General features: G+C 40.0%; 1 protein-coding gene across 24 annotated transcripts; it reads right to left on the bottom strand.

Annotated features, from left to right (window-relative positions):
* Positions 1-21,143: 21,143 nt before the first annotated feature.
* On the bottom strand, positions 21,144-93,320 carry TAF1 (TATA-box binding protein associated factor 1). Of its 24 annotated transcripts, none has more exons than XM_081566204.1 (41): positions 93,157-93,320; positions 92,033-92,147; positions 91,777-91,893; positions 85,256-85,375; positions 83,920-84,161; positions 83,303-83,521; positions 82,683-82,913; positions 82,126-82,333; positions 80,718-80,894; positions 80,235-80,362; positions 80,030-80,137; positions 79,740-79,913; positions 78,836-79,009; positions 78,501-78,605; positions 76,472-76,672; positions 76,160-76,301; positions 75,652-75,782; positions 74,899-74,979; positions 70,871-71,020; positions 70,571-70,690; positions 70,102-70,277; positions 69,165-69,343; positions 67,489-67,702; positions 66,859-67,024; positions 65,326-65,537; positions 62,067-62,175; positions 61,769-61,867; positions 61,298-61,475; positions 54,462-54,529; positions 53,009-53,131; positions 51,835-51,927; positions 51,666-51,750; positions 48,711-48,761; positions 32,286-32,353; positions 31,635-31,751; positions 28,009-28,134; positions 27,137-27,238; positions 26,720-26,876; positions 26,006-26,183; positions 24,960-25,059; positions 21,144-22,783 (listed from the first exon to the last, which is right to left on the bottom strand). In XM_081566204.1, the coding sequence occupies exons 1-40, from the start codon at positions 93,274-93,276 to the stop codon at positions 24,996-24,998; spliced, it is 5,628 nt and encodes a 1,875-aa protein (XP_081422330.1). In that variant the 5' UTR covers positions 93,277-93,320; the 3' UTR covers positions 21,144-22,783; positions 24,960-24,995. The 24 variants fall into 24 exon arrangements, 23 of the variants coding, with proteins under 23 accessions (XP_081422330.1, XP_081422328.1, XP_081422346.1 ...); XM_081566202.1 differs by having other exon boundaries at positions 69,159-69,343; XM_081566220.1 differs by having other exon boundaries at positions 92,504-93,320.
* Between the last annotated feature and the right edge of the window lie 19,796 nt (positions 93,321-113,116).

Below are 113,116 nucleotides of genomic sequence, written 5' to 3' on the forward strand. Positions count from 1 at the left end.
TCGGACACGACTGGGCGACCTCACTTTCACTTTTCACTTTCATACTTTGGAGAAGGAAATGGCAACCCACTCCAGTGTTCTTGCCTGGAGAATCCCAGAGACAGTGGAGCCTGGTGGGCTGCCATCTATGGGGTTGCACAGAGTTGGAGACGACTGAAGCGACTTAGCAGCAGGAGCAGATGGAACCAGCAAGAGCTTAATTTTCAAAATATACAAACAGCTCATACAACTCAATAACAACAACAACAAAATTCAATCCAAAAATGGGCAGAGGACCTAAACTGACATTTATTCAAAGATGACATTTCTCCAACAGGCACACAAAAAGATGCTCAACATCACTAGTTATTAAGAAATGTAAATCAAAACTGCCTCGAGGTATCACCTCACACCTGTCAGAGTGGCCATCATCAAAAAGTCTACAAATAAAATTCTGGAGAGGGTGTGGAGAAAAAGGAACCCTCTTACAATGTTGATGGCAATGTAAGTTGGTGCAGTCACTATGGAAAATAATATGGAGGTTCCTTAAAAAACTAAAAATAGAGTTACCATACAATCCAGCAATCATACTCATGGGCAAATATCTGGAGAAAACTCTAATTTGGAAAGACACCTGCACCCCAATGTTCAGAGCAGCAGTATTTACAATAGCCAAGACATGGAAGCAACCTAGATTTCCATCAACAGATAAATGAATAAAGATGCAGCATATACATATATATGTGTGTGTGTGTGTGTATATACACATATACACACCCAATGGAATATTACTCAGTGATTAAAAAAGAATTAAATGAAATAATGCCATTCACAGCAACATGGATGGGCCTAGAGATTGTTATACTTTATGTACTAAGTCAGACAAATATCATATGATACCACATATATGTGGAATTAAAAAAAAATGTTTCAAATGAACTTATTTACAAACCAGAAACAGATTCACAAACATATGGTTACCAAAGGGGAAAAGGGGAGGGATAAGTTAAGAGTTTGGGATTAACAGATACAAACTACCATATATAAAATAGATAAACAACAAGGTCCTACTGTATAGCACAGGGAACTGTGCTATATATCTTGTAATAAAGTATAATGGAAAAGAATCTAAAAAAGTACATATATATTAATTTATACATATATATTGTTATACATATATATATCCAGTTATATAGATATATTCAGTTATATATAACTGAATCACTTTGCTGTACACCAGAAACTAAGACAACATTGTAAACCAACTATACTTCGATTTTTAAAAAATTATGTCTTTTGATGAACAGAAGTTTGTCTTTTAACAATGTTAAATATATCAAACTTTTCTTTCATGGTTTGTGCTTCCTATGTTTTGTCTGAGAAATACTTACTCATACCAAGGTTACAGAAATATTCTCTTATATTTTCTTGTAAAAAGTTGCAAAATTTTGCCTTGTACACCTAAGTCCTTAATCCACCCAGAATTGTTTTTTGCTTGAAGTTATGAGGTAGTGATCTCATTTCGTTTTCTTTTTCCTATATAGATAAGCAACTGTTCCAACTGTTCATTCAATAGTTCATCCTTTCCCTGATGATCTGCAATGCCACTTCTATCTTCTAGGCTCTCTTTTCTGTTCTGTTGTCACATTTGCTGATTCCTGTGTCAATTTCAAAATCTCTTAATCATTGCTTTATAATGCATTTTGATATATGAAAGTTCGGATTCCCTCATCTTCTTTGTCTTTTTGGCTATTTTCAGTCTATTCTTCTTCCATACAAAGTTTAGAATTATTTTGTCAAGTTCTATGAAAGACCCTTATAGAATTTTGATGGAAATTGGAATCCATAAATCAATTTAGGACATCTTTACACATATACAATATTGGATCTTCCTCTTCATGAATCTGTTGTTTCTCTAAGTCTTTAATATCTTTTAGTAAAATTTCATTATTTTCTTCATAAAGGTCTTAGAAACCTTTTATTAAAATTATTCCTGGGTATCTTATTATTTTTGTTATTTTAAGTGGTATATATATTTTAAAAATTATATTTCTGTCCAATAATTCTTTGAGTCAGTGAAAATCTAGTACTTCCTACTCCTACCACTCCAAATTGGCACTCTAATTGCCAAATTCAATGGATGCTTTTTAGTTCTTACTTGACTTCTTTTACACATTTGCTCACTGTTTTTTGCAATCACCTTGCTGACTCCCCTACCTTTGCTCACCCATTAAATATTGGATCTTTTCCCCAGAGTTCTGCCTTTGGTCCTGATTTCATTTTCATCATTTCATCTGCCATTGGTAGGCTAATGGAATGTGAGGGAATTGGAACTTTCCCTTTCCTATATTAAGATGCATTATAAAGCAATAATTAAGAGATTTTGAAATTGGCACAGGAATAGGCAAATGTGACAAAAGAACAGAAAAGAGAGCTGCAATTCTGGATGGATTAAGGACTTAGATGTGCAAGGCAAAATTTTTCAACTTTTTACAAGAAAATATAAGAGACCATTTCTGTAACCTTAGTATGGGGAAGGATTTCTTAGACAAAACATAGGAAGTACAAACCATAGCAGAAAAGTTTGATATATTTAACATTGTTAAAAGTCAAACTTCTGTTCATCAAAAGACATTTTTTAAAATTCGAAGTATAGTTGGTTTACAATGTTGTTTTAGTTTCTGGTGTACAGCAAAGTGATTCAGTTATACATATAACTGAATATATATAAAAAACAATGTATATATATATATGTACATATATATATATAACTGAATATATATATACTTACTCAGATTCTTTTACATTATAGTTTATTACAAGATTTTAAAAAATTAAAGTATATAGTTGTATTTCTTTCCAGAGTCTCCCTATACTTATTTTCTTAACAAAAAAATGTGGTCATACTTAATTTTGTATACTGCTTGTCTCACCTGACATTGTATCACAAACATTTTCCCACTTCCCCTGTCCATCTTGTGGCTGTATCTTAATTTAATTCCTTATTGTTGAACACTCCTGTTTTCCTTTTTTTTCACCATGCTGTGCAGCTTGTGAAATCTCAGTTCATCTCAGTTCCAACCAGGGATTGAACCAAGGCCACAGCAGTAAAAGCCTAGAATCTTAACAACTAGGCCACCAGTTTTTAATATTAAAAATAGAATGCTGCAATTTTTAATATTAAAAATAGAATGCTTCGATGAGCATATTTTACATAAATCTTTGTGTTCATCTCTGATGATTTCCTTAAGATAATGTTTTTAAACTGGAGTTACTTGATGCAAAGGGATGAAAATTCTTAAGGCTCATGGTGCAGTTGTCAAATAGCTTTCAGCCAAACTGTACTAAGTTATACTCCCACACACAGTGTGTCAGGCTCTGCTTTATCATATCTTCATTATAACATTTTCTTTAAAGCAGTATTGTGTTCAAAAACATGGGTTTCAGGTGGAGCACATGTGCCCCCGCCCCCTCCACCGTTTGGGGGTGGGGAGTGGCGAGGAGAGAGAGCCAAGACCGAACCCGTCTCTGTGCCGAGAGGTTGGGCCCTGGTTCTGCCGCTCTGTGAGGTTTACTTCCATGGTCTATTTTGTCTCCTGATCTTCAATCATTTGGTCCTGTTTCCTGCCATTACTGATTTTTTTTTGAATGCTAGACTTAATAAAATTGTAAGACTCTGGATGATGGTGCTATTCTCCAAAGAAGACTTCACCTTCTGGCAGTGAGGTACACTTCAGGCATATTGCCTTTATCCAGAGTACATCATGCGAAATGCTGGGCTGGATGAAGCACAAGCTGGAATCAAGATTGCTGGGAGAAATATCAATAACCTCAGATATGGAGATGACACCACCCTTATGGCAGAAAATAAAGAAGAACTAAAGAGCCTCGTGATGAAAGTGAAAGAGGAGAGTGAAAAAGTTGGCTTAAAACTCAACATTCAGGAAAACTAAGATCATGGCATCTGGTCCCATCACTTCATGGCAAATAGATGGGGAAACAATGGAAACAGTGAGAGACTATTTTTTCGGGCTCCAAAATCACTGCAGATGGTGACTGCAGCCATGAAATTAAAAGACGCTTGCTCCTTGGAAGAAAAACTATGACCAACCTAGCTAGCATATGAAAAAGCAGGGACACTATTTTGCCAACAAAGGTCCATCTAGTCAAAGATATGGTTTTTCCAGTAGTCATGTATGAATGTGCGAGTTGGACTATAAAGAAAGCTGAGTGCCGAAGAATTGATGCTTTTGAGCTGTGGTGTTGGAGAGGACTCTTGAGAGTCCCTTGAACTGCAAGGAGATCCAGCTAGTCCATCCTAGGGGACATCAGTCCTGGGTGTTCATTGGAAGGACTGATGCTGAAGCTGAAGCTCCAATGGTTTGGCCACCTGATGCGAAGAAATGACTCGTTTGAAGGGACCCTGATGCTGGGAAGGATTGAGGGCAGAGGGAGAGGGGGATGACAGAGGATGAGATGGTTGGATGGCATCACTGACTCAATGGACATGAGTATGAATAGGCTCCAGGAGTTGGTGATGGACAGGGAAGCCTGGCGTGCTGCAGTCCATGGGGTCACAAAGAGTTGGACACGACTGAGTGACTGAACTGACTGAATTTAAATAAATATGAGAAGGCATGGCCTATCCACTCCAGTATTCTTGGGCTTCCCTTGTGGTTCAGCTGGTAACGAATCCACCTGCAATGTGAGAGACCTGGGTTGGGAGGATCCCCTGTAGAGGGGAAAGGCTGCCCACTCCAGTATTCTGTCCTGGAGAACTCTATGACTGTATAGTCCATGGGGTCGCAAAGAGTCGGACACAACTGAGCGATTTTCACAACAACAACAAGAGCCCTCTTGGCACCAGTATGCCATAATTCTATCCAGGGATATATGTTATACATATTTTTAAATTAAAAAGAAAAACACATGGGTTTCAGAAACAGATAGCCCTGTATCCAAATCCTAGCTCTACCATTTATAAATATGTGACTTCAGAAAGTCACCTAATTATTCTTATCTTCAGTTTTCTCATCTGTAAAAATGGGTTTACTATCACCAACCCTGAGGGTTATTGTGAGGATTAAAGAAGATAGCGTATTAGGTTGAAACATATTAAATCACCAACGTTCAATCCTTTTGACTTACAAAAATGTTTTTCACATAGTTCAGCCTAATACATAAAATATGCTATCTGGCATATTATGTGATCAATAAATGATAGTTATTGAAATTATTATTATGGAAGTAGGATAACAATAATGAATGGCATCCTTATTGAGCGCTGCCCATCCCCCACACCCCGGCCTTGGAAGAAATAAGCAGAGATAAACTAAAGCGGAGAAGGCAACGGCACACCACTCCAGTACTCTTGCCTGGAAAATCCCATGGATGAAGGAGCCTGGTAGGCTGCAGTCCATGGGGTCGCTAGGAGCTGGAGACGACTGAGCGACTTCACTTTCACTTTTCACTTTCATGCATTGGAGAAGGAAACTGCAACCCACTCCAGTGTTCTTGCCTGGAGAATCCCAGGTACGGCGGAGCCTGGTGGGCTGCCGTCTATGGGGTCACGCAGAGTCGGACACGACTGAAGCGACTTAGCAGCAGCAGCAAACTCCTAAAGAAAAACTTCTGGCCTTTTTGCAAAAGCAATAGAGGCTCCAAGAACAAAAGGGAAAACGGAAAAAGAGACTAAAACTAGAGGGAAAGAGTGGGGAGACCACCTACCCTTTCCCAACTGGAAATATTTCTCGTCATTTACATTCAAATGTCCTTACTTTGTGAAAGATGGGAAAATACAAATTTCTTAAATTGAAAAAGCAAAATGAGGAAACAAACTGCATAAACAAGGAAGCTATAAACATAAAGAATAATACATTTTGAGTCGATGTTTAGCTATTGCAAAACAGGGAGAAGGTAGAAATGCTGTAAGTCAATGTTTCTCAAACTTGGTCTCATAATGAGAATCACGTGGAACGCTTTAAAGCTCCTTTCCAAGCCCACATCCTAGTTAAACTCAACCATACTGTGGAGGAGGGGCTGGGAAACTTGTTAAACAAGTACCCCAGGGCATTATGATAATCAGACAAGTCTAGGAAACTGCTGTACAAATACCTGTAGCTTTCAAGAAGGCAATAACAAATTCATAATTAACTCCTGGGTGAAGAATAAGGAAGTGGTTGGTGGATAGTGTAGGTAATAGGTAATACTGGTAGTAATAATAAAATTAAAAAGAGTCGAAATGTAAGGAGTCTGGCAGAACTGCCTGTAGTTCTTCTATAGCAGTTATCTCAAATTGCAATTCTCTGCTATTCCTGAATGAATCCATTTTTCTGGTAAAATAACTGGCTGTTTTATTTTTAAGGTCAACACCTTCAGTGGACTTTCATACAAAGCAGCCTTTCCCAACGTCCCTTTTTTTTGAAAAGTAATATCCCTCTCCTTGGTCTCTGGTTTGCTATAGTTTGCATGTCCTTAATTGCTATTCCTCTGCCACTCCTAAATAAACTCATACTGCTGGTAAAAAAGAAAAAAGTAAGAAATCTATCACAGGTTCACAACTTCTTTGTTATTTATTCTCCTAGGAGGTGGAACTTAATTTCCCCTCACCTTGAGTGTGAACTAGACTTAGTAACTTGCTTCTAAGGAGGAGTATGTGGGAAAGAACTAGTAATTTTATAGTGGAGAAAACTGGCAGACAGTTCTTTAACCAAGTGATTGAGCTTTACATCACCAGTGGTAAGTTATCTTGATATTCTGTGCACCACCTGGTATGATGTGACGAGAAATGCAAGTCACTGCTGTGGCTTTCTTCCTCCACATGCATAAAACACCAGGATGATAAGAAAAATATCAGACTAACCCAAATTGAAGGCCATTTTATAAAATACTGGACCAGTACTCTTCCAAAGCATCAAGATCATAAAAGACAAGAAAAGACCAAGAAATTTTTACAGACTGAAGGAAACTAAAAAGACATAATGATTAACTGCAGTGTGGTATCCTGGATTGGATCCTAGGAAAGAAAAAGGGCGTAAGTGAAAAAGCTAGTAAAATTTGAGTGGAATCACTAGTTTGGTTAATAGAACTGTACCTATGCTAATTTCTTAGTTTTAATAAATATACCAGAGTAAGATGTTAACATTAGAGGAAATCAGGTAAAGATATGGGGGGGAACTCTCTGTACTATATTTGAAACTCTACTGTTAACCCAAAGTTATTTCAACTTAAAACTATTGAGAAAAAATATAATTTCTTGTGTGATACATGCTCAGTCGCTCAGTCATGTCCAACTCTTTGCGACCCCATGGACTGTAGCCCTCCAGGCTCCTCTGTCCATGGAATTTTCCAGGCAAAAATACTGGAGTGGGTTGCTATTTCCCTCTCCAGGGGATCATCCCCACCCAGGGATCAAACCTGTGTCTCCTGCATTGCGGGCAGATTCTTTACCACTGAGCCAACAGGGAAGCCCTTCTTATGTGGTTGGTACACCTTTAATGGTTTTACTATTCTTTATATCTAATATATCCACTATATTCTTTTTTTAAGTATAGTTGATTTACAATGTTGTGTTAATTTCTGCTTTACAGCAAAGTTATTCAGCTATAGAGACATATACATTCTTTTTAATATTCTTTTCCATTATGGTTTATCACAGGATACTGAATATAGTTCCCTGTGCTATAAGTAGGACCTGTTTTTCATCCATTCTCTATATAATAGTTTGCATCTGCTAATCCCAAACTCCCAATCCATCTCTCTCCCACTCTCCATTATATTTTTATACACATGAACTATTTCATAATTTAAAAACCAATAAAGGAAAATTGTAAGGTGTCTAAAATAAGCCATCTGTGGAAGGGATATATGAAAAAAATCTTTAATAATTTTATTTGGCTGTGCTGGGTCTTCTGGATCTTTGTTGCTGTGCAGGCTTTTCTGTAGTTGCAGTGGGGGGGGGCTACTCTAATTGCAGCATGCATGCTTCTCACTGCAGTGGCTTCTCTTGTTGCAGAGCACAGGCTTCAGCAGTTGCCTCTCATTGGCTCAGTATCTGTGGCTCCCAGGCTCTGGAGCAACAAGCTCAGTAGTTGTGGTGCACAGGCTTAGATGCTCCACAGCATGTGGGATCTTCCCAGATCAGGGATTTAACCTCTGTCTCCTGCACTGGCAGGTGGATTTTTTTTTTTTTTACCACTGAGCCACCAGGTAAGTCCAGCATATACAAAATTTTTAATACTCCAGATTCAATAAAGTTGATTTGGGATAAGCACAGGATGGACTGTTTCTGTAGGTAAGAACCTTTTATTTTAGCAAATATACTGAGCTCCATCTGATGAAATGAGATACTAACAGAATAAGGATAGTCTGCAAGTCATCAGATAGTACAGTCCAAGGTAGAGGCCAAAGTCATCAATACTCTCCAGCACTGTGTAGGGGGATGTTCTGGTATCAAATCCATTCCTATACAGAAGATGGGTACATGAGGTTATCACAGCTTGATCCCAGTCACTCAGATCAGCCCATGTAACAACCAGATATTATGTGCTTCCTGATGTGATGCAATAGGAAGCACACACCATCACTTATGAAACATCTTGTTCCTCTGTCTCCCTCGAAAATAAAAATATTTTGAACTTGACTAATTAAACCTCCTGGTGTAACTGCCCAGAATATATTTACAGGATATAAGGGAATAGGAGATTGTTGTGGGGGGGCAATCACCACACTGGAAGAAAGTGAAAGTGACTGGTTTTCTAAACAAACAAATGCCATTTAAAAAAAAAAAAGAGGTGGAACTGTTAGAGCTTAGAAACAACTGAAAAGCCACGTGAGGGTTTTCCTAGTGGCTCAGTGGTAAAGAATTCGCCTGCCAATTCAGGAGACACAGGTTCAATCCCTGATCTAGGAAGATTCCACATGCCATGGAACAACTAAGCTTGTGCCCAGGGATGGCAACTACTGAAGCTCATGTGCCCCAGAGCCCAGGCTCCACAATAAGAGAAGCCACTGCAATGAGAAGCCCGAGCACTGCAACAAAGAGTAGCCTCAACTCATGGCAACTAGAGAAAAGCCCATGCAGCACAGAAGACCCACAAATAAATAAATTTATATATTAAAAAAAGGCATGTGAGCCAAATACAATGTTTGAATACTGATTTTAACAAGCCAAATGTATACCTTTTTTTTTTTTTGAGACAAATGGGGACATTTGAACACAGGTGGGGTATCAGATAGTTTGGGGGGATTATTGTTATTTTTGATATATGATAAAGGTAGGGGAGTTCTTAAAGTTTTTATCCATAAGAGATGCATATTGGAGAATTTTCTGGCAAAATACAATGTCTGGGATATGTTTTAAAATACTGCAGCACCTCTCCAGGGCTCCCCTGGTGGCTCAGACAGGAAGAATCTGCCTGCAATACAGGAGACCCAGGTTCAATCCCTTGGTTGGGAAGATCCCCTGGAGAAGGAAATGGCAACATACTCCAGTATTCTTGCCTGGAAGATCCCATGGACAGAGGAGACTGGTGGGCTACAGTCCATGGGGTCGGAAGAGTTGGACACGACTGAATAACTAACATACACACAAAGCACCTCTCCAAGAAAAGGAGGAGGATTAGATGAAAGAAGACTGGTAAAATGTTGATAATTGTTAAAGCTAGAGGAAGGGTTCACGAGGGTTCATTATACTCCTCTTTCTACTTTTAGGTATGTTAGAACATTTCCATAGTAAAAAATTTAAAGGTAAAATCCAACTTACTGCCCTGGTTCTGATTGTCTCCTCACTGAGCAATATTCTTAATACAGTATCTTCTGATGTAGACTCATCAAGTAGTACAGAATGTACTAATTAGCAAATATGAGTACTTGCCTATTTGTTAAATTTCTCATTGCTGGTTGATAAATTAATAGATGTTTACATATTAGGTGGATTTAAGGTTTAGACACAGCTTCTGATTGGTGAGGAAGAGACCATGGGCTTGGATGAATGCTACCAGTGGTCAGCTCATTGGGTAGCCAATTGGTCTTCCTTGAGTGGACATATTACCTCCCAACAGTTCTGCATTCACTGTTTTACCAGTATGTCTTTCTTTCCTACTTGAAGTGCAACACTGGTAGATGGTGATTTAGGAATGGATGAACTGTAGAATTAGAACAAGGGAAGGTCCACCTCTCTTCTCCTACTCATCATTATTATTTGTAATAATGAAATAAGAGTTAACATATACTGAGTGTTTACTATGTGCCAGACATTATTCAAAGCACTTCGCAATGTATTTTTCATTTAATCTTTAGGATTATCCTCCTATCCTGCATTTACAGATGAGGAAACTAAGGCCCAGGTCCATTGCCTGAAGAGCCGCAGGAGTTTGACTTAAAAGCACTAGGACACATTATCTTCATCTGAAAACAATGCAGAAGTCATCTGGTTTACTTTGTAAATCACATCCAGGAATGTCTCTCTATTATTATCTCGAGGCTCTGAAGCAGCATATCACAGAGACTCAGCAAGTAAATATCTCCCTGGCAAAATGCACAAGGGTAGTATATGTTGGAGAACAGAAGAGTTAATGGAAATTCAGTTATTATTTTGTAACTGACTACTGAGGGAAGGGGACAGGGCAGTATAGCCTCAGTCTATCTGTATACTGAGAGACTATCTTCTAAGTCTTGGGCACTATCTGTGGTAGGACATGACACCTAGGGAAAGTGCCAGGCTGTCCTCTTTACACAGCTTCCACTGAATAAAAAGCAGTTTAATTGCTTGAAATTTGAATAATTAGAGGTTTGCATGGAAAAGCTTAGAATTTGTATGTTATAAAATGAAGAGCCCTTGAAACTAGAAATTAATTGACTAAACTGGTATGTAAAATGTGTATAAACTGAGTGGATGCATTACTGTGTAACTTACTTTGAAATGATAATTTAAAAAATCATCATGCTAGGATGGAGTTAAAGGGAACAACTTCTGATTTAGTTGCAAGAAATTTCTCATCTCACCTTTTTTTTATTGTTTGCCTTTTTTATTTATTTTTGCACTTTATTGTTCAGTTATACATTTTAATGTGAAGGCAGTTGGTTTTTAGTTTGGGTAAGTTGATCTGGTAGAGTAACCCTCACCTTTTTTTAAGAATTTATATTTTCTGGCAAATTCTGCCCAGTCTGATTTTACTGCTCACAGTTAGGAGAAGCCATACTTGCTGACCTGAGAGTTAAATATGATAACTTATAGTTTGATTCTAAAGTAAAAAGAAAAATGAAATCATAAGACGAGAAAATGAAATGAGAAGCAAAAGTTTTAAAACCCCAAGTTTTGGGAATTCCTTGGTGGTTCAGTGGTTAGGATTCAGTGTTTTCACTGCTGCTGCCCAAGCTCAATCCCTGGTGGGGGAATTAAGATTCTGCAAGCCTCATGGCCAAAAAAAGAAAAGAAAAACAACTGTAAATTTTTATTCTAAACTTGAATTTCAGATACACATCCAGAAACGTGGAAGAAAAGCTAAAATAGTATTTAAATTACAAAAGATAGTGGTGAATAAATTCTTATGCTTTTTTCACATCTGCAATACTTTGGCTTTATTATAGTACTTGGGGCTGTCTAGAGCAGGGGTCCCCAACCCTGGACCAGTAGTGGTCTGTGACCTGTTAGGAATTGGGCTGCACAGCAGGAGGTGAATGGCAGAGAAGCAAGAAGAGCTTCATCTGTATTTACAGCTGCTCCCTATCACTGACATTACTGCCTGAGCTCCGCCTCCTGTCAGATCAATGACATTAGATTCTCATAGAAGTGTGAACCCTATTGTGAACTGTGCATGTGAGGGATCTAGGTTGCGTACTCCTTTTAAGAATCATCCTGAAACCATCCCCCCACCTTTCCCTATTCCATGGAAAATTTTTCTTCCATGAAACTGGTCCCCAGTGCCAAAAAGGCTGGGGACCCCTAGTCTAGAGCCATCAGGTATTTGTTTTACTTTAAATATATTTATTCATTTATTTGGCTGTGCTGGGTCTTAGTTACAGCACGTGGAATCTCAGTTTCCTGACCAGGGGTTGAATCCATGCCCCCTGCATTGGGAGCATGGAGTCTTAGCCACTGAACCACCAGGGAAGTCCCTTGTGTTTTACTTTTATTTGACTGTGTCATTAAGAGTTGTTTATTTTAAATAAAAGAGAGTCAAGTAAATTGAAGTGTTGTTTTCTGACCTTGCCAGAAAAGGAGATGAAGTCAATACATGGTTCTGAAGCTTTCCCCTCTGTCTGTGTACATTCTCATCTGTCTAACAGTGACTCACCAAGGCACTGATTTTCAGCCAAGGGGATAATAAAACTGTAGGTGTGAGTGAAAGCAACTCTCCATGTGGGGGGAGAAGACTAACAGGGAATGGGAGTTTGAAAAAGCCTCAAGTAATTCTAACAAACCCTCCTCTCCAGAGTATTTCTACTTAGTCTGGAATATGACTAATTGGTGTTTGCAATGTCACATTAAGATCGAGATTTGACTTTAAGTAGCTAGAATAATTTAAATTGGTCTAAATGTGTAAACTACTGTCTATTCAGAAGAGATAATAACCACAACTAACACTTACTGGGTGTGAACCATGTGCCAGGCACTGTGTTGAGCACTTCATAGGCACTATCTCATTTAATTCTCACCACAACCTTAGGAAACTGAATGTTACTTAATTGCTAGTTAGCTGTGGAAGCCACAAATATAATATATAAGACTGTATTTCAAACCACCACACAACACTATTTCTAAGACACTTGGATCTGAAATGTGGGATTTTGTTGAAATACTTTTCCTTGTAGTCCACAAAGAAACTCTACTGGAATCTGGAGTTACATCTGGCAATTAGAAAGTTGCAGGAAGTGAAATGACATGTAAATTTCCCTTAAGAGAATGAAAATGCATTGCCCCAACTTTTCTATTGTAAATTGGCTATCCAGCCTGTAACTAGCTTATAATTTGCAACTTAGACACTTTTGGAGAGTAAATTACATGAAATCTCAGACTACACCTCTTTTTAGTTTCTTAACCAGGAGTCTAAGAAGCACCTGATATCATATACAAAACTTATGCACACACTGCTATATTTAAAATAACTGAGAAGAACCTATTGTACAGCAGAGTGAACTCTTCTCAATACTCTATAATAACCTAAATGGGAAAAGAATTTGAAAAAGGATGCATATATATGTATAACTGGATCACTATGTTGGCACACCCGAAACTAACACAACACTGTTAACATATTACAATATAAAACTTTAAAAATTCTTTAAATAAAAAAAAACTTTATGTGTATTTATATTTTTTTGTGGAGGGAAAATTGTTTTTACCCTATTTTCAAAATTGTCCACACTCCCCAAACTGGGTAAGATCCATTATTTTAACCATTGTTTGATAGAGAACAACAATAAAAGGCTGAAAATTCCTTACTGATAAGAAATCAATTAGTTTTAAGTTTACATATTGAGGCCTAGGAATTTTTGTAATGGATCAGTAATATTGGAAAAGCTTTATCAAATTGTCTAAATCATGGATTAGAGAAGGATGGGGGGGTTGGGAACAAGTCTCCCTATCACTTGTTTCTTTATCACTTAGCCACCAGGGAAGCCTATCTGGGAGGCTTAAAAAAAAAAAGTTCTTCTAGACTGGTGAGCTTCACCACTCCTCCTTCACCTAGGAGTTACCTCACATACCCCTCCCAGAATCTACAACATTTGTCTACTAATAAAAGCTTATCTTAACTCCCAGTGTATTTGAGGAAGAAACAAAGAAACAAAAAGACTGGTTTAAACTCTTGCCTTCAGGGTCATAGGTTTAAACTCTTGCCTTCAGGGTCATATGTGTCCAGCACTAAACTGATGTTATTTTCAAAGACAGGCAGACTGTCATAATTTATTTAGCATAAAGAAATTTAGGAAGTGAGTTGTCTAAAATAAAGTTTCTAATATACTTTCTCCTGATATAGTTGTGAAAACTGAAGCAAAATGCATCTGGCACCCAACCAACCTTCACTTCTCATTGACAAACTCTTTTTCCTTTCTAAGTATTTAACATTTTCTCCAGTTTTGAGCATTTATTTGCTCCCAGCTTTACCGTATAACCATTTCCTCCCTTGAAGGAAACATGCAAAAAGTGAACAGTTTTGTAATCATTAATATGACATACACTCTGCCTACTAAAATGTGGTTTAATTCTGCTTATTCTGTTATATGACCACTTTTAAAGATAATTGAGTCAAAATTTTGTTTGATACAAGGTCTTATTTGTATTATGTAAGTGATGGAGTCACAAGGACAGGATATAATCACACATTTCTTTTCTGTAAATCAGGATGATTAAAAGCTGTAATATAGAGTTGATTGAAAAATACAGCACTTCGAGATCCCCAAATATGGAAAATCCAAACCTATTCAGGCAAAATTTTAAAGAAATGATTTTGAAAAGTCTCACATCTATTTAAACCAACTTGCAGAATTTATAATTTATATGTAATGTAAACTGTCACTTTATGCATGACGTTTATAAATGATAGATTGAATGCATACCATTAAGGGTAATTTATTGTTTTTAAAAAACCTTGACTATTAAGTTATTATGAACCAAAAAACAAATTTGTAATACTATGTACCTGATAATTCAGTTCAGTTCAGTTCAGTTGCTCAGTCGTGTCCGACTCTTTGCGACCCCATGAATCGCAGCACACCAGGCCTTCCTGTCCATCACCAACACCTGGAGTCCATCCAAACCCATGTCCATCACATCAGTGATGCCATCCAACCATCTCATCCTCTGTCATCCCCTTCTCCTCCCACCTTCAATCTTTCCCAGATTGGAAAAGAAAGATTTCCCAATCTTTCTTTTTAAATTAGTCAGATCTTTGCATCAGGTGGCCAAAGTATTGGAGTTTCAGCTTCAATAGCAGTCCTTCCAATGAATATTCAGGACTGATTTCCTTTAGGATGGACTGGTTGGATCTCCTTGCAGTCCAAGGGACTCTCAAGAGTCTTTTCCAATACCACAGTTCAAAAGCATCAATTCTTCAGTGCTCAGCTTTCTTTATAGACCAATTCTAATATCCATACATGACTACTGGAAAAACCATAGCCTTGACTCGACAGACGTTTGTTGGCAAAGTAATGTCTCTGCTTTTCAATATGCTGTTTAGGTTGTGCTTAACTTTTCATCCAGGGAGCAAGTGTCTTTTAATTTCATGGCTGCAGTCACCATCTGCAGTGATTTGAAGGCCCCCAAAATAAAGCCTGTCACTGTTTCCACTGTTTCCCCATCTACTTGCCATGAAGTGATGGGACCGGATGCCATGATCTTAGTTTTCTGAATGTTGAGTTTTAAGCCAGCTTTTTCACTCTCCTCTTTCACTTTCATCAAGAGGCTCTTTAGTTCTTCTTCACTTTCTGCCATAAGGGTGGTGTCACCTGCATCTGAGGTTATTGATATTTCTCCCAGCAATCTTGATTCCAGCTTGTGCTTCCTCCAGCTCAGCATTTCTCATGATGTACTCTGCATATAAGTTAAATAAGCAGGGTGTGATATACTCCTTTTCCCTTTTGGAACCAGTCTGTTGTCCCATGTCCAGTTCTAACTGTTGCTTCTTGACATGCATACAGATTTCTCAAGAGGCAGGTCAGGTGGTCTGATATTCCCATCTCTTTCAGAATTTTCCACAGTTTATTGTGATCCACACAGTCAAAGGCTTTGGCATAGTCAATAAAGCAGAAATAGATGTTTTTTTCTGGAACTCTCATGCTTTTTCGATGATCCAGTGGATGTTGGCAATTTGATCTCTGGTTCCTCTGCCTTTTCTAAATCCAGCTTGAACATATGGAAGTTCATGATTCATGTATTGTTGAAGCCTGGCTTGGAGAATTTTGAGCATTATTTTACTGGTGTGTGAGATGAGTGCAATTGTGCAGTAGCTTGAGCATTCTTTGGCATTGCCTTTCTGTGGGATTGGAATGAAAACTGACCTTTCCAGTCCTGTGACCACTGCTGAGTTTTCCAAATTTGCTGGCATACTGAGTGCAGCACTTTCACAGCATCATCTTTTAAGATTTGAAATAGCTCAACTGGCATTCCATCACCTCCACTAGCTTTGTTCATAGACATGCTTCCTAAGGCCCCCTTGACTTCACATTCCAGGATGTCTGGCTCCAGGTGAGTGATCACACCATCATGATTATCTGGGTCATGAAGATCTTTTTTGTATAGTTCTTCTGTGTATTCTTGCCACCTCTTCTTAATATCTTCTGCTTCTGTTAGGTCCATACCATTTCTGTCCTTTATGGAGCCCATCTTTGCATGAAATGTTCCCTTCGTATCTCGAATTTTCTTGAAGAGATCTCTAGTCTTTCCCATTCTATTGTTTTCTTCTATTTCTTTGCACTGATCACTGAGGAAGGCTTTCTTATCTCTCCAAGAGTTCTCCTTGGAACTCTGCATTCAAATGGGTATATCTTTCCTTTTCTCCTTTGCTTTTCGCTTCTCTTCTTTTCACAGTATTGGTAAGGCCTCCTCAGACAGCCATTTTGCTTTTTTGCATTTCTTTTTCTTGGAGATGGTCTTGATCCCTGTCTCCTCTACAATGTCACGAACCTCCGTCCATAGTTCATCAGGCACTCTTTCTATCAGATCTAGTCCCTTAAATCTATTTGTCACTTCCACTGTGTAATTGTAAGGGATTTGATTTAGGTCATGCCTGAATGGTCTAGTGGTTTTCCCTACTTCTTCAATTTAAGCCTGAATTTGGCAATAAGGAGTTCATGGTCTGAGCCACAGTCTGCTCCCAGTCCTGTTTTTGCTGATTGTATAGAGCTTTTCCACCTTTGGCTGCAACGAATATAATCAATCTGATTTCAGTATTGACCATCTGGTGATGTCCATGTGCAGAGTCTTCTCTTGTGTTGCTGGAAGAGGGTGTTTGCTATGACCAGTGCGTTCTCTTGGCAAAACTCTATTAGCCTTTGCTCTGCTTCATTCTGTACTCCAAGGCCAAATTTGCCTGTTACTCCAGGTTTCTTGACTTCCTACTTTTGCATTCCAGTCCCCTATAATGTAAAGGACATCTTTTTTGGGTATTAGTTCTAAAAGGTCTTGTAGGTCTTCATAGAACCATTCAACTTCAGCTTCTTCAGCATTACTGGTCAGGGCACAGACTTAGATTACTGTGATATTGAATGGTTTGCCTTGGAAACGAACAGAGATCATTCTGTCATTTTTGAGATTGCATCCAAGTACTGCATTTCCGACTCTTTTGTTGACTATGAGGGCTACTCCATTTCTTCAAACGGATTCTTGTCCACAGTAGTAGATATAATGGTCATCTGAGTTAAATTCACCCATTCCAGTCCATTTTAGTTCGCTGATTCCTAAAATGTTGACATTTACTCTTGCCATCTCCTGTTTGACCACTTCCAATTTGCCTTGATTCATGGATCTAACATTCCAGGTTCCTATGCAATATTGCTCTTTACAGCATCAGACCTTGCTTCCATCACCAGTCACATCCACAACTGGGTATTGTTTTTGCTTTGGCTCCACCCCTTCATTCTTTCTGGAGTTATTTCTCCACTGATCTCCAGTAGCATGTTGGGCACCTACTGACCTGGGGAGTTCATCTCTCAGTGTCCTATTTGTTTGCCTTTTCATACTGTTCATGGAGTTCTCAAGGCAAGAACACTGAAGTGGTTTGCCATTCCCTTCTCCAGTGACCTGATAATTAAAAAACTGCAATTCTGTATTTTTTCTAAAGCACTTATGTTTACCAAAAGATCATTATGAATACTGTTACAAGGACTATGTGCATCAGAATTATAGGTATGCATATTAAAAATGCACATTTCAAGCCCAGGAATTTAAATTTACAATAAGCAACCCCTGTTTCCATATTGATGTTATGCTTGTTTTACAAACAGCTGATACAGTGGACAGTATTAATTTGGGAATGTTGCTGCTTATTTAACTTATATGCAGAGTACATCATGCGAAATGCTGTGCTGGATGAATCACTAGCTGGAATGAAGATTGCCAGGAGAAATATCAACAACCTCAGATATGCAGAAGACATCACTCTAACGGCAGAAAGTGAAGAACTAAAGAGCCTCTTGATGAAGGTTAAAAGAGGAAAGTGAAAAAGCTGGCTTAAAACTCAACATTCAAAAAAACTAAGATCATGGCATCTGGTCCTATCAGTTCATGGCAAATAGATGGGGATAAAGTGGAAACAGTGGCAGATTTTTTCTTGGGATCCAAAATCACTGCAGATGGTGACTGGAGCCACAAAATTGAAAGACACTTGCTCCTTGGAAGAAAAGCTATGACAAATCTAGCAACAACGTATTAAAAAGCAGAGACTTCACTTTGCCGACAAATGTCCATCTAGTCAGAGGTATGTTTTTTCCAGCTGTCATGTATGGATGGGAGAGTTGGACCATAAAGAAAGCTGAGCACTGAAGAACTGATGCTTTTGAACTGTGGTGTTGGAGAAGATTCTTGAGAGTTTGTCCCTTGGACTGCAAGGAGTTCAAATGAGTCAGTCCTAAAAGAAATCAGTCCTCAATATTCATTGGAAGGATTAATGCTGAAGCTGAAGCTCTAATACTTTGGCCACCTGATGCAAAGAGCTGACTTATGGAAAAGACCCTGATACTGGGAAAGATTGAGGGCAGGAGAAGGGGGCGACAGAGGGTATGAGATGGTTGGATGGCATCTCCAACTCAGTGGATATGAGTTTGAGCAAACTCTGGGAGATAGTGAAGGATAGGGAACCCTGGCATGCTGCAGTCCATGGGGTCGCAAAAAGTCGTACATGACTTATCGACTCAACGACAGGGAGCTATGATCTCACAAGCCACATGGTGTGGGGGAAAAAAATCACTTGGAAAGAAAAGAATCATTTGGGCTATCTGTAAAATATACAGACCACCAATCTTCCCTAGGCATTGTGACTCAAGAAGGTTGAACTGGGGCCTAGGAATCAGTGTTCCTTAAGCACACTAGTGATTTATCTTCAAAGTCGGGGGGAATATTAGATTATTATATTCAGGCAAATATTTGCAGCATAATTCCTAAGACCCTGGAATTGCCAAAGAAGCTTAACTAAATTACCAATAGGAAAAGATTGGCTATTTTTACACTGATATGGAACTCATGTTTTGTAAACACAATCCTGAGGTTACCTTTTCAAGCTCAATTCTACTCCCACTGAAAAATTTCCCACTACTTTCAGGATATAGACAAAACTTCTTACCAGGGTCTACAAATGCCCAGAGGTACGGTTTCCTTCTTACTGCTTCTCTATCCAATACTCATCTTTCTAGTCTTAAAGGTGACCCTTCTCCAGTCCAGTTTTCCCATTAGTAAAACAGGAACAGTAACACCAATCTCAGATGGTTCAGGATCAAATGAGATCAGGTATGAGCTCTCTGTACAGAAGCTGGCAAAGTGAATGGCAGCTATTATTTAATCAAATCAAGCTCCGTTTCTACTCCTTCACATTCAGTTCTTCAACCCACCTGCCATCTGGTTTCTGCACCCACCATTCCAAGGAAACTATTTTCACAAAGCTCACCAACTGCCAAGTCCAAATGACAAATTTCAGTCTTTATCTGATTGACCTTTCTGCAAATAAGGGGGAGACAGAGGATGAGATGGTTGGATGACATTACTCAGTGGACATGAGTTTGAGCAAACTCTGGGAGATAGCAAAGGACAGGGAAGCCTTGTGTGCTGCAGTCCATTAGGTCACAAAGAGTTGGACACACCTTAGCAACTGAACAACAAAAAAAGTGTATCCCAGTTTCCTCATACTTCTGGCCAGTCTTTCAAAGTAACTTTCTTGGTTCTTTCATTGTTTCCTTTTTCAGGCTTTTAAAACATGTTTTATCACAGCAACACATGCTTATTTATACACCAATGACAGCTACTCAGCAAGGTCTTCCTTGACCATTAAAATAGAACCCTCACCCCAAATCCTCTCACATCACTTTGTCTTTAGAGTACTTCTCTCACTCTCATTCACTTGTCTGTCTTCCTCTCCCACTAGATCCTGAACTCTATGAGGGAAGGGGGTATGTTTTATTCACTGCTATATTCAGAGCACCAAGAATAATGCCTAGTACTCACTAGGCTCAATCAATGTTTCTTCACTAATTAACTGAAATATTCCTCACATTTAATCACTTACTTGTAGATTCTACCTCCCCTCAATTCTCTCAAATCTTTGCCTATTTTTGCATAAGAACAACTGACTCATACTTTGCTTAAATGACTGCCACAACCATATCCAGTCCTATTCTATAGTCCATAGCCCAAACTGCTGCTAAAATTATCCAAATCCTTCAATAGATTCCTACTGCCTTTAGGATTAGGTCCAGATTCTTTTGCATATAGAGCTCTCTGTGACTTTCGTATGTGCTCAATGGCTCAGTCATGCCAGACTCTTTGCAACCCCATGGACTGTAGCCTGCCAGGCTCCTCTGATCATGGGATTCTCCACGCAAGAATACCGGAGTGGATTGCCATGTCCTCCTCCTGGGGATCTTCCTGACCCAGGGATCAAACCTGTGGGTTTCTTATGTCTCCTGCACTGACAGGCAGGTTCTTTATCACTAGCGCCACCTGGGAAGCCTGGTGGCTCAATAAATGCTGAATGAATGAATAAATACCATGTACCCATCCAATCTCCTAAGCCAAAAATCTCGAAGTCACCTTCCATTTTTCCTTCTCCACTCCCAAATGCCAATTGGTCATCAAGTCCTGTTGATCTGTCCCCTAAATATCTCTCAAATTTACCCCCTTCCTCCCTATCCTAATGCCACAGTCCTAGTTCAACTATATTTGCCACCCTCCAAACCATTCTCCACACTACCACTGGAATTATTTTAAAAAATTTTTTATTACAAAAATAATATGTTCTTATAAAAATTCAAATACAGAAATAAAAGCACAGTGCTCCACCCAGTATACAAATAAGCATATAGCCCCTTCCCCTCCAATCTCATTGCCCAGAGGTTATCACTGGGAACTGTTTTGTGTAAATACTTTCAGACTTTTTCCTTTGAATATACAAGTATATATAAACACATATAAATATATACATGTGGTTTTATCATTTACAAAAATGGGATCACACTTGTTACACATGATTCTTCAATTTATTTCTTCATTCAATACACTGAGAATTTCTAAAATACAAATCACATTTTATCACTCCACTAGAACATTTCATTTCTCATTAATATAAAATTCACATTCATTAGCATCAAATTCAAAGCTCTCAATGATATGCTTCCTGTCCATCTTTCAGTCTCACCTAGAGCCATTCCAGCATGGAGGGACTAGAACATAAAACACCTTAAATCCTTTCTGGAACAAGGCAGGTACAAACAAACAAACAAACAAACAAGGAACACACTCTGCTATTTGCCATTTCTGGAGTTTGGCCTTTTCATTTCATGTGACACTCTGCCTGGACTTTTCCATCTGGCAAGCTCCTACTAATTCTTCAACATTCAGCTTAAAAATTATCTCTAACAAGACTTCCCTGACTTTTTCAGACATGATTGCTCCTCTATTTTCTCCTATGTTTTATATCTAGCTCAATTGTACTTATCTTACAGTACTGTAATGATTTATTAACATGTTTTGAATTTCACTCTCCCTCCCCCAACTTAATGGTGAGATCCTTCAATAAAAGGAATGTGTCTTATTTAATTTTGCATCCCAAGGAGCTGATAGAATGCTTATCATGGAGCAGATGCTTAATAACAAATCTGTTGAGGATTTTATGATTCTAGGAACATGTACTGAGTACCTACTCTGCACAGAACCATATTCTAAGCATGAAAAGAAACAGAAGACAGTCTTTGCCCTAAAGAACTTACCATTTCCCTACCATTTCCCCTGGCGGGCGAGGGACAGAACACATTTACATGGCGACATATCATTTCTGACACATATGCTGTTTCAAAGATTTATAATTTATTTGCCTCCAATTCACTTAGGAACAAGGCATTGTATAATCAAATAAATAATAAATAACGGGCAGTTCAGGTTGTCCATAGGTTCATGGTTTTAGTGTGGCACAGAGTCCACCAGAACGCAATTATCTGTCGCAACAGGGGGCTGTCAATGGTTACAGCCTGCAAATCAGAAAACTGAGATGATATCATGCTTGGAAATTTTCTAATACATCAAGAGGACATAAAGTTATTAGTTATTTCATAAGTTCTCTTCCTTCCCCAGGAACAAAATGATACCAAGAGCAATTAATAGAGTTAAAGGAGAGTACTGGAGAAGGAGGAGTGTTCTCTTTTTGTTAGTGGTGGGGGAAGGGGGTTGCCCAGTTTTAAATCAAAGGGTGGCACTGTCCCAGGAAGATCAGAAGAGTTAATTTATTATCATTTACTTATTATTTTTTAAAAAGCTACAGTATTAATTAATTTGGTAGTTTCAGGATCAGACACTGTAACAAATAAATATAGACAAATGGGGGAAAGGTGAGCCACCTAGGCTGGAGAACAGGGAAGGCGGACCAAGGAGGCCCAAAGGAAGCCTCATTCGTCAGAGTCCAAGTCACTGTCCCCAGCAATGGAGTGGAAATCCTCACTGTCCTCCTCGTCCTCTGACAGCTGGACCTGGCTTAGTACGCTCGGCCCAGAGCGTTGCTCTTCCTCCTCATCTTCTTCCTCCTCTGATACCTCATACCCACCGATGCTGCTGAAGCTTGTGTCCTGGGTGTTCGACTTGGGATCAGGCTCCTCATAGCTCCCATAACTGAGAAAAGAAACATGTCATCTCTCAAGCTCGGACACCATCCTCTAGCTGACCAGTCCCGTTCTCAGTGCCACCAAGGGATCAGCCCATTTCACCTCCCCTGGCCACTAAAATGATGGCTCTGGACTGTTCTACGGGTACCTGAGAGAAAAATGATCCTATTCTAACATCAACTTGCCAACTTCATATATGCAAGAATCTGAATGAAACTCCCCTATACCTGAACAACACACTGCCAGCTTACGTGATCATAAATGCTCTGATAAGCCTCGTAGGTTTGTTGACCACTTATAGCCTCACTCATCTACATAGCCAATTAGTCAATAGTCCTAAAGATTCTACCTCTTCAATACATCTCACCTTTATCCCCATCTTTCCAGCCCTATTCTGCCTGCTTTGGCTTCATTCTTTGAGATCTCTGGCCTGCACCACTGCAACCAGTTTTCTTCCAGTCTTGCTCTCCCCAATTAATTTCTTCACATTTCTGCCAGAGTGCTCTTTATTTTTGTTTGTTTGTTTATTCTTAATTTTACTTAAAAAAAATCACACAAGTAATGGACGTTTACTGGTTTAAAAAAAATTAGAATATACACCAGAAAAAAAAAGAAAAAAATCACCAATAACTCTACTACCCAGAGATAATCTTTTGGTATATGACCTTCCAAATTTTTTTCTATGCAGTTTACTTTGATGCTTAAACATTTTTTTTAATTTACAAAATTAGAATGCTCTATATACTCTTCAGGAATCTGCTTTTTCACTAACGTTTATAATGAACATCTTTCCATGTCAATAAACACACATCAATAGCATCATTTTAACAGCTGTGTGGTATTCCACTATGTGGCTGTAACATGATTTATTTCACAGTCTCTCACTAGAACATTTAACCTGTCTTCAATTATTCCACTATCAGAAACAATGCTGTGATAAACATCCTTGTACAAACATCTTGATGAAGGTTATTTTATTATTCCCATGGAATAATTCCCCAGATATGGAATCGGAGGCCAAAGAGGATGTACATTTTTTAAGTTTTTGATTTGTAAGATGAATTGCTATACCTCTCTCACCTACACCATTTTTTCGATTTATATTACCAACCAGTGGTTTCTGAATGTCCTTTCACTCATCTTTTCCAGCACTGGGCATTATTATTCATTTTAATCTTTGCCCATCTGACAGGTAAAAAATTGCATCTGGTTGTTTTATTGCATTTCTTTGATTCTTAGGGAAGCTAAGTTTTCATAATTTATTGGCCATTTGCATTTCTTCTGTGAATTAACTCATGGCTTCTGCCCATCTTTCTTCTGGGGTACAGAGCAATCTTTTTAAAATACAGATCTGATCATACTACTCTCATTCAATGTCTGCCCAAAATTCTCAGGCCCCTCATGATTTGGTCCTTACCTACCTCTTTAAACTGTCTCTATTACACGGATCATGATGAAAAGCAACAACCACACTGAGCTACTTGTATTCTTGACAAGGGTTTGATGCCTCTGTGTGTTCATACATGCTATTCTTGGTCTCTGGAATGCCCTTCCCTTTCTTCTTCATTTAGCTAATTCCTACTCTGACTCAGCTCAGTTTTTCTAACCAGCTCCCCTACTCCACTCCTACCCAAGCCCCAGAAAAATCCTGTGGTTTCCTATCACAGCCCTTTTCATGTTACACTGTGATCATCACCTGTTTGCCTGTTTTAGATTTCCCACTAAACTGAACTCCTTGAAGGAAGGGATAACATCCTAGTTGCTTTTGTACTTGTGACAAATATTTGCTCGATGAATTAAGACTCTTAACCGCTTGCCGGATGTGTGCTTAGTCACTCAGTCATGTCCCGACTCTTTGTGACTCTATGAACTGTAGCCCCCCAGGCTCCTCTGTCCATGGGGATTCTCCAGGCAAGAATACTGGAGTGGGTTGCCATGCTCTCCTCCAGGGGCTCTTCCCAACCCAGGGATTGAACCCTGGGTCTCCCTCACTGCAGATGGATTCTTTACCGTCTGAGCCACCAGGGAAGCTTGCTGGATACCTTTGGCTTAGATGTATCATATGTACCTTAACACATCCAAAGACAAATTCATTTTTTGCCTCCTTTCCCATTCCATCTAATACCTGTTTTCCCTTTCTTATTTCAGTCACATTCCCATTCATTATGTATCTATCTCCTTACCTCTTAAATCCAAATGATCTATCCTCTAAACAGCTCTTAAATATGTCCCTTCCCTTTCCTCCACTCGTAACAGATCTTAGTTGAATTTATCATCATTGCCCTGAAAGTGAAAGTGAAGGTTGCTCAGTCATGTTCGACTCTGTGACCCCATGGAGTCCAAGTCATTCTCTAGGCCAGAATACTGGAGTGGCTAGCCTTTCCCTTCTCCAGGGGATCGTTCCAACCCAGGGATTGAACCCAGGTCTCCCACATTGCAGGAGGATTCTTTACCAGCTGAGCCACAAGGGAAGCCCAAGAATACTGGAATGGGTAGCCTATCCCTTCTCTAGGGGATCTTCTTGACCCAGGAATCGAACCAGGGTCTCCTGCATTGCAGATGAATTCTTTACCAACTGAGCTATCAGGGAAGCCCAATCAATGCCCTAGAGTTAGTTATTTAACACATAAACTTGATGTTACTTTCTTTTCCTTAAAGTGATGATTCTCATTAACCATAATCCACATGTCTTAGCACACCAGTTAAGGTCCTCTAACAACATAATCCCTTGCTGCTTCTAGAGTCACAACTTCCAACTTCCCTTTGGTCTGGAATTTCTTTGCTATATTTCTGTGCCTTTGAACATACTGTTCCACCTCTAAGGATCTCCTCACCTGCTGCCACTTATATAGTTAGTAGACTTATATTCATCCTGTAAGGCCCAGTTCAAATGTCCCCTCACTTGTGACACTCCCTGATTACTCCAAGCAGAGTGAGACACTTCCTCCTCCTCAGTGTGACTTGGCACTTTGTACTAAACTTATGCTATATATCTCTTCTCACACTGTATTGCAATGATTTTGTATCAGTCTCTACCACTAAACTGTGAGCTCCTCAAGGGCAGGATGTATCTTGCTCCTTTGTGTATCCCCAAGGGCCTAACATAGTGCCTGGCCCTGGTAGGTGCTCAGGCAATGTTTGATGGATGAAAGTAATACGATGCTGGGCCCTCTGATATCATAGCTGAGCACTGATGCCACAGCCCCCGTAGCATGTTGCTATCGATTACCTGATATTGCTATCCTCCAAACCATGAGAAGCCTCCCCACCGTGTCCCTCATAGGACATCATGCTTTCTTCATTTTCCATGCCCATCCTTGTGTTTTCTTGAAGCATGCGGGGCTGTTTGGGTCTTATCCCACCAGATCCTACATCCGAGTCACTTCCACTTTCACTCAGCTGGATAGCTATGAAAAGAGAGAGATCCTGAGATAAGCTTGACAGAATTAACATCTTTGGCTTAGTCTTCCAGAACGAGTTAATCCCATGCATCTACCCAGGTATCTTGCCTGGATTCTTCACCTCAGAGGACTGCCTAGGGTCAACAGTGACAAGATTTATAGTTTGCAAAATGAATTAAAAAACCATTTCTGTGCAACTATCATCTCCTTCTATATTCTTCCCCTACCACTGCAATTAATTCACAAAACATCTGTTTTTCTTTTCTTTCCCTATTGCCACATATAACACATCTTTCTCATTTTCATCAAGTATTCAAATCAAACTTGCTGCTTTGGCATTGCTTTTCTGACTGTCATCTTTTTCTACCTATGCTATATTTTTTCACTTCTTCTAAGACCAATGAATTTAATCATCCTATGAGTGAATGCTCAGCACCCTGAGGTCTATTAATGAGACTTCAATAAAAGAACAGCTTTTGGTAACAGCATATGTGGCCCAGAGCTTCCTCTGAGCCCTGAGTGTGCTATGGTGAGCTATGTACCAGAGAAAGGATTATCTCCTTCTTCATCACTCCCAGCATCTTCCTCATCATCTTCTCCTTCAGACATAAGCAAATCCTCATACAGGACACTGGCTTGAGGCTGTTGCACAGTTCCTTCCTCTTCATCTGCAAGATCACCATCTGCATCTTCACTTTCCTAAATGAGACCAGTTGAGACCATTAACTGACCAACTAAGAGACCAGAAGCCACCACCAGCCGCCCCCTTGCTGCCTTACAAGATGTTAAATAATTTTGGTGGATAGATTTGGTCAGCTGGTTCCAAGGATTAAAGTCATACTGGGCCTCACTATAGAGACCCTATGGTATCGCCTGGGGACTTGGCCTGTCCTGTACTTCTGGGGCACCTACCATATAAAGGTATAATGTAACTATAAGCTTTCTGTAAGCATACTCACTGGGGCTGGTGTCTTAGGTTTCCCATCCTCCTCCTCATCATCATACCCTTCAATATCTATATCAGAGTCTTCCTCGCCCAGCCTACCTCGGCCCTGGCGCATCTGAGTAAGGAACACAAATAGTACATCATTGAGGGACATGCCGGTAGGAGGAGTTAACCAGGGGCTCTCACCCAGGACAGATGCTCCTCCCTGATATCCCGGCCAACCCCACAGCTAGTGGGGGCTGTTACACAGCTCAAAGCATGTGCATTTTCCCCCATTCACTCTTTGGAAATCACAGGTAGGGTAAAAATTAAACCCAAAGAATAGGAAGGTCCTTGGTCTGTTATTAGTATAGCATCACAAGGAGACTTCCTTTCTAAACAAGCTTTCCCTAGCTTGTGTTGGACTCTTTGGGACAGAAAAATCCTCCTGAATTTTGCACTCGCCAGTGGAACCTTGACCGAGATCAGCTGATAAGATTTTTGGCTTCAGATCAGGAGTATCTGCTGATACCTCTAGAAAAGGTCAATTTAAAAAACTTAATTTTATAAACAACTTTGATAACACATGTACAGTAAAGTAGCAGGGCAATTATTTTGAACTACGTCTCTGAATGCAGCTGGTCTTTCCAGTCAGGATACTCTCATGCCTCACACACTTTTCACACTTGTTCTGCTGTGCCTGACTCTGCCCATGATGACAGAAGACAAGCCAGTCATGTGACCTGCCACCATCCCACCTTGAAATCACATTTCCAGGCTTTCACTCCCAGGGCCAAGGGGTCTGATCATCATCCTTGACACATGTCATATATCACCACCATCACTCACCCATCCCCTACCCCCAAGCATACTACCAATCTCACTAAGAGAAAAAGACTATCATACCTGTGTCACCTGCTTTTCTGGAGTGGCAGTGGGAATATCCAGGACAGACATATTGCTCTCATCTTGAAATACAGAGGCATCTCGAGACATACTGAGGGATGTGTTGGTATCATACAAATCAGGAGGCTGTGGCACAAATCATACAACTTAGCTTCTATTTAGTAAAGGGAGTAAAAAATTCAGAGAACTCCCCTTTGGAGCGTTCACTGCAGAAAAAGGTCATGCAGAACAATCCATTTAAGGAAAAAAACCATAGTTTTGACACAGCTTTATGGGCAAGTTTTGGGGGATCTCACAAATATTGCTCATTCTAGCAAAGAGGCATCCGATGTATACGATCAGAAGCCTGAAGCAGAAAAGCATCCAAGCTATGGGACAATTCTATGTCCTAATAGCCTCTCTGGTCAATAACCTAATTTCTTCTAAGCGTGGTCTTATTGTTTTTAGGCCCAGGGCTCCACACCACTGCTATTTTGACTGTTTTGGTGTAGAGACATCTAAAATGGGATAAAGAAATGTCAATTCCAACCAGAACATGGAAAGTGAGCTTATGAGCTCACCAGAGGATAATATGAGGCAAAATAGCATGGTGAAAAACCACGGACTTTGGAGTAAATTGTCCTATGTTTAAGTCCTAGCTCCACCATCTGCTAGCTGAGTAACTTAAACAAATAACTTAATGTCTCTAAGTCTTAGTTTCCTCAACTTGAAAACATGGATAGTAATGTCCACCTCACAAGGTTGTTGGGAAAATTAAGAGATGTGTATATATGATCCTTACCCCATGCCTGGCAGTCAAAAAATTATAGCTCCCTTCCCTCTTCCCTCTCCTAAAGTGAAGAGGGATTTAGCAAATGGACTATTCAGTGAAAGGAGGGTGTGCAAAGTAGCTTCAGCCATGTCTGACTCTTTGAGATCCTCCTCTGTTCATGGGGATTCTTCAGGCAAGAATACTGGAGTGGGTTGCCATGCCCTCCTCCAGGGGATCTTCCTGATTCAGGGATTGAACCCGAGTCTCTTATGTCTCCTACATTGACAGGTGGGTTCTTTACCACTAGCACCACCTAGGAAAGGAGGGCAGGAGGGACTAAAAATTAACAGGCTGGCAAAGCTTACTCATTTAGGAAAGGGCTCTCTAAAAAGTTGGCTGAGGGTAGAAATATCATGCAGTTATTAAAAATGACTTCAAAGACCACTTAATGAAATAAAATGCTCATAATATAATGTGAAGCGAAAACAAGACACAAAATAATAATGACCAATTTCATGTTATAAATGCACACACATGCACATTACAGATTTGAAGAAACACACCAAAATGTTCACAGTGTTTCTCAGTGGTGGACTTGATTTTTAAGTAATTTATTTATTCTGTATGTTTTCCAATTTGTCACAACGAACATGTTACTTATCAACAAAGAACCCACATATGTGTTACTTTGCTGTTGGTTTTGTTTTTAAAGCAAACAAACAAGGCTGAATGGGAACAGGGTTCTGGAGAAAGGAAAAACTGAATTCAAAAGGATGACAAGTGCAGATAAAGTAGTTGTGGAACAAAAGAAGAGAAAATTAGGGAATGAAACACTATGTGGAAAAATATAAAGCAAGTAATTTTAGATAACACGTCAAGCTGAATGTATAGTGCAATATAAGCTTGGTAGAAATAGTTGAGTGAAAATACATTGATTACCACCCATTTAGAGGTGGAAGTAAAGTATGATTACTGTCATATTTCTACACAACAAAATTGTATTATGACAGGTTAAACTTACACATATTTTAATATTTAATAGCATTTGGGTTTGAGAGTAATATTAAGTAAGGACAATCACTCACATGCATCTTCCTCAGGTTCAGAGGTAATGAACTGGGCTTACTAAATGTGTATATATGAGTGAAGGCAATGATAAGAGAGTGAACTGGAACAATGAAGAGGCAATACCTACACTCTATTCTTACCAGGAGATCCTCTAACTGCACCAAACAACTACTGCTCAGGAGGGAGCACAGTTGCCAGGTTTTCCTCAGCCATTTTTGAGACAGTATGGGAGGGGAAGGACTCACCACAGGGCTAGACTGATGCTGTCATAGACCAGAGCAAACCATGTGCCGCTCAGTGGTTAGACTCTCCTAAGGAATGATGGCTAAAACCCAGGATTTAACTTACCAGAAAGGGTCTTGTGGAAGCTGTTGGGCCTATTAGCAAATAGGACCTTCCTGGGGAACATCACTCACCCAAGCCCCCTTGACCCAATCTGCCCACACACTCCTAGAGCTTTTCCTTGTTCTGGGCCTGGAGGAAGTATCTTAGGGCTCTTTGTATTTGGCCCCTCAGTGACCTAGGTTTTAGGGTGAAAGAGAGAGTAAAAGATAGATAGGGAGACTGTATGAATGAGATACCGACAGCAATTATCCAACAGAGATCACAAAGGCTGCATTTATTAGTTCAGAGTGAAACCTGAGCAGAATGAAAAAGTTTTCCAGTGGGAATTGGGAGAAACTTGCATTAGAATATTTGGTTAAATTTGAAAGAACCTCTGAGAACCCTGTAGATGACTTTCATACAGATAAGGAAATAAACATCTACTGAATGTCTACGGTGTGCTAGGCAAATGGCCTCATTTAATGTTTACAACAATCTTGAAAAGTACATTTTAGAGAAATGGAAACTAGATTAGAGAGGTCAACTTCCCAAGTTCACAAAGCTAGATAGCAGCAGAGCTAAGACTCAAACCCAGGACTGTTTTATACAAAACTTCATGTATTTTCCACTTTACCATACTGCCTCCAACACAGTTATAGTCTGGTTAAGTCCTAGTCTTCAAATATGCTGGCCCTCTAAGAGTACAGTATAGATGAAATACTCTTAGTATATTCAAGGGTCAGATCAGAAAGACTAAGTCTTTGACATGGAAATTGAAGAACTTATAAACATTACCTTCTTCATTTACAGGGAGAGGAAGTCAATCAGGAAAATGGGTGACGTCTGAGCTACACTAAGATACTGCAGAGGGAATAATGTGGCCCATGTCTATACTCTTGGGATGTCATAGAACCCCAATGGGGCTTCCCAGGTGGTGCTAGTGGTAAAGAACCCACCTGCCAATGTAGGAGATGTAGAGATGCGGGTTCGATACGTGGGTCGGGAAGATCCTCTGGAGGAGGAAATGGCCACCCACTCCAGTATTCCTGCCTGGAGAATCCCACAGATAGAAAAGCCTGGCGAGTTACAGTCCAAAGGGTCGCAAAGAGTTGGACACAACTAAAGCGACTTAGCACAGCATACACAGAACCCCAAAGCTGGGGGCAAAGGAACTCCAGGGATTCAAGAGGATGCCTTTGGCCATGGTAGTCAGGAGTCTGGTACCCCTAAACACTGCCTAAATGACTAAGACCCCACCCCATTCATACATCCCACACCTGTCTCTTCTGGATTCAACAAGGCTACCAAGACCCATGGCCCTCACTCACCTTAGCCTTTGAGAAGACAAGAAAGCACACGAAAGGCATATGAAGAGGAAGGACAGAGAAGAAGGGTATCTCAGTAAATACATCTGTTAACGTGCTCCCAATTTCCAAAATCAATAAGAAAACTGTAAGAGGAAGTTTCTAGTCCTCAGACTTACCTGAGGTGTGTAAGGCCCTGGGGTCATTGGGTCCAAGCTTTCTAACTCTGCTTCCTCCAAAGCTGCTTCTTTAGCTGTACAAATATCCTTCTCAAGTTGAGTCAAATGCTCATCATACTGAGAAAGAAAAGTAGTGAATTCATTCAACATGTGTTTTAGACATTGAGCAGCAAACAAAAATCCCTGTCTTTGTGGGAGGTTCAAAAGGGAGGGAACCATGTACATCTATGGCTAATTCATGTTGATGTATGGCAGAAATCAAACCAATATTGTAAAGTAATCATCAATCAATTAAAAATATAATTTAAAAAGTTAAAAGATGAGCACAGAAAAATATGTTTATAAAAACCACTTTCTGATGAACTTACTAAAGTGATGCCAGCCTGTGAAAAAAAACCCTGTCTTCATGAAGCTTCTATTCTAGTGGCAGGATACATATGGTAACAAAGTAAATAATTATACAGCTTATTAAAAACATTTAGTGCTGGGTAAGAAAATAAAGCAGGGAAGGAAATACAGACTGTGGGTTGAGGGTTGGGGTGGGATATTACATTTTAAAAAAGGATAGGCAGAGAAGGCCTCCCTCAGCCCTAGGGAACAGAGGGATTCCAAAAAGTTAGACCCTACAGGGACCTCCTCTTTTTCACTTACCTCAGTCAGTGTCTGGTAACAGACGTTCACAATCTCCTGAGCAGTCTTAGTATACTGACTTTCAGGCCCTATAAATGAAAACAGAATGATATTACTTCAGCTCCAGAAATGCATTTTCTGTTACCAGCAGTGGTGTCCCCTTGTTCTAGGTCCAAAAAAGCACGCTTCAGCTTTAACTTGGACTCTTGCTCTACTTTTGGAGGTGGAAAATTTCAAACACATACAAAACCAGAGACACTAGCATAGTGAACTCCCATGTACCTCTTAGCCATCTTCAATGATTATCAATAGATGGTCAATCCTGTTTCATTTACACACCAACTTGCACACTCTTCTCAAATTATTCTGAAGCAAATTCTAGCATTTCATCCATAAATTGTTCAGTATGTGTCTTAAGGGACTCTTTAAAAGAAATGAACATGGACGATTCTATAATGGTAGATACATGTCATTATACATCTGTCAAACCCATAAAATGTACAATACCCAGAGTGAACTCTAATGCAAACTATGGACTTTGGGTGCTAATAATGTAGATTCATCAGTTGCAACAAATGTATCACGCTAGTGGGGGATGTGGATAACAGGGGAGGCTGTGCATGTGTAGGGGCACAGGGTACATGGGAACACTCTGTACCTTCTGTTCAATTTTGCTGTAACTGCTCTAAAAAATAAAACACAGTAACAACTATTAAAAAAACAACTAATGGGGATTTCCCTGGTGGTCCGGCAGCTAAGACTCCATGCTCCCAAAGCATAGGGCCTGGGTTTGATCTCTGGTCAGGGAACTAGACCCCACGTGCTGCAACAAAGAGCCTGCATGCTACAACTAAGACCCAGTGCAGCCAAATAAATAAATACATGTTTTTTTAAAATTAAAAAAAAAAACAAAAAACTATATTACACCTAAGGTAGCTAACAATAATTCTTTAATATTATTAAATGGCAGTCAACATTCACATTTCCCCAATTGTTTTATAAACGCTCTTTTACATTTGATTTTTTTGGAATTATAATCCAAATAAGGTCCACACACTGCATTTGACGGATGTGTCTCTTTAAGATAGTTAACCTATTGGGTGATTCTTAACCAAACTACAGTTCCCCATACAGATTTTGCTATAAGTTGTTAATTGGTGGCTTGCAGGTCAATCCAGTTTTATCTGGCTCACAAAAAATCAGTTCAGGTGGTGATCACTTTGTGATGTGAAGAAATATCAAATTATTGTATTATATACCTGGAACTAACATATTGTTGTAGGTCAATTATATTTCAATTTAAAAATCACTTCAGTCTGTGAAAACGGATTGAGCTGTGTACTCATATACTTTTCTGTATGTAAATTATACCTCAATTAAAAGCTTAAAAAGAGCTTAATTAGTTGGCAACTTTTAACAATCAAGATTTCATATAAAAACCCAAATGTCTGGCTTCTCTCAAAAAATTAAAAGGTGGCAACACACGGTCAGCATTCTCATGAAGCACCAATGGGCTGGATCTGAGTAGCAGCTGCTCCTTTTAGATAAGGCATGTGTTTCACACAGTCCCTACCAGGTCTGCTTAATTTGTTTATGCCTGGAGCCTGAAGGCATCTGAGTTGTTATTCCCTGTCTTTATAATATTCTTTAATATACTGTTTATTCACCTACTCATTTGTAAAACAGTTTTGAGTACCTCTAGGTGCCAGGCATAATACACAGACATGAATAAGATACAGACTATATCCTCAAGAAGCTTATGGTCTAGCACAGTGTGTGACCCCATGGACTGTCACCTTGCCAGGCTCCTCTATCCATGGAATTCTCCAGATCTTCCCAAGCCAGGGATCAAACCCAGGTCTCCTGAAATGAAGGCAGATTCTTTACCGTCTGAGCTACCAGGGAGCCCAGTGAGACAGACTATAAACAAATGAGGTGATACAACGCAGTGAAAAAATACATAAGAGGGTTCAGTAGAGGCATAGAGGAGGAAGTGACCAATGCTGGGATGGAAGAGGGAAAGAAGAATTAGGAAAGGCTTCATAGAGGAGGTGATCCTTGAATTAAACCTACTATTTATCAGGATGTAAAGTATAAAAAATATACCCCATGTGACAATTTCATGCCATAACTACATAACTACTCTGAGTATTGTTATTAAGCTATTCTTTCCTGGTGGCTCAGATAGTAAAGAATCTGCCTGCAATGAGGAAGACCCAGGTTCGATCCCTGGATTGGGAAGATCCCCTGGAGAATGAAATGGCAACCCACTCCAGTATTCTTGTCTGGAGAATCCCATGGACAGAAGTGCCTGGTGGGCTACAGTCCAAAGAGCTGGACATGACTGAGCAACTAACACTTTATACTTTTTATACAAACAAATAAGTTTACTTCAGATTAAATTTCTCATAAGCATAGGTCCACCTATTCTTCAAAAAAGATGTAAAATAAAGTTGTGTCCTCACACAAGCTGCCTGTGCCAAAACAGAAAGAAAACTTAAGTCAGCTAAAAGATATTCAGGACATAAAGACAGCCAGAGCTGGCTCACAGTCAGGAATAGTTTTGAGAGATAGGAGTCCACAGCTGAAGTTTCTGAGTTCTAATCTCCTAAGGCCACCAGTAGGTTGGTCCTCAAAATACTGATGGAGACAGACTGCAAAAGTTATCATACAAGGTTTCATGCTAATTAGAAATGCATGATGCTAGAGAAAATAGGCTGCATACAAGTCACAGGCTTCCTTTACTGAGCAAGTACATCAGCAGCTTATGGCAGTATCCTGGCTCTTACACCTACAAGAACCTGACTCATCGCTAACATTCCAGCCTACAGATTAAGAATTCAGCTCTTCAGTTTTGAAACTGAAACATAAACCAACCCTTTCAATATCTCACGGTTCTCATTTATAATGCAGGGAAAAATTAATTTTATACATTTGCAATGTTTGCTCCCTTAAAACACTTTAAAGATGTGACCTCTTCATTCCCCATTTTCTTTGCAACACATAACTCTAAAGAAATATACACTAATAATATTCCAGTATATAAAAAATATACTTATTTATATAGCTAATACACTTCTCTATGTGTTTTGATTACTAGCTGTGTCTGTTCTCAGTTTTTGACAGTCCATGCTCTCAGGAGTTAAAAGTGTTTCAGCTACTTAACTCTACATATATGAAAAGTAATACTGAAGTATTTTTTAATGTTTTTTTAAAACCTTTTATTTTTTATCTGGGTATAGCCAATTAGCAATATTGTAATAGTTTCAGGTGAACACTGAAGGGACTCAGTCATACATATACATGTATCCATTCTCCCCCAAACTTCCTTCCCATCCAGGCTGCCACCTAACATTGAGCAGAGCTCCACAGCACTGAAATATTTTTGATGAAAGATGGTGGTGGAGTTGGCAAACCACTGTTAACACCACTGAAAAAGGATAAAAATACCCAGATATCTATACCTATACCAGAAATTCTTGAATGGGGTGGTAATGAGAGATCCATGAACTCCCTGAAACTGCAAACAGAATTCTGTATGTAATATGTATTTTTTTGAGTAGAAGATCCACGCTTTTCCATCAGATTCTCAAAGGGGTCCATAACCACCTCCATAAAGCTAAAAATTGTGCCCTATATTCTGCAGTAACCAGGTGCTTACTAAAAGTAGGATGATCAGCTTTAGGTTTCACAGCTTAGGAAGAAAAGAGTCATCCAGTAAAAAGATATACACAGACAACAGGGCCTCTGCAGGAATAATAAAGATGCTGGGGCTATTGTGGGTGAGAAGAGAGTAAGTAGAAATTGAGTTTCAATTTCCCAGTCCCTAAAGAATTACTATACAGAAAATCAGAATTTAGCAAGAATAATTTCCAGAATGGCATGAAGATGAATATGAAAGATAAGGCTGTCTATGAATTACCACTGTGCCTTACAAGAGAACAAGTGACCCGTTTGCAAAGAAGAAATGTTTTTGTTTGCAAAAAAGAAAAGTTCTGTTTTTCTTCTCTCTCCTTATTTAGTAAATCATGGCAAAGCAGCTGCAAACGTAAAAAAATATATTTATATTTATACTTTGCCTCATTCATAAGGACTGGCAGTGGCCTACAGAATCATATGTAATTCAAATTCAAATGTCCCTGAATAGTGATAATTCCAGTGACAGCTTTGGAAAGTTGATACTTTAAAATCAAAGAAAATTCCTTTTCTCATTTCTAAGTTAATTTTGCTCTTCAGTAATGCCAGGAGAAGGAAGGAAAGCTACAAGCTTGTAGTTCTAGTAGTGAGACAGCAAACAAGTATTACTGCTATCTAAAAGGTTTCAGAGAAAAAATACTAGTTGAGTTAGCAGTCCTGCACAACCAAAAGACGGGGGTTTGTGACCACTCTCAAGCTCACATTTCCTTTGAGAACATTTCCACAAATACTAAAAATAACTTTCCTCCTAAAAAGATGAGCACTGTGTCAAAACAAGCATTAACAGTGTGGCGGATATGCATGTGTTGCAATGTGAATCATTAAAATTAAAAAATAAAATCTCAGTAGCAGTACAAAGCTTTAAAAAAATCAGTGCTAGATTTAAAAAGAAAAAAAATCTGCACACCTAATTCCTGAAGAAACTAGAATTACTAAATTCAATTAAGCATAGTCAACAGATCCCTAAAAGATAGGCTTGGGCTTTCTCAATTCTGAGATAGATATTTATCTCAAATTAGGTCCAGAAAAAGGCTTTCCTGGTGGCTCAGATAGTAAAGAGTTTGCCTGCAATGCAGGAGACTTGGGCAATTGACATTCATTTCTTTCTTGAAACTCTCTAAACTTGTGCTTCTATAGCACCACTCTCCAATTTTTCTTAGTACTGTATTTTCTGGCCATTAGTTCATTCAATAGATAGTTACGGAGTCTTTACTATATGCCAAGCATTATCCTACACACTGGGGATATAAAACAGACATGGTTTCTGCTTCCATGGAGCTTACAGCAATCACTTATCAGATTTAGGTCACTAAGTCTTTCTATATTCTTCACCTAAGTGTGTGTGTGTGTGTGTGTGTGTGTGTGTGTGTGTGTGGTGTCCGACTCTTTGCGACCCCGTGGACTGTCACTAAGTCTTTCTATATTCTTCACCTAAGTGTGTGTGTGTGTGTGTGCGCGCGCGTGTGTGTGCGCGCGCGTGTGTGTGCGCGCGCGTGTGTGTGCGCGCGCGTGTGTGCGCGCGCGTGTGTGTGCGCGCGCGTGTGTGTGCGCGCGCGTGTGTGTGTGGTGTCCGACTCTTTGCGACCCCGTGGACTGTGTGTGTGTGTGTGTGTGGTGTCCGACTCTTTGCGACCTCGTGGACTGTGTGTGTGTGTGTGTGTGTGTGGTGTCCGACTCTTTGCGACCCCGTGGACTGTAGCCCGCCAGGCTCGTCTGTCCCTGGAATTTCCCATGCAAGAATACTGGAGTGGTTTGCTATGCTCTCCTCCAGGGGATAGTCCTGACCCAAGGATTGAACTCACATCTCATTATGTCTCTCCTACATTGGCAAGTGGGTTCTTTACCACTAATGCCACCTGGGAAGCCTTCACCTAATCCTACATGATACCAACTATAATAGCTTATATAGAATAAATGGAGGGAAGTTAACATTGATTTATAACCCTCATGGTAACAAGGTCTTCATATGTCTCCTCCTTATCAAATTTAAGCAGAACCTGAATTCCTGAACAACAAATAAATATTCTCACATAAATGTCAAATGACAGTTACCATTGGGCATTCTTCCTTTACTTTAGCCACAGTTTTTTGTTTAATGTGTGTGTGTGTATATATATATATATATAGACACACATATTTTTTATTGAGGCATAGTTGGTTTATATTAGTTTCAAGTGTACAACATAGTAATTCAAAATTTTTATACATTATATTCCCTTTAGTTATTTTTATACATTATATTCCCTTTAGTTATAAATGCTGGCTAATATTCCCTGTGCTATACAATATATCCTTGTACCTTTTTTATATATAGTGGAAGCCACAGTATTTTTTTAATTATAGTTGATTTACAACGTTGTGATAGTTTTAGGTAGACAGCAAAGTGATTCATTTATTTATATACATTATTTTTCAGAAAATTCTTTTTCTTTATAGATTTTTTATAAGATATTGAATATATTAATAGTTCCCTGTACTATATACTAGATCCTTGATATTTAGCTATTTTACATGTAGCAATGTGTATCTATTAATTTCAAACACCTAATTTATCCCTTCTTCCACCTTTTCCCTTTGGTAATTGTTAAGTCTGTTTTCTTTTTTTAACGTTTTATTTATTTATTGACTGTGCTGAGTCTTTTCTGCTGCGAGAGGCTTTCTCTATTCATGGTGCATAGGCTTCTCATTGTAGTGGGTTCTCTTATTGCAGAGCACAAGGTCCAGAGCATGCAGCCTCGGTAGCTGTGGTGCACAGGCTTAGCTGCCCCATGGTATGTAGGATCTTCCTGGACCAGGGATCGAACCTGTGTCCCCTGCATTGGCAAGCTGATTCTTAACCACTGGGCCACCAGGGAAGCCCTGTAAGTTTGTTTTCTATGTCTGTGAGTCTATTTCTATTTTGTAAATAAGTTCTTTTGTATCACTTTAGATTTCACATATTAGTATCATATGATTCTTTTTTATGGTTGAGTGATATTCCATTGTGTGTGTGTGTGTGTGTAAACTCTTTTTTTATTCATTCATCTGTTGATGGGCATTTAGGTTGCTTCCATGTCTTGGCTGTTGTAAACAGTGCTACTATAAATGCTGGAGTGCATATATCTTTTTGAATGAGAGTTTTCATCTTTTCCAGACAAATGCCTAGGAGTACAACTGCTGGATCATATGGTAACTATTTTTATTTACTTTCTTTTTAAAAAAAAATTTTATTGGAGTATAGCTGCTGTGCAATGTTGTGTCAGTTTCTGCTGTACAACAAAATGAATCAGCTATATGTATACATATATGCTCTCTTTTTTGGATTTCCTTCCCATTTAAGGTCACCAGTGAACATTGAGTAGAATTCCCTGTGCTATACAGGTTCTCATTAGTTATTTTATACATAGTATCAACACTGTATATATGTCAATCCCAATCTCCCAATTCATCCTACCCTGCCCTTCCTCCCATTCCCCCCTGGTGTCCATATGTTTGTTGTCTAAGTCTGTGTTTCTATTTCTGCTTTGCAAACAGGTTTATTTTTAGTTTTTAAGGACTCTCCATACTGTTATCCATAATCAGCAGCCACAGTAGTTTTAAAAGCAAAGTAGAAATTCAATTTAAATTTTTTTCTGAAGCATTCATAACGCTATACAGTTCATTCTTTTGCCTTTTTGAGTCATACAGAAACAGAATTTACTTAAACAATATCATATACTTAGATGCATGAAAAATTGTCCATAACAATGTCAAGTGAAAATTGTACAACCAAATATATGCTTTCATTTGTAAAAAAAGAAAAAAAAAAAGAATATATGGCACGTATAAAAAAGGCCCAGATGCTTCACACCAAACCCAATGTTACTCTAGAGAACGGGATGGTAAAAGGGGAAGGACAGGGAGATTTTTCCTTTTCACTTTATACAATTTTATATGGTTTGATTTTTTTAATGCACATGTAACTTTTTATGATGGAAAATTTCAGTGTGAGTTATATACTTGAATTTTACAGACATAATTTGGCAAAGATTTTAAAACACTGATAATTCCCAGAGCTGGAGAGGTTGTAAGGAAACAGGCATTCTCCTTCATTGTCATTTTTATTATAAACAGGTGCAACCCTTTTAGAACACAATTTTAGAACATCTATCAAAATTTCCTACAAATGTACAAGGATATCAATTATGATACAAATATACATGCTATGGAATACATTAAAAAGAATGATAGAGATCTATATGTACCAACAATAAGACAGGATCAGTAAAGATGTTAATTCTCTCTAAATTGATCCATAGATTTAACTCAATTCCTATTAAAATTTCAGCAAGACTTTTTTTTGTAGATATAGACAAAATTATTCTAAAATTTATGTGGAAAGGCAAAAGAATAAGAACACAATTTATAAAAAGAATAAAGTGAGAGGAATCACTCTACCTGATGATAACACTTACAGTAGCTTAGCTACAGTAATCATGGCAGTATGCAGAGGGATAGGGCAGAGGAACAAAATAAACCCTGAAACAGACACACGCACATAGCTGATTTTTCACAAAGGTGCTCAGAGCAATTTATTGAAGTAAGAATAGTCTTCCCAACAAACAATAATGAACAGTAGAACATCCACAGGCAAAAAGAAAATGAACCTCAATCTAAATCTCATACTGTATATAAATTCAAAATGGATCATGGATTTAAATGTACAACACTGAAACTATAAACTTTTAGTAAAGAAAATATAAAAGGGCTTCCCTGGTGGCTCAGAGGTAAAGAATCCACCTGCCAATGAAGGAGACACGGGTTCGATCTCTGATCTGGGAAGATCCCACATGCCACAGAGCAGCTAAGCCCGTGTACCGCAACTACTGAGCCTGTGCTCTAGAGTCTGGGAACCCCAACTACTGAGCCCACGTGCTGCAACTACTGAAGCCCAAGAGCCCCAGAGCCTTTGCTCTGCAACAAGAGAAGCCACCGCAAGGAGAAGCCTGCACACTGCAACTAGAGAGTTGCCCCCACCAGCCACAACTAGAGAAAAGCCTGCACAGCAACAAAGACCTAGCAGAGCCAAAAATAAATAAGTAAATAAATTAAAAAAAAAATTTTTAAAGAAAATGTAAGAGAAAACCTTTGTGATCCTGGGTAAAGCAACAACTCCTTAGAGACATACCAGGAGCACAATCCAAAAAGAAAGAACTGATAAATTGGGTTTCATCAAAATTAAGCATTTCTGTTCTTCCAAAAATACTGTCCAAAGACTAGAAAAATTCTTTGTAAATCATAGATGATATCTAATAAAGGAAGTGTACCTAGAACACATAAAGAACCCTTAAAACTCATTAATCACAAGAAAACAATGCAATTAAAACTGGGGCAGGACTTCTCTGGTAGCTCAGTGGTAAAGAATCCACCTGCCAAAGCAGGAGATATGTGTTTGATCCCAAGTCCCAGAATATCCCACATGCAGTGGAGCAACTAAGCCAATACACCATAACTACTGAGCCCATGTGCTGAGACTGCAGAAGCCCACACACTCCAGAGCCTATGCTCCACAAGAGAAGCCACCACAAAGAGAAGCTTGCACACTGCAACTAGACAATGGCCCCCACTCGCTGTAACTGGAGAAAAGCCCGAGCAGCAACACCCAGTACAGCCGAAAAAAAAAAACAACAACACAACACCTGGGGCAAAGAAACAGACACTTCACCAAAGAAAATACATGGGTGGTAAATATGCACATGAAAAGATATTTAATATCAATAGCCATTAGGGGAATGCAAAGTAAAAACACAATGAGAAAGATGAACAGATACAATTTATTTAAATAGTGGTAATACTAAATGCTGCAGAGAAACTATATGATTTCGTTCATTGCTGGAGGAAATGCAAAATGGTACAGGCATTCTGGAACAGAGTATAGCAGTTTCTCACAAAACTACACATATATCTACCATCTCATTCTTGGGCATTTATCTCAGAGAAAGGAAAATTTATATTCATACAAAATCTTGTACATGAATGTTCATATCAGCTTTATTCATAATGGCAAAATACAGGAGAACTGAGTATCTTTCAATGACTGAATGGCTGAACAAACTTCTGGTACGATGAACACTACCTCAACAACTTAAAACATGAACTACTGACACATACAATAATTTGAATGGATCTCGAGAATTATGCTTAGTGAAAAAAAAGTCAATGTCAAAAATATTGTACTATTCTTTATATAAGATGCTCAAGTATCAAAAGTATAGAGATGGAGAACAGCTAGGTGGTTGCCAGGGAACAAGAAGAAAGGTGTGTGCATGTGGAGAGGAGGGACAGGAATACAAAGAGGTATCATCAGGGAATTCTTTTGTGATGATAGACCAGTTCTAAACCTTGATTGTGGTGGTTAAGTGATGGCATAAAACTGCATAAAAAATACACATGCACAGATGAATATAGATTTTTTTCAAGATGCAAACTGAATAAGGTCTGTAATCTAGTTAATGATAATGCATCAATTTCCTGATTTTGATATTGAACCACAGCTATCTAAGATGTTGCCACTGGAGGAAGATACATTAAGGGTATACAGGACTCTAGACTATTTTTGTAATTTCTTGAGTCTAAAATTATTTCAAAATAGAAGCTTAAAAAAAGAAGATCAAGATATATTCATAAACAAAGAGAGCAAATTACAGAATAATTATCCATAAAAATGTCCATTTTTGCAAAAAAAAAAAAAAAGACAAAAAGTTAAAAACTAATGTGTAATTATTTACCATGTTTTGAGTAAGTACAGAAAAAAGTATAAAAGGATATACAACAAACTGTTACCTGTAGGGAATAAAACCATGGAAATAGGAGTGTGCAGGTAGGAAGAAGCTTTTCTCTTCTTTTTCAGGAGAAGGAAGGATTTATTACTTGCAGCAAGTAAGAACACTGGGGAATCTTTCCCAAAGCAGTGTCTCCAGAAGTTTTAATATTTAATTCTATCTATTTCTGTATTGTTTGACCTTTTTTATAAGAAGTATGAATTATTAAAGAGGTCTGTTTAGTCGCTCAGTCATTCCAGCCCTTCATGACCCCATGGACCATCCACCAGGCTCCTCTGTCCATGGGATTCTCCAGGCAAGAATACTGGAGTGGGTTGCCATTTCCCTCTCCAATTAAAGAGGTCTATCTGACAAAAATGCAAATGATAGGTTAGAAAGAGGTAAGTCTAGAAGTCTAGAGGCTGGGACATTGGCCAGGTGACTATTTATTGTAATAATTTAGGCAAAATATAATGAGGGTTTTAGTGATATGCTGGAAGTCAGGGATTTATTCAACAGGAAGAATCAAAAATAACTGAGGTTTCCAGCTGCTACTCAGTGATGCTAGTAACCCATTAAACCCAGACTGGAAACAGTAAAGGAGTGAGTCAAGTAAAGGGCAGAGGGAGAAAGTTGGAATAGAGAAGGATAGTAGAACATTCAGTTTGAAGCATGTTTCAAGTTCCACTGGGACATCCAAGAGGAAATGTTCAGCAGGTGGTTGGGATATATATAGATCTTTGCCCAGAATAGAGTTGAGAGTCATCAGAAAGAGGTGGTGGTTAAACTTGTAGTAACAGACAGAATAACATTCAGTAAAGGAGACTGAAAAGTAATGGTCTAAGAGGTAGGAGGAAAGTAAGAGCTGAAAGTTGTCATGAAGCCAATCATACTATAATTTCAAGGAAGAAATGCTCAATGATGTCAAAGAGTGGGATGAGGTAAAGATAAGGACTGAAAAGTGCCCACTATACCTGGCAATTATGTGATCCTGTTCACTTGGTATGCTTGGCAGGGTAGAAACTAGATTAAAGCTGAGTGAGACAAAAATGGTAGGTAAAGAATAGGAGAGACACATTAAATGTTCATTAAAAAAAAGAAAAAAAAAGAAATTCTGATCCATGCTACAACATGGATGGTTGAACCTTGGAAGCATTATGCAAAGTGAAATAAAAGCCAGATACAAAAGGACAAATATTCTATTTATTGTATGATTCTACTCATATGAGGTACCTAGAAGAGGAAAATTCATTGAAAGAAAGTAGAATAGAGTTTACCAAGAACTGGGGGAATGGGAGAATGGGGATACTGAGTTTCTGTTTGGGATAAAGAAATGGTTCTGGAAACCGATAGTGGTGATGGTTGCACAACATTATGAATGTACTTAATGCCAGCGAATTGTAAACTTAAAAATGGTTGAAAAGGTAAATTTTTATGTCATGTATATTTTACCACAATAAAAACAAACAAAAAGTCAGCTATGAAAAGAATGGATGGCAGCAAGGGGCGAAGCGCTATCGAAAGAGATTTTAAGTCTCTTTAATGATGTAAGACTTAACCTCTGTGTAGGAATACTTATACCTTGGCCCCAATCTAAGGAAAGTTATTGACAGAAAAAAAGAACCTTAATATTTATTAATGGCCAAACTTACAGACAGACTTAGAAAGTAGTATACAAAAAGACTTTAAGCACCTGTTAACAATACTATTCTTCAAACTGATTGAAACCTTTAGATTTAATAACCACCTTGCAGGAGGGGAGCACATGTACAATAGTAGCAAAACTTTTAAATTAGCCAGGAATAAACTCAACAACAAAAAAAATAGATGCTCAACAGAAATAAAAACTATAAAACATATAGAAATAAAAGATGCCTAGAAATTATACAAAATAACCTAGAAGTCTTTATTGGCAAAGGTAAAAAGAACATGTGAATAAATCAAGAAACATGAGCTTCTAGATGGAGAAACATATTACAAAGATATACATTCTCTTAAAATTAATCCATAAATTAAGATTTCAAAATTATCTGTCACTGACAAGTTAGAATTTAACAAAAATGATCCTAGAGTTTATTTAGGCTAATTGGGGAAAGATAGTCACATCAGAGGAATTTAAAATTATAAAGTCTGAATGATAATCAGAGACACTATCTGGTGATAACAGTGCAGATTAGATAAACAAATAAATAAAACAGAAAGCTCCAAAATAGGTTAAAGAATATATAAGAATCTACTATATGATAAAGGTAGCATTTTGTACTATTGTACAAAAGGACAGACCATTCCATAAGTACAACTTGGACACTTTGGCTAATTCTTTGGAAGAGAAAATAAGTTAGATATTTACCTTATATCTTAGATTCTATTTTTAAAAATCAGTAAATGTTTAAATATTATACATATTAGAAGAAAATATAGTTGGCTATCTCAGAGTAGGAAAGGTCTTTTAAACAATTATACAGAAATCTAAACAGCAAAGACGGATAAATGTAACTACATAAAAATGAAATTTCTATGTCAGAAAATACAATAAACCTAAAAGACCTTCTTGGGCACAACAGAGTAATTGCTATTGAATTAGTCTTCCCACTGTAACCAGAAAACTGCAAAAAAAAACAAACAACTGTTTCCGACCAGGAAGTATAGGACTGTCATTCTTGAGAGAAAGGAAATAAAGGAAGTGAGCCCTACAATTGTCCTTGGCTTTCTGCTGAGTCCAAGAAAAGCACAGCAGTCTGACTAAGCCATAGAGACAGATACTGGAGTCTGAGGAGGCTAGAACAGTTGGAAATTGCAGGACAGAACTGGAGAGGAGGGAACTCCATAGACAATCTAAGATCTGCAGAAAAGCTCTCTTAAATCTTCGGCTGAATGCTAAGCTGCACGTGTGTATATGATGAGCTCCAAAGAGTCCTATACATAGAACTGTTAGAGATCACACAGGGTTGGGAGTTACTCAAACAAAAGTGTAGAAAGAAACTTCCCTGGAGATTTTTGGGGAAAATTTATTGTTTAATCTAGATTGTAGGGTCCTGCTGAGCATTCAAACTTCAGGTACTCAGATTTTATGATATGTGATCTACTTATCATAGGTAAGATGGCTTCTTATTAATTTTTGGTTTGAAGAACACTGGAGGAGGAACTTGCTAGGAAATTCTTTGGGAAAAGGGGTTTCATCAAGAATAGTTCAGCATCATCTATTGGTACCGACTATGTGGGCGTGTGTGCATGCTCAGTCATGTCCAACTCTCTGCAACCCCATGGACTGTAGTCCGCCAGGCTCCTCTGTCCATGGGATTCTCCAGGCAAGGATACTGGAGTGGGTTGCCATGCCCTCCTCCAGGGGATCTTCCCGACCCAAGGATCAAACTTGTGCCTCCTGTCTCCTTCATTGGCAGGTGGATTCTTTACCACTGAGCTACCTGGGAAGCCCACAGACTATGCAGTTTATCTTAAATTTAATCAAACATTAAGCATTAAGGCCTCTGCCAACTACTTTACGGTTTTGCTAAGACTGGTATAAAGTTTGGGTTGTGTTTTTCAGACAGGATTTCTTTATCCGTATCATTCTCACTGACATGGAATGTTATGTGCCTTTTAAGACTATTGGGAATAGTTCTAATCCCAAGTTTTGGGTTTCTCTGATTATTAATGTTCCTTCAAATGTAATCTGAACATGAACAGAGGCTCTGTGATTGATCAGCACCTATGTGGTAGCTGAACAGACCTAAAGGCTTGAACTCTAATACTAGTGTGCAGTCTATCACCACCACCTCTAGTACAAGACCTGCGTCCTCCAACATGTACTGCATACTTCTAGGTGAAGTAATACTTATCTTCCACTTGTTGCCCGATGATCCTAACCTTAGTGCTAAGCATTCTAGCTATGTACAACATAGCTCATATGCTATATACATGATAATGAAAGTATGTAAAATGCTATAGAAATATGCCACTATGCAGTGTGATATACATGAAGAATTTGAATGGAAAGGGTCAAAATAATGTTAACCAGAGATACTATTCTACTAACTTTGCTAGTAAATTTTTTTCAAATAAAAATGTTAAAGCAGAGAATAGATTCCACATGGACTTTATTACTATTAATTAGGAATAGAGGCAGGTTCATATCTGGCCAAACCAACACAGTTTTAAATAAAAGTATTATTTTGTATATAGTACCTGATGGTAGGAAACATCTCATATGTGCCTTCAACTCTCTAACGGATATCCTTTTAGTCTCATGACACCACTAACCCTTTCTGCCCTATTCAGAGGTTTCTTATACTCTCACCCACTGGTTAAGGATGGGGGAAGACAGCCTTCTAGGCTATCTACTGCTGCTACCAAATTATTATTTACTTCCCCTTGGGAAAAAAAAAAAAATTCTTCCTACTTTGAGGCTTGTTTCTACCATGCCAGAGGTTGAAAACGAGCTGCCTTGGAGCTAGATTTGGCCGGCAGCTAGATGTTTTTATTTGGCTTCCAGAGTTAAATTTTTTTCTGAACTATTTGCAAATATGTAAGAATGGGAAATGTCACACATACAGTAAAGTACAAGCCTCTTTAGATGGAATATACATACTCTTCCAGTTTACCACAATCCACACTTGGCCCACCTCCACTCATTTACATTACTTGCCTGGCCCCTAGAGGCCACTTGAGTTTGAGATTGCTGCTCTTCACCTTTATTCACCATCATTAACCAACTCACATTCACCAAGGACTTACACACTTGGCACAATCTTCTTGGCTCCAAATCCCTCTCCACTATGATGGGTTACTCTAATGTTTGTATGTACTACCTATCCAAAATCCTTGCAAATCTTCATGCCAATGGTTTGCACCTCCATTCCAGCCAAACATATCGATGGCTATATCCAGAATGCTGTCTTTACTAAAAACTGCTTAACCTCTGAAAGTTTCAATTCCAGTATCCTACATTTCCTTATCACAGCCTTCTATCTGTCCAGTTTCTTCATTCTCTCTCTGAGCCAAAGGAAACTTGCATCCCCATTAAATCCTGTCTCTATCAGGCCTCTCCTAACTTTAGTTCAAAAACTAAGGCAATGTACAGCAGTATATCAAAGTAAGCTATAGGACTGTTGTTATTTATCTTTCTTCATCAGGAGGTGGGGATGAGGGGATATAAAATAACTTGGCAAGAAATTTGAAACATGTTAAACTATAAACAGATTTTCCCTAATACAAAATTTGTATTAATTCAAACTTTTATCTACATTTCTCTTCAAATTCTCTCTCCCACCACCTCACTCATTCTTAGCAAAAGATCCTGTTTGCTATTTTGCAGAGAAAATGAGAGGCTAGTGGGCAAAACCTTTCTCAATGTTTATATTCCCATTCTCACAGGGATCTTTTCTCATATTCTTTATTTTCTTCTCTTTCTTCTACACAAAGGTCCCCTCTGACCAACTGACTCATCCCTTCTAACACACTGATTACAGTCTTCCTTCTTCCCTTCACAAGCCAATTTCAGCCTCCACTTTTTTAATTCTCATTCATTCATATCCTCTGTAGTCTGGCTTTTGATTCTACCACTACACTGAACTAGCTCTTCTAATGACCATTCTCTCCAGTCTTCTCTGTAGCACTTGATCTGCTGGCTCTTTTCCTATTCTCTAGGTTTCTAGGACATTACTCTCTTTTGGTTTTCCTTCTTTCTTTAAAGGCTTAGTGAGACATACTAGGCGCCTTTCATGATTTGGCCCCACCTAACTTTAAAAACTCCTTTATTAACACCAAAACTAGCTCCCACTCTGCACCATAGCCAAACTCAACTGTTTGCACTTCCCTATCCAAGGTGCTCTCATCTTTCTAGCATTTGGACTCTCTACCTGGAACTTCTTCCCTACCTTTCTCCACTTGACTATCTGCTCAGCAAAGTGGGTGCTCAATAAAGAATTAGCTGCAATAATCATCATCCTTTAAATTTTAGCTCAAAACTCACCTCCTCTTGAAAGAGTTTCCTGCTTTCCATACCAGTAGAAAACTTGGAAAACTAAAAAAGATGTACATGAAGATAATCCTAACTTTACATCTCAGAAATAACCACTATTATCATCACTTTTTTTAAATCTATGTATCTTTTCATAAAAAGCATAATTGAGATGAAATTAAAGTTACATGTTTTACTTTTCTCACTTAACATTCTAAGCATTTTTGTCATTAGTTTTTTAGAATAAGCTTTCAATCTTGACACAATAATCTATCATGCAGGTGGTACACTAACTAGTCATTTCCTTTACATTAACTGTTCAAATTATTTCTCATTAATATAAATGACATTATTGTAAACAGCTCTGTCTGTATCTCTGGTTAGGACAGATTATCTTACTACATGCTAAGCACTTACATTCATTATTTCATGCAATCCTCACAATAGCCCTCTGAGGAGGGTATTATTATTTCCCCCATTTTACAGATGAGAAAGCAGAGTCTAAGTTGTTTGTCCAAAGTCATACTGCTATGAAGTGGTGGGGCCAATATTCAAATTCAAGTCTACCTGACTATAAGGTCTGTTCACTTAACTATTTTTAAGTCTCAGTGCTGTCAAAGAGCTTTCTAGAAATGTCTCATTATTTTATACTGCATATGTAAGAGTACCTACCTCACTAGCATTTTGAATACTTCCATTAAAAAAGGCAAAAAAAAGATGGTTTATCTGCTGCAATTTTCATTTCTTTGATTACCAGATACAACTGAATATTTATTCATTTTCATTTTGCATTTAATTTTTGTCTTGTGATTTGTCTACTGCCCTCTGTTCATTCCAATTAGCATCTTCTGGGTCTTTTTCTTATTGCCTTACCTAAGCTCCTCATAAACCTGCCCTCTATCTTAAGGTAGCTATCCCCAGGCCAAGCATCGTCTCTGTAATACTCCTGCTTGCTTATTACTTGTTATATTCATTTTAAGACACCTGTGAGGCTGCTAACTTCTATTAACAGAATTTTGGCTGATGAGCTTTAGGTATTTTCAGGAGACAATAATGGAAAGATAAATGACCTGCATTTCCACTTTACAATCAGCAATAAGAAGGGCACAAGAGACAAAGTAGATTCTTTTAACCCAACCTAGATGGAATAAACTAGAAGGCTCATCTCCTACCACTTCTCTTAGTGAAATATATAGTTTCTAGCCAAGTACAGTTTCCTGAACTTGCCCTGTTCTTTCATTGCTCCATGATATTCTATCCTCTATACCCAGAACACCCATTTTCTCATCTGTCTTTCCGGTTGTCCCCTCCTTCACCTCCTCCTTCTAATTCTCTGTCCCTTCTGATGAACTTTAACAGCCACACTACTTGGGCTGCTGAATACTGTAGGAGAAAAGTCATATAGACATGTGGATTTTTAGTTGAGACCTCAGTATGCTAGGCAATGCTCTTAAATTCCCTTAGCTCCCTCTTCTTTTTTGCTTCACGAGCTACATGGGATTGTCATTTTGCTGCTTAATTCTTTCAGTGTTCTTCCATTTAGGATAAAGTAAAGGAAATCAGTCCTGAATATTCATTGGAAGGACTGATGCTAAAGCTGAGGCTCCAATACTTTAACCACCTGATGCCAAGAAGCTGACTCATTGGAAAAGACCCTGATGCTGGGCAAGACTGAAGGCAGGAGGAGAAGGGGACAACAGACGATGAGATGGTTGGATGGCATCACTGACTAGATGAACATGAGTTTGAGCAAACTCTGGGAGTTGCTGATGGACAGGGAAGCCTGGCATGCTGTAGTCCATGGGGTCACAAACAGTCGGACACGACTGAGCAACTGAACTGAAAAACTCTTAAGTGTGGCATATGGCATACACTAGGTCCTCTTATGATTTGACATCTACGTCTCTACATATAACCAGTCATTCACTACATTTAACTGTACACTTAACTGCAACCCCAACAACTCGTTTCTTAAACCCAAGATGTAATTTCAGGCTTCTGTGCCTTCACATATTGCTATTCTCTCTGCCTAGAATGCTGTCTCCTCCACATCCTTTGCTTAGTAAACTCCACTGATCCTTTAGAACTCAGCTTAAGAAAACTCTATTATAGGAAGCTTCCTCTCATCCCACTCTGATTAAGATATTCCATTTTTGTTTTACTTTGGCACTCTGTGCATGCATCTAGCACTACACCTAACTTCTGTGATTTTTCTTTTGTTTTTCCAACTAAACTATAACCAATTTGGGGACAGAGGACATATCTAATTTGATTTTATATTTGTAATATCTATCAGTGCCAGCACATACTAGGTGCTCAATAGATGTTTATTTAACAAGTGACCTGTTCAAAACTAAATTTTATTAACTTGTTTAGAAAGCCTTCCTAACCCTTAGGTGAAGGTGCTCCTTCCTCTCCTCTAGGGCACTTCGTACATCCTTCTAACATAGCCCCTGAGAAGCTGCATTTTAACTGTTTCTCTTCACTGACTGGACTGTGAATTACACGAGGACAGCGATGCCTTTCCCATCAGTAGATTGAGTAGCTAGCACAGAACCTGACGCATATCATTCAATCATTTCATATACTGAGCAGGAATTCCATGCTCTGAGGAAGCACCCCATGGTCTATGTTAACACATTTCCCTAAGTTCCATCAAAGGGCCTGGGGAATAGGTGAGCTTTCAAAACTCATGGAAAGCAGTGATGGCCCAAAATGACATCCATATGATTTTTATTCTCATCTCACTTTTCTGTTCTTTTGAAGTTTAGAAAATAAATGTACACTGCTTTGTCATCATTAAATATTATTAGCAAACTTTACAGAACACATTAAAATATGTCTTCACCTGATTGACTCTGCTGACTATCACAGCTCAAGCCTGCTTTATGCACTTAACTTTTAATAATGCTAACTAATGTTGGGTGGATATACTGATGGAACGAGAAAAAAAGGAGAAATACTCACCATTGTATTTAACACTGTTGGCCAGAATAAGGTTGACATCATCTAGAAAGCTCTCCCGACTCTGATACTTGTGCTTGGAGATATTCTGTGATTAAAAGAAATCAAGGGACTCAGATACACATAGAAAGTTACTTGCTTCCAAAAAGACATTTTAGACCAAATCACTCACTTTACGTATGGTCTCTAAATCCATTGGACTGACAATTACTTTGTAATAATCTGGAACAAACTTCTTATTAACTGGGTGATGAAACGGCCAAGACTAGTAAAAGAAAGCATGAGAAATTAAATGGAAACCATTCTTTATACCAGAGCTTCTCAACCTTCACTGGCTCATAATATTAAGATCATGACGAAAGCTATGGACCCTTTTCCCAGAAAGACACATAATCACACAAAACTTTGCATGTAATTTAAGGGGTTCACGGATTCTTTTAAGGGTTCATGTGCCCTGACAGGGTAAGGACCCCCGCTCTATATTCACAATTAAAATCTCTCATCCCCTAGTCCCATGCAGAGGGTTCACAGCATTATTGCATACACAACATATGCCTACAACACAAAAGGAAACTCAGTTCAGAATTCCCTAGGGAAGATCATTATAACAAAATGATATAGAGACCCAACATGGTAGCCCTGTCACAAAGTTGCAAAAGGGAAAAACTGAAACAAAAGACAACAAATGTTGGGTAATTATCAAACTCTTGTTTGTCAAGAAGCACCTCTAAATCCAAAGCCTCCCATATTACTTGGCATCCTAATTTCTCTCCCGAACTACTCAGGAGCATTAAATACTGAATGTCAACAACAGGAATAAAGAACCTCTCTATATCACAGATACTGGAGAAAGAAATGGCAACCCACTCCAGTATTCTTGCCTGGAAAATCCCATGGACGGAGGAGCCTCGTAGGCTACAGTCCATGGGGTCGCTAAGAGTCGGACACGACTGAGCGACCTCACTTTCACTTTTCACTTTCATGCATTGGAGAAGGCAATGGCAACCCACTCCAGTGTTCTTGCCTGGAGAATCCCAGGGACGGCGGAGCCTGGTGAGCTGCCGTCTATGGGGTCGCACAGAGTCGGACACGACTGAAGCGACTTAGCAGCAGCATATCACAGATTCCTGGCCTCTTTGATTTCAATGATAACACACTCATACAGCAAAAAGGTTTCTTTTTAAAATTATATACCAGTTTGAAAAAAAGAAAAAAATTACATAACAGTTTGAATTGACAAACACCACACTCCAGACTCGCCAATGATACACACACATGCAAACACTCTTTTGTCCTTTCCTTTCCCTTGCACTATCTTCACAAAATTCAACATACAGACCACTTACATCTGGAACTGCCATCATTTTCTGCGTGACAATGTTGTCCAGAATAAAAGAAAACGCCACTTGGTCATCATCATCCAGCAAGGGGTTGATAGCTTTCTCTAAACGAGCCAATTTATCTTCTTTCTGACACGAAACAAAGCAAAGGAAACAGAGGTTCCCCTGAGGTATAATCATCATAAGAGTATTAAGGACAATTAATATTTCTCTTGTCCCAAAAAGTCTAACTTTGAATTGTAAACTCATCTGTTCCAGACAAACATTCAGATAACAAATAATACTCCAGTAAAAGGATGAAAAGAGATGTGTCAACCACTCTTATAGGTATTCTATCTTCTATTCTTGTAGATCATCAAAAATATACACCCTTGGGCAACAACAGCTTAAGCTCCCACAACAAAAACATCTTCACCAAATTAAGTTTTAATATCACACTGTTTTTGCTGTAAAACTATCGCTGAAAACACTGAACACATTATTGTTGATTTGTAACTTCTGTACAAGGGAATCTAACCCAATAAATTCATTTTAGACTATACTACGAAAAAGTCTGTGTATCAACTGCTCCACGTCCTAACCCACTAAAACTCAATCTTCTTAAGAATTATTTTTGGCTGCACTGGGTCTCTGCTGCTGTGCAGGGGCTTTCTCTAGTTGCAGTGCATGGGCTTCTCATTCCAATGGCTTCTCCTGTTATAGAGCTTGGGCTCAGCAGCTGTGGTGCACGGGCTTAGTCACCCTGTGGCATGTGGAATCTTCCCCCACTAGGGATCGAACCTGTGTCCCCCGCATTGGCAGGTGGATTCTTAACCACTGGACCACCAGGGAAGACCATGTCTTTTGTTTTAAGTTTTTTTTTTTTTTTTAATTTCAGCCTTTCTAAGTGGGTATGAAGTATTAACTGGTTTAACTGGTTTAAATTTTTACTTCCACAATGATCAACCAAACTTATAATCCTTTCATGTTTATTGGCCATTTGGCAATCTTCTTTTATGAAATTTCTACTTCAATATTAACATCATCACATTTATATTTTTTAGGCCTGTACAGCTGCCATATTTTGTTGTTGTTAAGAAGATAAAATACAGATTATCTTTTAAAAGTTAAAATTTCTCCCTGCCAAAACAGTCTCTTAGCTTCAGATGGCTTTCCAGGAAGTCAATTTCCTTAGTCCTTTCTAAAGTGCTATGTGGATTTTAGATTTTAATCCTAGCTCTACTATTTAACAGCCACAATGCCCAAGACAAGTTAGTATCTCCTATGGACCTCAGTTTTTCCATCAACAAAAGGGAGGGAATTAGACTATATGATTTCTAAGGTCCCCTCCAGACTCTAATGTATGAAAGATCTGCTTCTCCCTCATTTCTCTATTCTTCTATTACATTCCCTACTTCCTCAATTCTGGTACCTGCCAGCTTCAAATTCTACCGCTTTTCTCTCATTTTAAGTGTCTTACCTCTTTAAGTTTTTCATCACAGAGATCCAGCATTGATTGAGAGATCTGGGTCAGTGAGTGTTTTGGCCCTAGATTACAAAGAAACAAACAGTAAAGAGATGAGACTACGGACATGGGAGGCAAGAGTACCAACACCTCTCCAGACCTGCACCAACCTAGCTGCTGAGTCAGACAGATATATCAGTCTTACCTCCATTTTTCAGTGTCTAACACATAGCAGATGCATAATATAGATGAATAAACTAATTTTAATTCTCTCCCTTATTTGTGTATATCCACACACAGCAGACTACCTTCAATACACAGCAGTGTTACCTTCAATACTGCTGCCTTTAATACCTTGAAAATAATACTATGGATAGGGAAACGACAATTTATTTAAGGATGACTAAGGAGATCAATGAATGATCTATAATCTTTCCATATTGAGCATTCAAAATTTGTGACTGCAATTTTCGTTTGCAGAACTCATGGTTTGTGGTGTCCACCCACATATGGCTAATCCAAAGCCTCTGTCAGAAAACAATCTCCATCCTAGCTCAGACTACCACTTTAGTTTCCCTGAAGTCCCTAACAAGAGTTTCACAAAATCCTCCAACTATCACCTACTTTCCCTGCTTGTGGCTACCCTAATTTAAACTCATCATAGGGATAGTCAAATTATTTTTTTCTAAACAGTAATTCTGACTATTTCCTTGCAGTATCCTTTGTTCCTGTCAATTCTTTCATGTAAGTGCTCTCCAGAGCCTAAACCTCAGCTCTATTCTCAACTACTTATTAATTAATTAGCAGGCATTTATTTATTCATTCAGCAATTGTTTAATGACTGTGATATGTTCAATGATGAGATTAAAGGGAAAATAAGACACAAGTCCTACCTTAGAGAGTTCTTGGTTTAGTCAAAGAAAATGACATGAAAATAAATTGCTATACAACAAGGTACAAGTGCTTGAAGTATCTATGGGTGAAATGATATACCTAGAAATATAAATAATGAACAAGACTGGCCATATGCTGGCAAGTGCTGAACTGGGTGAATAGGCACACTGAAGTTTATTTACTATCTCTCTACTTCTGTATATGCCTAACAATTTCCATAATAAAAGTTTTTAAAAAGTGAATGTAAAGTGCAAATAGAGGAATATACTGATTACTAGGAACTATGGAGGCTTTGCAACAGTTTTAAAACAGTTACATCTGAGTACCAGGAAGGAACAGGAAAGGCTTGTTGTGACGGACACTTGAGCAGTGTCATTAATGAAGAGAAGTCCACCAGGTAGATAGTATTGTAGAAAAACATTCCAGAGAGAGGAAGAAGTGTGCAAAAACATTTAAGTAAGCAAATTCATGGAAACATGAAGCTACACATTTCATAGCAGGAATCACAAGTAGTTTTGTACAACTGGAATACAGGTATGTGTGTGGAAGAGAAACCGGAAATGGAACTTGGAAAGGCTGGATGGGACATATTACAATGGTCTCATAGGAGATACAAAGGCACTGAAGATTTTAAGCTAGAGAGTAATTTTTCAAACTTGTATATCAGGAAAAAATACCCTGTCAACAGTGTGAAGAATTAAGGCAAGCAGAAGAGAGAAAGCCTGGAAGCAACTGCAAGAGGTCAAAGAAGAGATGACAAGGGCTTCAACTAAGACAGTAGCAATGGAGACCAAAAGGAAGGGAATTTGTTCCAGCAAAATTTAGAAGGTACAATTTATGGAACTTAGTGATCTATGAGCGCAGGAGAGGGAAAATGAATCAACGATGACCAATATTTCTAGGTTGTATAACTAGAAGGTTAGTAATACCACTGATGGTGTTACTATTATCATCATCATTTGGGTATAAGAAAGAAAGAAAATTGAGCTAGAGGGGAATGTAAGGAGAAGAAAATTGAGCTAGAGGGGAATGTAAGGAGAAAATCATTTCCAAATTTTTACTAACACTGCCCCTAAATGACCCACAGGTACCTCAAGCTCTGCATTTTCAATGTCAGCTCTTACCTTCCCATTCCCCTTCCAAGTGGATTTTTTTAATGCATTTATGTATGCCAACTTGAATGACAGTTGGGCCTAATAAATTTATTCTTCCTTTGTATGTGTCTGGTACTCTGCTAGGCCCTTCGAATAGAAAGATGAATAGTCTCTCTAGGAGGTCACAAAGTGGTAGGAAAATCAAATATATAATCAATTATATGTAACACAATAAGAGCTATAACAGTTGATTTAATTGTGCTAAGGGGGCACAGGGCTTCCCTGGTGGCTCAGCTGGTACAGAATCTGCCTGCACTGTGGGAGACCTGGGTTTGATCCCTGGGTTGGGAGGATACCCTGGAGAAGGGAAAGGCTACCCACTCCAGCATTCTGGCCTGGAGAATTCCATGGACTGTAAAGCACGGCAGCTGCGACGGACCACGCAGAAGTGTGGCCGAGAGGAGCTACCCCACGTCCAAGGAGCAGTGGCTGCGCGGGCATAGGAGGGCCAAGAGGAGCTACTCCACATTCAAGGTCAGGAGGGGCGGCCGTGAGGAGATACCCCTCGTCCAAGGTAAGGAGCAGCGGCTGCGCTTTGCTGGAGCAGCCGTGAAGAGATACCCCAGGTCCAAGGTAAGAGAAATCCAAGTAAGACGGTAGGTATTGCGAGAGGGCATCAGAGGGCAGACACACTGAAACTATAATCACAGAAAACTAGCCAATCTGATCACACAGACCACAGCCTTGTCTATCTCAATGAAACTAAGCCATGCCATGTGGGGCCATCCAAGACAGATGGGTCATGGCGGAGAGGTCTGACAGAATTTGGTCCACTGGAAAAGGGCATGGCAAACCACTTCAGTATTCTTGCCTTGAGAACCCCATGAACAGTATGAAAAGGCAAAAAGACAGGACACTGAAAGATGAACTCCCCAGGTTGGTAGGTGCCCAATATGCTACAGGAGATCAGTGGAGAAATAACTCCAGAAAGAATGATGGGATGGAGCCAAAGCAAAAACAATACTCAGCTGTGGATGTGACTGGTGATAGAAGCAAAGTCCGATGCTGTAAAGAGCAATATTGCATAGGAAACTGGAATGTTAGGTCCATGAATCAAGGCAAATTGGAAGTGGTCAAACAGGAGATGGCAAGAGGGAACGTCGACATTCTAGGAATCAGTGAACTAAGACGGACTGGAATGGGTGAATTTAACTCAGATGACCATTATATCTACTACTGTGGGCAGGGATCCCTTAGAAGAAATGGAGTAGCCATCATGGTCTACAAAAGAGTGCAAAATGCAGTACTTGGATGCAATCTCAAAACTGACAGAATGATCTCTGTTCATTTCCAAGGCAAACCATTCAATATCACGGTAATCCAAGTCTATGCTCCGACCAGTAACGCCAAAGAAGCTGAAGTGGAACGGTTCTATGAAGACCTACAAGACCTTTTAGAACTAACACCCAAAAAAGATGTCCTTTTCATTATAGGGGACTGGAATGCAAAAGTAGGAAGTCAGGAAACAACTGGCATAACAGGCAAATTTGGCCTTGGAGTAAAGAATGAAGCAGGGCAAAGGCTAATAGAGTTTCCCCAAGAGAACGCACTGGTCATAGCAAACACCCTCTTTCAATAACACAACAGAAGACTCTGCACATGGACATCACGAGATGGTCAACACCGAAATCAGACTGATTATATTCTTTGCAGCCAAAGATGGAGAAGCTCTATACAGTCAGCAAAAACAAGACCGGGAGCGGACTGTGGCTCAGATCATGAACTCCTTATTGCCAAATTCAGACTTAAATTGAAGAAAGTAGGGAAAACCACTAGACCATTCAGGTATGACCTAAATCAAATCCCTTATGATTATACAGTGGAAGTGAGAAATAGATTTAAGGGACTAGATCTGATAGACAGAGTGCCTGATGAACTATGGACAGAGGTTCGTGACACTGTACAGGAGACAGAGATCAAGACCATCCCCATGGAAAAGGAATGCAAAAAAGCAAAATGGCTGTCTGAGGAGGCCTTACAAATAGCTGTGAAAAGAAGAGAAGTGAAAAGCAAAGGAGAAAAGGAAAGATATTCCCGTCTGAATGCAGAGTTCCAAAGAATAGCAAGGAGAGATAAGAAAGCCTTCCTCAGTGATCAATGCAAAGAAATAGAAGATAACAACAGAACGGGAAAGACTAGAGATCTCTTCAAGAAAATTAGAGATACCAAGGGAACATTTCATGCAAAGATGGGTTCAATAGAGGACAGAAATGGTAGGGACCTAACAGAAGCAGAAGATATTAAGAAGAGGTGGGAAGAATACACAGAAGAACTATACAAAAAAAAGATCTTCACGACCCAGAAAATCATGATGGCGTGATCACTCACCTAGAGCCAGACATCCTGGAATGTGAAGTCAAGTGGGCCTTAGAAAGCATCACTATGAACAAAGCTAGTGGAGGTGATGGAATTCCAGTTGAGCTATTTCAAATCCTGAAAGATGATGCTGTGAAAGTGCTGTACTCGATATGCCAGCAAATCGGGGAAACTCAGCAGTCGATACAGGACTGGACAAGGTCAGTTTTCATTCCAATCCCACAGAAAGGCAATGCCAAAGAATGCTTGAACTACCACACAGTTGCACTCATCTCACACGCTAGTAAAGTAATGCTCAAAATTCTCTAAGCCAGGCGTCAGCAATACGTGAACCGTGAACTTCCAGATGTTCAAGCTGGTTTTAGAAAAGGCCAAGAAACCAGAGATCAAATTTGCCAACATCCACTGGATCATCGAAAAAGCAAGAGAGTTCCAGAAAAACATCTATTTCTGCTTTATTGACTACACCAAAGCCTTTGACTGTGTGGATCACAATAAACTGTGGAAAATTCTGAAAGAGATGGGAATACCAGACCACCTGACCTGCCTCTTGAGAAACCTGTATGCAGGTCAGGAAGCAACAGTTAGAACTGGACATGGAACAAAAGACTGGTTCCAAATAGGAAAAGGAGTACGCCAAGGCTGTATACTGTCACCCTGCTTATTTAACTTATATGCAGAGTACATCATGAGAAATGCTGGGCTGGAAGAAACACAGGTTGGAATCAAGATTGCCAGGGGAAATATCAATAACCTCAGATATGCAGATGACACCACCCTTATGGGAGAAAGTGAAGAAAAACTAAAGAGCCTCTTGATGAAAGTGAAAGAGGAGAGTGAAAAAGTTGGCTGAAAGCTCAACATTCAGAAAACTAAGATCATGGCATCTGGTCCCATCACTTCAGGGGAAATAGATGGGGAAACAGTGGAAACAGTGTCAGACTTTACTTTTGGGGGCTCCAAAATCACTGCAGATGGTGACTGCAGCCATGAAATTAAAAGACGCTTACTCCTTGGAAGGAAAGTTATGACCAACCTAGATAGCATATTTAAAAGCAGAAACATTACCTTGCCAACAAAGGTCCGTCTAGTCAAGGCTATCGTTTTTCCAGTAGTCATGTATGGATGTGAGAGTTGGACGGTGAAGAAAGCTGAGCGCCGAAGAATTGATGCTTTTGAACTGTGGTGTTGGAGAAGACTCTTGAGAGTCCCTTGGACTGCAAGGAGATCCAACCAGTCCATCCTAAGGGAGATCAGTTCTGGGTGTTCGTTGGAAGGACTGATGTTGAAGCTGAAACTCCAATACTTTGGCCACCTCATGCGAAGAGTTGACTCATTGGAAAAGACCCTGATGCTAGGAAGTATTGGGCGCAGAAGAAGGGGACGACAGAGGATGAGACGGCTTGATGGCATCACCGACTCAATGGACATGAGTTTGGGTAACCTCTGGGAGTTGGTGATGGACAGGGAGGCCTGTCGTGCTGCGATTCTTGGGGTCGGAAAGAGTCGGACACGACTGAGTGACTGAACTGAACTGAAGGGGGCACAGATGATTGAAAAATGGGTACCGTGGGCAATGTGAATACATCTTCATGAAGCGATGATATGAGCTGGTCTGGAAACATGAATGGAAAGAGAATAAAGGGCATTCCTTACAAAGGGCAAAGACTGTGCAAAGGAATGAAGACATGGGATAGGATATTTAGTGAAATACAATGCTGAGTGTGACAGGAATCTATATCTATAGTACGTATGGGAGCCAGTCACTGGAGATGAAACTAGATAAATGGGTCAGGCCTGCTTGTGAAAGGTATTAAAATCTAGGTACAACTATTGTCCCATGTGTACAGGTGAGAAAACTGAAGAGGTTATATAAGACATTAAATAAGTCATCTAAGGTAATTCAATTATTAAGTGCCATGGTTAATCTGTACCCTTAATCTCTATGCTTATAGATGAATCTGTGCTCAAGGATACAACTGGAAATCAGAAAAATTTATCCTCTACACGCAGAAGCTGTATGTACTATATCTTGAACTCTTTAAGACTCAGAGAACAGATTTCTTCCTACTTGTCTTTTCAGTTTTTGAGCAAAGTGGACATATAACAGCCCCTATAACATATTTGTAGATCAAATCAAAGACAAATACAGTCACAAGCACATACTCTATGGGGGTTCAATCCACACTGAATGCCTCTTCTATTTACCTAGGCTCACTTCTTCCTCCCATACTCCCCATGCAATTGTTTCATTTCAACAGACAGACTCCAAATTCTCCAAAGGATACATTAAAAAGTGGGAATAAAAAGCAGCAATATCTATTAAATGATTAGAAACATACATTGCCTGATTTTCATAACCCTCAAATTCACTAATACATTGTAGGTCCTTTCCATCAGTCCAATCTAGTCTGAATTTAGGGCTAGTTAGGAATTAAATAAGGATCTGAAAGGTGACCTTTGCAGTCAAAGACAGGTGATTCTTACCATTGTAGGTTGCACTATTTTTCACAATTAGCTCCAAATGCTCCCTGAACTCTTCCCGAGATGGGTAGAGGCGTTTACGCACATTTTCACGGAGTGTCTGTAAGTCCATCGGCCGGGTGATGATCTTGTAGTAGTCCTTTACGACCTTTGCATTGACTGGAGTGTGGAAAGGGTATGTCTGTGCAAACAAGAGCCAGCACCATCCATGAGCAAAGAACACTTGCCATAACCAATTCCTCAAGACTCTCTCACATCTTACCTGTCTCTACCTGGCCATCAACTCTCAAAGGAATCTGTCTATATGGAGTAGGTCTGACTGTTTCCTTTACTAACTGTTAAAAAATAAACAAAAAACTATATCCCAAAGAATAAGGAGTTTGAGGTTCTTAGACTATACTGCCCTCTATCTGAAATCAGACAGAACAAAGGGCCTTGCCATCCATACTGTAGACCTGAATGCAGTGAACTCACATTTGGAAGATCTCTCATGTCATTGATGATAGACTCCAAAATGGATGACAATGTCACCATGGGGTCTGTCCGGCGCCGGTGAATGGACTTATGAGGTCTCTAAGGAGAAACAAAATATCAGAATGCTTCTTTAAATTAAAAAAAAATACATTTTGGAAACCTTGTAATGAGCAGTACAAGAAATTCTCAAGGCAACACCACAGGGAGAATCTAAGGCTATATCAGGGCCACAGCTTAGAGGACTGGGGGAATTAATGAGAATCCCATCTAGTCAGAAAGCAGCAATGCAGATACTCACATTCAAATAGTCACAGTGAACAGTAGTTCCAACTCGCCGTTTCTTCTTGGGAGGAAGTTGCTGCTTAGGGAACTTGAGAACCAGAGATTTTCTGCGAACCTCATCTGCACTGTAATAATCATAACACTTTCATAGCATGCAGTCCCTATTTCTAGCCCCCAGAAAAAAAGCAACCACACTGAAAAAGCCCAAAGTACCTGAGCATGAGCCTGGGGAGGAAAAAGCCAAACTAAAGCCAGACACCCACATCCTAAAGCTCAGATCTGGCAAGACCTCAAAGTATCTCCAAATTAACAAAGAACTAGGCAAGCCACAAGTTTCTCAGTTTCCTACTTGGAAGATAAAGGAGCTAGGCTAAAGGAATTTCAAGAATCTTTCCATCTCGAACATTCTATCTCAGGATAAAAGGGCTAGGAAATTTAACTTATTCAGAACAGAAACAAGGAAGAAATTAGAGCTTGTTTGAGAAGAAAAACTAGGGACTTCCTTAGTGGTCCAGTGGTTAGGATTCCATGCTTTCACTGCAGGAGGCATGGGTTCAATCCTTGGCTGGGGAACTATGATCCTGGATGCCACATGGAGTGGCTGAAAAGAAGAGAAAAAACTAGCTTGAGTTCCCCTCAATCATTAAAAGCCCAACTACCTGCTTCCCTTTAATCATATGAGATCAAGATACTATATTTTCTTTTTCTAATGTGCTTCAAAACGTGACTACTATAGATGTTGATAAATTAACAAGGATAGGAAAAAATTCTCAAATCTAAACAGAATAAATGAATATAACTACATATTAAATTAATTAAAAATTACATACTCAAAAAATAAATGTATTTTGAATGTAATACCCTGACTGTACAACTCCAGTGGCATATAATCCAAGGACAACAAATTACAGAAAATATCTTGAATCTACATGTTTGCTGTTGGTAGTAGTATGTGTGCTCTGTTGTTCAGTCATGTCTGACTCTTTGCGACCCTATGAACCGTAGCCTGCCAGGCTCCTCTGTGCATGGGATTTTCCAAGCAAGAATACTGGAGTAGGTTGCCATTTCCTTCTCCAAATTCTCAAACTATCTTGAACATATCACAGGATGGGCAAATGTATAAACACACTGATGCTGGGAACCAAAGAGGATATAAATATAAAATAGAAAAAGAATAAAACTTAGTGATGTACAAATAGAAGTGATACAATGTTTTCACTGATTTAATTAAATCAAGAACCTAAAAAGTGTGAGCTAAAAATAAAATGCAAACTACAGCTAAAAAACAAAAGAAAAGAAGAAGATGAGGAAGAATCTATAGATATAATTTGTATTCGAAGTATTGATATGAGGTTGTGACTTACAATATTTGTATATTTCCTAGTTCTATCTACTAAGAATCTAGAAGCAGTGACATCTCAGTGGCAATGGGCATACCTAACACCTAGATATTGGTTCCAAAATACTACTCACCAATAAAAGGAACCAGGACTCCCTGAAAAAGGGCTGATTCCGGGTCTGGGACTGAGAAATTTCAAGAAAAGCCTGATATCTAGTGCCAGAAAGCAAAGAAGTTTTCAAAATTTATAGGTTCATTTCTAAAGGACACAGGTTCTGGCTTGAAGGGATCAAATCTGGGACAATCTGGGCATCCAAATTAATAATGATGTTAACAGATTTTAATATAGTTTACAAAAGGAAGAATTTCAGAATCCATAGTAATATTCAAAAAAGAGGGAGAAGTCCTGCTTTACAGAATATCAGTTAGTGTAAAGAATGATAGAATTAGAAAAACAATTAAGCAACCCCCTATGTAATAACTGAGTTAGGTAATAATCATCAATGGATGTTAAAACTATTGAGAGAAATATTGTAAGAGAACAGGATATTCACCCACAAATTAATTACAATGGAAAAAAATATCTTTATTATAGAGGAATCTGAGTATTACCACTTTAATAAGATGATCAAAATACTGAGGAAACCTGACATTATATGCTATCTCATGTGGTGCAGTAAATGCATAATATTACTTCTGCTGCAATCTTGCCAAAGATAAATATAATCAATGTAAAAACAGACAAATCTAGAATGTGGAATATTTTATGAGACCATTGGCCTGGACTCTTCAAAAAATTCAATGTCATGAAAAACAAGGTGGGGAGACAGTTCTACATTAAGAGAGATTCAAAATATTTAATGTTTGAACTGGAATTGGATCCTGAATGGAAGTGGAGTGTAGGCAATAAAGAATATTGAGACAACTGGGTAAATTTGAATAAGGACTGAATATTAGATACTACTGAATTAATGTTAAATTTCTTAGGTGTAGTAATAATATCATGTTTGTGCATGCTAGGTCGCTTCAGTCATGTCCGACTCTTTGCAACCCCATGGATTATAGCCTGCCAGGCTCTACTATCTATGGGATTTTCCAGGCAAGAATATTGGAATGGGTTGTCATTTCCTTCTCCAAGTATCATGTTTGTTATGTCCTTATTCTTTGGAGATGTGTGCTAAAGAATTTGAGAGAAATGTCATGATGCCTACAACTTCCAAATGTTTCAGCAAAAAAGAAAATGTTTTAGATATATAAAGATGAAACAAATGTGACAAATGTTAATGGTTGGTGAATTTAGAGAAAAAACATACTGTATTATTCCTTCAGCTTTTCTGTAGGTTTGCAATTTTCAAACTAAAAAGTTGGGGGGATTTTTTTTTAATTTAAAAACTTTTCTCGTTGTACAGCAGAAACCAATACAACACTGTAAAAAATGAATTTAAAATAATAAAAACTTTTCTACTTGATTATCAAAGTCTCTGAGGACAAGGGCTAGGTAAGTATAAGCACAGTCTGTCTCCTCAATCTGTTTGGCTGGTCCATTATCAGAACATCTGAGATCAGGGACCTTACAAATATTACAAGTGCCTGGAATTAGAACAGGAAGAGCATCTAGTATATACCAGGTACTGTACTACTTGGTTTATATAGTCTCCTTCATTTTATCTTCATAGCTACCCTTGAAAGGGTGATTTTATTCTGTAAATAAGGAAACTAAGACTCAGAAAAGTTGAGTAGCATGCCCAAGGGCAAGTAGGCGGTGGAGCCTAATGAGTGCTTTACAAGACTGTAATTTCCATTACTGGCAACAATTACTGAGGAAAGTCCATTAAAGTTCCTATGTCCTCAGTTCCACTTCAGAGAACACATCACATCCACCCCTGCCCCCCATCAATATCGCCAACCTCCAACAGATCTCTCCCACTGCTCTTACCTCTCAATTAGCTGTTTCCCTAGGACAATCTTGGTCCCTTCAACCTTGATAAGTTCCTCATTATCATTATGAATGACTGTCTTTTCCAACTCTTCCTCCTGCTCCTCTGTCATGGCAACAGGGTTGGAAGGGGGAGCATTTGTTTGATAATAAAGAGGGCAGAATTTGTTTGTTCTCATGTGCCCAATGGCACCACAAGCCCCACATTTCAGCTGTAAAAGGAAAAGTATCAACATGTCAGAGGTAAGCAGGTTTCTTCACGTTAGCTTTAAGAAATACACAGAAAGCAGAAGAGAAAAAAAGGCAGGCCCAGAACTTTTATTCTCATAGACTGGTTACACACCTTTCAACCAGAAGCCACCAAACAAAAGTACATGTATGGAAATGACACATTAAAAACAAAATGAAATCCAGAGACTGAACATTACTTTAAAAATCTAGTGAGGAAGAAAAGGCACAGGATTTTTAACCCAACTTAAGTTATAAACTATGAAAACATTAAATATGCAGAAGAAAGGCTATTGGAAGCCCAAGGCTGCATTCAGCAGCACAGGCAGCCAGAATAGGTATATTCCAAGAATCAAGGAAAAGGCTTAATAATACTAAGTCTCTTGAAATTCCCTGGCAGTCAGTGGTTAGGACTCTGTGTTCTCACTGCAGAGGACCTGGGTTTAATCCCTGGTCAGGGAACTAAGATCCCACAGGCAGTGCAGTGTAGCCAAAAAAAAAAAAAAAAAAAAAACCACTCCACACACACAAAAAAAGCCAAAACAACAACAAAAAACCAAGTCTCTATCTTAGTTGTGCAACTATCCTCACTGTCATCTGTAAAATGGGATCAATACTGTATCACATAATATCACATACAAGAAACATTAGAATACTTAATGAGCTCAGTACATGTTAACAGCAGTTCACATCTGTTGAGAATTTTACCAGGTATAAAGTGCCTCCCATGTATTACATTCCTTAATACAATACCACTGTGAGATAGGTATCACTTTAAAGAAGAAAAAACAGGTTGCAGAGGTTATGGTCACAGTTACTAAATGGCAGAACAAGAACCTGAACCCAGATCTTCTGTTTCCAAGTCCACGGCTCTTTCCACTGTACCACAGTTGCCTCATTTTGTGATGCACGTTACACTGCACAGTGATACCTAAATTATGCAAAGCAACCTGTACTGTATGTTTTCTCAGTCACTGCTTTTAATACATGCAATTTAAAAACAAGATGTGTCTACGTATGTACATAAATATACATGTCAAAAAAATCCACCACAACTGTCTCAACTCATAGAAAATATTTTCGATGGATGAAGCATAAAATGACACCCAATGACACCAGATTAAATCTGGTATTGTCAGTTCCAGTCGTAATAGCATTTATAACACCCAAGTGGCCACATTAGTTCAAACTAGCTTTCCATAAAACTGCCTTCATTCCCAGTAAGGGAGGATGCCAAAAGCTAAGGGAAAAGGTATGCTTTCTTTCTCTGCTTTGTTAGTTATGATCATATTACACTCTACTTACTTTTAGGTCAGGACGCTCCTTCATTTTTTTGGGTTTCTTCTCAGGAGGACCCTTAAGCTTCTCCTTTTCCTGGTTTCGCTTAAGTCGCCTCAGTTGCTCTTGAATCCTCCGCCGTTCTTTTCGCATCTCTTCTCGATGTTGTTCATCAAAAAGGGCAAATTTTCGACTATATAAAGGGGAAAAAAATTCACAGATCCATAAGCAAACTTAAAACCAAGAATACTGTCCTGATAATAAACATCTCAGAACTAAAGTAATACTGAAACAAAAGAGGCAACATGGCATTCCCACTTACCCTGCTCATCAGTCTTCCATGTGCAGAGAGGTACCTCTCACAGAACGAGGAGCCCTGAGGAGTCCCTAAGATTTTTGCCAACCAACCAACAAAAACACAAATGACCCAGAGAGAACTTAAAACATGCCTTTATTTTATAGCAAATTGGGGATTCTCTCTGTGATCTGGCTCTGTTCAAACCCAAAGTTCTAAAGGCAAGATGGTTCTCAATTAACACAGACTTACAGGGACAGCTGTGCAGAATCTTGTCACTAAAATTCAAGTATCCATCCTCACCCCCTTCCCCATAATTATCATTCTCCTTATCACACTGGCAAGTGGGGAGTCAAACTCACATGAATTCCTCGTCTTTTGTGGTCCGTATGCGCACATAGGCATCAATGACAGCTGGCTTTCGGACCGTCTCACAGCGAACATATTCTTTCCCCTCCTCATCTCGAAACGTGCGATAAATCTTGAGACAACGGCCAGTGGCAGAAGAATTAAGGCTTGTCACAGAAGCGGTGTCATCATCTCTGTGATTGTTTCCTGATGCTGCTGAGCCTGCTGCTGCAAGGAGAAAAAGATTTCCACACAGTCCTCCTACCACCTAAATGGCTATTTTCTTGGGGTTGAGTGGAGACCCCAAAACTCAACATGCCACAGAACTATTGTTTTATAGAAAGCATCAAAGTCACCACCAGCCCCAAGGATACACTAGTTGTCCTTTCCTGACTTCATCTTATCACTCTTAATGGTCCCATTTTTATAAGTACAGAAAGTTCTGAGAGGATCTCAAAGAAACACGTTTGTCATATGGAGGACAGCAAAGCAGTAGCTATATTCTGATTTCTTTGAACAAATGCACAAAAGCAAAGTCCAAGCAGGAAGTAGTTGATGATCACATTATAGAAAAGCACCCAAGCACCAGGGATGGCGGGGCTGGGGGCTGGAGTGTGGTGGGCAGAAATGACACCACAGAAAAACTCCAGAGTTTTAAGCCCTAGAATATGCTTCTCAAACTTTAATATGAATGAACAGGAATCATCTGAGGATCACGTTAAAATACAGATTCTAATTCAGTAGGTTTGAAGTGAAACCTGAGACTGCATTTCTAACAAGCTTCCACATGATGTAGACATTGCTGGTCTAAGACCACATTCGAGGAAAGGCTTTATCACATCTTTACAAAGCAGTCAGAACAACCAAATCACACAAAGCTTTTACAAAGGGAAAATAAAGGAAAGACTACTGTGAGTTTAGTCATTTAAAACATTCATCTTCAGCCTTTATCCTCTCAGTATCTACATCCAAGTTCTCAATTGCCTGTTTGACATCTATACTGGGGAGTGTCATAAGGACCTCAAAATCCACATATTATACCTTTCCTTCTTAAACCTGCTTCTTTTTCTGAAATGTACTACCCTCATCAATGGTACCACCATCCTTATAGCAAGCCAGAGTGAACCCTTAACGTCATTTTGATCTCTCTCCTTTTTTCTTTCCCAATGACCACATCTCAAACCAGTTCAGGCCTTCATCATCCCCACCCTCAGTTTATGCAATTTAGGGTTGGTGATTTTAAACTCTTTTTAGAATCTAAGACTTCTCTGAGAATCTTCTGAAAACCATGGATCTTCTCCTCAAAAAAATTACACCTGTACAGATTTCTACATGTGATTTCAGAGAGTTCATGAACAACCCCCAAATCCATCCACGGATTCTGTATTAAAAACTCTTACCCTCTAGGATGAATGCCCAGAAAGCTCAAGTGATGTACAGCACTGATAGTCCTGGTTTGGCCAGGCCTGATACAAACAAAGGCAGTAGCGGACTGGCAGCATCTCTTCAATTTGTGCCCCACAGACCTACCTGAAGTCCAGTTTGCACAATCTCTCTACTTCATCTATGGGCTTTTCTATACTCATCTCCTACTTCTCCTGCCTCTATCTTTACCTTAGTTATTAGTGAGCATTATTTACAATTTTTCGATCTTTCTTTTTTTGTCTATCTGTAAAGTCACTACCCTCACCCAGTAGCATCCTCTGTAGTTCCTTCCGTTCCTGCTCCTCCCGTTCACGTGACAGCTGAGAGCTGGTTTTCTTATTCTGCAACATGTTCTCTATATTTTTTCCCATTTCCTCAAAGTCACTGTCTTCAGCTGAGCTGCTGTCTGTGTCAGTTGATAAAATTTCAGTTGATGACAAAACTCTAAAAAGACAAAATAATGTTAAATTAAAAAGAAGGGAAAACATAAGTTTTAAAAAAAGCTAAGAAACAGTTTTAGTTTAGGCAAGAGTAGGAAAGTGAGAAATCAACCTTAAAAGAGAAATATTCAAAATCCACTAAGACATGGGACCCTGAACAGAAAAGCTCTACAAAAGTTTTCCTAGAAGTTCAGTCAACGAGGCAAATTCAAAATATGAAACAGTATAGCAACTCTTTCAGAATTCTTGGAAAAAATCAGCATAGTGGTCATTTTTAATAGGGCATTATCATCCTCTAAACACTAAGCCTCCAAAAAAACCCCACAATCCCCTATCACCACTTTAATGGCTGCCAGGCTCAAGTAGGCCACAAGATTTTCCATGGAACCTAGCTCTTCTTGCCACTGAAAACCTCTGCCAGGCCTGGATGGGAGTAGAGTCTGGGGAAGAATGGATACATGTATATGTATGGCTGAGTCCTTTCACCGTTCACCTGAAACTATCACAACATTGTTAATCAGCTATATCTCAATACAAAATAAAAAATTTTAAAAAGCAAAACAAACAAAAAAACAAAAACTTTGCCTATTCTTTTGAAGGGAGTAGGTACCACAGCACTATCATGAATAGATATCACCCTGAAATCTCAGATACCTGACCACATAGTCACATTTCTAGGTGACCTTCTCTCCCCTATAAAATAATGTCTGAGAACCCCTCCCCTTTCCAGCTTAGATTTTCTGCAGTACTAAAACAACACACTTGTTCTGCAGGTCAAAGATGCGCTGACATTCCTCTTTGTAACGCTCTTGATGCTCAGCCACAGAAAACCTTGATCCACGGGCAAATTTACTCATGGGTCCCTCTCCAGAGCGGGCTTGTTCTGTTGACATTGTGCGTACTACATCGATCACTTCCCAGCGGGACAACTTCTTAATCTACGAGAGAGAGACACACACACACAAATCATTCAGAGATTTCAAAGGAAAAAACTAGGGCACGTGGTTAGAGAGCTAGATCAAAAAAAAAAAAACAAACAAACAAACAATCACCCAAAGCAGGTTAGACAGAAAGCTTTGAGAAAACTAACTCCTGAAGAAGTCTCTAAGATTCAGTCTACCACAACCTAAACTACAAAATTCTCCAGATAGTTCCTAATATCTGCCTCCAAGCTTTCCCCTCTCTATAAAGAGCCCCAAGGAGCCTCTAAGTTTTCCTCTTCCATGCCTACCTCTTCCTCAGGCACACCAAATTTACGTAGAAGTTGCTTGGCATTTTTCAGTGAAAGGCGACGGAGGTCTGCGTCTGTTCCTGTCACTGTCTTCTTCACTGGCTGAGGCTCCTTATCATCCTACCTCAGAAACAAAACAAGGAAGAATCCTAGTAAGCTTAACTCTTTATAGTAGGCATCTAAGATATACTGCTAACATTTCCATGGCTTCCCAGATCCCCACTCATTCATCTCCATTCCTTAACCTCTATTTCTTCCTCCAGGTGATTTTTCACCTTCCAGAAATTCAGACAGTCTCACCTTCTGCTGTGTTGGTTTGTTTGGAATCTTCACATAGGAGAATCCTTCACCACACCCTGTGGGATCTGCCACCCCAGTCACCTCCAGGAGACACTTGCCCTTCATGGCAGCAATGAAAGCCCGTGTGGTGTTCCAAGGAGCAGTGCGAACCTGAGATATGAAAAAAGATTCAGGGGGTGGTGAAAAACATTTGCTCTATGTCTAGCCACACTTAGAAGGTGGGGATAATAACAATAATGTACAATCTGATGCTTTCTTAAACTGTTCACAGAGATCAATAGTTACATAAAGCTGCCTAGGACACAGCCTGTTCTTTTCTATGGTACTTAAATCATGATAATAAATAAGAGGCCAAAGTCTCAGTCACTGTAAGTAGGAATATGTGGAAAAGTGGTACCCCTCTCTTCAGCCCCATATCCCTTGGGTTTGACTGAGAGTTCTCAAAGACAGTGTTGTCCCCACCCTCATGATTTTCAAAGTGTTAAGTTAGACTGATGACCACATTTGATTGTCTAATTGCTCAAACACCTTCTTTAGAATGACCCATATACATACTCTCCCAATTAGATGATAAACATGCTCTACAAAGTACTGGCCCCAATCTCAGCAGCAATAAACCAAAGTGTATTCCACCTCTGCCACAGGTTTGGTCAAAAAGACCTGTCCTCTCCTAGAACCCTAAATGGTGTTTATTGACCACATAAAATAAGCAGGCAGTTAAGACAACGGGAATGTGCTTGTCCAAACAGACCAGAAAAGGGTATACGTGACTAGCTAGCTATAAAGTGGCCAATTCTCTGTTTGAGATGCAATCTTGAAGGTCGTTCAAAAGAATCTTTCATTTCGGAAATTCTGACATCCACTCATTGTTCACTCCAACCTCAAAAGTACAGTACATACAACAATGCTTCTTTACTCACTCTGCCTGACCTCACTGACAAGCATCCACTCATTTAACAAACATTTATTGAATATCTACATGTCAAGCACTACTGTCTCAAGGGCCTAATGTCAGTGAAGGAGAGACAAATAAACCAACCAAATTCAATACTGCATGATCAGTGCCATGATAGGAAAGTAAAAAGTGCTATATGTATACAAAGAAGGAAAGGATGGTGATCCAATCTGAATGAAGGGTGGGAGTGAGGGCAAGAGTCAGGGAAAGGTTCCAAAAGAATATAATTTGCAGATGAAGGTCAGATGATAGAGTGGAGAGGAAATATTCTAGGCAGAGGGAATAACGGTTGCAAAATCCTAGAAAGCAGCAGAAATAAATTTAGAGAACTGAATGAACTTTATTATGTTTGGAGCTTAAGAGTATAAGATGGTCAGTGACAGATGAGAGGAGATGAGAGCTATATTGCAAGACCAAAATCACATAGAGCCTTGTGAATCATGTTATGGATTACTTCCTAAAACAAATGAGGACCCAAAGGAAGTCCTTGAGCAAGAGTGATATGATCAAACTTTTGTTTTAAAAGATCCATTAATTTTTTGACAAACGGTACTAGAATAACTGGACATTCATATGCAAAAAGATGAACCTTAATCTATACCTTGCACCCTAAACAAAAATTAACTCAAAATGGATCTAAACCTAAGATCTAAAACAATAAAACCCCCAGAAGAAAATAAGAATAAATCTTTGCAACTTTGAATTAGATAAAATTTTTGACCTGACACAAAACCCGTAAGCATCAAAGAAGATTTATAAGTTAGACTTCTGCTCTTCATAAGACACTGCTAAGATAATTAAAAGACAAGCCTTAGATTTGGAGAAAATCTTTGTAAATCATATACCTGATAAAGGACTGGCACGCAGAATACATAAAGAACTCTCAAAATTCAAGAAGAAAACAACTAGTTAAAAATAAGAATGGCCAAGAGATAAAATAGATCCTCAACCAAAGAAGATTACTGGATGATAAGCACATAGAAAGATGCTCAACATCTTTATCTATCTGGGAAATGCAAATTAAAACTGCAATGACACACCCACTATAGGCAGGCAATAATAATAATAAATGGAAAATAACAAGTGTCGACAAGGATGTGGAAAAACTGGAATGCTCATACACTGCTAGTAGGAATGTAAACAGTGTAGCCACTGTGGAAAGGTCTGGCAGTTCCTCCAAAGGTAAAACAGAGCTACCATACAATCCAGCAATTCCACTTCTAAATATTTACCCAAGGGAAAAAAAAACAACATATGTCCATATAAAGATTTATACATGGATATTCATAGCAGTTTTATTCATAATAGCCAAAAACTGGGAACAACCAAAATGTCCTTTGACAGGTGATTAAACAAACTGTGGTATGTCCATACTATGGAATATTATACAGCAATAAGAGTAACAAACTATTAATACACACAACCATCTGGATGAATCTCAGCATAATTAGAGTGAGGATCACAGACAAGAAAGAATGTATACTTTTAACAAATGATACTGGGAAAACAGAATACTCACATACAAAATAATAAAGATGGACCTTTACTTTATACCATATACAAAAATTAATTCAAAATGAGTCAAAGACTGAAATGTAAGAACTAAAAATGTAAAACTCTTAGAAGAAAAAAAACAGAGAAAAAGCTTCCTGACACTGGATTTGGCAGTGATTTCTTAGATGTGGAACCAAAAGCACAGGGACAAAAGTAAAATTAGGTAAACTGGACTAGACAACATCAAAACGTAAAATTTCTCTGCATCACAGGACACAACGAAGTGAATGAGAGAAAGTATTTGCATAACATACACCTAAAAAGATGTTAACATCTAGAATATGTAACTCCTACAACTAACTCAATCACAAAAAACAACCTACCCAATTCAAAAATGCGCAAGGACTTGAATACATGTTTCTCAAAATAAGACGTACAAACAGCCAACAAGCACATGAAAAGATTCTAACTATCAGGGAAATGCAAATTGAAACACCACTGAGATACACCTCACACCCATTGAGATAACTCCTTTTCAAAAAAACCAATAAATAACAAATGCTGGTTAAAGTGTGAGGAAACTGGAACTCATACATCATTGACAAGATGTAAAACAGTGCAGATACTTTGGAAAACATTATGGAGGCTCCTCAAAACACTGAAAATAGAACCACCATATGATCCAGTAATTCCATTTCTGGGTAGATATGCAAAAGAATTGAAAGCAGGGTCTTGAAGAGATATTTGCATGCCCTTGTTCATAGCAGCACTATTCTTAACAGCCAAGACGTGGAAATAATACAAATGTCCATCAATGTACAAATGGATAACCAAAACAATATTCCGTGGTTTGTGTGTATGTACATATATATCAGAGATTACTCAGCCTAAAAGAGGAAAGAAATTCTGACACATGCTACAACATGAATGAATATTAAAAATATTATACCAAATGAAAAAAATCAGTGACATAAAAACAAACACTGTATGATTCCACTTAGGCGAAGTACCTAGAGTAGTAAAATTCATAGGGACAGAAAGTAGAATGGTGGTTGCAGGGGACTGGGGGAGGGAAAAAGAGGGAATTACTACTTAATGTGTAGTCGACTTTCAGTTTTGCAAGATGAAAAGATTTCTGGAGATTGGCTGAACAATGTGAATGTACCTTAACACTACTGACTACACACATAAAGGTTTAAGATGATAAATTTTATGTTACGTGTATTTTACCACAATTAAAAAAAAAGAGTACATATAACAGCATGATTCCATTTATCTAAAACTCTAAAAAATACAAACTAATCTGTGACAGAAAGCAGATCAGTGGGTGTCAGAGGACAGGGAGGGTTAGAGAGAAAGGAGGAGAGGGGAGAAAGAGATTTTAAAGAGGCACAAACTTGTGGAGGTGACAGATACACTCATTATCTTGTCATGACAATTTCACAGGTATAAACATGCATCAAAACATACCAAATAGTACACTTTAAACATGTGCCATTTACTGTATGTCAATCATCTCAATAAGCCTTTTTTTTTTTTAAGGATAAATGGGATATACTAATAAAGATTAAAATCTCACCTCATCATCAATCTTCATCTGGAAATCTTCCTCATTTTCCTCTTCTGGAGCAAAAAAGGACTTCTCACCATAGCCAGCGTCCTGGAAGAGGACAAATCTGTGTGTAAGTCAATCGATAAACTAGAAAATGCAAAGCACAATCTTCACCAAATACCAAGTACAGAACACCAACGCACAGTTTTGCATCGAGAATGAAGTCTGTCAAGTCTTAGGTATATCTATCACCACTCTACATCCTTAAGCTAACATATGTGGCGAGTTAAGGCCCATGAGGAAGCTGAACAGAGATACTCAGTAACTCAGTGGGACACAACTGTGCTGTCCCACCCCAGCTAGATCTTTCCTATTTTGGCCTAATAAGAACATTATGCTTCTCCCAACCACATGTCCAGCACCATCAACATCTCTGCCCCCCTGGAAGGCTGTGGAAAACAACTAAGAAGCACTTTGCTTGCTTATACATCTGTCTTACAAAGACTAGAGATTAAAGCCATCACCCAAATGAATGAGCAACCATTTTCAAAGCAAACAATATTCCCTAAGTCCCTCACTAAGCCTTCCCACTGGCATTTATCTACAATGTAGTTTACCCCAGAACTGGTATACACGGAGTACCTTATACAGTTTGACTTTTGAAATAATTAGTAATCATCTAGTATGCATCATTCCTAAGCTAGTGAGAAAAGTTCTTAACCCTCATCTCTCTGAAAAACACCCACAGGCATAGGTAGTGCCTAAAAGGAAAGTGTTCACCTTCAGTCGCTGCTCTGCAGCTATCATGCTGTAATAAGCACAGCACTGCTCTGGAGACACCATAGCCCTGATCTCCTCTTCAGTTGGTAAACGAAAATCAGACTTCAGCACCCACCAGTTTGAGTCCATGCCTAGAAAAGATAAGAGAAAATGAGACCATTCGAAATTCCAAAGGCCCTTTCCTTGCCATTAACAGGAATAGCAAACCAAGACTGAACCAGGCAATGTCCCAGAAGGTATCAGGCCTAGCCAGTCTGAATGTCTGGCCAAGCAAAGCCCTGCCGCTAGGTTTCTGACATCTAAGACATCCACAATCAAACTGAATTTCCTGACCGGCAAAATTAAATTAGCAATCAGAGCCTCCATAATTAGAAGATTTGCTACCTCCTTTTGATGACTTCAATTTTTTTTTTCTATTTTATTAGTTGTATGCTTATCCTTTAACTGGAAGCCTTAATCCTTTCTTGGAAAGAGCAGAGAGAACATATAATCAGTCATAACTGATGACCTGTGCGTTTGAAGTCAGCACAGAGCTTTAGCCTCTTCCGGATGCTGCTTTCTGAATGAGAAGGAAAGGCTTTTTTTATATCTTCCATTCGGATCCGCCGTGGGCGATCTTTACTCTTCCAGAACAGGCGATAGATAAAAACCTGTTCAACATACCAAATTTTTTTTTATTTGGCAAAATAAGGATAAAATTCCTCACTAGGGCCCCTTCCCCTGCTAAGCACGTAATATGTTTTATCTTCCCTGATATGCCCCCAAATCCAAATATCCTTTTATGTACATCCAGACTCCCTCCCTATCCTCTCGTTCTTACCTGGAGAAAGTCTCGAATATGAGTATTGGCCCTTTTGGAGTTGGGCCCAGGAACTTCAAACAAAGGGCACTGCTGGCCAACCACAAAAATATCCACTAATTCCCGAATATAGTAACCTTGTCTTGTGCGAATGATAAGGAAGTCAGTCTCTGGCATCTTATGAAGATAAATTGGAGCACGAAAAAGGTTGTTCTCAAATGCCTAACAAAAATAAAAACACAAAAGTAATATAAAGAGAAGCCCTGGAAATTTAGTAAACTCATGAGAACGGAAAATCAAGCTTGTTGGCTCTTCATCCCCATTATGCCATCTAAGGTCTATCGAGTAACATAAACAAATTAAAATATGGAATATCAAATGGGATTAGACAGATAATTTTTTACCCACTGGTCACCTTTAAGAATCAGTAGTGGGGAAACTATAGGATTTGACACTATAGATGACACTGGCTGTGCTAGCTCACTGTATGATGTCAGATAAGTTACTTAATATCTATGAGCTCAATCTTCCTCATCTACAAAATGGAGATACTTAAAACTCCTATACTCACAGGATTACTATGAAGATTACATCTGAAAATCACTTTATAATCTAAAAAGTATCATACTGCTTATCCTAGACCCCAGCAGAGCCCCTGACATTATACGTGAAATCAAAACATTTGTTAAGTAAATTAATTTTAAAAAAACAACTAATGAATTAGAAACTGTGCTTAAAAAAAGACAAACTAAAGATGCAGGATAAAAACATTTGAGCTTGTTTAAGTGGTAGGCAGATGAGGATGAAACTGTCATTAAGAACCTGTCATTAAGATTCTAAGGAAAGACTTCTCAAAAAAGTCAGAAAAGTAGATAGAAAGAGGGAGGATCTTCAATACATAGGTGTAGAAAGAAAATTCTAAATGTGGAAAAAGAGTCACAGGGGAAGATGAAAAAGGATATCTGAGAGACTACAAAAGTAGCCACAAAAGGGTAGGGACTGGTAGAAAACTTCAACAGAAAGTTACAGGGACAGGAACTCTAGGAACAGTATGAAGGTGATACTCAAAATCTGGTGGAAATGGACTATAGATGCAAAGGATTAAAAAAAATGTGCTTTGTAGATGCTTTAAGAGAATAAGCAATAGAAACAATGGGATAAACTAGGTACAAGAACAGTTAAATTGGTTAAGACTGCCAAGGGAAATCGGAGAAGGCAATGGCACCCCACTCCAGTACTCCTGCCTGGAAAATCCCATGGACGGAGGAGCCTGGTAGTCTGCAGTCCATGGGGTCGCTAAGAGTCGGACACGACTGAGTGACTTCACTTTCACTTTTCCCTTTCATGCACTGGAGAAGGAAATGGCAACCCACTCCAGTATTCTTGCCTGCAGAATCCTAGGGACGGCGGAGCCTGGTGGGCTGCCATCTATAGGGTCACACAGAGTCGGACACGACTGAAGCAACTTAGCAGCAGCAGCCAAGGGAAATAAACTGGGGAAGGGGTGAGGGGGAAACAAGGTAGTAGAGTGCTAAAGATTTCCTCACATCGTTCGTGGACCTCTATACCTTCCCTTAACAAAGTATGTACAAGCTAGGTTACCAGAAGGTATTTCTATACCCATCAGAACAGAGAGGGGAAAAACCATTTCACTATAGCTGGGGTGTGGTTCAATACTCAAAATGACCACAACTAATATATTCAAAACACACCAATCTTATACATACAAATTAAACATTCATAAATTAACTATAGTAAATTATTAATCCAGTTGACTTCCCTATGCCACCCAGATGTTTTTGGACTTCTTACCACTATGTATTTCCAAAAGATTATTTCAAATTTAACTTATAGAATAACATAATTAGGAGCCAGTTTTAATAAAAAGATGCAAAAACAAATTTTTGGATTATAATTTTTAGCTTATACTGTTCCTTCCCATACTTTAGTTAAATAGTATCTCAATCAAATAGAATTGGTTCTTTCTGGGCTGACTAGCTCACCTGTCAATTTCCTTAGGAAAAAGTTATAGCAGGAAATAATTCCTCACCTGCAGCAATTGTCCAGGATGGAGTGAGCCTAGAAAAGGAGATGTATGGCAGTAAACAGTTTCTCCATATTTACAATCTGGGGCTCCAGGATCTTTTCCGGGTTTCTATAAGGAATGCAACAGACCCAGTTACTATCCTAGAATATAATCAATAAGCCTAAATAAAACATTCCATGAGCATAGTATTCTGCTAATATTACTAACTGCAAAACAGATACTATTCCTTTCTCCCAATCAAATTCTAGTATTAAAAAAAAATATATATATATATATGTTCACAGAATATTTAACTACAACTATTTATTAACAACAAAGGTTTTTCTCAGCAGACTCACCCGCTTATAGTAGTTTTTTATCTTGGTTGCCATGCCAACTTGCATCATTAATGGTCCATTTTCCTCACTATATTCTGCAAGAATAAGATCTCCATCTTTGCCTGTGAGGTCCTGAGGTGTGCGCATGAAAAACATCTCTCCACCACCTGAAGCTTGCCTCTCTTGTTCTCTCATCTGCCAAGAACAAGGAGAATACAGTACAGCTACTGACAGGACAATAATTACACACAGTGATATTGTTCATTGAGACATCAAAAACTTTACTTGCCTTTTTTTTCTATTTTATTGCAAAAATGTTTATGCATAAAGTCAAAACTATGAACACTTATTATCCCACCACTTATATATTTATATTTTACCATAATTGTTTTAGCTACAACAATCAATAGATTTTGCTGAAACCTTTTTCCTTTTTTTCTTTTTGGCTGAGCTGGGTCTTGGTTGCTGTGCACAGGCTTTCTCCAGCTAGAGTGAGTGGGGACTACTCCTTCACTGTGGTGTGTGGGCTTCTCATTGTGGGTGACTTCTCTTGTTGTGGAACAGTGGCCCTAGAACACGCAGGCTTCAGTAGTTGTGCACAGGCTTAGCAGCTCTGTGGGATATGGGATCTTCCCAGACCAGGGATTGAACCTATGTCCCCTGCATTGGCAGGTGGATTCTTAACTATTGGACCACCAGGGTAGTCCAAGAACCATTTTTTAAAGTTGCAGTTATCATGATATTTTACTGTATTTTCACATGCATCGCCCAAGAATAAGGATATTCTCCTAAATAACCACAATAATATTTTATCACTTCTAAGAAACAGACAATTTCCTAAAAGCATCCAATATCCAGTCCATCTCCCCCATTTGTATTCCAATGCCTTTTATAGCTTTTTTTCCTAACCAAGATTCAATCATACCTTTGCCTTCTTTTTGATGTGCTTTAGCAAGGGCTGGACTGAGTGGGGACCTGGCTGAGATAGTGCCCCAAAAGAGTACTTCTTCAGAGGTGGGCGATGGAACTGCCGGAGTTTGATGGGCCCCATGTGGGTAGGAAAGAAGGGCTGCCGTAATTCCACAGCAGGAATTGAATGCTGAGATAGAAATATAAGGGTTCAAATTGAACTCCAGTCAAAGCAAGATTTACTCATGTCTACACCAAAACAAAGCAGTGGTTCCCATTCACCACAGAAAAAAATGCTACTTTTACCTGAATAATATTTCCTCCAAAGGTGCCTCGAAGACCTTGTTGTTTAGGGTAGTAATATTCATCATTGGAGAGATTCCATGGATCTTTCACTTCTGGTTGAGACATGTTCTAATGATAGGTTATCAAATAAATCTTAGTCAGACTACCCTTCTTCATTACCTCTCTTTGTTCTTCTAAACACCAAATCCCTTTTCCCTTCACAGACCTGCTGTGGTTCCTCCTTGATGACTCCTGTTTTTCCTAACAGAATTCGACTCTTCTTCAGAGATGATTCCTTCTTACTCTCCTTGGAGGGAGAGTTAGAAGTAGCCTCTTCCTTCTCATCCGGAATTTCTGAGGAGGAAACAAGTCACCCTGGAGTTGTTATCCCTGAACATTCACCTTTCCTACCGACACTTTTGCAATTCCTAACCAGATTTTCATCTCCCCCAAGACCACTTCTAGTCTAACCAATCAAACTACACTCCTGACATCTCCAAGGTACCACTTTCCAACATTTCTACGTTATGAGTTTTCCCTAAAACAATACACAATATTAGAAACTGACAGCCACAACTTTGCTGTCTCAAACTGCTATCTACTTCCAGTCTTGACCTTCCCAATCCTTCTGATTTCCTCCTGCCTGCTGACATTAGCACAGCAAGCTATCAGTTACGGAGAAGGAACACTGACCCAGCTAGTACCATACCCAAAATGAGGTTCTCATCATTGGGATCAAGTGTCAAAATAGGAGGCTCCAAGAACCGGGGCATGGCCTGAGCATCCCAAATGATATTGTCCTCCCAACGTCCATATACCAGCTCCTCATTGTCAATGGGAAAAATGGAGTACCAAGGCTTGTCATCATCCAGTGCTGCTGTAAAACCTAGTCAAAACACGAGGAAAGAATAAACAAAACATTTCCTGCTCCCTTCAACTCTAGCAAAGGGAAAAGGAGTAAATGCTAGTAGTTACTCACGTAGCTACTGAAAAGGAACCTACTGGAAACAGTGTATTTCTCACTTTTAAAAAATGTTGAAGACAAAAATGTTCACCGCAATATTTTTTATAATAGTCAAAATTTAAACAACCAAATATTTAACATCAGACTGATTAAACAAATTATGGTAATAAATAATATGGTAAGATATGCTAACAATAAGTGTAATAAAGTATATTTAAAATACAATAATAACTAAAAATTATGAAGATATCCATATACGACTACTATGTAACCAATAGTGTTTATAGATAGACTGGAAGGAAAAAAGAAAAAAATTATTTATATTTAAAAAATAAGACATTTTTGGTTTTCCACTGAATTACAAAAGAAATCCAGATTAACACAAGAAAATTTGGAAAAGACAGAAAAGATATAAAGAAAACTGCACAGCTGTCTGTGATCTTACAAACTAGAAAGAACCACTGTGAATCCCATGGTATTTTCCCTTTCAGTAAATTTTCTGTTTATATAGTGTGTTTTTTTTTCACTTATGCAAACAGGATATCAAATATGCCACTTCATATCTGGGCTTTTTTTTTCCATTTAAAATGAGTTTCCCCTGTCATTAAACATTTTTACGAAGAATTTTAAATGACATAAAATAATATTAAGTAAAAAGCACAACACGTAAAACTGCCTCTAGGAATAAGCTCAGCTACATACACATACAAGATAGAACACTGAAAGCAAAATACACCAAAAAGGTAGAGCTGATAGTCTCTAGAATTACCAGTTATTTTTGACACTGCACTGTATTTTCAAAGTTTTCTACATTAAGCATAGCATACCTTTTTGTGTGTGTACATGTGTATTTAAGGAGGGAAAAAGCAAATTCTAGAATGATAAAGGGGCCTTTGGAAACAAAAGTAGACTATAAAGATAAAAGCATTATTATATCTCAGAAATATTTTTACCTTCAAAGTACTTTTCCAATGAGAAATCAGAGTACATCTTAGCTCATTAATAGTGTAAAAAAAAAAAAATTACAGACTAGAATCAGGGCTCAGATCCAAAACATTTCACTGTCCGTCAGCAGCAAAGATCACAGCTAAGCTTACTTAGGATGACTGAGGTGAAAGACAGTGTACTGGACACAGTGGGCACAAATGCAAACCTTGTTGAACATTGTAAGCCATGGCATTCCTAGTCATGCTGGAAGGAAGCCAGCCTGCCAGGCTAGCACGCTGTGGTTTTGTCCCTTTGTGTTTGACATCCTCCCCATCCCAGATGATATCGTCCTCCCAATGCAGTTGTGTCACCATCAGGAAGTTTTCATCAGCCAGAAGATCGGTGCCACTGCTTTCTTCAGGTATCCTGTATTCCTATGGAAATAGGGGAAGAACAACAAATCCCTGAATGGTCACTGGTCAGAGTTCCCACTCCAAATCCCACAACAGATACATCAGATACATCAAATGTGGTCCTGACTTGAGAGACGCACCTGATAGTGAAGGAGTATCTGCCTCCTCCCACTCCTAGTCTGGCAGAACATTCATTTCACAAACAAGAATCCTTGCAATAGGGCCAAGTTGCCAGGGCGATATACCACACCAAACAAAAGGTTTAGATACCTCAATCTCCCACCAAAGAAACCCTACTCAGTGTCTCCCCAATTGAAAAGTAAAGTAATACTGATAGGGCTCTGGGCACAGTGATTCCTTTCTTACATACCGTGTTGCTTACGTCCATCACTCGACATTTCATCACAGGTTCCTGTTCCAGCTTTCTTAGTTTGAAGCCATAGTCAAACCCACTGCCATCTTCAGGGACACCCAGCATATCATACCACAGTCGAGCAGGCCCATAACGCCACTCAGCCACTCTTGGTTTGGTGTCTGTCACTTTATCTGTATCTCCAGTTGATTGGGAAAACTTGGATTCCACAGGTGCCATCATTGTGATCTGTAACAGAACAAAGTAGAAGGGGAGGTAGACATCCTGATCCCAGATGCCCTAAGGCTATAGGGAGTTAACAGGCAGGAAGGGGAACTTAGAGGAGCCATAAGGATGATTCTTGAAAAGGACTAGGGTTAAAATGCAAACAATGGAGGTGTATCATGGCACCCTCTGCCTATCATTCAACTTTCCTATTCACCAGTATATCACCATCTGCCTGCCCATAATACTTCTCTATTACAACAGGGAAGGGACAGCTACTAGGACTGAAATCATGATTACTTAATGATAATCAGCATAGGACACTAACGTGTTACTTTCAATTTGGACATAAGCTAGGAAGAACTCATTTGTTGCCCTCCTGGGTCTTAATTCCAGATCTCTATTTTGCCTACTTCATCATCAGAGAGACACTGCTCTGGAGGTGGCGGTGGGGCATAGTCATAGTTCCACAAAGACTTCTGGCTGACTTCTGATTCTACTGAGCACTCCATCTCCTGGATCTGCTCTTCCTGTATCAGTTCACGGTGTTTCTTCTTCCTCTTTCTCCGAGCACTGCGCCAAACAGATGGGACATTCTTTCCTGGTCCAAAAAGACGTAGGAAGCGCAATACCTAGAACACAAAACATGTTTCTATGTAAGAGACCCAATGTCAGATAGGAAGACAGTAGCTCTGAGCTAGAACTCCTTTGAGAAGTCTACTCAACTGTGAGGGAGGGATCAAGAAATGCCAAACTCAGATTTACAACACCAACAAAGAAAGTAAAGTATTCCTTAATAATTTGCACTAGTTTTTTTAAGATGGAAAGGACAATTCCTAATGAGAACTATATAAACCACATGTATTAATATGATCAAGGCATAATAGTTTAAAAAAAAGACCCAATACAATATCACTGAATAAGGAAATCTTTACTTTCTGCTCATTCTATATTCAATATCTCAACAACACAACTCAGTATTTACAAGAGGGCAGTGATTTGGAATGTGGGCATTCTCCACCGAAAGTACCTTTCCAGGACGAAATTCTGGGAAAAGTTCTGTGACACTCGGCAACAGCTTGGTGGCATCGTGCTGCATAATCCCAGCCAATGGTAGGGTCAGCTTTCCATCCTCAGATTCTGTCTGTGTTGCTTCCTGAGGTCCCATCTCAGATTCTGAGTCAGAGGAACTACTGAAGTCCACTTTCTCTGAGGCCAAAGAGGAAGGGGCAATGATGGAGGGCAAGATGATGCCTTCTCCATCTTCAGACACTGCAACAAGGAAGAGAAACCCCTTTGGCATGTAACCGTGAGCATATTTCCTCAAATTCAGCCAACACCCACTCTATAGGCTTAAGCATGGCTCAATGGCAGGGGATATAGTTCTAAGCACCCAGATTACTAGGTATGCAACCCGGAAAACTCATTCCAACTCATTATCTCCCACCATCCACAACTCACCTTGTACCTGGTACCCTGGGGTTGTGATGAGAGAAAACAAAACACTATTACTACATTTACTACTTTCTGTATTAGGTTAAAGAAATGTGACCAATAGAAAAATTACATAACACTTTGATACCAATCAGGCCTTATCATGTCAGATTCAGGGACCCATAAACTGGAAACATTTAAGCCCACAGGGAAACCATGAAATTATTTAGCGTAGAACAAGATCTAAGATACAAAGTTATCAAATGCTATTTAGCCTGCAGACTAAAAAGAAAAGGGCTTAAAACTCTACTAGGAGACATTTAGGTTGACATAAGCCTCAAAACACTAGAGATCAAAGACACTGCTCTTCCCCAACCTTCACAGGATTACTTACCACAGTTGCAGACATAGGAATAGGTGAGATAAGTCCCTGCCTTTGAAATCTCTGAATCTGACCGCTGACTGTAAATGATTTATACCCATTCCAGGTGCCTTCTCATTTAATCATTTTTTAAAGAGAATCATCTAGACAGGTAGTTTCCAAATACCAGTACAGATCAGTTGCATCAAAAATTACTTAAGGAAATTCTCTGAAATCCCTGAGCTCTACCCCAGATCTTCTGGATCAGATGCTCCAGGGGTGAGAGCCAGAAACCTGCAATTTTTTGAAGACTTGAGGTGACTATGATGGGCAGTCAGATTTGAGAACCACATCAACCTAAACTACTTTTCTTGAGCCCATGTTAAAATACTGTTGTCAAATGTTTAAAATTTTCCCTTTAACACTGAAATTTGAAAATTGTATGAATCTCTTGTAAAAGTTGTATCATTTCCTAGCCGCTTAATCTGAATAGCCTCCTGTGAGCATGCCATAAATCTGGATCAGAAATAGAACTTGCTCCTTAGATAAAAGTAAGTCTGACTCTACTTACCACCAGCAACTGCATCCTGGTCCTTATCCTTTTTCATTGGTCCTGGAGGTGGAGGTGGAGGAGGCATCAACTTGCAATCAATGTCTTCACAATCAGCATCATAGTCATCCTCATCATAATCTAATAAAACCAAGAAAGTGATTTCAATATCCAGAATGTCACACAACAACCTTGAGCTCCCTTGTCACTCAATATTTTAAAGCATCATATGAAGAACTATGCAGATTCCTTGAGAACACACAAGAGGTGCAGCTTCTGCCTTCAGAAAGAGATGACATTGTATTGCCAAATGCTGTAGCACTATGTATATCTCATATAGGAATTTAGGAAGCCCCCAAGAACTATTTATTAATAAAACCTCTGCTCTTTCTCCTGGTCAAACACTGTTTCTTTTCAACCTGCTCAACCTCATAATTAAATTTAACAATCTTCTTTCTCTGTCAGTTTAAAACTGGACTTTCTTCTCACCTCCCAAGTCTTTGACACATTTTTTTCTGTCTGACTCCTGTAGCCTGTTATTCTTTCCACTAACCTTCAACCACTGGCATCACTCAATACTTAGTCCTGAACACTCTGCTTTCATTCCTCTATAAAATTCTTCATTCCCTTTATCAAGAATCGCCTTTATCTAGACTAAATCCAAACCTGTATGTCTTGCCCTGACTTAGCCCCTCTACAATTGTACTGCATGTTCTGCTGCCTGAAGAGCCTTTCCATTCAGATATTCAACAATTATACTTCACTATCCCACTGAAATACCCTTCAACTCTTTTTAATTCCTTTTTGTTACTATTAATACTACCTCCATCCTCATTTTCCCAGCTTACGATTTTAGCCTCTGGTCTCCTTCATCAATCTCTTACACCCGACACACCTTCTCCAATCAATCATTAATAGCAGACATTAGGCAACTTCTATTCACTGAGCTCCAGGTATTATGTGCCATGTATTTTTAGTTATTTTATCTATAATACTCCCAGTAATGCTACAAAGTAGAAATTATTCTGAGCTATAGAAGTTAAGTGACTTCCTTAGGGTCATATAATTTTAAGCGACAAAGTCAGAATTTAAGCCTGGGTTAACAACAAAGTGTCTTTCCAACACACTTCCTCACTTACCAAGTCCTACTGATGTTTTATCAGCAACTCTAAAGTCTGACCCTGCCTATCATTTTCCACAACTGTCACCCTACTCCAGACCTTGGTAACTTTTGGTAACTTTACATCTAGCTCACAAAACAGTCTCTCAATTAGTCGGCCTCTTTACCCTTTTCCTTTATTATTTTTGGCTGCACTGAGTCTTTGATGCTTTGTGCGGGCCTTCTCTAGTTGCAGCACACAGGCTTATCATTGTGGTGGCTTCTCTCATCCCGAAGCAGGCTCTAGGCATGCAGGCTCCAGAGAAAGAGGGCTTCAATAGCTGTGGCATGTGGGCTTACTTGCCCCAAGGCATGTGGGATCTTAGTTCCCTGAATAGGGATCAAATCCATGTTCCCTGCATTAGCAGATGGATTCTTCATCGCTGAACCATCAGGGAAGTCCCCCTCTACCCTCTTCCTAATCAAAATCCCAAAGCAACAAGTATCACATTTCATTTTCATTTAGGAAGGAAAGACAAGTAACATTTAAGGAGCTCCTACCATGACACTGTTCTATATAGGTGATTTCATACCATGTGATAATGAACTTAAATTCCCACCAAAGTCTTATTAATGAGGTAAATATTAACACACATAAGCAGACAAGAAAATTGAGGGATTATTATAAATGAGAAATCCAAGCCTCAGGGACTAAGCAACTTTCCCAGGGTCAAACTAAGTATGGAGTTGGGATTTGAACCTATAACATTCTGACTCCAAAGTCCATCTTCTTTTCATTATACTACCCTGCCTCTCATTCAACAATCTATATCAGATTACAATTCTTTACAGCACAAAACTCCAAGTAATGTGTACATAAAGGTGCTGTCAAATTGCTCTATGGGCGACTTCCCTGGTGGTACAGTGGTTAAGAAGTGCCTTCCTGGATCAGAAGAATCAATATAGAATCAATATAGTGAAAATGGGTGTACTACCCAAAGCAATCTATAGATTCAATGCAATCCCTATCAAGCTACCAACAGTATTTTTCAAATAACTAGAACAAATAATTTCACAATTTGTATGAAAATACAAAAAACCTCAAATAGCCAAAGCAATCTTGAGAAAGAAGAATGGAATTGGAGGAATCAACCTGTCTGACTTCAGACTATACTACAAACCTACAGTCATCAAGACAGTATGATACTTGCACAAAGACAGAAATACAGATCAACGGAACAAAATAGAAAGCCCAAAGATAAATCCATGCACCTATGGACACCTTATCTTTGACAAAGGAGGCAAGAATATACAATGGAGAAAAGACAATTTCTTTTAACAAGTGGTGCTGGGAAAACTGGTCAATCACTTGTAAAAGAATGAAACTAGAACACTTTCTAACACCATACACAAAAATAACTCAAAATGGATTAAAGATCTAAACCTAAGACCAGATACTATAAAACTCCTAGAGGAAAACATAGGCAAAACAGTCTCTGACATAAATCACAGCAGGATCCTCTATGACCCACCTCCCAGAGTAATGGAAATAAAAGCAAAAATAAAACAAATGGGATCTAATTAAACTTAAAAGCTTTTGCACAATGAAGGAAACTATAAGCAAAATGAAAAGACAGCCTTCAGAATGGGAGAAAATAATAGCAAACGAAGCAACTGACAAAGAATTAATCTCAAATATACAAGCAGCTCCTGCAGCTCAATTCCAGAAAAATAAACAACCCAATCAAAAAATAGGCCAAAGAACTAAGCAGAAATTGTCAGCAGATGGCTGACAAACACATGAAAAGATGCTCAACATCACTCATTATCAGAGAAATGCAAACCTAAACCACAATGAGGTACCATCTCATGCCAGTCAGAACGGCTGCTATCAAAAAGTCTACAAACAATAAATGCTGGAGAGGGTGTGGAGAAAAGGGAACCCTTTTACACTGTTGGTGGGAATGCAAACTAGTACAGCCACTATGGAGAACAGTGTGGAGATTCCTTAAAAAACTGGAAATAGAACTGCCATACGGTCCAGCAATCCCACTGCTGGGCATACACACTGAGGAAACCAGAATTGAAAGAGACACGTGTACCCCAATGTTCATCACAGCACTGTTTATACTAGCCAGGACATGGAGGCAACCTAGATGTCCATCGGCAGATGAATGGGTAAGAAAGCTTTGGTACATATACACAAAGGAATATTTCTCAGCCATTAAAAAGAATGCATTTGAATCAGTTCTAATGTGGTGGATGAAACTGGACCCTATTATACAGAGTGAAGTAAGTTAGAAAGAAAAACACCAATACAGCATATTAACGCATATATATGGAATTTAGAAAGATGGTAACGATGACCCTATATGTGAGACAGCAAGAGACACAGATGTAAAGAACAGTCTTTTGGACTCTGTGGGAGAAGGCGAGGGTGGGATGATTTGAGAGAATAGCACTGAAACATGTATATTATTATATGTGAAACAGATTGCCAGTCCAGGTTCAATGCATGAGACAGGGTGCTCAGGGCTGGTGCACTGAGATGACCCTGAGCAATGGGATGGGGAGGGAGGTGGGAAGGGGGTTCAGGACAGGGAACACATGTAAACCCATGGCTGATTCATGTCAATGTATGGCAAAAACCACTACAATATTGTAAAGTAATTAGCCTCCAATTAAATAAATTAATTAAAAAAAAAAGAAATCTGCCTTCCAGAATCAATATTGTCAAAATGACTATACTACCCAAGGCAATCTAGAGATTCAATGCAATCCCTATCAAATAATCAATGACATTTTTCACAGAACTAGAACAAAAAAAAAAATCTCAAAATTTGTATGGAGACATTAAAGACCCTGAATAGCTAAAGGAATCTTGAAAAAGAAAAAGGGAGCTGGACAAATCAGACTCCCTGACTTCAGACTATACTACAGAGCTACAGTCATCAATATAGTATGGTAGTGGCACAAAAATAAAAATATAGATCAATGGACCAGGACAGAAAATCCAGAAATAAGTCCATGTACCATAGAATCCACCTTCCAATGCAGGGAAGTGAGTTCAAGCCCTGGTCAGGGAACTAAGATCCCACATGCCACAGAGAAATTAAGCCTACGTACCACAACTAAGACCTGATACAGCTAAAAATAAATAAATAAAATAAATACCCCACCCCCCCAAAAAAAGAAAGAAAGAAAACCTGCTGGCCAATTCCCTTCACACTACTTATTTCTATCTCCAAACATTTATGAAGCCATGTTACCAAACCAAAACGTCCTGCTGCTCCTCTCCATCAAACATTATCTTTCAAAATTCACCTCCATAAAGCCTCTAGAATGACTTATACCTACTTCTAATTATTCCAAAGAAACACCCTTGTAAATCAAGCCATGTGAAGGGGCCAATGCCAGGGAAGGAGGAAGCTAAGGGCATAGATGAACGTACCCTCAGAAGACAAGATAACTTGGAAATGAGTTTCCAGAGTACCAACACTATCAAATACAGCATCCTCCTTTTCCAGGAAGTCAACTCATACAACCCAACTAAGAACCCCTTATCTAGCCTCTTCTTACTATCCCTAGCCACGACAACAAATCCAAATCTGAAAATTATAACATTCCCTGAAAATCAGAGCTGCTACCACCTTCCCCTCAGTCTGTCAGGATGCTAAAACTAATAGCTATGCTCTGACTTAGCTAGTCTGGCAGCCTTTCAGAACTAAATATAGCATTCTATACAGAAATATGAGCTAGCAACTGGTTTATGTCTTCTTATTATGAATAATTATGTTTGGCATTCGTTTATTTTGCCTTTCCCAAATGATAAAAATATCCCTGCAAGTAAAGCTTGTATTTTCTGTTTTTCTAAGTTACTTCTTGTGTATATAGTGCAGTTAATCTCTTTATATAAGAAGCACTCAGGGACTTCCCTGGTGGTCCAGTGGCGAAGACTCTGTGCTCCCAATTTAGGGGGCCCAGGTTCGATTCCTGGTTAGGGAACTAGATGCTACATGCTGCAACTAAATATCAACTAAAAATCTTGCATGCTTCAACAAAGACTGAAGATCCCAAGTGCTGCAACTAAGATCTGGCACAGTCAAAAAATAAAAATAAATATATTTTAAAAAGAAGCACCCAAATCCATTAACTGACTCTGAAGAAACTTAAATTCAGCTGTTTACCAAAGTTTTGCCTACATTTCTCGCAAGCTGAAATCTAATTCAAAGAAATGGATAATGAATAAACAATGAACAACTTCATACAAAAGTCCCAAGATAGTATAGGGCAGTGGAAAGAATGAACTATGACCAGAACCGAGCTCCTCAAAAATCAGAAAATGGATTTTATTATCTTTGTACTATACTATCACAGTTTATAGCATATAATGGGTGCTCAATGTCTAATAAACTGAAATGTTTAATTAGTCAAGGCCTGCCACTAGCTAATTATAGAATTTTTAATAAAGTTCCACATTTTATTAAAGTTCTCTAAAGTTAAAGTCTATCTATGATGAGGTTAAGAATAAATAATCACTAAAACCCCTTCGAGCTCTACCATTCTGATTCTATAATGTAGCACCTTATACCAGGAAGGAAAACCAATGTTGTGAGCAAGCATTAAGTGCACTGTGTCAGCATACGGGTAGTGAGTGATCAACAGAAGCTGAACCAATAAATACATGTGCTCATTTATATATGAACTGGATACTTAATCCTTCTTAACTACCAATTCCTTGAGGGCAAAGACTGAGTTCAAATAGCATCTAAATTAGTACTGTGAACCCCACAGGAACTCAAATACCAGATGATAAGGAGGAAAGTCTTATCATTCTTATTTGGCATTCACCAAAAATTTGGGACTAACCAGTATGAGGAATAAAAGCCTAAGTATAATAATGCTGCCCCAGAGCACAAAAAAGGATAGCAGCTACTTGGAACTCAGCTGACAAAGGCAGAGAAGCAAAGACATAAAGAGCAGGAAAAATGACAGAAAGCTTAGATAGAAGCAAACTGAACTACACAGCAAGAAAATGTACTAGGGGCTTCCCTGGGAGTCCAGTGGTTAAGAATCCGTCTGCCAACGCAGGGGACTCTAGTTGAATCCCTGGTCTGGGAAGATTCCATATGCCTCAGAGCAACTAAGCCTGTGTGCCACAACTACTTGCTCTAGAGCCTGTGAGCCGCAATTATTGAGCCCATGCACCACAACTACTGAAGCCTGTGACTAGAGACTGTGCTATGCAACAGGAGAAGCCACCACAATGAGAAGCCGGCGCACCACAACTAAGAGTAGCCACTGTTTACCACAACCAAAGAAAGCTGGTATGCAGCAACCAAGATCCAGCACAGACAAAAAATAATAAATAAATAAATCCTTTTTAAAAAAAAAAAGAAAAAAAAGTACTAGAATGCTCTTATTGATGGCACTGAATAATCACCTGCATGGCAAAGAGGCTGCAAGCTCCCCATTGTCTGCTGATATCTTCGGCTTTCATCTTCTGCTACCTCGTTGATGTCTGAATAGTCTACAGCATCTTCTGTACTCCTGACCCATCCTATAAATAAAAGTGGGGGGGGTAGATCTAAACAAAGTGCCAGGAACTCTCACTCCCTTAGATAATTCCCACTGAAAAGTACATGTACAGTAAGTGGCTAGCTTCCTCCCCCACCATACTCCCCATGACCCAGACTCACCTTCATCATTTACCAGGGCAGCATCAGTACCAGTCAATTCTTCATTTGCTGTGAGTTCAGTTATCAGGCTGCCCAGCCCCAAAGCCCCCAGGCCTGCCAAGTGCTTCTTACACTCCTGAAAAAGGGACAAAAACAGAGTCAAAGACAATAACTAAACCTAAGTTTCCCACACCATAAGGTTTATTTCCAGATCCACAACAAAGTTATAAATCCATATAAATGACTCCACAGCATGCTAAAAGAAGCATCACATTTGAGAACTGTGAAGTACATCTTCCACGTCCACATTGATCAGATATAATACATCATATTCAATTTCATCACTATCCTTTAAAGTAACATAAGGAAAAATTATTCAAGGAACCACTGCCAAGACTAAATAAATTAAATAGCAGATCTGTGAATAAAGTCTAAGAAAACAGGTAATTCCGACCAGAGAAAACAAAGCAAGAACTTTATTGTTATCTTTACCGTGTGTTGCAGGGAAAGAGGAATACTGGTATTTTCTCCTTGAGAAAATGAACTTAAATGAAGATAGGTTTAAGTGTCGACTGGGCACAGGAAACAATTTCATGAATGTCAGTGAATGGTGGAAAAACTGTAAGCAAGTGCACTGGGACCAGAGGAGCCTGCCCTGGATGGTCTGAACACTGGCTGTTCTAAGAACTGGGGCCTGAACCATAGGATTTAGTGCCGGTCTGTCCTCTCGCTTTAGAGCCATCTCTAATCAGTGATGTCACAAATGCAGACAGTTTCAAGAATCTCCAAGAAGATTCTCATAGCAACGATTTGAAAGTAATCTCAGTAGCTTAGGCTATTTTTCCTCCAAAGCCACCCATATCAGCGCCGCTTGGCCTACCGTTTACCTCTTGTCCCCACCCTCGCCCAGAACTGAGCCCCCTCGCTCTCTTGCTAGTAGGCTGTTACTACATAACCAACTAGCAAGGAAACCGCTTCTCTCTTCGCGTACGTTAAGTGCGCCCTCTCACTAAGGGAGGGCCACATCGTCCTCTCTTCTAGTTTCCTAAGTACTCTCAACTCTCCAAGCACCCTAAACTCTGCTCACACCACCTATTCCTCAGCCGGTCCACCCTCTAGCTCTATGCCCACGCTCATCCCCTCACATCGTCCAAGACGCTTTCTCCCTCCAGCTGCCCGGCTCCATTGATGTTGCCGAAAAGGAAACCAGTTAAAGAAAATGGGCCGCCTCCAGCGGAATCTTCATCGCTATCCGTGTCTGACATGATGGCGGCAGCAGCAGCAGCAGCGGCAGCAGCAGCGCTGCCTCGGCGGTTACGGGGGACTGCAGGGCACTGCCTTGTCCCATAGCCCGGAAATAAAAACCATTCACCCGGAAGTAATTCACTGAGTTCCTGGATACGACCAACTCCCACCGGAAGCGGAATAAAGAATCGAGGCTGGATCTATGGAAAACCATTGGTCGAAGAGAATGTTTGGCCCCTCCCGCCTCTGCTAATCTGCGCAGGCGCCGTCTCAGTACCTTAGGAAGAGCGACGGATCTTCCTCCAATCAGAAGGTGATTCGTGGGTCACGTGACCTACTTCCTTGTTGCCACGCTACAAGACACGGGAAGTGAGAATTAGAACCGTTTCTTCGGTTCTGTGGACTTCCGGGACGGCTCAAGTGGTAAAGAATGTTCTGCCTGCAATGCAGAGACACAGGAAACGTGGGTTCGATCCCTGGGTTGGGAAGATTCCCTGGAGGAAGAAATGGAAACCCGCTCCACTATTCTTGCCTGGAATGGACAGAAGAGCCTGGCGGGTTACAGCCCATAGAGTTTCCAAAGAGTCGGACACGACTGAGCACGCATGTTCACGTTCTTCCCGTCTGCGATGTCGGCGCCTTTATTGCACTGTCCCAAAGAGAAACTCGGAGAAGGCAATGGTACCCCACTCCAGTACTCTTGCCTGGAAACTCCCATGGACGGAGGAGCCTGGTGGGCTGCAGTCCATGGGGTCACTAAGAGTCGGACACGACTGAGCGACTTCACTTTCACTTTTCCCTTTCATGCACTGGAGAAGGAAATGGCAACCCACTCCAGTATTCTTGCCTGGAGAATCCCAGGGACGGTAGAGCCTGGTGGGCTGCCGTCTATGGGGTCGCACAGAGTCAGACACGACTGAAGCGACTTAGCAGCAAAGAGAAACTGGCGGTACTCGTGCAAGTTAGTTGTTTTGAATTGACATTCCCTTATAAAAATAGATTTCCTCCCCTCCTTTTTTGGAAAATATGAAAGAGATGAGTAAGATGAACAGCCAACCCTTCACCTAGATTCACGATTTTAACATTTCGGTAATTTTTTTTTTTCTCCGGAAACATTTGAATATGGGTTAGATACTGTGATTCTTCACCCCTGAAAACAGTCTTCCCTAGTGGCTCAGACGGTAAAGAGTCTGCCTGCAATGCGGGAGACCCGGTTTTAATCCCTGGGTCGGGAAGGTTCCCCTGGAGAAAGGAATGGTAACCCACTCCAGTATTCTTGCCTGGAAAATCCCGTGGGTGGAGAAGTCTGGTGGGGCCCAATCCAGGGGCTTGCAAAGAATCGGACTTGACTAACACTTTTCTGCATAACCATAATACTATTAGCACATCTGTAAAACTTAACCTTAAGTCAATATCATTTAACGTACAATCCATATTTAAATTTCCTCAGTTGTCTTAATTGAAGCACTTTACATTTCAATCCGAGATCACTCATTGCATTTTTCTTTAGCCTCTGAATTCAGAATCCACCAGCATTTTTCTTTGTATTGCATGACAGTACCTATTTGAAGGAATCCAGGGAAATTGTCTTGAAAATATTCTATACTATGAATTTGTGTAGTCTTCTTCAGTGATTCTGGTTAAATATCTTACTGGCCATCAGAAGGCACAATGTCAGGTTGCCCTAATGTAATTAGTAAATAGTCTATGGGGGTGATACTTTGAAATTGTATGAACATTCTGTTCCCCATTGTCCTTACACCCAGAGGTTGTAGCATCTGTCTATAACCCTTCCCTGAATCAATTGTATTAGGAGAGTGTTGAGGCAGTTCAAACACAGTTGGAAGAGAATTTCCAGATAGAGCATTTCAGAAGGGAGCGAGTTTATTAAGAACTGCTGCTGCTGCTGCTAAGTCGCTTCAGTCGTGTCCGACTCTGTGCGACCCCATAGACGGCAGCCCACCAGGCTCTGCCGTCCCTGGGATTCTCCAGGCAAGAACACTGGAGTGGGTTGCCATTTCCTTCTCCAGTGCATGAAAGGGAAAAGGGAAAGTGAAGTCACTCAGTCGTGTCCGACTCTTAGTGACCCCATGGACTGTAGCCTACCAGGCTCCTCCATCCATGGGATTTTCTAGGCCAAGAGTACTGGAGTGGGGTGCCATTGCCTTCTCCAAAGAGAGATAAAAGTGGGCACTTTGAGTGAAGCAGGCCAAGCTCTTGACAGACCAGGGAGAGTTGATGGTGTTCGTGGGTGAATAACCAATTTATATAGCCTTAAGACAAAATTCTGGCTGGAAGGTTGACGTTAGGTGATTGGCTGGGATGCTATAGGGTATTTACTGGAGTGGGCATCTTTGCTTAATTGGGAGTCAGGAAGCTTGTTAGTGATTGTCACGCGAGTGTATGCTCCTCGGTTCTTGTCACATCACAACAAAGATTTGGAGTGATGGACATTAGAGCCCTCAGCGGGTCACAGCTCTCGGGTCTTGGACAGACCATGTTATAGCTCTTAGACAAATCAGTGTTACAGCTCTATTTTATTTAGATAATACCAGGAAAATCCATCCTTGAAGCATGAGGGCCTGCCGACCATCGACCCAAAGACATGAAGACACAGAGAACGCCCCAGCGCGTGGGAGAGAGAAAAAAGGAGAGCGCTTTGGCTCCGCTTTTTATGTTTTTTTCCTCCCCCTGAGCCTGCCCTATGTAAATTGGGCTTAGCAAGGAGTGCTGTTCTACCTGAAGTTCTCACTCCGGTCCTCGACCTTCCTTTGACCTTTCTTTGTTCCATTTTCGCGGGCTTTTCCCTTTCTTGTCTTTAGCCACCGCCATTTTGGACTCCTGTTTCCTATTCTAACTACCTAACATTCCCCCCTCAAGAGATGGGAGGCCCAATTCTTTGGGAATAGGGGCGTTGAGGTCTTTCTGGCTACTTCCTGCTGAACTGGGATCTCGAGGGCTATTGGGCCTCCCCCTCTTGCTAGTCTCAGGCCTCAGTCCTCACAGGGGTGTCCATCTAAGGGTGAGTGATATTCTCCATAGTCGGCTATAGTTTTGTCTTAGTTGAACTGGCACTGCATGTTGTAGCTTGTTGACCTGAGCAGAGACAAAACAGGTTAGACAATTGATAATATATGGAGTAATCATAAGCAGCATCAATATGGCATAACAAGGACTAGTAGGGGCATTAGTCAACTCCAAATTCACATCTCCAGGATGGCTCAAGTCCCTCTTTGCTCAGGGATCAGAAGATCTATCCCCTGTCTGTTTTGGAGTACAATCTCTGTCAAGCTGTGTTGGCTCTTTAGAGCTATCCTGAGAAATCTTATCCCCAGAAATCAGATTTTGGGGGTGTTCATGAGAATGGCACACATTTGTAGTTTTGAGTCTCCCAGGGGCTCACAGGTGTATTGGGTGTCCTCTTCTGTTGTTTTTTTTCACAGGTTGACTCATGAGTAGTGAATCTAGGAGTCGTGTCCTGGTACCTTGACTGCTGTGGGGGTAGAAAGTATTACAGGGTAGGGGCCCTTCCATGTGGGCTGGAGTTGAGCCTTTGGGGACCCCTCTTTCCAGACTTTAATTAGGACTTGAGTCCCTGGAGCATATAGTGGTGACTCTTTAGAATCTTTTGGGCCCTGGTTCACACCCCACAAGCGTATATCCTGTTGGAATTGCCCAATGGCCATGGTATAAGACTGGAGGGTCTGAACCTCTGGATCTAGGAAGGTCATTGACATAAACAAAAGGTCTCCCATATAGCGTCTCATAAGGACTGAGACCAACCTGTTCCTTGGGGCAATACAGGTGCGGAGGAGGGCTATTGGTAAAGCCTCCTTCTATCTCAGGGAGGTCTCCTGGGTTATCTTTTTTATCGCTGATTTTAAGAATTGGTTGGCTCTTTTTACTTTTCCTGAAGACTGAGGCCTCCAGGCCCAGTGGAGATAATAAATAAGGCCCAATGCTTTAGAGACCCCTTGGGTGATCTTAGAAGTAAATAATGTCCCATTGTCACTTTGTAGTGACCTGGGCAGACCAAATCTTGGAATGATTTCGTGGAGCAGTTTTTTTACCACCTCCTCAGCCTGGGTGGGAAAGCCTTCAATCCATCCTGTGAATGTATCTATTATGACTAATAGGTATTTATATCCTTGAGAAACTGGCATCTGGGTGAAGCCCATCTGCCAGTCCTCTCCTGGATAGGTCCCACGTCATTGGGTGGGCTGGGCCAGCTGGGGTCTTCGAACTCTTTGGGGGTTGTTTAATTGGCAAGTGGGACAAGAGACTACTTGCCTTACAGTTGTTTGGAGGCCTGTTCCTCTGAAGGACCTTTCTAGTAATCTCTGGAGGGCCTTTTTTCCTAAATGAGTGGTGGCATGTAAGGAGTTAACCAACTTCCATTGGATGTTTCTAGGCAGAAAAAGGAGTCCCTCCTTTTGCAACCACCCTATATGATCTTTTTGAAAGCCCTCACTCTTAGCTTTAAGAGTCTCACCTTCAGTGTATGAAGGAGTTTTTGGCAAATTAGTCTGTGGAACTAAGGTGGCAACCCCTAATAGGTCATTGTTCTGTAATGCTGCTCTCTGAGCTGCCTGATCACCTGCTTGGTTACCTCATGCCACTTCCGTGCTCCCTTTTTGGTGTCCTTTACAGTGGGAGATTGAAACTTCAGTGGGCAGATGGACTGCCTCTAAGAGTCTAAGAATTTGATCACTATATTTGATTGGGGACCCTCAGGTGGTCAAGTGGCCCCTTTCTTTCTAAATAGCTGCATGTGCATGTAGCACCAGAAAGGCATACTTGGAGTCAGTGTAAATGGCTATTCTTTTTCCTTTTCCCAGCTCTAAAGCTCGCCTCAGGGCTATGAGCTCAGCTAATTCGGCTGAAGTACCTGGTGGCAGAGGCTTAGCCTCTATGATCTCAAAATTGGAGACTACTGCATACCCGGCTCTTCTCTTTTTATCTAAGATGAAGCTGCTTCCATCAGTATACCAGATTTCCTCAGGATTGGTCAGAGGATCTTCCGACAGTCCTTCTCGGGGTTTTGTCCAGTGGTCCAAGGTTTCTAGATGAGTGAAAGGGGAGAGAGCCCTCGGGGGTAGGCAGAGGGTGGCTGGGTTAAGAACCTCACAAGGGGATATAGTGAGGCCTGGATTTTCTATCAGAATTACTTGATATCTGAGGATTTTTTGATCAGACATCCATAAATGGCCTCTCCCATTTATGAGTTGTTTTACTTGGGGGCTGGTAAAAATAGTTAGTTTGCCCCCAAAGGAGAATTTTAAAGCATCTTTTATCATGATTGTAATAGCTGCAAAATTTTAAGGCAGGGGGCCAGCCTCAGGCGGTTGGATCAAGCCTCTTGGATAAGTAAGCTGCAGGCTGGGGCTCAGATCCCAACCTCTGAGTTAACACTCCCAAGGCTATTCCCTCTCTTTCATGGACATAAAGTTGGAATGCTTTTCTGGGTCTGGCATCCTCAAGGCAGGTGCCTGAGTTATGGCTTGTTTTAGCGTAGCCTCTGCCTTCTTTTGAGAAGTTCCCCATAAGAAACTGGTGGGAAAATATTTGTCCATCCCAGCAACACAGAAGTGCTTGGGTAAATCTTTTAGTAGTTGCTTTTCCTGTAGCACTCAAAATGGTACAGGTTTGGGAGGAGAAGGCTCCGGAGTAGGAGATCAGGACAGAGTAGGTAGCCCCCGTGTCAACCAAGAAATTTTTGGACCTACCTGCCACATCCAGTTGCACCCTTGGCTCCAGCCCCGTGATGGTTATCTGTGACAGGCGGGCTGGTTGGAGCAGGCCGCTTCAGTCCTCTTGAACCATCATGAGGGAAGGCTTGGCGCTTGACCTTGAGGCTCTTGGGTCTCGAGGGCAGAGTGCAGCCCAATGTCCCAGTTGATGGCATTTGTGGCAAGCCGTTGTAGGAGACTTGTCACGGTTTGGGCACTCTTTGGCCCAATGCCCCACCTGTCTACAGATTAGGCGTTTGCCTCGTGCCTTGTCCTTCAAGGACTCGGGGTTTGCCATAGGCCTTCCCTGGAGGGCGGCCAGCATCTGAGCATGCCTTGTCTCTTTCCTTCTCTCCCTCTCCGGGGCCTTGGCCTCCTTCTTTTGTTCTCTGGTATAAAAGGTATTAGTGGCTGTCTGGATCATCTCATCTAAAGAGGCAGCAGGGTCCTGCTGCTGTAGCTGTTGTAACTTAATTTTGATATCTGATGCACATTGGGACAGGAATTTGTCCTTTAAAATCACCTGTCTCTCGTAAGAGTCTAAGTCTAGATTGGTAAACTTTTGGAGGGCCTCTTTTAGCCTTTCCAAAAAGGCAATGGGATTTTCATTGGGCTCTTGAGTTATTGCTGAGACTGGGCACAGTCCCACAAGTAATAGGCTTCCTTCAATTTTTATGGGTGGATTTCCTTAGGGGTGAGTCTTTCTGAAGCTTATCCTACCCAGTACTGCCGCAACCTGAGAGTCAGGCGTCCCCGGGTCAGGGTACAGATCCCCAGGCAGGCTGAGGCGTGACAGCCTCCTAGGAGATCGAATCCCCGGGCAGGTCGAGGCGTGACGGCCTCCCGAGAATTGAGTCCCTGGGCAGGTCGAGGCGTGACCACCTCCTGGGACCCCTAGGACTAGCGGATCCCCGAGCAGGTTGAGGGGTGACAACCTCTCAAGGACCAGATCCCTAGGCAGGTCAAGGAGTGATGACCTCCTGGGACCCCCAGGCTGGAGTTGGGCGTCCCCAAGATCTCCAGCGTGACGAGTACTAGGTAGGATTAAGGGGTTTGGGCCCAAACGGCCTACAGGGCTAACTCCCAAAGTGGCAATTATCTCTGGAAGCCCAATTGCCTTTGAAGGGATGCTGACGGAAGGACTTTTAGCAGGCGTTGTGTGCCTGTTGCCTGCCCTGGTGGGTTCACTGAGAGATGCTGATGTTGCACATGTTGGAGGAAACACGGGAGACGAAAGCCTAAATATCTAGAGGGATTGGATATTACAGAATATTTCCCTCCCAAGGCCAGCTATTTTTGGTTGTCCCTCTGGAAGATTTTAGAGGCAACATTGTGGGCCCGGATGGGGCTGAGCAAAGGAGCACGAAACAGGAGGGAAGGAGGCAGAGCACAACTGTTGAAAGAATGACATAGCATAAAGGCATAACGTAAACCAATTAAAATCAGTTGGGTCCAAGATGACCAAGTCAAATTCAAGTAAACCTTAATCCCCAAACGGTAAGCCAAAAGACACAGCCAGAGGTGGCAGGACAGCTCCAATGCACTGTCAAAAGAGGGAGGAGTGGGTGGTTTCCCGATGGTTGGGACGATCCGCCCACTCATTAGCATATGAATTCACCCTGCTCGCAAAACTTAACCAGGCCGCATTCCACGGCCTGAGCCCTTGCCCTCTGCAATGGCCCACACCCTCAAGAGTGGGCTTCTCTCTGAATCCTAACAAATCCTACCTCCTACTTATCGCTTTGTCTCTCACTGAATTTTTGCAATAAGACATCAGAGCCTGAGCTTCATGGGTTTTGGCCGGGCTTGAGTCCCAGGAGAGAGCTGAAGGATAGGAGGAAAAAGCAGTGGGTAAAAACGTGCCAAGGGATCCCCTTCATAGCCTGCCGAAAATCTGCTAGGTACCGGACCTGTGCTCAGTTTTCATTGGCCTGATTCTTGGCACAGGGAGGAGTAAGGACAGAGGAACCCTCGCCGGCTTGGGTAACAGCTACTGGGGCCCAGCAGAGAGTGCCTTTGGGACATACTGAGGAGTAACCTCTCCAGAGTCCCTCAATTGCGCCCACTGCCGCCCGTCTGTTCACCGGGGGTTTGAGGAAGCAAGAAATGAGAGGTTGTAAAGGAATTAAGATTTTGTTAAGCATGTCCCTCTAGCCATAGGAGTGAGGACCTCCTACCTTAACCGGAGATCTTCTGGAATCTGAGACTGAGCCACGTGAGCTTTCTGCTGTCCCGGTTCCCAGCACGATGCGCCTCTTGCGCTGGGTTTTCTTCGGGTTCCGCTTCTACCGCAGGAGCTTTTGCTTAGTTGGGCGCCTGCTGTGCTTGGCCTCCTCCTTGCGGGGGCCGCGATGCCGAGGCTGTTTCAGTCAGGTTTTATCCGAGTCACGGCACCATAAATGTCACGCGAGTGTATGCTCCTCGGTTCTTGTCACGCCACAAAGATTTGGAGTGATGGACATTAGAGCCCTCGGCGGGTCACGGCTCTCGGGTCTTGGACAGACCATGTTATAGCTCTTAGACAAATCAGTGTTACAGCTCTATTTAGATAATACCAGGAAAATCCATCCTTGAAGCATGACGGCCTGCCGACCGTCGACCCAAAGAGAGGAAGAGAACGCCCCAGCGCGTGGGAGAGAGAAAAAAAAAGGAGAGAGCGCGATTTGGCTCCGTTTTTTATCTGTTTTTTTCCCTCCCCCTGAGCCTGCCCTATGTAAATTGGGCTTAGCCAGGAGTGCTGTTCTACCTGAAGTTCTCACTCCGGTCCTCGGACCGTCCTTTGACCTTTCTTTGTTCCATTTTCGCGGGCTTTTCCCTTTCTTGTCTTTAGCCACCGCCATTTTGGACTCCTGTTTCCTATTCTAACTACCTAACAGTGATGATCAGGCGGCTTTTGGCAAGATTACAGAGGGGCTCCCTCAGCTTCAGAGGTGACTTTGGTTCTGGGCTCTGCTTCTGAGACCTTGGTGCAAGGCCTCACACCTATGGCCTGGGGCAGGATTCAACATTCCCCCTCCCCCCTTCTTATTAATGGGCCAAATCTTTGGCCCCTTAACACCCTGCTCATGTCTAACTACCTGCCTGTCTCCGTGGGACATGGGGACACAGGTCACTGGGGAAAGGGGCGGAGACTGCTCTAGCTTCTTCCTGCTGGACAGGGGCATCATGGGGTCTGGGTCCTGATGCCCACTCTCTTGTCAGGGTGCGCATATGGAGGGAGATGAGAGTCCATGGAATGACAAGACCACTTGTTCCAGCATAATCCATATGTCAGCCAGCTGATATCCTTGTACTACCATCTGGAGATTTATTTATCTTATTCTAGAAGAAACAAACTTAACAGGAAATTAGAGATACATAGCCCCAAGGTGAATAGAAGTAGAAAAGCTGCTAAGGGGCCTAGAAGAGGGGCTAGCCAGGAGAACCAGCACTAGATGTTGGCTTGTGATGTTGGTATTTCTCTAGGTATGAGAAGATGCAAGAACTTGGGCTCATGAAAATCTTTTCTTGAAAATATATAACAATCTGAAGGCCTGTCCTGCCAGTTTTCCCCAGAGCACAGAATGCCTCATTCCTGATTTCTACCCTGAACTTTCAGGGAGTGTTGAAAGTCAGCAACTGGAGTGGCTCCTGATTTACTCTTTGTAGAGGCAGATGGCAAGTGCCAGTTTTCAGTCAGCAGGGCCCCTTCATTGCCTTAAATTTGACCATTGGTTTAGGGGCATTTTATGATCATTTTGTCCCATGTTGCTAGGAATGCTCATTCCCAAGTCTAGTGAAGATTTTTTGATTGGCTACTCAATGTGTTGTTACTGGACTAGGCCATAAAAGTAGCAAAAGTCCTGGACCTTATCTGTGTTACTAATAGTCTCTTATAGTCCAGGAAATATTCCCTCTTGTTACTTCTTCCCACATCTAGAGTTACATTATTACAATCATTGATCTCATATGGAACTATGTATCATCATTTTATTAGAGGCTCAACCACACATTTGGTAATGTAAGAGAATAGTTTTGTAAAACTGGCAATATGGAAAATAATATAGTTAGTAGTAATAGTAAGTTCACAAGTAAGAATTTAAGAACTTTTTTTAGGTGTAGTCCAGTATATACCATGTTGTCTGACTTAGTTTGTTGAATGACTATAGACTGATGTTAAGCTCCTGGTTGTAGATCATGAAGCATCTGATTTTTATCTTGTAACAATATAACATAACAGTAAGGTACTAAATGAGAAGTGAGTCTTTAGTAAACATAGACCTTAACTAACAAGACTAGAATTGAATATTCAGTGAAATATAATTTTTTTTTCTAAAATTATTCCCATTTTTTTAAACACAGTCAAGACTAATTTGTTTTTAAAATAAGTTTGGTCCATTGACTATAGATGCCATAGGCCTGTCATCAGTTTTTGTCAAGGTGGATTTTTTTCTTCTAGAGGTCCCCACTATACTTCGAGATGTCTGTATATGTCGGGAAACAATCTTTTTATTTACCTGATAAATCTATTCAGAACTCAAGTGTCTCCAATTTCTAGAGGGACAAGGCAGAGAAAAAAGAAAAAAGTTTTAATTTTACTCATAGGTGTAGATTACCAAATTGTTTTAAACCATAAGTAGCTTGAGGAGAAGAGCTTCTTGATATCTGAAAACAAAGATCAGAAGCCAGTAATATGTCAGACAAAAAGTCATGAAAATTGTCATCATATTCAGCAGTTTATTTACTCCCATGTAATTAGTTTTTCTTGTGTTGTCCTTGCCTGATGATTGAGGTTGATAGTGACAGTGATAGTTTTAAGAAGTTTGAAAAGTTTTTGTTAATGATGGTATGATTTGTCCAGTGAAGTGTGTGCCTTGATTACTGGAGATTGTAGAAAGTATATCCAAAGTGCAAAGCACATTTTTAACCATTTTTTTCCTCTGTTGTGAAAGCATTAACCCTGTAAGTTAGGAAAGACTTTATCCCATCAAATAAAAGTGAGGTTTGTCAGGGAGCCAGGAAAAGCCAAGTGGTCCTCTTGGATTTCCCATAACCCTGATTTACGGCTATTGTTTATCCATTTTAAATTCCCTCATTTAGGAGTAGATGAGGGATTAATTTTTGTAGAAGTGGAATGAGCTTTGTCTATGTGTGCCATAGTTTTCATAGATCACTGTGAAATAATACTCACTTTACCAAAGTAACAAAAGATTTTAAAAACAAATATAAATCACTTAAAGGCAAAGAAATTTACATAGTCTGTTATCAAAAGCTGCATTCTAAGAAAACTTTGTTCATTTAACAGGGAGAGAAAACTAAATTCCAGTTTGGTACCAGCTTATATTCACTATGAAACAATAGTTATTCACTTAGCCACAGCAACAATAAAAGATTTCAAAGGCAGTTTAATGTCTTAAGAAACTTGTACCATGCACAAAACTCTCTTCTCGGGGTCCACTTCCCACAAAACTTTATTTAACTTTCTGTATTCATCACTTTATTTGCCCATTCAAAGAAAAGCCAACAGTAAGTTCAACCTTACTTCGTTTTCCCTTCAGTCACTTCAGTTCAGTTCAGTCACTCAGTCGTGTCCAACTCTTTGCGACACCATGGATTGCAGCATGCCAGGCTTCCCTGTCCATCGCCAACTCCCAGAGTTTACTCAAACTCATGTACATTGAGTCAGTGATGCCATTCAACCATCTCATCCTCTATCGTCCCCTTCTCCCACCTTCAATCTTTCCAAATATCAGGGTCTTTTCACATGAGTCAGTTTTCAGCATCAGTCCTTCCAATGAATATTCAGGACTGATTTCCTTTAGGATGGACTGGTTGGATCTCCTTGCTGTCCATGGGGCTCTCAAGAGTCTTCTCCAACACCACAGTTCAAAAGCATCAATTCTTCGGCACTCAGCTTTCTTTATAGCCCAATTCTCACATCCATAAATGCTGCTGCTGCTGCTAAGTTGCTTCACTCTTGTCCGACTCTGTGCGACCCCATACATGACTACTGGATAAATCATAGCTTTGACTAGATGGACCTTTGTTGGCAAAGTAATGTCTCTGCTTTTTAATAAGCTGTCTAGGTTGGTCATAACTTTTCTTCCAGGGAGCAAACAGCTTTTAATTTCATGTCTGCAATCACCATCTGCAGTGATTTTGGAGCCCCAAAACATGAAGTCTGACACTGTTTCCATTGTTTCCCCATTTATTTGCCATGAAGTGATGGGACCAGGTGCCATGATCTTAGTTTTCTGAATGTTGAGTTTTAAGCCAACTTTTTCACTCTCCTCTTTCACTTTCATCAAGAGGCTCTTTAGTTCTTCTTTGCTTTCTGCCATAAGTGTGGTATCATCTGTGTATCTGAGATTATTGATATTTCTCCTGGCAATCTTGATTCCAGCTTGTGCTTCATCCAGTCCTGCATTTCTCATGATGTACTCTGCATATAAGTTAAATAAGCAGGGTGACAATATACAGCCTTGACGTATTCCTTTCCCGATTTGGGACAAGTCTGTTGTTCCATGTCCAGTTCTAACTGTTGCTTCTTGACCTTCATACAGATTTCTTAGGAGGCAGGTCAGGTGGTCTGGTATTCCTATCTCTTTAAGAATTTTCCACAGTTTGTGGTGATCCACACAGTCAAAGGCTTTGGCATAGTCATTAAAGCAGAAGTAGATGTTTGTCTGAAACTCTCGCTTTTTCTATGATCCAACAGATGTTGGCAATTTGATCTCTGGTTCCTCTGCCTTTTCTAAATCCAGCTTGAACATCTGGAAGTTCACGGTTCACGTACTGTTGAAGCCTGGCTTGGAGAATTTTGAGCATTACTTTGCTAGCGTGTGAGATGAGTGCAATTGTGCGGTAGTTTGAGCATTCTTTGGCATTGCCTTTCTTTGGGATTGGAATGAAAACTGACCTTTTCCAGTCCTGTGGCCATTGCTGAGTTTTCCAATTTTGCTGGCATGTTGAGTGAAGCACTTTCACAGCATCATCTTTTAGGACTTGAAATAGCTCAACTGGAATTCCATGACCTCCACTAGTTTTGTTCGTAGTGATGCTTCCTAAGGCCCACTTGACTTCACATTCCAGGATGTCTGGCTCTAGATGAGTGATCACACCATCCTGATTATCTGGGTCGTGAAGATCTTTTTTGTACAGTTCTTTTGTGTATTCTTGCCACCTCCTCTTAATATCTTCTGCTTCTGTTAGGTCCATACCATTTCTATATTTTATTGTGCCAATCTTTGCATGAAATATTCCCTTGGTATCTCTAATTTTCTTGAAAAGATCTCTAGTCTTTCCCATTCTATTGTCTTCCTCTATTTCTTTGCATTGATCACTGAGGAAGGCTTTCTTATCTCTCCTTGCTATTCTTTGGAACTCTGCATTCAAATGGGTATATCTTTCCTTTTCTCCTTTGCCTTTAGCTTCTCCTCTTTTCTCAGCTATTTGTAAGACCTCCTCGGACAACCATTTTGCCTTTGCATTTCTCTTTCTTGGGGATGGTCTTGATCCCTGCCTCCTGTACAGTGTCACAAACCTCCGTCCATAGTTCTTCAGGCACTCTATCAGATCTAATCCCTTGAATCTATTTGTCACTTCCACTATATAATTGTAAGGGATTTGATTTAGGTCATACCTGAATGGTCTAGTGGTTTTCCCTACTTTCTTCAATTTAAGTCTGAATGTGGCAATAAAGAGCTCATGATCTGAGCCGCAGTCAGCTCCCAGTCTTGTTTATGCTGACTCTATAGAGCTTCTCTATCTTTGGCTGTAAAGAATATAATCAATCTGATTTTGGTATTGACCATCTGGTGATGTCCATGTGTAGAGTCTTCTCTTGTGTTGCTGGAAGAGGGTGTTTGCTGTGACCAGTTCATTGTCTTGGCAAAACTCTTATTAGCCTTTGCCCTGCTTGTTTTTCCCTTAATAGAATGAAATTCCATTCCCTATACCTTTTTATTAAAAACACACATCCTACTTTCCTTCAGCAACCATGAACTGTCCTTTATATCATCGTTCTGTAGATTGGTAAACAGAAATCACCCAAAGCTCTTATGTTATTTGCATATTTTTTCCTTAAAAGTTTCTTCACAGTGAGTTCTTAAGATATATCTATGTTAATCAGATTAACAAACGTTAATGCCAGGTATTAATTTAATAGTGAACATTTCCCCGTTCATATGAACCTGCAATTAATTTAGTTTAATTTTTCTTGAATTTAGAATTATTTTATTTATACGCACTTATTTGTCTTTAGGCCAATTAAATAGAGCTCATTGACAAAATAACCTCAGCAGTATTATTCAAAGGCAAAGACACACACTGAGACATACATAGATCTGGACCAAGATCTCACAGTTTTCGCTTCAGATTTAAAATGTCTCTTTGCCCTTTTTTTTCCCCTAGGCTTGAAGTTCTACTAATTTGCTCACAGCTAGAGTCTCAGGGAGAATGGGCTCTGTATCTCAAGGACTTGATAGGCATTAACCTCAGGTTTTTTTTCCTAGGCATGTTTCTGTTTTCTCAGGTAGGGTCAGAGCTCTAAAAAAAAAAAGGTATTTTAACAAGCCAGCTTTTTCCTAATTAATTGCATGTACAAAAAGAACCAGTTTTATAATTTCAAAAAGATTTCATTTTAACCAGTTTTTTTCCCCTGGGTCTAAGGAATATCACGGCCATCCAGTGTCAAAAATGTCATCTCTCCTTTTTGTAGTCATAGTTTCATAGCTAAATTTAAATTAGAGTGCTCAAATTGCCTCTGATGACAGGGGCAGACTGACTGATAAGATGCTGTCCCCACAGGGACTTTTTTCTCTGGGGAGGTGGGGTCTTAGTTTGATCAGAAGAATCTGAAGGAGTAAGAGAACTTGAAGGGTTAGGAGAAGCTTGGTTCTTTTCCCACTTTCTTCTCCCCCTCCCCTGCCCCCACCCTTAGAGATACGAGTTAGAAGGGGATTCTTTAGATTGTTAAGAGTTTTTTCCTGGCTTTTGATTATAGGAGAAAGTCCTGAGCTAGGAGATCTGATGGAGAGGGAGAGACAGAGGGGTACGAGGGGATAGGGCAGCAACAGAAAGACATGTGGCATAAATCCCTTAGGTCCAGATTCTGAGTGCCATAAAGGTTTGAGCATAAGGAACAGCAAAAGAAGTCAAGGTGGAGAATTATGTTACAATTTAAGCATGCCATTCAGAGGCCATTTTTCTTGCTTCCCCAATTTGTACTGGCTCCAAGTTTTGTTGCAAAAGAATGTGAGCCTTTTCTTTTTTAGGATTTTCAGGGTCAAATTTTTTCCAGGTCCTGAGAATACAACCCAGAAGTTGTATTCAACAACTTCAGAGGTGAGTCTGAAGGTGGTTCTTGAGACATACCTGAGCCCATTCTTGGAATGGGGGTACCGAGAGTTCACTGGCCACAGAAAGAGTCCCACATGTCCCAATGACCCCTCCACGTGCAACAAGGCACTGTGCGGCTAATGGCCAACCGTCCCAACAATTGCGTCCGATAGTGAGAGGTGACGCCTGAACACGTGACAGAGAGTGGCACAAAACCCTGTGGCTAGGAACAAGCCTAGGCACAAACAGTGTGAAAATGCACGTGGTGACTAGGGTCAGAAAGGACAGAAAAGAGTTTCCCGGAACCAACAGTGACTCACCTTTTAGCAATTCCCTGAAACATGGAAGGCACTCTCTAGGATGATTCAGAGGTTGCTCCTAGGTTCCTGTAAATTAATCCGGACAGAGAGAGGAAAAGTGAAAGAGACAGAGAAGACAGGCTGAAGAATACACCTTGTAGTCCTGCCAGGATGGCGGTGGCCTGGGGAATGGGCTCAGTGTTTTGCTTGAACCAATATGTGCCTGACATGGTGCACAGAAGTTGTCTTGCTGAGGGCAGATGCTCTGATAGCCTGATCTGTTCCGTGACCCCCTTATCCTGCTATGGGAGTCTTTTCTAGTGGCTTTCTAGTGGCTTCTTAAGTGCCTGACCTGTGCCTGCACAGTTTTATTGGCCTGGTCCTCAGCTGAAGGGAGAAGGAGGAAAAAGGAAAAGAGAGCCCTCACCAGCTTGGGTGGTAGCTACTGGGGTACTGTGGGCAGTGGAGCCTTTGGGACACACCAGAGAGTAACTCTGGGAGAGTTCCTCAATTGCTTCCACAGCCACTTGCCTGTTGGCAGAGGGCTCAAGGAAAAAGAAAAGAAAGAGGAAAGGAGAGTGGGGGCTCTCACGGGGAGAGTAGTCTCTGTACAGGCCACCAAATGTTGAGGCAGTCCAAGCGCGGGTTGGAAAAGAATTTCCAGACACAGAGCATTTCAGAAGGAAGTGAATTTATTAAGAACAAAGAACAGAGATAAAGTGGGCACTGCAAGTGAAACAGGCTGACCTCCTGACAGACCAGGGAGAGTTGACAGTTTTTTCGTAGGTTAATAGCCAATTTGTACAGATAGCCTCAAGACAAAATTCCTGCTAGAAGGTTGACGTTAGGTGATTGATTGGGATGCTATAGAGTATTTACTGGAGTGGGCATCTTTGCTTAACTGGGAGTCAGGAAGCTTGTTAGTGATGATCAGGGTGCTCTTGGCAAGGTTACAAAGGGGTTCAGTCAGCTTTGGAGGTGACCTTGGTTCTGGGCTCTGCCAAGGCCTTGGTGGCCTCACACCTGTGGCCTGGGGCAGGACTCAAAAGAGTGCAAGTGCCAAAGGGTGATTTTTCTGATTCTTAATTCCTTCTACATTTATTAACTGGAATTACTCAGTAAAGAAGAACTTTCCCTTTTCTTACCTCCTTGCATTTTTATTTTAATGTGTTACAATCTAACACCATCATTTTCCTTTTTGATCCTCAAACTGTTCCAAATTTGTCACTCTGGCTCCTGTGTCCTTTTGACATGACTCCATTAGTCTTTGAGCACTTTCTTGCTTTTTGACACAAGATGTTCCAGAGTCACTCTGCATGCCCTGTCCCAGACCTGGTATACGTTATTTGTCCAAGGAGCCCTGGTTCCTTTTAGTGGGGAATGGTGTTTAGAAACTGGGGCATCATCGCTTTTAGGCCCTTTCAGTGGAGAGAGCTAAAAAAAAATGACTTTATAATAATACCTTCAATTCAAATCTGACACCACAGGGTCCTCCCTCATCTTCCCCCATTTCATATTCGTATCTTGCTTCTCTTACAATGAAAACTCTGGTCCCCAACACCAACATATATATACTCTTCAGAATTATAAGACCAATACCACTACCAACAATTAGCCTAAGTAAAGTTCAGAAGTTCTTTGCAGTCTTCTGTCCTTAGACTATATCCTATTAAGGATATACAGTGTACTATTGGAAAAGACCCTAATGCTGGGTAGGATTGGGGGCGGGAGGAGAAGGGGACAACAGAGGATGAGATGGTTGGATGGCATCACTGACTCGATGGACATGGGTTTGGGTGGACTCCGGGAGTTGGTGATGGACACGGAGGCCTGGCGTGCTGCGATTCATGGGGTCACAAAGAGTCAGACATGACTGAGCGACTGAACTGAACTGATGTTTAACAATTACGTGAATCAGGGCCTTCCTGGCAGCCAGTGGTTAAGACTCCATGATTCCACTGCAGAGGGTGCAGGTGCAATCCCTGGTCAGGGAACTAAGATCCCACGTGCCTTGCATCCTGGCCAGAAATAGGAAAGAAATTTTTAAAAATTACATGAATCATTTTTTTCCTCTGTGGAGTTTTTTCCATTTATATTCAAGTTTAGGATTTGCTTTTATCATCCTTTTTAGTAAAAAGGATACATTATTTTTAAAATATGTAAACTTTCATGTGGCTCAAAGTCAAAACTATATAAAAAGCTATTTCCAGACAAGTCTTGCTCCCATGCCCTGTGCCCCATTGCCACTCACTCCCTGTAAGTACTCATTTTCATTAATTTCTTGCTTATCCTTCCTGTGTTTTTTTTTTTTTTTTCAGTTGAGGTGTAATTGACACTAACACATTAGTTTCAGGTGTATAGCATAATTCACTATTTATACTTCCTGTGTTTCCTTCTGCAAATATATGCAAATGAGTGTATATATTCTTTTTGTTGTTGTTAAACACAAAAGATAGCATATTATATATATTCTTCTCACCTTGCCTTTTTTTTCACTTACTAATATAGTCTGGAAACCACACTGTACCACTTAATAGCACTCTTCTTCGGTTTTTTTATGTCTACTTATTACTTCATTGTATGAATATTCCATGGAATTTTTCTTTTTCAGAGACAAATGTTGGTCTGGTTCAGAACAAGAGAGGAAAACAGAAAACAAACCCAGGAGGAGACTGGAATATTTTAATAGTAGTTACATTTCTAGACCAGATGACAAGTTTGCCAAAACCTGCATGTAGCTGAAATGCATTTTGGTAATGAAAAGTTAATAGAATACTATTGCCTAACTAATAAGACAAAAAAGCAAAGTGGAATGCTTTTTAATGTATCTTATAGTCTCTTGAATCTTGTGCTTAAGGAAAAGCAGGTTCAATGAGGTAGAGACTTGTAGAATGTGGAAGGGGATTTCAGTTACTATAAATATTAAAGATGCTATTCTTGACTCAAAATGTGGTTTTGCATTAATTTACTATATGCCCTAGCAATTCCACTCCCAGGTATATACCCAAGACAGTGGAAAACATACCCACACAAAACCTATATGAAGGTTCACAGCAGCATTATTTGTAACAGCCAAAGGGTAGAAACAATCCAAACATCCCTCAACTATGAGTAGATAAAATATGGTGTACCCCATATAGTAGAATATTATCCAGTAATAAAAAGAAATGACTACCCGTATTTGCTACAAAATGGATGAACCTTGAGAACATTTTGCTAAATGAAAGAAGAGTTCCAAATGGCCACATATTTGATTCCATTTATATGAAGGGCTGGGGATAGGAACAGGGGATTAATCACACGAGGGATCTCTTTGGGGTGATGGAAATGTTGTCAAACTGAATTTTGATAATGGTTGCATGAAGGCAATGACACCCCACTCCAGTACTCTTGCCTGGAAACTCCCATGGATGGAGGAGCCTGGTGGGCTGCAGTCCATGGGGTCGCTAAGAATCGCACACAACTGAGCAACTTCACTTTCACTTTTCACTTTCATGCATTGGAGAAGGAAATGGCAACCCACTCCAGTATTCTTGCCTGGAGAATCTCAGGGACGGGGGAGCCTGGTGGGCTGCCGTCTATGGGGTCGTACAGAGTTGGACACGACTGAAGCAACTTAGCAGCAGCAGCAGCAGCATGACTCAGTAAATTAACTCAACATTGTTACATTGTACACTTAAAATGGGTGAATTGTACAGTATGTAAATTATACCTCAATAAATTGGTTTTTAAAAACAAAAAACATGGTTTTGCTCTTCCTTGTGCACTTACTAGTATACCAGCATTATTTACAGTTGCCAGCCAAGATTAGGTCTTTTGGGGGGAGGATGGAGGATCGAACCTGTGCCCTTAGTAGTGAAAGCACGGTCTTAACCACTGGACCACCAGGGAATTCCTTAGTTCATTTTTAAGACAAACAGGAGGAGATTTTCCTGAGATAAGTGGAAGAGGCAAAAGATATTAAATGCAGAATCTTTACAACCTAGCTCCTAGCACAGTCAAGCCTGTGACACAATAGGAGGTTGATAATTGTTTACTGAATATAGTGGAATAAGTGAGAAAAATCACCAACAGGGAACTAACTGGTCTGTCATCGAAAACCAGGATATGAAGCTAAATCCTGGAGATGAATAGATGAGGGCGGGGCAGGAACTAGAGAATGAGTGTTAGCAGGACAGATAATTCCTTACGCTGATTATGTGATGTAGAAGAGTAAGTACAGTTACACATAGGTGCCATGTGCAATATGACAATTATAGTTATTTCATCCTTTACAAGCTGAAGAGCAGTTAGAAACCACTCACTTTCCCTGGTGGCTCAGATGGTAAAGAATCCGCCTGCCAAGGCAGGAGACCTGGGTTCAATCCCTGGGTTGGGAAGATCCCCTGGAGAAGGGCATGGCAACCCATTCCAGTATTCTTGCCTGGAGAATTCCATGGACAGAGGAGCCTGGTGGGCTATGGTCCCTGAGGTTGCAGAGTTGGACAAGATAGCAATTAACACACTCACAAGAC

This window comes from Giraffa tippelskirchi, chromosome X (assembly GCF_054371585.1).
Source record: "Giraffa tippelskirchi isolate mGirTip1 chromosome X, T2T-mGirTip1v1.2.pri, whole genome shotgun sequence".
Taxonomy (NCBI): Eukaryota; Metazoa; Chordata; class Mammalia; order Artiodactyla; family Giraffidae; genus Giraffa; species Giraffa tippelskirchi.

Coding starts and splice junctions, on each gene's coding strand:
- TAF1 (XM_081566196.1), bottom strand. CDS start 93,276: ATGTCAGACACGGATAGCGATGAAGATTCCGCTGGAGGCGGCCCATTT. Junction 76,302..76,471: donor ATATTCGAGACTTTCTCCAG/GTAAGAACGAGA, acceptor TATGTTGAACAG/GTTTTTATCTATCGCCTGTT. Junction 22,784..26,005: donor TTGGAGGATAGCAATATCAG/GTAATCGATAGC, acceptor TTCTTTTCTCAG/TTATGGGAGCTATGAGGAGC.